Source organism: Trichosurus vulpecula, chromosome 2 (genome assembly GCF_011100635.1).
Source record: "Trichosurus vulpecula isolate mTriVul1 chromosome 2, mTriVul1.pri, whole genome shotgun sequence".
NCBI lineage: Eukaryota > Metazoa > Chordata > Mammalia > Diprotodontia > Phalangeridae > Trichosurus > Trichosurus vulpecula.
This window is the reverse complement of record NC_050574.1, coordinates 435,086,089-435,230,267: the sequence shown is the minus strand read 5'-3', so window position 1 is coordinate 435,230,267 and position 144,179 is coordinate 435,086,089. Positions and strand designations below refer to the sequence as shown.

The 144,179-nt window shown below is 42.5% G+C and overlaps 1 long non-coding RNA gene across 1 annotated transcript; it reads right to left on the bottom strand.

The window, feature by feature from the left end:
* Nucleotides 1-67,796: 67,796 nt before the first annotated feature.
* LOC118835873 lies at nt 67,797-141,440 on the bottom strand. Its single transcript, XR_005009528.1, has 3 exons — nt 141,346-141,440; nt 68,325-68,466; nt 67,797-68,021 (listed from the first exon to the last, which is right to left on the bottom strand). It is a non-coding gene; the product is annotated as an uncharacterized LOC118835873 (long non-coding RNA).
* Between the last annotated feature and the right edge of the window lie 2,739 nt (nt 141,441-144,179).

Genomic DNA, 144,179 nt, shown 5'->3' with positions numbered 1-144,179 from the left:
AGTCCTCAAACTTTTTGGTTTTAGGGACCTTTACACTCTGAAAAATTATTGAAAATCTTTTGATGAGTTTTTGTTTATGTAGGTTATATCCAGAAGTTTGCAGGTAGGCAAATGTTTAACAACCAGATGGGAGATGGGGAGGGGGAAGGAGGAAATCATGTACGAATGACATATTTTGAAGTTTAATTTGCATCATTAACATGTGCTTCATACCTTTATTAAATCTAGACAATCAACAAAACTATAAATCTGCCCTGATATTGAATATTTGCCAATTTTTGAAGTATAAATACATTGAAAATTTAACAACTGTCTCTTATGAGCTGGTTTGAGCTGGCTGCAGCATACCTCTGGTTATATCTATCAGTGTTTACCATATTAGAAATTAAAATGTCTTTGTATTATTATTGTAACCTCAGTCCCAACGCCCATTGGTATGGAACTCTCTTCTAGTTGGGGGAGGTGAATGCTCTGCCCAGCATGAGGGTAGGGGCGAAGTTGTCGAGAGCTCTAAGCTTCAGTCTCTTCAGTTCTTCGAGTGGTCTTCGAGGCCTCTCCAAGCTTCCAGTGGCTTTGGGCCCCAAAGTCACCATGAGCACTTCTGGCTTCCAGCTTTAAGAGGGAAGCTGGAAGAGGCCAAGCCTATTTCAGGTTCTGAAGGAAAAGACTCTGGAAAGCATGAGAGGAACTGGCAGTCATCATCATGGCCCTATACTAGAAACTATGCTATACTAGAGACTGTGGGGAGTTTCCTCCTGCATGAGATCTAGGACTGTCTTGGTTGAGCTTAGTTACTTTGCTCCCCAATAGAAGAGCTCCTTCACTCTGCATTGTCTGGTATATACTTGCCTACGTAAACTTCCTCTGATTTCTGTTTTGCTACTTATTTGGATAAATGTGTTTTCTTGCTTAAGTGCTATGTATATTCATTGTGGAAATAGTATTTGGTAGCAAAATGGTCTAGCCTTGTATATAAAACTTGGGGTCCTGCTTCCCCCCAGTAATAAACAGCCTTCAGAAGTTAGCTTAAACCTGATCATATCCCCTAGATAATAATATTTAAGGGAATGGATAGATATAATCCCAGCCCAGTATTCTCTTTCTCTGAGGAGAGGAAAGTGGTAGCCTTCAGCTTCTGCTTCCCCTCTTGGTGAGAGTGAAAGTCTCTGTTGGAGAAGGGTAGGGGGAGAAGAGGCCAGAGATGTCTATCTTGCCCCGCTTTGAGCCACACAACAATGCTCCCATGCTACACACGGGGGACAGCCCTCACAACATACAGGCCCTTACCACCTTAGGAAAATAGTTTTGACCCCAATAACTTTTTGTTTTTTACTGTATCCCGGCACAATGCCTCACACACAGATGGCGCTTAATCAGCGTCAGTGGAACTGAACTGACTCCGATTGAATTGAACTGGATTTGTAGTTTTAATATGAATCAACAAATATAACAAAAACTTACTGGATGTCTACTGTAAAAAGCACTGTGATAGGCTAAAAAAGGCCCTGTTCTTGAAAAAAAAAAAAGGAAGGAAGGAAAGAAGGAAGGGAGGGAGGGAGGGAAAAAAGGGAATGAGGGAGGAAAGGAACAGTCATTTATTAAGTCATTATTAATTTCTAAGTGCTAGACACTGTGCTAAATGCTTTACAAATATTATCTCATTTGATCATAACAATCCTAGGAAGTAGGTGCTATTATTATCCCTATATTACAATTGAGGAAACTGAGGCAGGCAGGTTAAATGACTTGCCCAGGGTCACACAGCCAATAAGTATCTGTGGCTGGATTAGAACTCAGACTTTCCTGACTCCAGGCCCTGTGCTCGATCCACGGCATCACCTAAGTGCTAGTAAGTAAAGATGAGGTATGCACAAGAAGGGCTATCACAGAAGTTAGAATATGATTAGTGTATGGGAGCAATCGAGCAGAATGCCATCAGAAATCCAAGGAACACTGTGGCGCTGGACATCCTCCTCACTTTTCCACTCCGTCCTGGGGCATTAGAATCATGCTCCCCATGGATCCCATCCAGAGCGACTCGGTATTGATGTTTCAGAGGTTGGCCATTCACGTTGCTCCGTAGCATGACCAGAGCCTAGCTTTGAAGCTCTCTCTTTCACGACCTCTACCTTCCAGTTAACGAGGACCACAAGCCACTTCGTCCTCATCTTGCCCTCTGCCATCTCCATGCTCATCCGGTCCCTCGTGTCTAGAATGGATGGATGCCTTCACCCCCATCTCTCCCTCTTGAAAGCCCTCCCTTCTTTCAAGGCCCAACTCTGGTGTCATCTCTCCCGTGATGCTTTCTCTGGTCCCCCCACCTTAAAGTGCTCTTGGTCCTTAAATCTACCGCTAAATCAGTCAACTTTGAATTATAACTGTTTATGCACTTGCCTCGTCCTCTCTCTTCGGCTGGAAACTATGTGAGGACAGGGAATATATCTACCCCATGGCAGGGAAACCTGCAGCTTCAAGGCCCAAAGGGCCACCCTTGAGGACCTAGTGGGCCATGTGTGGCCTGGAGGCTGCAGGTTTCTCAACCCTGTTAGGCCGTAAGTGCTACTAAATTCTAAGTTCTGTTCTTGAAAAAAAAGAAGGAAAGAAGAAAGGAAGGAAGACAAGAAGAAAGGAAGGACAGAAGAAAAGAAAAAAAGGAAGGAAGTGAGGGAAGAAGGAAAGAAGGAAGAAAGGAAGGAAGGAAGGAAAGAAGGAAGAAAGGAAGGAAGGAAGGAAAGGAGGAAGGAAGGAAGGAAGGATGGAAGGTCAACGAAATCAATTAGTATTGTGCTTTGCAGAAAATACCAGGAGAGAACAAGAAATGGGGACAAGCTGAGATGGGACATCTAGTAGAGAGCAGCCAAGAATGGATGCCAAACCTGACTATTGGGCTTGGAAGAGACTAATTGTACAGCAGTGAACAGGTGCAGAGAGATCAGCGTGATGATGTCACTGAGAGTATCAGTGTCTCTATGGCTCCTTATACATTGCTCACTCTTCCCACTGGTAGTTTGTATTTTTGTGCCTCAGTTTTATAAGGGGAATTTTCTATTACTTCTTTTCTTACTTTGTTATATATTTAAAATGGGCAGCTAGGGGATAGAGCACTGGGCCTAGAGTCAGGAAGATTCATCTTCCTGAGTTCAAATCTGGCTTCAGACTTTAGCTTTGTGACCCTGGAGAAGTCACTTAACTCTGCTTGCCTCAGTTTTCTCATCTGTAAAATGAGCTGGAGAAGGAAATGGCAAGCCACTCCAGTATCTTTGCCAAGAAAACCTCAAATGGGGTTATGGAGAGACAGACAAGACTGAACAACAGCAGAACATTGAATTAAAATGGCTTTACTTTTAACTAAATGGGCCTTTTGATTTACTGGAGACACAAAAGGTAAAGCCACTGGTGGGGGCTCATGGGCTGGAGTGGAGGTAAGCCCATGGGGTAGCAATTTGAAGGGCCCTAGAGGAAAGGGGAGGCATCTCCTGGTGTCACATGTGAAATAGGAGGGCCATCAATGGCATCTGCACATAGATAGCATTTGCTATCTCTCAGGGAAGTCCCACATTGACATGTTACGATTGTACCCCTACGGTTATTGATCCACTTCATGATTTGTTCTTACACACTCATAGATCACAGACAGTTTCTGTGTTACCAAGTGTAATAGTAAAGACCAGAGAGGCATTAGAAAGTCAGGCACATTGAAGAGGGAAGGAGGAGGAGGAGTGGAGATGATCCTAAGAGCACCCAGAATCTGTGCTCACTTCTAATGGTGCCACGTGCCTCTGGGATGCCTCCCTGTTTGCAGGGAGTCCTACACTGGCCCTCACTAATGCTGAGGAATGTACCTGCCTTTTCTGCCTTCAAGGCTATGATTTCCCTGCTACAGCTTTCTGCATACATAGGCAGCTGATCAACAACTGGTCAATGGAAAAAGCAATCTATACACGTTTACTGAATGCCTAAAACATGCCAGGCCCTTGGGGGAGGCGAGACAGGGCACAAAGATGTCCAAGATGCTTTCCTTGCTCCTCAGAAGCTAGTCGGAGAGAAGCATAAGGATTATGCACGTGAAAAAAAATGATAGAACTCACTATTTAAATGCTGAATAAGTGGTACCCAGACAATCATTCTAGGAATTCTGTGGAAAGATCACCAAGCCTGGGGTGGTCAGAGAAGACTTTGTGGGAGAGGTGGCGTTTGAGATGAGCCTTGAAGAATCAAGCATTTTATTAAGGACCTACTAAGTGTCAGGCACTATGCTAAATCCAGGCATATATGGTTGAGTAGGATTAGGCTAAGCTAAGAGAAGCAGCGAAGCACAAGCAGACTAGGATGAGAGGATCATAAATTTAGAGTTTAATGGACCTCAGAAACCACCTCGTGCAGCCTCTCTCTCCCTAGAGAGGTATTACAAAAGCAGTTAAAAAAAAAAAAGTTTAAAAAAAAAAGCTGAGGTAGGGTTTGAACCTGGGACCTCTGGCTCTAAATTTGGCATCTTTCTCATGATATCGCAGTCTCACTCCAAAACCTCTAATGTGAATCTGCATAAGGCATGCTCAGGGGCATCCCATTTAACTGAATATTTGAGGAAAATCTGGATGGCTTTGAAATGCTTTGGATGACTCATCCTCATTAATAGTATCCCACAATTCTATACACCTAGACTTGGCTGAAGTTCCACACAGTAAAAGGCAGGTGCTGTCGGTACCTTTATACCTCCTAGATTGTTGCGACAGCCTCCTAATTGTCCTCTCTGCCTCGGCTCTTTCCTCATTTCACGCCAGCCTCCATGCTGCTGCCACAGTAATTCTCCTTAAGTACAGATGGGACCACGTCCCCCCATCCATCCAAACAACTTCAGTGTATTTCCATTGCCTTTGTAGCAAACATAAATTCCTCTGTTTAGCTTTAAAAAGCTTTCCAACCCTGGCTCCAACCTATGTTTCCAGCCTAATTTTATATTACTCCCCTTTCCATGTTGCGCAATTGATTCAAATTGGCTTGATCTTTCTTCCTCACACGTGACATTCAATTTCCCATCTCCACGCTGCTGCATTGGCTGTGCCTCATGCCTAGAATGCATTCCCTCCTCACCTTTGCTTCATTTTTCTTCCATCAAGTTGTTGTAGTCTTGTTGTTCAGTCGTTTATATTTTTCTTCAGGCATGTGTGACCTGACCCTATTTGGGTTTTTCTTGGCAAAGATACTGAAGTGGCTTACCATTTCCTTCTCCAGCTCATTGTACAGATCAGGAAACTGAGGCAAAAAGGGTGAAGTGATTTCCCCAGGGGCAGTCAGGATTTGAACTCAGGAAGATAGTCTTCTTGACTCCAGGCCTGGCACTCTGTGCACTATGGCACTGCCTAGCTGCCCCAAGAAATAGCTCAAACACTTCCTTCTCTGCAAAGCCTTTTCCTGATCCCCTCAACTGCCAATGCTCTTCTATTTAACCACTTTGTATTTCTTTATGTTTATCCCATATATGCCTATACGTCTTTCCCATAGAATGTAAGCTCCCCATAAGAAGGAATCATTTTATTTAACATATTTGTGTCCTTTGCACCTAGCATGGTGCTGGGCACATAGTGGGTGCTTTTTGATGGATTGATGAGTGACCTTAGCTCAATAAATTATGGATGAACTCTAGTCGTGCACTCGTAGTCTGGTGTGAGCCCAGTGCTCAGGATGAAGTAAGCCCTCTATGACCCAAGCCACTTTTGCTTCATGCTTCCTTCTGTATCCTCAGACACGTGCCTCTCCACACTCACCTGGCCTATTCAGACCTCCACTCAAGGGAGCCAGAGAAATGATTAAAAGACCAGAGGGAATGCCTGAGGAGATTTAAAGATGTCAGCGCAAAAGTTAGTGCATCTGAAGGAGAGGAGAGCACAGGACAAAAGGTCCTTTTCAAGGAGAGCTATTGAGAAATCTGTCTCATGGTGATGTAATCGGAAGGAATGGGGCCAGAGCTATGTATAGAGGAAAACTTCTAACGTTGTAGGACCATTTAAAAGAATATGCAAAACTATGTCAGGAATTCTGTTTCCAAATGCTAATTTGTACTTTATAATTGTGTAGGTATGCATATAATTCAATTAAACGAGTATTTATTCTGGCACTACTATGTGCTTGGCCTTTGGCTTATGTGCTGGGGACAAAAAGTGACCAGTCCTTCCCCTGAGGAGCTCACATTCTGGGGCGGGTAGGGGGGTATGAGACTAAGTGTACATAGAAATTGGAATTCAAAATACTAATGAAGCCATTTCTGGGTGGAGGGGCCTAGCAGCTAGAGCAGGGATTCTTAACTTTTTGTGTGTTGTGGACCTCTCCTCAGAACAATGTTTTTAAGAAATTAAAGGAAATGTTCAATTTCAGTTAGAAGTCAGTAAAAAAAAAATTTTTTAGAGGTTAGTAAAAATTAAAATTGCCTTTTCTTCCCCAAGTGCATGGACCCCCTGAAAAGGAGTATGGACCCAAGGTTAAGAAGCCCTGAGCCAATGAAATCTTGAAAGAATATTGGAGCTGAAACAGGACAACCTGAGTTCAGTTCTGAGCTTTGCTACTTCCTACCTTTGTGGCTTTGGCCAAGTCCCTTGACTAACCTGGGTCTCAGTTTCTTCGGCTGTAAAATAACCAACTTGGATTTAATGGTCTCTAAGGTCTTTTCTTGCTTTAAACACTATAATCCTACTTCAGTTTTACTAAGGCCACAACGTGCCTGACATACAGAATAGACGATTAAGGCAATTTCTTCAGATTCTAGGTTAGGGGAGCCATCATTACTGCTTGTCATTCCTGCTAGAGGGCAAGGAAGGGTGTGTCCCAATTTACCCTGATGTTCTGCCTGTACCCCCACCCCCACCCCCGCAACATTGTTCAGAAGATCAAAAAGACATGAGCAAGAAAAACATCTCTGGATGAGCCTGGGGTGCTTTGCATCGATTATAGAACACCTCGGTATGGATTTGGTGTTATGTGTAAGGAAGGCTGGGAGGTTGCTTTCTATGGCATTTTTTTTGAGGGGGTAGAGGGAAGAGCAGATGGTGTAGTAGAAGGACCATTGAATCTGGAGTCTGGGGGTCTGAGTTTGAGTCCTGGCTGAGCCGCTCACTAGTTGTGTGGCTTTGGACAAGTCATCTTCCCAACCTAGACCTCCATTTCCTTTACTTATAAAAGGCCATTAGACTGGATGATCTCCCACCTCTACATCTTGCCTCCTATCACAATTTGTAAAACTCGTTTAAAAAAATAGAACATTAAAATTTAAAAAGTAGTTTTCTTCTCATAATTCTGTGAGGTAAGTAGCCAGTACTGTTTCCCCATTTATAGATGAGGAAGCTGAAAGCATAAGAGAATTCAGCCTGTTTCTTCTGCTCATCCAATCCAAACTCAAACTTTAGTGGTGACACTAAAATTCAAACTCAAGTCTCCAGACCAATAAGACTAGAGATCTTTCCATATTGCCATGTTTCTTTCCCCAAGACTTGTCCTTTCCCCAAATTTCTCTTCCATGACAAAATTCTACCATTAGTCATTTGCATGCAGAACTTTTCCTGGCTATCTATCCCAGCTTTGAACTATAAGTACCCCTCATAAAGTAACTCTTCCTGAGTTCAAATCCAGCCTCAGACACTTACTAGCTGTGTGACCCTGGGCAAGTCACTTAACCCTATCAGCCTCAGTTTCCTCATCTATAAAATGAGCTGGAGAAGGAAATGGCAAATGACTCTATCTTTATCAAGAAAACCCCAAATGGGGTTATGAAGAGACAGATACAACCGAAAAATGACTGAAAAACAACTCTTCATAAAAGTAATTGAACCACAACATTTTGAGGTTTGGAAGTCTGGCTGTCTAGTCTAACCCGTACCCCAAATGAACCCCCATTACAACATACCAAAGAAGCGGCCATCTAGCTTTTGCTTGGATGGGGGGTAAGCGAGCCAATTCAAAAGAAGCCGATTGTTGTATTTTTAGTGTGAACATTTACACTTTGTAAATTAGCAAATACTACAAATAAAAGCTTGATTTATAGTTTTGTTCATTGCCTACACTTAAAGTGATGGAGAAAATGTTAAAAATGTAAATTAAGCTTAAAAGTTTGCCAAGGCGGAGCCAAGATGGTGGCTGGAAAGCAGGGACTTGCTTAAGCTTTCCTTCAAATCCCTCCAAACACCTGTAAAAAATGACTCTGAAGAAATTCTAGACCTGCAGAACCCACGAAATAGCAGAGGGAAGCAGGGCTCCAGTCCAGAAAAGCCTGGAGGTTCTCTGGGAAGCATCTATCCCATGGAGCTGGGAGCAGAGCAGAGCACAGCCCAGCATGGGCCACACTAGGACCAATCAGACCGGGAGCCGGGCAGAACTGGTGGTAGGGCCCTGAATCATTGAGTTGTGGCAGTTACCAGACTTCTCAGCCCACAAACAACAAAGACAATGTGGCAGGTTAGTGGAAAAACTGCTGGTTCAGAGTGAAAGGAACGCGCAGTCAGCCCTAGCCCCAGAGGCATGGAAGTGGTGCAGCTCTGGGGCTGCCTCAAGAGCTCCAGCTGCAGTTGCTTCTGGTCTCAGGCCCACCCGGTGAGAGGAATTAAGAGGTGCATCAGAGCGGGAGTGCAGAGCCTGCTTAGATCTGGGTCTCTGTCCAGGTTGGTGGTTCTTGGGGGAGGAGGAGCGCTGGTGTGGCAGAGCTTGCTGTGTAGAAGTAGCTCTGAAAACAGCAGCGCAGCCCCTCAAGCTTGGGACAAAGAACTCTCTACTCTACAAGAAGTCATACCCTGACAAAAAATCAAGGGTCAAGTAGTTGGCTGGGAACATGAACAGGCAGTGAAAATGGACTCAGATTCAGACTCAAACTTTGGAATCTTTCTTTGGTGACAAAGAAGACCAAAACATACAGCCAGAAGAAGTCAACAAAGTCAAAGAGCCTACATCAAAAGCCTCCAAGAAAAACATGAACTGGTCTCAGGGCATGGAAGAGCTCAAAAAGGATTTGGAAAAGCAAGGTAGAGAAGTAGAGGAAAAATTGGGAAGAGAAATGAGAGTGATGCAAGAAAATCGTGAAAAACAAGTTAACAACTTGCTAAAGGAGACCCCAAAAAATACTGAAGAAAATAACGCCTTAAAAAATAGACTAATCTGGGGCGGAGCCAAGATAGCAGCTGGAAAGCAGGGACTAGTGTGACCTCCCTGCCGCGTCCCTCCAAAAATCTATAAAAAATGGCTCTGAACCAATTCTAGAACTGCAGAACCCACAAAAAAGCAGAGGGAAGCAGGGCTCCAGCCCAGGACAGCCTGGATGGTTGCTGGGTGAGGTCTATCCCACATGGAGCTGGGAGCTGGGAGCGGAGCAGAGCAGAGCCCAGAGTGAGCAGCGCAGACCAACCAGACCAGGAGCCAAGCAGAGCGGGCCCTAGTGCCCTGAATTAGTGAGCTGCGGCAGTTACCAGACTTCTCAACCCACAAACACCAAAGACAGCGGAGAAGGTTAGTGGGAAAAGCTGTGGGAGTGGAAGGAGTTCGCAGTTCAGCCACCGCCCCAGGGGCAGCGGAGGTGGGGCAGCTACAACTGCAGTTGCTTCTGGCCCCAGGCCCACCTGGTGGGAGGAATTAAGTGGCAGATCAGAGCAGGAGTGCACAGCCTGCTGAAGATCTATGCCCAGTCCGGGTTGGGGGTTCTTGGGGAAGGAGGAGTGCTGGTGTGGCAGAGCTGGTGCATCCCCCCCAAACGTGGAACATAGAACTCTTTAGTCTACAAGCAGTCATACCCTGCTGAAAAACTCAAGGGTCAAGTTAGTTGGTTGGGAATATGGCCAGACAGCAAAAACTCACCCAGATTCAGTCTCAGACTTTGGATTCTTTCTTTGGTGACAAAGAAGACCAAAACATACAGACTAAAGAAGTCAACAAAGTCAAAGAGCCTACACCAAAAGCCTCCAAGAAAACCATGAACTGGTCTCAGGCCATGGAAGAGCTCAAAAAGGATTTGGAAAAGCAAGTTAGAGAAGTAGAGGAAAAATTGGGAACAGAAATGAGAAGGATGCGAGAAAACCATGAAAAACAAATCAATGACTTGCTAAAGGAGACCCAAAAAAATACTGAAAAATACACTGAAGAAAACAACACCTTAAAAAACAGACTAACTCAAATGGCAAAAGAGCTCCAAAAAGCCAATGAGGAGAAGAATGCCTTGAAAGGCAGAATTAGCCAAATGGAAAAGGAGGTCCAAAAGACCACTGAAGAAAATACTACTTTAAAAATTAGATTGGAGCAAGTGGAAGCTAGTGACTTTATGAGAAATCAAGATATTATAAAACAGAACCAAAGGAATGAAAAAATGGAAGACAATGTCAAATATCTCCTTGGAAAAACCACTGACCTGGAAAATAGATCCAGGAGAGATAATTTAAAAATTATTGGACTACCTGAAAGCCATGATCAAAAAAAGAGCCTAGATATCATCTTTCAAGAAATTATCAAGGAGAACTTCCCTGATATTCTAGAGCCACAGGGCAAAATAGAAATTGAAAGACTCCACCGATCGCCTCCTCAAATAGATCCCAAAAAGAAATCTCCTAGGAATACTGTCGCCAAATTCCAGAGCTCCCAGATCAAGGAGAAAATACTTCAAGCAGCCAGAAAGAAACAATTTGAGTATTGTGGAAACACAATCAGAATAACCCAAGATCTAGCAGCTTCTACGTTAAGAGATCAAAGGGCTTGGAATACGATATTCTGGAGGTCATTGGAGCTAGGATTAAAACCAAGAATCACCTACCCAGCAAAACTGATTATCATGCTCCAAGGCAAAATATGGATTTTCAATAAAATAGAGGACTTTCAAGCTTTCTCAGTGAAAAGACCAGAGCTGAATAGAAAATTTGACTTTCAAACACAAGAATCAAGAGAAGCATGAAAAAGTAATCAAGAAAGAGAAATCATAAGTGATTTACTAAAGTGGAACTGTTTTGTTTGCATTCCTACATAGAAATATGATGTGTGTCATTCATGAGACCTCAGTGTTAGGGTAGCTGAAGGGAATATACATATATACATATACATATACATATACATATACATACATATAGACAGAGGGTATAGGATGAGTTGAATATGAAGGGATGATATCTAAAAAATAAAATAAAATCAAGGGATGAGAGAGGAATATATTGAGAGAGGGAGATAGGGAGAGATAGAGTGGGGTAAATTATCTCACATAAAAGTGGCAAGAAAAAGCAGTTCTGTTGGAAGGGAAGAGGGGGCAGGTGAGGGGGAATGAGTGAATCTTGCTCTCATCTGATTTGACTTGAGGAGGGAATACCATACACACTCAATTGGGTATCTTACCCCACATGAAAGTAGGGGGAAGGGGATAAAAAGGGGGGACCATAGAAGGGAAGGCAGATGGGGGAAGAAGTAATCAAAAGCAAACCCTTTTGAAAAGGGACAGGGTCAAGGGAGAAAACTGAATATAGGGGGAAAGGATAGGAGGGAGGGAAATATAGTTAGTCTTTTACAACATGACTATTTATGGAAGTGTTTGGCATAATGATATGTGTGTGCCCTATGTTGAATTGCTTGCCTTCTTAGGGAGAGTGCATGGGGAGGGAAGAGGGGAGAGAATTAGGAACTCAAAGTTTTAAAAGCAGATGCTCAAAAAAAGAGTTGTTTTTGCATGCAACTGGGAAATAAGATATACAGATAATGGGGCATAGAAATCTATCTTGCCCTACAAGAAAGTAAGGGGAAAAGGGATGGGGGGAGGGGAAGGGGGGTGACAGAAGTGAGGGCTGACTGGGGAACAGGGCAATCAGAATATATGCCATCTTAAAGTGGGGGGAGGGTAGAAATGGGGAGAAAATTTGTAACTCAAAATCTTGTGGAAATCAATGCTGAAAACTAAAAAATATTAAATAATAAAGTATGGAATTTTAAAAAAAGTTTGTCACAGGTACTTTTTTTTCTTTCATCAATCTGATTGTTAAACATTTACCAGCATACCCCTGGGAGAAACAGCTCTAATTGTTAACAAGTTTTCCAGACATGAATCCTTAGTTTGACTCTTGGTAATCTCTTAAATTACTCTTGATTCTTCCCTAAGGGGCCAGACAGGACAAATGTAATTCCTTTTACATAAGACAACCTTTCAATTCACTGAAGGAGGCCTCGCTGAGTCTTCTCCCGGTCAAGCATGACTCTTGACTTTGATGACTCTGAAGGGCAGAGTGAGGCTGGTGACTTTTCACAGCTCTACCTCACTTAAATCCAATTTACACACAAGTGAAGACATTACCATCATGGTGTCATTGGTCCTCTTTGAGAACAAAGGACAAACGACAACAACATACATGTGGGGCAGCTAGGTGGCGCAGTGAATAGCGTACCAGCCCTGGAGTCAGGAGGACCTGAGTTCAAATCCAGCCTCAGACACTTGACATTTAGTAGCTGCGTGACCTTGGGCAATTGCTTTGCCTTCCCTTCTCCAAAAACAAAAACACATAAATGTGACCACTCTCTCAATTGATTTTCACATAGCATGAGCTTCAACCATTCTGGTTGTCCTCCTCTGGGCGCTTGCCAGCGTCCCCTTTAAACTGTAGATCTTGGAGCTGAACATTGTTTCTAATAACTTAATGTGACTTTGTCAGATTTCTTTTCCCTCTGAGTGGGCTTTCATCCAATATGACTCACTACCTTGTTTCCCACTCATTCTGACAGGCCTGGGTTAGCCCTCCAGGTCACCCACTCCCCTTCCCAGGCCAGTTCAGAATCTGGCCACGAGAGAAGCGGCTTCTCGCCTTGGGTAAGAACCGAACACAGCGGCAATGCACAACTGTAGAAAAGGCCGGTAAACTGGCCGCTCTGAAAGCCTTCCAGCACCCATGTGGGTAGGTGCCCTTTTCTCAGGGGTTGAGAGACCAGATCTGAGATTTCACTGGCATAGAGAACTCCATCTAGTAATGCAAATCAGCAGCTGTTCTGCAATTTAATCTTAGAGAGGTGCCTGGGACACTGAGAGGTTGGGACTTGCCTGTATTCACATAATCAGAATGTGTCAGAGGCAGGACCTATACCCAGCTCTCTATCCATGACCCCACCCTGACACATGGGTAGCACATGTGTGCCCCTGGGGCACTCACACTGCCTCACAAATTTCATAGTGTAACATCACCACTGGATTTTGCCTAGATCTTTTTCTTAATGATTTATAATCATCTTTTTAAAAATATCTTTAAAATAATAACATTTATTTATAATCACAAATCTTTCAAGAAATAAAGAATAAAAAGATTATTATATAGGAAACAAAAAACTTGATACGTACAATTTATTTTTAAGTGTTCTGTTTTCTTCTGTGGATTTTTAAATGTTTTATCAATGCTTCTTTCTTCTTTCCATCCTTCCCTCTTTCCTTTCTCTTTCTTTTCTTTCCTCCTTCCTTCCTCTCTCCCTCCTTCCTGCCCCTTCCTTCCTCTTTCCCTTCCTTCCTTTCTCCCTCCCTCTTCCTTTCCTTCTTTCTTTCTTTTTCTTTCTTTCTTTCTTTCTTTCTTTCTTTCTTTCTTTCTTTCTTTCTTTCTTTCTTTCTTTCTGTTTCTTCCTTCCTTCCTTTCATTTCCTTCCCTTCCCTTCCTTCCTTCCTTTTTTTATTTCCTTCCTTCCTTCCTTCTTTCCTTCCTTCTTTCCTTCTTTTCTTTCTTTGTCTTTCTTATTCCTTCTTTTCTTTCCATCCCTAACCCTCCCACTAACTCACTCTTTTTCTTCAGCCCCCTGAAGACCAGAGTAGAACTTTTCAGAAAGGTCCTAAGCATCCCCAAATGTAGTCCCCATGGGCCCTAGTGATCCCAGCAGTGCTATCCTCCAGCCTCAGTTCCTAGATTATATTTAGTAAATGCAGCAGCAAGAGCAAGTCTAGAATAGTGGAAAGCTAATTGAATTATGAACTGGAACATCCAAATCTGCCACCAAGGTCACTATATGACCTTGGGGAAGTCACTTAACGTTTCTGGGTCATAGTTATGTTGTCTAAAGTGAGAGCATTGGGCTAGATGGCCTCTGAGATCTATTTCAGCTACAAACCCATAACCCTATGAACTGAGGCTTCTTTAGGCAAACCACAGCAAGTAACCAGTTTGTGCCTTGGTCTGACTCCATCATTTGACCTGCTCCAATTACCTTGATGACTTTTGTCTCTGGCGTCTGTCACTTTGTTCACCATGATGACTGAACACTAAGGAGTGCATGCAAACCAAATAAACCCCAACTGCAAGTGGTTGATACAGACAATAACCTATAATTATATACTGGCAGACAACCAATCTGTAAAAGTTACATATGGTGGCATCCTTCTTAAAGCCCCCTGATGCTTCATCCTGGCCTGGAGGTGACTGGAGGTGAGGCAGCTAGGTGCCTCCACACATAGGAAGGAAACAAGCATTTATTAAGTTCCTACTGTGTGCTGGGCACTGTGCTAAATGCTTTATAAATATTATCTCATTTAATCCTCACAACAGCCCTCTGAGATCACACAAGTGGGAAATGGACCAGTATGTACAAAAATATTTATGGCAGTTCTTTTTGTGGTGGCAAAGAACTGGAAATCAAGGGGATGCCCGTCAATTGGGGAATGGCTAAACAAATTGTGGTATATGAATGTAATGGAATACTATTGTGCTATAAGAAATGAGGAGCAGACGTACTTCATAATAACCTGGAAAGACTTATATGAACTGACGCTGAGTGAGGGGAGCAGAACCAGGAGATCATTATACACGATTACAGAAACAAGGTATCTGTAAGGACTAACTTTGATAGACTTGACTCCTCCCATCAATACAAGGTTCAGAGACAGCTCCAAAAGACTCATGATGGAAAAAGCTATGCATATCCAGAGAAAGAATTATGGAGTCTGAATGCAGATGAAGGCAAACTATTTGCTCTCTCTTTTCTTTTCCTTCTTTTTTGGTTTCATTTCTTCTTCCTCACGATTCATTCCATTGGTTTTAATTCTTTGCAACTGGACTATTATGTAAATAAGCTCAAAGTGAAGGTATATGTAGAAGCTACACTGGTTTACATGCCATCTTGGGGGGAGAGTGGAGGAGAGGGAGTAGGAGAGGGAACCCCCCAAAATTGTGGAATGGAGTGTCGTAAACGAAAAATAAAAAATTTATAATAATAATTTTATATAATAATAATATAATATATATAATATATATTATATATGATATATAATAATGTTATAAATAATAAATTTATAATTAAAAAAACAGCTCTCTGAAGTGGGTGCTTTCATGCTGAAGTAACCTAAGCAGTGGTTCAGTTGTTTTCAGTCAACTCTTCATGACCCTATTTGGGATTTTCTTGACAAAGATACTGGAATGGTTTGCTATTTCCTTCTCCAGCTTATTTTACAGATGAGGAAATTGAGACAAAGAGGATTAAGTGACTTGCCCAGGGTCACACTGCTAGAAAGTGTCTGGGGCTGGATTTGAACTCAGGTCTTTCTGACTCCAAGTCTGGCATTCCATTTACTTCCCCACCTAGCTGAGGCAGACAGAGGTTAATGGACTTGCCCAGAGTCACACAGCTAGTACATATCTGAGGCTGGATTTGAAGCTAGGTCTGTAGCACTGTGGACCTAGAGTCAGGAATACCTGGGTTCAAACCCAGCTCCAGACTCTCACTAGTTGTGAATCTTACCATAGGTAAGTCATTTAACATCTACCTGCCTCAGTTTCCACAGTGAGGGGACATTTATAGTACCTACATCTCCCAGGGCTATTATGACAATAAAATAAGATAATATGCAAATGCTATATAAATGTGCTATAAATATATACTATAGCATATAGCATAAAATTATATATATGTATATGTTACATTTATATATTACATAAAATAAAATTAAAACGTTATATCAAGCCTTGTTGTTATTGTTATCCAAGGTTGTGCCAGCAAGCCCTTCCAAATGGAAAAGCTTTTAATATGGGACCACTGACAAACTTTGTAACAAAGATGAATTGGGATTGGAGCCAGCAGTTTATGAACTGCTTATGGGGGATTGTGAGTCCCATTAGTAGGAAGAGAGCTCACATCAGCAAAATTGTAATTCATCTGTAGCACTGAAGTTTCTATTGCCACCCTTTGTGGGGAGTGCCGCCTGTCCATCAGAGGGACTCAGTAATGTTTTGAAAGCCTTAATACTCCGAGCACTGTCCAGCCTCTGAGACCTCTCTCCAGTCACTCAGGAATTATCCCAAGGTCACAGCAGCTGGAAGATCAGGGCTTCTGGATCTCCAGTTGCTACGGATCACCTCAGGTGCTAACCACAGGCTCAATCCACTTTCGGACTGCTGACCTGGGCCTCCAAACTCTTACGGCCTTGGTTTTCTGATCTTTAAAATGAGGTTGGCAATATAAAGCCCTTTCCAGTCCTAAGACTCTTTTTACTTGCTAACATTTAAGGACAAACTAGCAAGTGTATGCGTGTAGCCCTGTGGTGGGGGTGTGGTGGAAGCAGGGAGAGCATTTGTGGGGAGTGAAGGAACAGGGGAGATTGAGGGAGGGGGAGAGAGAAGGAAGCAGGGAGTTGCAAATGCTCACAGAATATAGATTATAAAATCAGGGCTTCAGTCAAGGGCTGGAAGGTCAAAAGGACAAATTAACATTTACCAGACAACCTTTCTCTGTGGGGTCTCTAAGTAGCCTGGGAGCCCTTTGGATGTGGCTCAGGGCATTCTCTGTCTCTCTGTGTCTCTGTGTCTCTGTCTCTCTGTCTCTCTCTCTCTCTCTCTCTCTCTCTCCCCCTCTCCCTCTCCTCCCTCATCTCCCTTCTCTCCCCCTCACCCTCCCTTTCTCTCTTTCTCTCTCTCTCTCTCCTTCTCCCTCTCCTCCCTCATCTCCCTTCTCTCCCCCTCCCCCTCCCTCTCTCCCCCCCTCTTCCCTCCATGCAATAATCCTAATCTGAACGCTGCATTGCTGCCATAATGTCAAGGCTGACAGCTGGCCATAGTGGTGAGAGAAGGGGTGTTGGGTGTCTTTTCATTCCCACACCATTGTACTCCCTTCAGCCTTTCAGCGAGCTCAGCTCCAGACCTTGTTTAATTAGTAGACTTTCTTGGTCTGCATTCTTTCAGCGGCATCTTCTTATCTCCTTTTCTCTTTTCCTCTTCATCTGTCCCTCCTGCACGCTTAAGGTCATTCGCTAAAGGATTGGATTAAAAAAAATGCAACAGTGTGTATTGCGCTCGCTGTGGAAAATCGCAGAATGGAACGTGAGAGTGGAAGAGATCGTCTGACCCAAACCCCTCATTTTTACAGAGATAGAAACTGAGGCTTAGGGTCTCACAGTCTCAAGTTGGCAGTGCAACTGAGACACAGTCTTAAAAAACAAATAGTTTGGTCTAGTAGAAAGATCAGCGGATCAGATCTAGGAGAGCCTGAATTTTCCTTCTGACTCCACCTTTGACCATCTGTGTGTCTTTGTATTGTATCTTAATGTCTCCGTGCCCCCATTTCCCTCCCTCTAAAACGGGGAGAATATCCAGGCGACCTCTCTCACCCATGTTGTAGAGATAAAATGAAATATTAAAGTAAGAACGTTGGGTGACATTACTCTTATCATTATTATTCATAAGATTAAGTCACCAGTTAAAAACATAAACACACAAGGCTAATTGAATCGTAGGTTTTTAAAAGGTGTGTATTGTCATATTGAAAGGAAGTGCCACATTCCCTGGACCATCTCGGTATTAAGTCATGTTTTGGTAAAATATTAATATTCAGAGCTGTGTTGATTAGCTTCAGTCTAGTTGCTAAGCAACATGGTCTTTTGTCTGTAGCCTCTGCAGTGTTATTATTTTGGGGGGCGGATGGGGGTGGGGAGAAGAGATAGGGTCAGGGTAGAAGGGAACTTAATACAGCAAGAAACGATTTTCAGTTCATACCAACAATTCCAGGGCTGCTGTGGGACAGATCCATACTTTTTAAATAATCTTTGTGAATTTAGGAAGAGCCTTCGGGTAAGGAGCTATACACAAAACGTCCCATAAAGCTTATTGCTTCTTGAAAACTTGTATGTCAGGGCCACAGTAGGTCCCAGTTGCAGGGGAAGATAAAAGCCAAGGGCTGCAAGCTCAGAGCTGGGAAAGCCCTTTGAGATCATCTAGAACAACCCCAGGCCCAGAGAGGAGGAAATTATTACCCCAAGGATATACATAGCTAGGATATGGAAGAATCAGCGTGTGATAGTGAATAGAGCCCTGGATTTGGAGTTAGAAAGTTCTGGGTTCAAATCCTTCCTCAGACACTTAATAGTTGTACGATCCCGGGCAAATAACTTAACCTCTCTAGGCTTCAGTTTCCTCATCTCTAAAAGGAGGATGTTCAGTCGACGACCCCTAAGGTCATCCATATACTGTGAATACAAATCCAATGCTCTCTACGCTATAGAAAATGTCTTCCCTAGGCCTCTTATTGAATTACCTTCCTTCCGACTGGCTACCACAATTATGTAATCTTGATTCCCCGGGAGAGTCCTGCTTTCCTTAGGAATCATAGATTTAGAGCTAGAAGAAAACTAACAAATCTGGATTGGGCACATTGAATTCTCCAGGAAAATCCTGATTTCCTTGGAAATTTAAAGCTGGAAGGGTCCTTAGAAGCTAATCTAACCTCCTTTCTTTGCAGATAAGGGAACTAAAGCCTACAGCAAGGTCATACAGCTGGTAAATTGTTATCCTTTGTCCTTCGTTCCTAAAAAGGACCAATGACGTCACGAGGGTGGATCATAGCCCAGTTCTTCTAATCCAAGATGTTGCCTGGAATTTGTTTCAAACATTCTATTCTGTTGTATCCATAAAAGATCGAAATGTCTCAAATATTCCTGAATGCCAACTGCATCAATCAACTCAGTAGGGGTATGTGTGGTGGTGGGGGGCATGGGGGCATTTATATGTCAAATAAAATAAAATAAGCATTGACAATAAATAAAGTCACACCATTCGGTTCTACCATTTGCTAGTTGTGTGACCTTGGGCAAATAATTTAACTCCTCTAGACCAGAGTATCCTCATCTGTAAAATAAAAGAGTTGGAGTAGAACATAAAATCACCAAACCACAGAATTTGAGAGTCGGATGTGACCTCAGTAGCTATCTAGTCCAACCAAGCACTAAAGGGAATTCCCACTCTGACATACTGCACCAATGGTCATCAACCTCTGCTTTAAGAGCTCCAACATGGCTGCCACCTTGAGAGGCAGCCCATTCTATTTTGGGAACAGCTTTAATTCTTAGGGAATTTACACACACACACACACACACACACACACACACACACACATGTGTGTAAAATTGGTCTCTTTGCAAATTCAACCCCATATTCCTGGTTTTGCCTTCGGGGGCAAATTGCGCAATTCTTTCGACTAATCTTTGTATGATGTGAATTCAAAGACCTTCCTCATCTTAATTGCCCTCCTCTGCTCACCATACAGCTTATCAATGTCCTTCTTAAGCCATATTGCCCAGAATTGAACACAATTCTCCATTTGGGGTCTGATGAGGACATCATACAGGAGGACTATAGTCTTCCTATTCCTGAAAGCTATACCCTTCCATAAGGTCTTAATGGCAAGCAAAGTGGGACTTTTGCTGTTTTTTCTTTTGGAGTACTTCTCAGCACTAAGGCAATCAAGTGCCTTTGATTGAGTCTTGCCTTTGTTTGAATCAAGAGTCTTTGATTGAATCAAGAGTCATTGACTGGAAACAGTAGCATTTTGCTTGGGGGTTCACTCATTGGAAGACTATTCACATGATTTGGCCAGATGAGACTCTGGGTAGCCGTTAAGGAGCCGCCCTGACTTTGAAAACCCAAATGTTGGTGTGTCTCTGGTAACTATGTATGTATTGCTATGGTCAGACAGTTAGAAGTCTGTTGATCTGTGTTATTTTTTCTGTTTGTAATTTCTGTTTATATTTGCTCTGAAGTTCGGGGTGCTGACCTTTTCCTCTGAACTAAGCGAGTTATATATATTTAATTAAAGTAAGATTGCTAACCCCTTAAAGTTGCTTTCCTTTAGAAAAGAAGATCAAAGAACCTGTGCTAGTAGCCCTCTTGTGTGCTGGTGTTATTGGCTTTATACCTCCACAGTAGCTGCAAGTAACATTGTTGTTATGAGATCTCTTTCCAGTTTTTATACTACTATTTTAAGATTAAGAGGCAGAAAAATGGAAGAACCAGAGGCTGAAGAAAAATCATCAACACTCCTGAAAACATATGCATAACAGTCCTTATCATATCTATCTACAACAAGAGGGATTTGTCCCCATCCCTAGTTTAGTAGATGTAATCACAGAAAGTAGGACTTAGACAATAGAAGTGAGAAAGTTTTAATATACTAAGAAGAAAGGCACATTAGGAAGAATGAAAAGGTCTTTCTGAGTTTATTAATATTGTAGTAAACCTCAATGGCCTCAGGAAGGGAAGCCCCTTTCAAGTCTCTGCCTACCAGAATGTGGCAATACTGGGGGCTTGGGGAGCAGAGTTCCAATAGCCCAGGTAAGGGTGATGAAGCTATCACTGAAAGTAAACTGCTCCTGACTAATCTCAGCCACAGGAATACAGAAAAGAGCACTGGCAAGGTTGGTAACCCCATACCTACTCTGGGTCGCTTGGTCCCTCACGTTAATGAGGTCAGGGACACCTAAAGTAATGGGCACAATGACTTTATTCACCTCCCTGTAGTCAACTATAAATCGATGAGTGCCATCTGTCTTCCTCACTGGCCACAGGTTGTCATAAGGAAAGCTGGTATATCAAAGTATTCCAGCTTCCTTTAGCTCTGTTATTAAAGAGGAAATGTATTTCTTTCTCCCTGAGGACCTAATATTGTTTGGTGTCATCTATGCTGGATGACTTGGGTAACTCTAAGGATTTTCACAAGCCTTATCCACAATAACAGGCATCAAAGGTTGAAAAAACCCATAAAAAGACAGATTCTCAAAAGCTCATGATATCCCCTCCCTTGTTAGTCAAGTTCCTACAAATCCCCATGGAAATTGAGAGTTTCTGGTAGGACCACTGGGGACCTTTTGGCTGCCAGTGACTATAACATTTTATGTCCAGATAGGGAAAGGGTTTTAAGGGATGCCTTGGATTTAGATGATGCTGAAGGGCGCCTATACCTAAGTGCTAAATTTCACCATAGAAGTTTAGCAGCACCTCCATAGCCTGGAGATGAATAGCTTTCTTATCAACCTTGTGGTTGATAAGATGCCTTCGCCCTTGGCCCACCTAGCAGGGTAACTGTCTCTATATCACTGGCATTTGTATTTGAACCACCCACTAATCGCCTCAAACTCCTGCTCAAACTTCACTAATTTATCTGCCCACACACATACAGTTGTTTGATGGGGAAAAACCCATAGCTGTATTCTATGACCACTGTGGGGTTTGCTTTCTACCCAGGAGGCAGAATCTAATTGCCCCCTATGCAGGTCACAGAGCATTGAAGGTCACGAGGGTGAGGGTGGGATGGTGGTAGCTGTGGTGGTGCATAGATCCTATCTGTCAGATCACTTTTTTTCCTGAGAACTTTGTACCCTCTCTGGTAGATCGCCAACAGAGGGCCACAAGCGACTGCAACAGAAATTCATCTTTGTGAAGTCAGGGACTCATAACTCTCTTATCTTAGCCACCAAAAAGGGGACAAAGAACAATGTCCACCCTGGGTGTCTAAGTAATGCAAAAGTATATTTTTGGAGACATGACCAAACAGATGGAACTCCACTGTAGAGAGGCTATAAGTATGGGTTCCATTGCATCATGCCCTCAGCAGCCACTTCCAGTGGCTCCAGCAGCTTGCTGTTTAAACTTCTCTTGCAACCTCTCAGGTATCTAGTGGGGAAAGTCTGTCTACCCTCTGCTCCCTCTGTGGAGGAAATCATACTCTGATGTGTAGCAATAGAATCAGCCTGGGACTTTCTTAACCCCAATGAAGGTTCTCAAGTATCATCCTCACTCCCACTCTCCATCTCATGTCCTATGGCTCTCTGATCTCAGCAGGATATAGCTAAACCTCTGAGCTGGAGACAGCTCTTTGAAACCATGGGCTATAAAACTGTGCATACCCTTTGATCCAGCAATACCACTGCTAGGTCTATATCCCAAAGATATCCACAAAGAGGGAAAAGGACCTATTTGTACAAAAATATTTATAGCAGCTCTTTTTGTGGTAGCTAAGAATTGGAAGTCAAAGGGATGCCTATGAATGGGAGAATGGATAAACAAGTTGTGGCATATGATTGTAATGGAATATTATTGTGCCATAGGAAATGACAAGCAGGATAATTTCAGAAAAACCTGGAAAGACTTACATGAACTGATGCATAGTGAAGTGAACAGAACCAGGAGAATGTCGTACACAGTAACAGCAATATTGTTCTATGAAGAACTGTGAATGACTTTGCTCTTCTCAGCAATACAATGGTCCATAGCAATCCCAAAGGACTAATGATGAAGCATACTATCTGCCTCTGGAGAAAGAACTGATATTGTCTGAATACAGACAGAAGCATGCTATCTTTCACTTTCTTTCATTTTTTCTTTTATTTGAGTCTTCTCATACAAAATAACTAATATGGAAATGTTTTACATGATTGCACCTGTATAACCTATATCTGATTGCTTACTGTCTCAGAGGATGGGGGAGGGAGATGAGGGAGAGAGGGATAGAATTTGGAACTCAAAACTTTAAATAAAAATGTTTTAAAAAAATTTTTTTAAAAAGCTGTTTCTAGTTGTTGAACTCTCTATATACCACCAGAAGGGTTCTTTTCCCAGGATGCCACAGTACCGTATCTGATTACCCCATCCTTGTTTGCATCACCTTTCCTCCACTTCAGCCACAAGGTAAGCTATGATATATCGTCTTGTTCCAACAACCACCAATGCTGACTGTTGTAGGCTGGTTTCCTGTTTGGTTAGGTCTAATACGAGAATGAAATGAGACACTTATAGGTCATTTAATAGTTGATAAAAAGAGGTTTACTTAGCCATAGTATGAAAAAAATACTTTACAAGGACAGTACACTCATACTGGATAGGAGTCACGCCATTAAAGTCACGCCATTCGGTTCTACCATTTGCTAGTTATGTGACCTTGGGCAAATAATTTAACTCCTCTAGACCAGAGTATCCTCATCTGTAGGATGAGGAGTGCCCCCTCCCACTCCTGACCATTTCCATACAGAACTGTATCTCCTCATGTATTTTTCTCTATACACAAGTGGTGGAAAACAGCAAGAGAATTCCTTTATTGGTCCAGACTCAAGAATGGGAAGTTTTTAACTGCTTGCTTCTGGGCACTTCAGAAAGGTCAGATGTGGTGATTTTTGAGGCCTTGGGACATCCATCAAGTGTGACTCCTTGGGGGTCAGGCCTTTAATCCCCTTTATCTCCCTGGGTATCCAAGAACCTATGTCAACAAGGCCTGAATCTTCAAGAAGTTCAATCAGCAGTAATGTAGCTGAAGGCTTAGCCCCCTGGACAAAACAAGGTTTGGGGACAGCTTCCTTGCCTTTCAGGGAAAGAACCAGCCTAGTCTATATGGTGAGGGAAGGTGAGAGTGTGGAACCCCAGTAACGGCTGACCTTATCACAGTGCTCTTCAACTTAAGCGACCTGCCTGGACTGTGGTGGTGATTGAAGCCTATGTCCAGAGGAATCCATAGCCAAGGGGTACTGTGGACCTTGACTGCTTGAGAGCAAAGGGGAACTGAGTAAGCAGTATAGCTACCAGCATCAGTGTCATGGATTAAATTGGCCATATACTTCCTCCTGCTGTATTAGAAACACAGTAGAGATGGAAGAGGGAGTTAGTTACTCCTAGAGGCTTGGGAGGGAGCTACCCAGATAGGAACTCCAGGAATATTTGCTCCCTGGCATAATTCCATATTAGTACCTTCCTGATTGCGTATTACTATCTTCATCAAATGCTTTGTCCTTTGTACTCCTGTGTCATCCGGCTTGGTCTGGTACAAGGAAATATCAGGTAGGGGATTTGGGGAATTTTGAGCTGTAGATTTGAATACATGCTGACCCAAAGTGCATCTTGAATCGCTGTGTACCTTTCCAGATCCCTTGGGATATATAAAAAAAATTCAAAAATAGATATGAAACTTCAATACCAGTGCATCTATAATTAGGTAGCATAGTGTAGTAGATAGAATGCTGGGCTCAGAGTTAGGAAGACCCTTGTTAAAACCCACCTCGAATACATACTAGCTGCGTGACCCTGGGCAAGTCACAGCTTCTCTTGTCTTCAGTTCCCCATCTGTAAAATGAAAGGCTTGGATGAAATGGCCTCAAAGGTCCCTTCCAGCTCTAAAACAATGACCTCATGACTTACAAGCAAACCTAACCATTTCTGATTAATTTCTCCCCAGACTGGGACTCTCGTCCTTCAAGCAACAAATATAATCAAATGGTTTCCATTTCCTTGGACAACCCTTACTTCACTAGTTGCTAGAACCACCACCTAATATATAGAATAACATACATATATATACAATTTTATACACACACATATATACATATATATATATATATATATATATATATATATATGTATGCTTATATAATTTTCCATAGAAAAAGGAGAAGGAAGAAGAAAGAGGGAAAGGAGGGAAAGGAAAGAGGAGAAGAGTTTTTGGTCAAGGTCCAGCAGGAGTTTGCAGCTGAGTGGACGTTAGCCTGGAATAAAGAGAGACTTAAGCAAGGGAGGACAACTAGAGGGGATATTGCCATAGGACTTCGTAGTAGCAATTTAGATTTGAAGATCTTTCCCACCCACTAATAGGCCATGTGACCTGCTTACGTCACAGGAAGCCTAAATCACGTGTGGTGGGAGGAGCTTCCTGATGTCACAGGAAATGGGGGGGGGGAGAGAAAGAGAGAGAGAAGGAGGGAGAGAGAGAGAGAGAGAGAGAGAGAGAGAGAGAGAGAGCAGTTATGGCTGCTAATGGCGGCTAATGGCCGCCATCATGATAGTTAGAGCCAAACAGGCTGACTTAACTGTGGTGTAGGTTTCAATTGTTTTGTGGGAAGGCCCCAGCAGGGGGTCGGAGAGGTTTTGGGATGATGAGGTTCCATGTTGTGATATTATGTACTAAATGCTTTGCTGCTGTGATGGGTTGGGTAGATGGCTCATGGGATCTGGTCCTCTGGTGTCCGAATAAATGGTTTACTTCTTCTACTTTCTATGTGGAGAATCTAGTCTACTTTGTGATACAGAACCACAGAGGCATTTTGACAATTATGATCTACATTGTGATTATTGTCTTACTGATAGAGACCTGCAGCTAGGTGGTGGCAGTGTCAGAGGAGAAAAAGGAGTGTATACAAGAAATGTCGCAAAAGTAGAAACAACAGGATTTGGCAACAGATTGTATGAGGAGGTAGTCTGTGTGTGTGAGAGACTGAGGAGTCAAGGATGACACTTGGGCTTCCATAGATGCCTGGGAGGATGGTGGTATCCTTAACAGTGATAGGGAAGTTAGAAAGAAGGGAAGATTTGGAGGGAAAGATAACAAGTCCATTTTTGGACATGTGAGCTTATCCAGTACAAGAAAACTAATAGGCACTAGGAAATGTGAGACTAGAGGTCAGGGTCAGATAAAGAAATTGGAGAACCATCTGCATAGAGATGAAAACTGAATCTATGGGACCTGATGAAAAGAGGGAGAAAAAGAAGAGGGTCCCGAATAGAGCCTTGGGTGGATATCTACAGCCAGCAGGCTTGGCCTAGATGAAGATCCAGGAAAGGAGGTTGAGGAGAGGTCTGATAGGTAGGAGGAGAACCAGGAGAGAATGTCATGAAAACCCAGAGATCAGAGAATATTAAGGAGAAAGAAGTGATCAAAAGTGTTAGAGGTTGCAAAGAGGTCAGGAAGGATGAGGACTGAAAAAAAATGCTACTAGATTTGTCAATTAAGAAATCTTTAATAACTTTGGCCAGAGCAGTTTTAGTTGAATAATGAAGTCAGAAGCCTTAGAAGAGAGTAAGAGGAAAGGAAGTGGAGATAACCATTGTAGACTGCTTTCTCAAGAAGTTTAGCCAATAAGGAGAGGAAAGATATGGGATGATAAGCTAGTGGTAGTAGATGAATCAAGTGAAGGTTTCTGAGGATGAGAGAGACATGGGCATGTTTGTAGGTGGCAGGGAAGAAGCCAGTAGTTAGGGAGAGATTGAAGATTAGTGAGAGAATGGGGAATAATAAGAGAGTAGCTTACGGGTTAACACAGGATGAAATGGGATCAAGGGTGCATGTAGAGGGGTGTAATGGCAAGCAAAGTGGTACTTTTTGTTGTCTTCTGTTTTGGAGTGCTTCTCAGCACCAAGGCAATCAAGTGCCTTTGACTGAGTCTTGCCTTTGTTTGTAGGAAGACCTTTTGCTAGTTACGTCACAAGAGGTGTGAAGCACTCTGACCCTGAGGTGTATATGTACTCTGAGGTTAGCATTTTGTTTGGGGCTCACTCATTGGAAGAATGTTGTTGGGGAGACTCTGGGTAACTGTTAAGGAGCCCCCTGGCTTTAAAAACCCAGATGTTGGTACTTCTCTCTCTGGTAACTATGTCTATATAGCTTTGGTCAGACATCTAGAAGCCTGTCTGTTGATATGTGTTATTTGCTGTTTATATTTTCTCCGTTTGTAATTTCTGTTTGTATTTGCTCTGAAGTTCGGGGTGCTGACTTTTTCCCCTGAACTAAGTGAATGATATATGTATGTTTAATTAAAGTGAGATTGTAAACCCCTTAAAGTTGCTTCCCTTAGAAAAGCAGATCAAAGAAACTGTGCTTGCAGCTCTCCTATGTGCTGGTGCTATTGGTCTTACGCAGCCACAGTAGCAGCAAATAGCATTGTTGTTACAAGGGGCTCGCCTTGGCAAGGAGAAGGGGCCATGTCTTCATGTGAGAGAGGGATGAAGGAAGAGATAGTGGGGGAAGACATCTGAGTGATGTGAGATGAGGAAGAGGAAGAAGCAGGAGCTCATCTTTTTCAGTGAAATATTAGGTAAAGTTCTCAGCTGAGAGGGTGGGAGGAAGAGGCACCAGGGGAGGCTTGAGGAAAGATGAAAAGATTTGGAAAAGTCACTGTGGTGAGTGGAATAGTGAATTGATTAGAGGAATAAAATGATTGCCTTCCCCAGTTGAGACTATAGATCATAAATTTGTAGTGGATCCAGTCAGAACTCTTTGGGGATTTTCTCCAGTTCTGTTCAGCAGCACAGGAGCAGAGGAGAAAGCAGGGGATGGTAGGAATCATCCAAGTTTGAGACTTGCAATGCATGATTGGTAATAGTATAAGGGGGCAAGGACTCAGATGTAGAGGATAGTGCAGAAATGGTCCCCCAGTGGCAAAAGATAAGGAAGGGAGGAGATAGTCTGGGAAAGAACTAAGGGGTGGTAGAACTGGAAGTCACAATAAGAATGAAGTACAGGGTTATGGGTTTAAAGGCAAAGGGAAATATGAATAAAAGATTATAATTAGATAAAGGAATTTCAGAGCTCTTTAACATTAAAATCCCACCTCCATTCTGAATCCCCTATATATGAGTACATTCCCTGAGAAGCAGAATAGGATGGGGGAGGTAGTGATGGGGTAAACCTGAGGCTTTTACCACCTGCTCCTTTTTCCACTCCTAATCATCATTATGATGGTTTAATCCTATCTTCCTCTCTTATACCTCTCATTTCAACAGGCTTGAACTCATTCTGCAGAGAAACCTTTGGGTCAGACATCATGCTTTCCACCTATTAGTCCCCACCTCCGTTGGCATTGTCCATTTTACTTATGTAATTAACAAATACATTAATCTTTCTTTTGCCTTCGAGGCACAATCTTTAAAGATCAAAATCTCATTCACCTCCGTCTCTAATTGCCTAATACACAAGGACAATTTATTTTCGCTCTCCTTGTATTGGCAATCCAGCCTCTTCAGAGTTATCAATAAGAACCATAAAATACTAGAATTTTCTCTTTCCCTGTCAAGCCTCCATCTCATCAATTCCACACAGTGAATAAGAGCTTTCTCCTTTTCCCATCAAAAGAATTCCCCATAAACCATGAGCAAAACTTTAGCTGCCAGAAACCAGGATCCTATAATTGTCTATCCATTCACCCAGAATTCCCTTTCTTCTACATAGCTCACAAGATATAGACTGCTTTGGGAACTAACTAGGAAAACTATTGTTTATGATGACCTCAGAAAACACCTCAAGAACTTATTGGTTAATCATCGCAGACTTCAATAGACTGTATGCATCATCCACTGTCCAAAAAAACAATGGAGAGATGTGTGCATTTTATGGTTCATGAGTACATCTCTGCACTTCAACCCTGGAGCCTGAATCACTAGACTAGGCTAGGCTAGACCTGGCCTAAAATATTTGGCATAGTAACAAGGGTTGTTTTGCAATGGCCTTGTGGTTAAATTAATTTTTAAAGTGGAGGATGATGTTATGCTGCAGACTATAGCCCACATCCCATACCCCACATCCAAACATGCCTACCTTCTTGCTGAGCTTCTGTGCCTTCCATTCCCCTGGTACCAGGGAATCCCCAGAGTCAAATTCCCCTGGATCCACTTCAGAGATTGAAGAACCAATGCACATAGATATTGTTCATTATTCTAGGAAGCCTTTCCTAATCCTTAAATTCCAGCATCTTTCCTCATGATGAGAATATGATGAGCAATCTTTCTCTTCTGTCCGGGACAGCAGGGCGGGCCACATTCTAAATTTTTTTTTAAATTTTATTTGTTTTAATCAGTCAAGACCCACTTTCTTACTCTTTCACTCCTCCCCCACCCCAATGAGAATTCAAGAAAAATAAAAATCCATTCCTAACATGCATAATCAAAACAAATTTCCATATTGGCCATGTCCAAAAAAAGTATTTGTCTCATTCTGCAATCTGAGTCCTTCACCTCTCTATCAGGAAATAGGCAGCATGTTTCATCATTTGTCCTCTGGAATCATGGAATCCTGGCTAGTCATTACGGTGATATGAGTTCAGTACAGTAGTATTCCATCACATTTATATACAGTAATTTGTTCATCCATTCTTCAATTTACGGGCACTCCTTAGATTCCCATTCTTTGCCACCTCAAAAAGAGCTATAAATAGTTTTGTACATCATTAGAATTTGTTTTGCTTAGGACTAATGCCTCCCTTAATCTGCCATCTAATTTTCTCTTCCCCCTTGTCTCCTTTCACTCCTATTTCACTGTTGAGTGAAATACATTTCTGTATCCAATTGCGTATGGGTATTCTTCTCTTGTTTGACCAGTTCACATAAAAGTGGGTTTCGAGTGTCAGCTGTTTTCCCCACCCCCTTCTCATTATATGTATGCTTGTGCTACCTAATTGGGTGAGATCATTTCCCCTAACCTTCCTTTCCTGTCTCATTTCCCAGTAAAAGTCTTCTTCCCTCTTCCCACTCTTTTCTAAAGATCATTAAACTTAACAGAACAACCCCTAGGCTTTGTCTAATTGGACTCCCTCTATGAACCCTGTTGATGATGGGATTCAGAAAGGACACACATATCATCTCCCCATATTTGAATGTAAGCATTTTATCCTTTAGCACTTTATCTCTGTTCATTCATATTTACCTTTTTCTGTTTCTCGTCACTCCTATATCTGAACTTTAAAATTTCTCTGCAGCTTGGATCTTTTCATCAGGAATGCTTGGAAGTCCTCTATTTAATTCTCCCTCCCCATACTCAGTTTTGCTAAGCAAGTTGTTCTTGGCTATAAGCCTGTATCTTCTGCCTTTTGGAGTATTATCATCTAAGTTCCCTTCCCTTTTATAGTGGTGGCTGCTAAATTCTATGTGATCCTAAGTATGGCTCCTTAGGACTTAAATTCTTTCTGGCTGTTTGTAGAATTTTTTCTTTGAACTATAAGCTCTCGATTTTGGCTATAATATTCCTGGGTGTTTTTATCTTGGGGTTTCCTTTAGGAGCGTACCAGTGGATTCTTTCTTTTTACACTTTGCCCTCTGGTTCTAAGAGATCTGGAAAGTTTTCAGATTTCTTAAAATATTATGTCTAATGATTGCACAGGCATAACCTATATCAGATTGCTTACTGTCTCAGGAAGTGGGGTGGGGAGGAGGAAGGGAGGGATAGAGTCTGGAACTTAAAAATTTTTTAAACGTTAAAAATTGCTTTAACATGTAATTGGGGGGAAATAAAATATTATTTTAAAATATTATGTCTAGGTTGTCTTTGGTCAGGGCATTCAGATTCATCCACTGATTCTTAAATGTTTTTTCCTCAGTCTGTTTTCTAGGTAAGTTACTTTTACTATGAGATTCTTTACATTTTCTTCTTTTTTCTTAGCTTTTTGACTTTGTTGTAACATTTCTCATTGTCTCATCTAGTCATTGGCTTCTATCTGGTCCATTCAGATTTTCAGGGAATTTGTTTCTTGGGCAAGGTTTTCTATCTCTTGGGCCAAGATGTTAATTCCTTTTCCAATTCTTTCTTCCATAGTTTTCATTTCTTTTCCAGTTTTCTTCCTCAAGTGCTCTTATTCCATATGTTACAACATGTTTAATTCTTTTTTTTTACTCTCTTCCTTCATCTCTTACAGGAATTTGTGCCCAAGCTGTGTTCTTCTCTGAGGTTTTGCTTATAGATGTCTGGGAGTTGTTCTCTTCTGTGTTTGTGTCTTGAGCATCCCAGCTATCACAACAGCTTGTTATAGTGTGGTTCTCTTTCTAGTTGTTTGTCCATTCTTCAAGTCTACTTCCTGGCTGTGGACTTGAGGTTAGGGCTGAGCTCTGTGCCACTTCTGGAGGGAAGGTCTGGGCTGGTCCTGTTGCTGCTTTCTTGAGGTATGGAGTGTTTTGTTATTCCAAGATCACAGAGACAAGCTAGTGATATGCCAGCTTTCTGTGCTCCCAAAGTGGCCTGATGTTTCCCCATCTCCCTGGACTGGACTCTTCAAGTTCCTGAACTGGGTTTGGGTCTGGGCAACAGTAGACTACACTGCTGGCCTCTGCCCTTATCAGCCAGCTGGAAAGCCCTTTTGGTTGAATGTGGCAGAACTGTAGGTTCCCCTTTGGTCTGAGATTCCTGCCTTGGTTATTCTTTTGCAAGGTGGGCTACATGCTGTGAGACCCTATTCTGAGGTCTGAGCTATGCCACTATTGCTAGTGGCTTCTGTACTGCCTCCTTTCTCCACACATACCCCAGGGCCTCCCTCCCCTGAATGTCATTCCCGCATGTAGGTCCCCTTCTCACTGGGACCAGGATCTTCGACCCAAAACCAGGTAGTAGACAATAAAGCTTCCAGTTCATTCCTGCCCTCATTGCAGTACCTCAGTATGAGTATGGGGGTGCTGCGGGATGGGTTTGGGGCCTCCTTTTGTCCTTGTACACAGCCTTTCCCCAATCACTGGCTGTGCACCTGCTCTTGGTCTGACCCTGTCTGTGGTGTCCAAAGATCCCCCTGTCTGTCTCCCTGTGCCAACCTGGACTGGACTTTAACTTTTTCTGGATTTCCCCATCAGGATCCTACTTGGGGCATTTTCTAGACATATTTGGAGGAGTTTGTGGAAAGGAGCCCACCACATTGCTTCCCACCACTTCTCTCATCTTGGTTTGTTTCTACATCTACTTCTCCCCAAAGTTTCTGTGACTTCCTTCTATTGACTCTGTACCCATAGACCATTCCCTTGCTTAGTTTCCTTGTACCACATGAGAAAAATGCCCTTGTGGTAGCTGAGTTCTGTCCCATGAGTGATTGTCTATATTGTCAAATGACATCACACGATATATCAATCAGTCACAGGCCAAGGTTTATTTCATTGTTATAACAGTTTTTATAGATTTCATTATGCCAATCTTGTCCTATAAGCCTATGGCTACTTGGATCATTCTGGTCAAGTCTAAGTCATCAGGGCCTATGCCACTTCTTGCTGCTAGACTGTCTGTATGGCTCTCACATACTTTTGACAGGAACTGGGAAGGCAACTCTCCTTTTTGCCGAGCATTTTTGCCAAATTCAACTAATGCCATTGCAGCTGTGTGACCAGGGCTATAGAAGAATGCAATGTATATATGCCTTCTAGGGAAGTCCAGGACTTCCTTACACACCACAACCCAGGAATCATCCTGGTTTCCTCACTATCTCTCCTCCCCCATATCCAAGCTATTACTGAGACCTGCTGATTTCACCTTTGTAACATCTCTTGAAAATGCCCTTCTCACTTTTGATGCTACCAGCACTCTGGTGCAGGCCCTCATCACCTCACACCTGGATTATCACAATAGCCTAACGGTAGGTCTGCCTGCCTCAAATCTTTCCTCACTCCAATCCATTCTCTATTTGGCTACTAAAATGATTTTCCTAAAATGTGAGTACGATCATGTCACCCTCTGTCCCTACTCAATGAACTCCATCGGCTTCCTATTGTCCCCAGGATCAAATACAAAATGCTGTTTGTCACTCAATCTGGCCCCAATCCTACTTTTCCAGTCTTTTTACACCTAACTCCCCAACACATACTCTTTGATCCAGGGACACTGAACTCTTTGACTGTTCCATGAATAAGACACTCTAGTCATTCTCTCTGGCTGTCCTCCGTGTCTGGAATGCTCTCTCTCCTCATCCACTGACCTCCCCGGCTTCCATTTAGTTCCAACTCACATCCTGCTTCCTACGAGAAGCCTTCCCCAACCTCTATTAATCTCAACGCCTTCCTTCGGTTAATTATTTTCTATTTATCCTGTTTAAAGATCGCTTCGTATCTGTCCGCTTGTTGCCTCCCCCATTGGATTATAAGCCGCTTGAGGGCAGGGATTCTCTTTTGCTTCTTTTTGTATCCCAGGCGCACAGTGATTGGCACATATCAGGCTTTTAATAAATGATTAGTGAGTTGAAGTTCAAAGGCGTGGCCTTTAAGGCTTTCCATTAAACGATGCCTCTTGTCAATCTAAGGGATGTTGGGCCGTCCGGCAGAAAATTGGCTGAACACCTAGACTACACGGCCATAGTTTTCCTTAGGGGATGTGAAGGGAGCAATACGATGCCTCTCGGCGGTACTTCTCTTTTAAAGGAAAGAGGAAGGCTGGGGAAACTGGAAAGCAGTTTGTATATTATACCGTATGCCGCAATAAGATCCAAACGACTATGCAGCCTGAACAGTAAAGGTGCCCTCACAGATTAGGTACCTTACACAGCCATGATCGAGGAAGAATTCTTAACCAAACGAAGGTTGACAAGACGATAAAATAGATCGTTTCGATTCAATACGATCGAAAAGCAATTGTACAAACAAAATCAGCGTAACCAGGATAATAAGGGAAATCATCGGCTGAGGGAAAATATTTGCATCCACTATGACTGATATGGGTCTGATATCCCAGATACATAGGAAACTGACTCGGGTATACAAGACCAACAGTCACTCTCTAATGATACTTTGTCAAAGGGTAGGAAGAGCCAGTTTTCAAAAGAAGAATTGCAAACAAGTCACCATTTGAAATATTGCTCCAAATCTCTAATAAGAGAAATCAAAATCAAAATGACTCTGGGGTTTCCCCTCACACTCAGCAAATTGGCAAAGTTCACAAGAGGTAGAACTAGTCATTGTTGGCATGGTCATAGAAGGGCAGGCACATCAATACAGTTGTAACGGGGCTGAGGCGCATGTGCAGACACCATGAGCCTGACCCCCAGAACACACTGTTAATGGATCTGTGAATTGGTTTGGCCCCTCTGGAAAGCAATTTAGAATCAGGCTAAAAAAAGTGTCTAATATGTCTTTATCCTTTGACCCAGAGATCCTACTGCTAAGCATATACCCTAAAAGACGCCAAAGACCGAAAGAAAGAACCCATACATCAAAATTCTCATAGTGACACTTTTTGTGGGAGCAAAGAATTGAAAACAAAGCAGATGTCCATCGATTGGAGAATAGTTAAATAAAGTCGAGTATGTGAATATTACTGTAGCATAAGAAACTATGAATGTAGAGGATTCCAAGAAGCAAGCAGAGAGTGAAGTAAGCAGAACCAGGAAAACAATATATACAATGACTACAAAAATATTGATGAAATGACCAAAAACAAAACAAAACTGAACTCTGTGTAATTATAATTGTAAAATTTGACCCTGCAGAAAAGTTGAGAAATTCTATTCTTTAGAGGCAGGGGATATGGGCATGAAATAGCACATATTATGTTAGACATGGTTGATGCAATGGTTGGTTTTGCTGATCTGCTTTTTCCCCCTTTTCTTTTTTTTTTCCTCCCCTCCCCCCCACTTTAATCTTTGTTTCAAGAGATTGTTTGCTGGGTAGAGAGGAGGGAGAGCGTATTTGGAAATGAATATCATTTTAAAAAATAAAAAATTAAGATTTTAGAAAACAATGAAAAAGAGGAAGAATAATGAAAATAGGAAAAGATTAGAAAATTGTCCGGACCAGATCTAGGTTCAAGTCTGCCTCTGCTCTGGGTCACTTAACCTCCTATAAAACAGTGATAGTCACACTACCTTATAGGGTCATTGTGAGAAAAGTACATTGTACACCCTAAAAAGTAAGTGTAACTGTTAGATTATAATAATTGTTATAGTAACAATAAGAGCTCTTAAAGCTATAACGAGCCCAAGTAAGTAGTTTCCAAATTGCTTAATGATAGGTGATGGAGTTGATATTTTTGGATAGGAGGACCTTCAAATCATACCTGCTATGTACCTGACACATACTAGGCACTTTAATAAATGTTTATTGATTGAATATATATCTTCATATCTATATTAGCAGGTACACAAATTCATTCTTAAACTCTATGCACAGACCTGATATAAATATATAAACACACACATAATTCAAATATATCCTCATAGTAACATTTATAATATGTAATATAGATTTTAAACTAAGTATGTTATTAGTGGCAAGAGTATTAGATTTGAAGTAGAGAATCTGGATTCAAATCCCGGCACTGGTATTTACTTTCTGTGCGAACTTAGATAAGTCACTTAATGTCTTAGCCTCTGTTCCTTCATTTGAAAAATGAGGATATTAGACGTGAAGACCTCTCAGGTCTTTTCCAGCTCTGACATTCTGTGATTCTCTCATATTCATGCTATCCATGCCAGTGTACATTCATATTCTCAGATACACACACATATTCCTGTGCACACACTCATATACATATTCCCCTACTTATACATAGATGTTCAGACTCCTTCCTTTCCCCATCCACCACTTCTGTCTGCCCTGTGTCCCATTCTTATTGTAAATGAGGACACTTCATGATTGACATGCCAGCCAGGGAGCTTACACGGTCGGTCTGAATCCAATATTCCATTACCATGGCGACCACGGTCTCTTCCAGCTCTGTTATCTTCTGTGCCCTGAGGAGTAGGGGTGCTGTGCCCTGGAGACTTTCTCTATAGAAACCACTCCTTTCTGAACCGAGGATCTCTCCACATACACACCTCCTTCCCCATGGTCTTTCTCTTTAATCAAACATTTGGATTTTGATCTCCCCTGCATCCCCACCTCCTGCATCTACTAACAATGTAGAGAAGTTGTATGAATTCACTGCATTCAATCGTGCTTTATTTATTAGAGCCAGGCCTCCCAATTTATTCCTCGGAGCCAAACTCCCAAAATCTTTTTCTTTTTTCTTTTCACAGCAATCTAGGCTTCTGGTGCATAAGGCAGGGAGGACATAAATCAGGGGTATAGATTAGATTGGCCAGCTCCAAAGCTAGGCTAGCATTTCTGATTAATGAATGAAGGTCTGTAGAGTACCAAAATAATCTGGACAAGAAAGAGAACCAAGTTTGAAATTCCTGTGAAGTTATTCCCCTACTTTCCCCATGATTGGTAAATGAACTCTTTCCCAAAAAATGTTCAAGAGCTATCACCCACCCAAAGAAAAGACACCCTACAGCAAAGAATCTGTTTCTTCACCAAAAGTCGCCTGGAACTCAAAACAGTGATTTCCTTTTTCAAATCAGACTTGATGTTTTCTTTTTCAGGTCTTCTGCCTTCACATTCAGTGAATCTTAATCCTAGTTTCATGATACTTCCAAGGATGTCTGCGTTTGTTTCTAGGAGTGTCATGAAAGTCTCAGATGAAGTAATGAAAGGCTGTGATCCTATGATTCTACTGTGAGCAAATTTTAATTCACTTAAATTTTTTAAATAAATTATGCCACATGGTAAGTTGATTCGAATGGAAAGGAACTACTGCAATTAACCAACCAATCAATTAATTAATAATTGTGTTATTAATTGTCTACTCTGTGCAAGGCACTGTACTAAGCACCAGGGGTATGACTATAAAAGTGACACAGTCCTTGCCTTGAAGAAGCTTACCTTCTATTTACTTCCATTCTCTACACTTTGGATACAACAAGTTTGACTCCTAAACTGAACAGTTAGAAATCCTTATTCTGACACCTCTATGGTGTGCAGTGATAACATGAGACAGCTTCCTGGTAACAATTGGCTTTTTCTCCATAAATCAGGGGGAAATAGCAAAGGAAGTCTGGAAAAAAACTTCAGAGCTCCCAGAATTCCTAGAGTCTTCTGAAAGGTGCCCAGGACTACAATGGGGTTCATAGATTTAGGACTGAAGGGAGCTTCAAGCTCACCCAATCCAACCCCTTCATTTTCCAGAAGAGGAAACAGCCCTAGAAAAAATGACGTGACTTGCCCAGTGTCACTTGGGAGCTAATAAGTAGTAGACACAGGTATTCAAACTCAGGTCACTGAACTCCAAATCCAGCATTCTTTCCCTGACACCCGCAGCTAACACTACTCTTTGGCAGGAATATTAGTAGATGGTCCTGTGGTACCTGGTGCCCACGGTAGTCAGAGAGAAACATGTTTTGGGCTGCGCTTCTATAGCAGGAGAAGGGAAGCACAATGTGTGAGGCTGAGTCATGACGACTAAATGATCCTAAATTTCCTAGAATAGATGATAATTCCTACCCACCACATATCCTTGCCTCTGGACAGCCCATTGAAAGAAAGAGCAAACAGTTGAAAATGGCACTTAGATTGTTCAGTTACATCTGACAATGCAGCCAGTCATATTGATAGCATGATGGCTGCCAGATCCATAGGGCTGCATACTAATGGTTCTCACCAGTACGTTGCAAAAAGCAATGGGAACCAGTTCTGTGTAGACTGTTCCATGTAGACTGCTGGACAGAGGAGGCCTGACAAGGCTACTGATTTTTGGGTTATGGAAATGTTCCAGTGCTTCCATACTCCAAATAACCTCCCTGTGGATTGCCTGATGCCTGAAATACTTCTCCCTCCTCCCCCTATCATAAACTTCATCTCTTTAGTTTAAAGCTGATTCCTATTTAAAAAGGAAGCATCACCAGTGAGAGCAAAGACTTGAGCTCAATTCCTGAAGGGGAAGCTAGGCGGCACAGTGGATAGGGTACCAGCCCTGGAGTCAAGAGAACCTAAGTTCAAATCCAGACACTTACAAGCTGTGTGACCCTGGGCAAGTCACTTAACCGCAATCACCTCCCCCCCCCAAAAAAGATTGCCAAAAAAATCCCCAAACTTATTACCTCTGTGACCCTGGACTAGTCCCAACTCTGTTCAACGTCTGTTCCCTCATCTGTAAAACGTGGATAATAATATTTGTGGCACTGACCTCACCTTGATGGCGGTGGTGATGGTATTTAACATCCTCCTGGGAAAGGACAATGAGAGTGAGAAGACACCCTGGGAGCACGGGGCTTCTGAGAATGGGAACAGGGCAAGTCAGATTGGACCAGACATAGCAGGAGTGGAGCTGGGAGCACCTGAGGACCCAATGCACCAGGCTTCACAGTGTTGCCCAGATGGGCCCTGCCGATTAACCAAATTGGATGTGTGTGCATGTGTCAGTCAGTCAGGGAAGGAGTATTTATAATCTCTTACTATGTGCCAGGCACTGTACTGACTGCTAGGGACACAAAGAAAGGTCCCGTCCTCAAAGAGCTTATAATCTAACAGGATATATGTGTGAGTATGCGTGTGTGTGTGTGTGCGTGTGAGTATGTGTGCATATGTGTGTGTATGCATGTGTGTGTGTGTATGCATGTGTGTGTGTGTTGTGTCTACAACTCAGGTGTAAGTAATAGACCTGGAATTCATTAAGGAAATGGGTATGGATTTTAATCAGCTACATATTTCAGCATCAGTAGGTACATGTGCATATGCATCCATCTCCACTCCAAACAGGAGGAAAGAGAGGGGAGAGATTTGTTTTGTTTTATTTTGTTTTTAACCCAGAGAGTGTTGTTTCCAAAAGGATGAAACACTAGGAGAGGTAGGATAGACTGGGATGAGGAGGATGAGGGAGTTGGGCTTTTCTGGCTTTGTTTGGTTTTAAGGAAGTGTTAAGAGGTGATACATCCCAGTAGATAGAGTACTGATTGATTTTTCATTGGGCAATAGGAGTCTCAGTTCCAGAAAGTTAGCCTAGACATCAGGAAGATCTGCCTCTGATACCCACTAGCTATGTCACTATGGGCAAGTAACTTACCGACCTCAGTGTCTTAGGCAACTCTCTGAGATGATAAGTTACGGAATACTCGCCAATCTACAATGGCTTTGGCAAAAGAAGCAGTAATTACCTAAACTGATGAAAACACGGGTTGGGGTGGGAGAGAAAAGTGGCTTCTTTTTGGACAGAGTTCAGAAAAGGAACTGTTAACTTCTTCTTTCCTTATTCCTGAATTTATCCCACAAATCTTATAAATAAATCAACAAAAATATATCAGTCCAAGAACAGAAAGCCATTCCCTTACCCCAACGTGCCCCAATTTGAAGACAAAAAGGTTGCTGATAAAGGTGGGCAGGAAGGTTCATTTCATGATTGAGTGACAGGTTCCCCATCAGGGCTACTGGCTGAAGCCAAAGATAGAAGAAAAGGAAGCTCTATAGAGAAATTATAATGAGAGAATGATGCTTTTTTTTTTTTAATGAAGACAAGAGGTTTATACCGGGAGCCTCACTAGGAAGGACAAAGTAGTATCCCCTGACAAAAACCTTTAGAACAGGAAGGGCCCTTAGAGATCAAAACGTCCAAGACAGGAAGATTAAGTGCTTTGCCCAAGGTAATAAGTAGCATGCCAGCATTCAGTTCAGGTCCTCTCATTCCACACTCTCTAGACCAGTCTGAGAGGCAAAAGCAAAGGGACAGCGATAAAAACCTCATCACTGAGGTCAGGTTGAATCAGAATGGTCTATATCACAAAGCTGCCTTGGTCTATCACCCCATATGGAGCATGCAGACTGTTTGTTGTTGGGTTTTTTTTTTCAGTTTTGCATCTGAAACAGTTGACAAAGTGTGTCAATGGATAAGGGGCACATTTTATTTATTTATTTTTAAACAGACAAAGAATTCCAGAGAGAAATAAAAGGAGAAAGGAGGTCACAATCTGAAGAAAATAGGGCAACAAGCATTTATTAAAGCCCTATTTGCCTTCCATTATACTAAGCATTTGGAGATTCAAATGCAAGCAAAAGGAAAAACAGTCCTTGCCCTCGAAGAGCTTATATTCTACTGAAGGAAGATGACATATACAGGCATACCTCAGAGATATTGCAGGTTCGTTTCCAGACCAGGACAATAAGTCAAATATCACAATAAAACAAGTCACATAAATATTTACTTTCCTAGTACATATAAAAGTTATGTTTACACTATATTGTAATCTATTAAGCATGCTATAGTTTTATATCTAAATAAACAATGTATATACCTTAACTAAAAACTACTTCATTGCTAAAAAACAAAAAAACAAACCTACTCATCATCTGGGCCTTCAGCAAGTCATAATTATCTTGTTGCGGGAGGGTTTTGCCTCGATGTTGATGGCTGCTGACTGCTCAGGTGCTAAAGGTTGGATTGGCTGTGGCAATTTCTTAAAATAAGATGATAATGAAATTTGCCCGATTTACTCTTCTTTTTACTTGAACAATTAGAGGACATTGTAGGGTTATTAATTGGCCTAATTTCAATATTGTTGTGTCTCAGAATAGGGAGGCCTGAGACAAGGGAGAGAGCAGTCAGAACACACACAACATTTACTGATTAAGTTCGAAGTCTTATATGGGTGTGGTCCATGGCACCCAAAACAATTACAGTAGTGACGTCAAAGATCACTGATCACAGATCCCAGAACAGACATAATAATAATGGGGTTTGAAATATTGTAAGAATTACCAAAATGGGACACAGAGACACAATGTAAGGACGTACGATTGGCACTGATAGACTTGCTCGAAGTGGACTTGCCTCAAACCTTCAATTTGTAAAAAGTGCTATATCTATGAAGCCCAATAAAATGAAGTATGCCTATAAAAAGGAACTGAAAAGTAGATGAGGCATGGCAAGGAAGACTAGAATTAGAAGCAGGGCAAGCAGAGGAATGAAGAGGGAGAGCATGGCTAGCCTGGGTGCTTCCTCAAAATAGAGACTATAGGAGGAACTGACTAATTGGAGGAGGGTGTCTGCAGAGGTGAGGGATCTTTAGGGTGAGAAGGCTGTTGGGGAATGGAGAAGTCTGGAGAATTAGAAGCAGAAAACCCTCTTTGGGGAGTGCTAATAGGAAAATCAACAACTATTCACTCTAAGAACCTTCAATTTGGGGTTTCACCAAAGCCAACCCACATTTTCCACCTTCCATCTCACCCTGCCCTAGTAGAGAAAATGACTGGGATCAGTATTTTTTCCTCAGTTACTCATCCAAGAGAGAGGCTATATTCTTCAAGGTTACCTATAAGTGATGACACAGTGTAATAATGGGGTTTCCAACTTCTAGCCTGTGGTTGCTCTAGGGTGCCCAGGGGAGGACCAAGCTAAGACAAGCCAAGCAAGGCACATTGCATTCCAATCTATATCCTCCTCCCAACTGGGGAGGCCCAACCTATTTTGCAGGGATGTAGTGAGAATATTAATGTTTGTAACATGTTTTAAGTGTTATATAAATGCCAAGCTTCACTAAATAATCCTACCAAGTGTTTTAGCCTGGAAAAACAACCATGTTGAAGACTAATTACGTTGCCGTATATTAAACATGTATCCTGAGATGGATTGTGGAGTGACTATCTTTACACACCACAAGTTTTCAATTTGCAGCACAGGCAGACACTTAACTATGGCCTCTCTCTCTCTCTCTCTCTCTCTCTCTCTCTCTCTCTCTCTCCACGGACGCTTGACCTGGTTTGGTTTTGGTTTTTTTGTCTGTGCTGTACAGACTGCACGGTGAGTCTTGGAATTTCACACAGAAAGAACCAAAAAGAATAAAATTCAAGTCAAGACAAGCACAAGAGTTACTAAGCACCTCTTGGAATAGGATACTAGAAGAGATCCAAAATTTAGTTAAGACAAGACTCTGGCTCTCAAGTTGCTGACAGTCCGAACTGGCAGTAAGCAGACATTGTTCTGGGGTCACTTGTTTTCAAGGTCCTTCTGTGGTCATTTCACCCTCAAATTTAAACAACAAATTCCAAGGCTGAGCCTATTTCACTGGATTTGAAGTGCCAAGGCCTTTAGCCTCAGTACACAGTGTGGTACAGTAGAAAGAACAAATGACTCTGAAGTCAGAGGACCCTGGTTCAAATCCCCTCTCAACATTTACTGCCTGTATGACCTTGGGCAAAATACAAAATCTCTCTGTGCCTTGGTTTCCTCAGCCTGTAAAAAGGGGTTGGATTAGATGGCCTCTTGGTTCTCTTCCAATTCTAGGTCTATAGTGCTATTGGAGAAAGGATGAATTAGACAATGCTAGGGATTCCAAAGCCACGGTGACTCATTACTTTTGCTTTCTGGGAATGACAAACTTCTTCCCTGCTTGCTTCTAGTCTTAAAAGAACTGGGCATCAAAGTGTGTCTGAGTAGTTCCTTAGTCATCCTTTTAACCCATGACAAAGCATGGCAGTAGGGTGCTTTATTACTGTTGTTGCTATTAAAGAAGAAGCACCTTCCAGCCCTTTTAGCGGCAACTCTCCAAGTGGCAGCATGTGACTCTAGCAAAAGATAGGCAAGGACAGATCCTGGTATCATGGCAACCCCACCATCGCTTACGTGGATTGAACTTGCTTCAGGGCCCTTGGCTTCCTTTGCCTCTTTGTGTTTATGCTCTCCTGATCTTGGGTGAATAAGTATTCTGAAGCTAGGTGGCATGGCGGATGGAGTGTCAGGCTTGAAGTCAGGAAGACCGGGCCTCACTTAATCCTGTTTGCCTCAGTTTCCTCATCTGTAAAATGAACTGGAGAAGAAAATGACAAACCACTCCAGCATCTTTGCCAAGAAGTTGTCCAACATGGCTCAAAAATGACTGAAGCCTTTGGGAATTCCAGAAATCCAGAGGTCTCTTTGGCAATTTGAGCTAAATGGTAGTGGGGAGGAATAGAGTCTTAGGATGAGCTGCAACATTTTGTGACTATGTTGCTATGTAGGTTGTTTTTCTATAATAAGATAAGCACTTCAGTGGTATAATTTAGTAATGACATTTGTCCCCTAAATTTGGATAAACAACTACTAATGACAAAGGTGTCCCCCAAATTTGCTAAACCACTGGTAGTGACATATGAGTGTGAATGTGTGTGTATGTGTGATATCTGTGTGTCCAAAATCTGGACACTGTGGATAGAATGCTGGAGCTGGAGTCGGGAAGAACCAAGCTCCAATGTGGGCTCTGACATTTACTAGCTCTATGCCCTGGGCATAGCAAATTTTACTTCTGTGTGCCTTCATTTTCTAAGCTGTAAAATGGGGATGATAATAGCACCTACCTCCCAGGAGGATAAAAATGAGGATAAAATGAGATAATATTTGTAAAACACTATGCAAATTTCAAAGCATTTGAACATATATATGTATATATATATATATATATATATCATTATAAACAACGGATAAACACTAGCTATTGACAATAGTTTTTGTTGACAGTTTCCCTTCATCATAAGCTTAGGTAATTAATTGATCATGAATTAGAACTTAGATGTACCTTGTAAATGTCCTTAGCTAGAACCATAAAAACCCACCACAGGGTCCAGCTAAGAGCCTGGTCCTGGGTTAAAAGACTCCTATGTTCTCTGCACTTAGAAAGGCGATCAACTTCTGTTAGCTTAAGAGTTATGAGAGACTTGCCAGAATGACCCCTCAGAGGGTGCTATAGCCTCCAGCTGGGCAGAGAGGGAGCCTGGCCATAAGCCTCAAGGTGAGACATGCCCACCTTTAGGAATCAGGTTGGTGGTTTGTTCCTAGAAGCTTGGATGCTTGTTTATTGAATAGTCAATAAAATTTGATGGTATGCATTGACGAGTGCAGGTCTAATTCTGTACCATCAGCCCTAATAAGCATATATAGTGGTAAATGGGTCTTATGCATGAACCATGCATTACTCCCCAGAACTCTTAGAGAGAATGGAGAAGCAGCAGCAAGAAGTCCAAGCTGGGCCACGTAGCCAAACGACAGCCCTTTGGACACTGATAAGCAGAGGTGCAGTGTAAAATGCCTGATTAGCAGTTTTGCTAATCTCTTTATATGCTCATGAGTTTAAATACCAGAAAATTGTGCCGATACTAAATTTTATTCTGTTCATACATACTTGTGAGGTCTTTTATGCTTAGTCTTTCTTGTGTGCATAGGAATAAATTCCCTATCCTATACTTGAGTTATATTGCACTTTGTTACTCCCCCTTTTGGAGAAACCATAGACATCAGCCATAAGTGAAATTATTCCTCTGGGTGCCTCTGATGCGGCCAATGAGTGTGAGAAAAGGGAGCCAACTCTCACCTAAGGCAAGCTCCCCTGGACTGAATCTGATGTAAACCACCTGCTTGGGTATGGAACAGGGACCCAGCACCTGCTGTTGGGTCTAGCAGCTGGTGTCGCAATGCTAGACTGTGAAGGAGTACAGGGTTGTGTAACCATGGGAAGAGCCCTAGCTTTGGAGCCAGAGGACCTCAGTTCAAATTCTAGCTAAGCTACTACCTGGGTGATCTTTGGTGAGTCACTAATTCATTCAGTGTTTTGTTTTATGTTTTTGTTTTCGTGTGTGTGTGTGTGCTCGTGAGGGTAGACAATCCAGGTTAAGTGACTTGCCCAGGGTCACAAAGCTAGTAAGTATCTGAGTAAGTATCAAGTCCTCCTGACTCCACTGCACCACCTGGCTACCCCACCAGGTTTTAAAATGGAGTTCCTGGGAGTGCAGGATGAATCCTCCGCTCAGCCTCCTCTTTCTAGCCAGCCTTCATCCCATCCAGCCAACTACAAGAACACTAGAATCTAGCCAGGGAGGGAGGCTTCTTACTGCACACCCTGCTGCATGAGTCTATTTACCTCTTGCTCAGGCAATAGTGATCCAGTCACTGTGTTCATGGCTCCTAAAAAGGGGCTCCCTCCCTAGGGCTCCGCTCACCACCCGCGTGGCCGCCTTTTAGGTAAATCAAAGCCACCTTCGAGGGCCCCCACTCTCTCTTATGTGTTATGTTCCTCTAACAGAATGTTGTTGCGGTTGTTTGTCCTTGGTCCTCAAAGAGCACCACGGCATCGGGAAAGTGATGACACCATGTGCAAGTGAATTGGATTTAAGCGAGGGAGGGTCTGTAGGGGTGAGAAGTGTCTCGCTCTTATAGTTTTATCTGCACCTCCTGGCGTACTGCCCGGCACGTGGGGTGCTTAATAAATGCTCCTCGATTCTCTGATTGATTGGGGAGTTTGGAGTGTATTTCCCCCATGGTCCTTTCCAACACCAAATCTTATCCTTTAGCCCGGCCTTTGCCTTTATATTGGAATGCTTACATTCCAATGGAAAAACCACCAGCTTCCAGACAAGAGATAACAAACATTCCTCCTTCTTCCTCTGAGATGAGGGACACTACTGGGGCTGAATGTCTTTTACTTTGTCGGATACAATCACTATGTCCCTGCTCTTTACTTAACTGTCTTTCTTTTATTACAAGAAAGGATTCAATATGAGGTAGGAGTGGGGAGAGGAGGACATTACTAAGCGTAGCTTAGAAATTGGATTGTCTCTTAAACATCATCCAAAAGGACGGTGCCCTGACACATCATAAGTCTCCTGGAAATGCTAGCCTCAGCTCCCACCAAAACCCTCATTCCCTTTAACACAGCAGGAAACATCAGCTTACTCATGGAAAAACATCAGGGAGGCTTGCTACGCTGGCAGACTTGGACACTCGGAAGCACTGGTTTATCAACATGGCAGCTAGAAAGGCTTGTCTAGATAGATGTTGATTTCTCTCGGGGTAAGAGCAACAGTCTGAGACATAGTCCTATCTCTCACTTTTGCAGTTGCCCTGTTGTTGTCTAGACACGGCCTCCGTGTTTCTTCATTCTGCTTTACACGACTCAACCCAACAAGGCTCTTTAGCCTTTCAGATTCTGTGTGTTAGAAACATGTCTGCTAAGCTCACCGTATGTGCTAGATGACTAGATGACCTCATCAAGCTGCAGAGCCCATGGGCAAGCTTCTGGGAAATGACCTTTGGAAATTTCTCCCAATAACCAAGGCCTTTCTTCTATCCAGAGCATGGTGGGAAAACACTGTCCAAAGCATGGTGGGAAAACACTGTCCAAGGCATGGTGGGAAAACATTGTCCAATCCCTGCCCACCCCGCCGCCTTATTCTATTTAAAACCTAACAACAAAAATATGTTACTGGTTTTTTTTTAATGATAGTAAATAGGTCATAAATCTCATCCTGTACTACAGGGTATTATCTAGACTCGCTGAATATCACTCTTAAGCATTTGAAGGTGCTTTGCTTTAAGCAATGCGTGTGTTTTATTGTACATGGAATACTTTTGTTACTCTCTCTGGTGTGAAGGCTTGCCGAGTGCTTTTCATGGCTGCTCATCTGTGTCCACCCGGTACTCAGTGCTCATCTGTGGCTCCAAGAAGCATGAACAGCAGCCACACCCGAGCAAAACCATCTCTGGGAAACAGGCTAAACTAGGTTGAAGGTGACCAACAGGCCTCAAACCCATTGGTGAGTTAGGGAGGTGTCTACCCCAAGAATGTGAAGATCTCACCCGGCAGAATGGGTGGATGAGAATGATTTGTTCCAACAGCCACGAAGGTGGCTGAAGCAGGTGATGTGGGGCGCTTAGAGCTGGATCAGACATGGAAGACGCCAAGGTCATCCACTGCATCCCAGCTATCGCCAGTCACCCTGACTTTCGTCTTACTCCTGAACTTCAGTGACTCTGGAGGAGAGAGTGAGGCTGAGATATTGTTCACTCATGAGTCAAGACATCACACCATGACATCATTGGTTCTCTTTGGAGATGAAGGACGAACAACGACACGTGTTGCTGAAATGTTGAACTACAGAACCACAGAGTATTAGAGTTAGACTCCAGGGAGCCAATGATGAAACACATCTCCTTCCTTTCATAGGGAAGTGGTCAGTCATCTTGACTTTCGTCTTGCCACTGGACTTTGATGACTCCGGAGGAGAGAGTTAGGCAGATGATTTTGCATGGCTCTGGCTGGCTTAAATACAATTTACATGTAAATCAAGACACCACCCTCATGATGCCATTGGTCCTCTTCAAAAATGAAAGACAAACAACAAGGGAAGTGGTGTGGAATGGCTCATATAGTCAGGCATAGTAAGTGATGGTTTTGCTCAACTGTACTTTGTTGCAAGAGAGCATTTCATTGGGTATAGAGTAGAGGTTGTTAGGAAATAACAGTAAGGGTTTCTTAAAAAGTTTATTAAAAGTTTAAAAACTTAAAAAAATTATATCAAGATAATCAAGATATTAAAAATTAGACCTAGAAGAAACTTTAAGGAACATGTAGGAAGAAACTTTTAATTTAATTTTAGGAGGAAATGAGTCCCAGGGAGTTAAATAAGGAGTTATAACTAGGGCAAGCAAATTGGGGCTTTGCTCAGGGTACCAATTTGGAATGGTGGTAGTGCCTCCGAGTAGACTTCTTTCTTGCCTCTTTACTAGGACTTCCCAGTTCCATTTAGGGTCTTCATCACAAGGTAACATAAGAGTCCCATGTCTTTGTTAAAGGAGCCCACCCTGTGCCAGGTGGGTTCCTCTCTAGTCCCGTGGCCTGCCTGCTGCTTCCTCAAGTGAGTTGTTTAGTGCCCTTCTGTCTTCCTCAGTTTCCTCAACTGCAAAAATGGGGATAATATTGACATTTCTGATGCTGGTATCAATGTTTACCAAAAAAAATTAATTACATTAAAAGTGATAAGAATAGCACCTTCCTCCTAGGGTTTTGTGAAGGTGAAATGTGATTATTTTTAAGTGCTTAACAGAGTGGCCGAGTGAGTCAATAAACTTTTTTTTTTGAGGTAATGGGGGTTAAGTGACTTGACCAAGGCCACATAGCTAGTAAGTGTCTAAGGCTAGATTTGAACTCTGATCCTCCTGACTCCAAGGCCAGTCCTCTATCCACTGTACCACCTAGCTGTTCCCTCCCAATAAACACTTATTAAGTGCCTACTGTGTGCCAGGCACTGTGGTAAGCACTGGAGATACCAAAAGAGTCAAAAGACAGTCGTTACCCTCAAGGAGTTCACAATCTAATGGGGAGAGACACAAGCAAACAAACATGTACTATTTGTACATACTATAGAAGGATGCATAAGTATAGTTTGTACAAGCTACATACAGGATAAATAGGTGTGAGGTGATGAAGATGGTGAAAATGAAAACAGAGAAAAAGGACAAAAGAAACTTCAAAGGAAAAATCAGCAGAGATTAGGGATGGGCTAGGGAACAAAGAAAGATGAGTCAACCTGACTCCAAGGTGGTAAGGCCTAAGGGGTGGAAGAATAACGGCACCAGTGGCACGTGGGGAAGCAGAGAATGGTCGGAGGTGTGATGAGTAGTTCTGCTTCACGCAGATCTGAATTTGAGGACACAGTCAGAAACGCAAGCAGAAATATTCAGGGAGATACAGGACCAGAGTTCTGGTGAAAATAGAAGGGAAGGGGGGGCTATGGAGCCAAGATGGCAGAGTCAAAGCAGGGACTCGCCAGAGCTCTCCCTCAAACCCCTCCAAATACCTGTGAAAAATGACTCTAAACAAGTTCTAGAGCAGCAGAACCCACAAAAAAACAGAGTGAAATAAATTTCCAGCCCAAGACAACCTGGAAGGTCAACAGGAAAGGTCTGTTGTACCAGGCTGAGAAATGAGCGCCGTCCAGCGCAGGCCACACCAGCACAGACAAGGCTCCAGCAAACCCAGAGCAGGACTTTAGGGATTGGATCACTGGCAGCTGTGGTGGTCTCCAGACTTCTCAACCTACAAACACCAAAGACAGCTTAGAAGGTCAGTAGGAAAGGTCTGTCAGACCTCTGTGAGAGAGCAGCAAAGCCTAGCCCTGGCCCCAGCAAGCCCCAGGTCTGGGGAGTGACTGAATCAGCAGCACTGGCTGCGGTGGCAGGAGCAATGGCTGCTGCCAGAGCTCTCAGCCCACAGACGGTAAGGGGATCAAACAGCTGGTCAAAAGGAGATTATAGGGGTCTCTTTGCTGGCACTGAGGCAGGACTCTGCTGCTTTGCCCGTACTTGGATCTGCGTCGCAGTCCTGGGGCGAGGAGGAGCACTGGCATAGCAGAGCTTCTGGCAACAGCAGAGGGGAAACCCTCCTCACAGTTCCAAGGCAGAAAAGGGTACTTGTGGTCACTCATAGACCACAGCACAGGCCAGGAGAGGAGTAAACACCTCTCCTTAGATCATACCACAATGGAAGAACTGAAGACTTACAGTTTCCTAGAAATATCTCTGAAGACAGCTGCACAAAACCCCTGAAGCTTGGGACAATATGCCCTCCATACTGGAAGCAGAGACCTAACTTAACAAAGAGTTAAGAAGTCAAGTAATAGGCTGGGAAAATGACCAAACAATGGGAAAAAAAAACTCAGACTATAGAATCTTACTTTGGCGACAAGGAAGATCAAAACATACACTTAGAAGAAGACAACAAAGTCAAAGCTCCTACATCCGAAGCCTCCAAGAAAAATATGAACCGGTCTCAGGCCATGGAAGAGCTCAAAAAGGATTTGGAAAATCAAGTAAGAGAAGCAGGGGGAAAACTGGGAAGAGAAATGAGAGTGATGCAAGAAAATCATGAAAAACAAGTCGACAGCTTGCTAAAGGAGACCCTCAAAAAATGCTGAAGAAAATAACACCTTAAAAAAAATAGACTAGACCAAATGATAAAAGAGGCCCAAAAAGCCAACGAGGAGAAGAATGACTTAAAAAGTAGAACTGGCCAAATGGAAAAGGAGGTCCAAAAACTCTCTGAAAAAAATAACTCCTTAAAAACTAGAATGGAGCAAATGGAAGTTAGTGACTCTATGAGAAATCAACAAATTATAAAGCAGAACTAAAAGAATGAAAAAATAGAAAACAACATGAAATATCTTATTGGAAAAACAACTGACCTGGAAAATAGATCGATTAGAGATAATCTGAAAATTACTGGACTACCTGAAGGCCATGATGAAAAAAAGAGCCTAGACATCATCTTTCAAGAAATTATCAGGGAACACTGCTCTGATATTCTAGAACTAGAGGGTAAAATAGAAATTGAAAGAATCCACTGATCACCCCATGAAAGAGGTCCCAAAAGGAAAACTCCCAGGAATATTTTAGCCAAATTCCATAGTTTCCAGGTCAAAGAGACAATATTACAAGTAGCCATAAAGAAAGATTGAGGAACCACAATCACAATAACACAAGATTTAGCAGCTTCTACCTTAAGGGATCAGAGGACTTGGAATATGATTTTCCAGAGGTCAAAGGAGCTAGGATTAAAATCAAGAATCACCTATCCAGCAAAACTGAGTGTAATCAATGAAAGGGTAAAATTGATATTCAATGATGTAGGGGAATTTAGTACGTTCTTGAGAAAAAACCAGAGCTGAATAGAAAAATTTGAGCTTTAAATACAAGACTCAAGACAAGCATAAAAAAGTAAACGGGAAAGAGAAATCATAAGGGACTTAGTAAAATTGAACTGTTTGCATTCCTACATGGAAAGATGATATTTGTAACCCGTGAGACCTTTCTTATTATTAGGGTAGTTGGAGAGAATATATACAGACAGAGGGCACAAGGTGAGTTAAGTATGAAGGGATGATATCTAAAAAATAAAATTAAGGAGAGAGAGAGAGGGGAATGTACTGGGAAAAGGAGAAATGGAGGGGTAGAATGGGGTAAATTATCTCACCTGAAAAGAGGCAAGAAAAAGCTTTTACAGTGGAGGGGAAGGTGGGAAGATGAGGGGGAATGAGTGGCTTCAGGAAAGTAGGGAGGAAGGGGATGGGGGGGCTGTGATAGAAGGGAGAGCAGATTGGGGGGAGGGAGTAATCAGAAGCAAACACTTTTGAGGAGGGACAGGGTAAAAGGAAACAATATGACGATTATGGAAGCGTTTTGCATGACTACACATATATAACTTATATTGAATTGCTTGCCTTCACAATAAGGGTGGAGAGGGAGGGAAAAAGTGTGAGGATTTGGAACTCAAAGTTACAAAAACAAATGTTAAAAATTATTTTTACATGTAACTGGGAAATAAAATGCACAGGCAATGGGGTATAGAAATCTATCTTACAACTACAGGAAAGAAGAAGAAGAAGAAGAAGAAGAAGAAGAAGAAGAAGAAGAAGAAGAAGAAGAAGAAGAAGAAGAAGAAGAAGAAGAAGAAGAAGAAGAAGAAGAAGAAGAAGAAGAAAAGAGAAGGGGGTGGGGGGGTTATAGAAGGGAAGACAGAATGGGGGAAGAGATAATAATTTTTTTAAATAAAATAAAATAAAGAAAGAAAGTACAGTTGTGGTATAGTAGAGGGAGTCACAGATTTGGAGTCAGAGATTCCACCATTTACTACCTACGTGACTTTGGATAACTAATTTAACTTTTTTGGGCCTGAGTTTCCTCATCTGAAGTATGGTATTGGACTAGATTAGTAGTGCCAAATTCAAATGGAAATGGATCCCTGGGGCCACATATTGACTTCGAAAATCACAAATTAACATTCTATATTGTATTATATTTTTATTTATTTTGTCAAATATTTCTCAACTACATTTTAATCTCATTCAGGCTTCACTAAGTTTTGCTGGAGTTTTGGGGCATATGGTTAGATTACTTTATCCATCCATCTATCTATCTATCTATCTATCTATCTATCTATCTATCTACCAGAAGATCAATGAAGTGTCACTTTAAATTTACTGTCAGCTTAAAAAGGCCATGGTCCCCCACTGCATCCGGGGCCATCTTTAGCCATCCTGATCTATATCTTGCCACTGGACCTAGATGGCTTCGGAGGAGAAAGTGAGGCTGGTGATCTTGCACATCCCTGCCTCACTTAAATCCAATTCCCTTGAAAGTCATGGCGTCACTTTCCTGATGTCATGGCCCTCTTTGAGAATGAAGGACAAACAGCAATAATGATATCTGCCCATCTATTGTCTGGACTAGATCTCTCCTAGTTCTAAATCAATGACGATTTCTGGAGAAATAATCATTCACAAGCCTATAGTTTTAAGTCTTACAGAGTATTTTCCTCAACAAAAAAACTGTGGAAGGATATGATCTCCCTATTCCAGATGAGGAAACTAAAACATATAAAGGTTAAGTGACTTGCCCAAGGCTTAATATTAGGAAATATTAAGTCAGAACTTGGAGGGAGGGAAGAAGGAAAGAAACAAGTATTTTTGAGGGCATACTATGTGCCAGGCAGGGGCAGCTAGGTGGCACCATAGTGCATCGATCGCTGGGCCTGGAGTCAGGAAGACTCATCTTCCTGAGTTCAGATTTGACCTCAGACACTTGCTAGCTGTGTGACCCTGGGCAAGTCACTTCACCCTGTTGGCCTCAGTTTCCTTGTCTGTAAAATGAGCTGGAGAAGGAAATGGCAAAACCGCTCCAGCATCTTTGCCAAGAAAACCCCAAATGGGGTCATGGAGAGTAGGTCACGACTGCAAAATGATTTAACAATACAACATGCCAGGGACTTTGCTAAGCTCTTTACAATTATTATCCCATCTGATTCACAACCCTGGGAGGCAAGCACTATTATTATCCGCATTTTATGGTTGAAGAAACTGAGGCAAACAGCAGTTTAAGTGACTTGCTTGAGATAACACAGCTAATATGTGTCTGAGGCTGGATTTGAACTCAGGTCTTCCTGACTCCAGGCCTGATGCTCCAGCTGCCGTGTCACATAGGTGATTTGAAACCAAATCCTCTGACCTTGAGTCCCGTGTTGCTTCCACTGCCCTTTATGGGGTGTCCCAAAAGTCTTCATGCAGCTTTAAGCTATCTCAGGTACTAAGACCTTTTGGACACTCTGTGTTAAGGGTATCAATAGAGATATAAAGCTGGAAGGGACCTTAGAGATCATTAAGCTCACTCTCTAGGACAGCTGGGTGGTGCAGTGAGTAGAGTACCGGCCCTGGAGTCAGGAGGGCCTGAGTTCAAATCCAGCCTCAGACACTTGGCACACTTATTAGCTGTGTGACCTTGGGCAAGTCACTTAACCCCAATTGCCTTGCCTTCCTCCCTCCTCTTCATTTTACAGTTAATGAAACTGAGGCCCAAAGAGCTATGGTGACTCGTCCAAGGTCACACAGGTGGTAGGCGTCATGGTGGGTATTGGCGCTCAGGTATTCTAATACTCAGGTACTCATCCCATATTTACTACCACACCGGGCAGAGTTCAGAATTGATTATGTTCTCCGAGGACGTGTATTTTTGGAGATAATTAGAACAAGACCTTTGGGTCAGCGAGAAATTAAGCCAGGTCAGAAAGAAATTAGATGGTAGACCAACAGCCATTGATACAAAAATCAGGAAGTTAGCGCGTAACACTGACATGGAATTTAAAGACTGCCAGGCTGGAGTGGCACCTTGGCTTCTTCTTGGACCTCTCTCCTCTAAGCTTCCAAGGGTTGGAGCCTTTTCCTCGTGATACACAGCCAAGGATGTGATAATGTCAATGCATGCTTGCTCACCCGTTGGCCGTGACCTTGCACCCTGTGAAATTCTACAAAAGGCCATGAAAACTGGCAGCATACGAGCAGTTTAGAATGATTGACTCATCTAGTCTCCCCAAAGCACCTGCTTCTTACATTGATGTGGAGGGGGGAGGATTTGCACCCTGTCCCCAAAGGCCCTGACAGGTCAGAATGGTCAGAGGCAGATCTGCCATACTCTCCCCTGACCCAGCTGGGCTCACACCCTTTCATTTAGGCCTTGCTGAACTCCCCAAGGCCCCAGCTCCTCCTCTTGGAACAAGTCCAGAAAGCTTTGCCTGCCCCTAGGCTTTTCCCTTCAGCTGCTTTCTCATCTAAACCTGTCCTGATTGATCACTGAGCCCCAGTCCTCCTAATATTTCCTGGTCCTGCTCAGCTGCTTGGGTTCAGAGATCTACCATATCCAATCCCTAATTACCTGCCTCCCTTTCTCTGCCTCTGCCCCCATAACCAGACCAGTCCATTCTGGCATCTGCTATCTCTTTACTCTTCTGTATCCTCTACGCCGCCCCCCCCCCCCCACACACACACAGAGGTAGGTGGGTGGCTGGATAGATAGAGCACTAGGCCTGGAATTAGAAAGTTGTTGATGAGTCATTTCACATTAAGTCATTTCAGTCGTGTCTGACTCTTCATGACCCCTTTGGGGGTTTTCTTGGCAAAGATACTGGGGCAGTTTGCCATTTCCTTCTCCAGCTCATTTTACAGATAGGAAACTGAGGCCAACAGGATTAAGTGACTTGCCCAAGGTCACACAGCTAGTTAGTGTCAGATCTGAATTCATGAGGATATCTTCCTAATTCCAAGCCCAGCATTCTATCTACTGTGCCACCCTAACTGCCCTGTAATCAGGAAGACCCGAGTTCCAATCCAGCCTTAGATACTAGCTGTGTGACACCAAACAAGCCATTTAACGGCTGTTGGCTTCAGCTTCCTCAACTGTAAAATGGGAATAAATAAATAAAATAAATAAAATTTGTGATTGCGAACCCTCCCCTCAGCCCCCTCCAGCCTTCCCATACCATCCTTTAGCTTCCTTTGTGATTATTTCTTCTCTTATTAGAATGTAAACTCCTTGAGGGCAGGGACTGTCTTTCTACTGATATCAGTATTCCCTGTGCTTAGCACTTAGCATGCACATTTTTTTTATTTTTGTTTTTAACCTTTTTTTGAGTTCCAAATTCTCTCCCTCAGTTCAGACCCTCCTCCACCCATTGAGAAAGCAAGCAATACCATACCCATCATACTGGGGAAGTCAAGCAAAACATATTTCCATATTAACCAAGCACTTAGTGAGCATGCATATATGCTAGGTGACTGACTGCTAGGCCACCATGTCAGTGGTGTGCGGCCAAATGTTTTATAACATATTCGCCCTAAAAAGTACCCGTGACACATTTTTTACATCTAATATGTGTTACTGACATTTTCTCCATCACTTTAAAAAATCTAGACAATAAAAATAAATAACAAGCCCTGATTTGTACCATTGGCCAATCTGAGGTGTAAATGTTCACACTGAAAATTTAACAATGAGCTCTCCTGAGCGGGTTCCAGTGGGCTCCAGCGCACTCCTGCTTTTAACAAACTTTAAAACGGAACCAGATTAGGCCGTAGAGCTATATTCAGCTGAATTCAAAAACAGCTAGGCTTTGAATCACTCCCCACACGGAGCGATCACCCATGGACTTCGTATGCCTTGGCTTCCCTCAGCCCCTTAGCACTGTGCTGAATAGCAGGTGAATCAATCAGTCTGCACTTATTAAGCACGTGGGGTGTTCAGAAAGGCCCAGCCCCTCTGGTGTGAGAGCTTGCCAAGCCCTTCTCAGGGCTGCTCACCACCTTTGGTGCACACCTCTCACCCAGCTCTCACCTGTGGCTCCAAGAAGCTGCAGCATGAGCAGCGGCCACACCCCAATAAAACCCTCTCCTCACACAGGCTAGCCCTGGCTGAGGGTGACCAAGAGGCCTCCTCAGTCAGTGAGGTGGGGGCTGTCTACCAAAACCATGTGAAGACTATCCCAGCAGAATAGGCAGATGAGAACAATTTGCTCTAAGGGCCAAGAAGCTGAAGCAGGCTCTGGGGAGTGCTTAGAGCTTGGTCAGACATGGAAGATGCCAACCTCATCCACTGCATCCCAGGCAGTCATCCTGACTTTCATCTTGCCACTGGACTTTTTTGACTCAGGAAGACAGTGAGGCTAAGACTTTGTGCAACTCTGCCTCACGTAGATCCAATTCACCCGCAAGTCAAAATATCATCCTATGATATCATTGGTCCTCTTAGAAACAAAGGATGAACAACATTAAGCACCTACTATGTGCCAGGTGCTGTGCTAAGTGCTGGGATACAAAAAGAAGCAAAAACCAGAACCTGCCCTGAAAGAAGCTTGCAATCTAATGGGGGAGACAATGTGCAAACAGATATATACAAAGCATGCCATAGACAGAGTAGGTAGGAAATAACTGACATAAGAAAGACACTGGGATTAAGAGGAGTTGGGGAAGGCTTCCGGTACGAGGCGGGATTTTAGCTGGGACTTGAAGGAAGTCAGGGAGGTCACTAGTTGGACAGAATGGAGGTTTGAAGTCAGGACTAGCAAGTTTGGATTATCTTAAACAGTACAACTGGAGGAAAGCCTCAAGGCTGTGAACATGATGGAGAAATTAAAGATCTCAGATGACTGTGGCATCATCACGCCCAGGGTGGATAGGAATTCAGCAAAGATTGCTCTCCAGGGAGCCACAGAGAAAGCAAGAGGCTGGGCAGCCAGGGAGGGTCCCTTGGTCTCTGGGCCCAGCACAACCAGCTAAGAAGACTGTTTTCTATTATTATTCACTTCCTGATTGGAGTCCCTTTGTATAGTCTGCCCATCCCCCCAAGCACTAACCAATAAGCAGAAAGGTTAATCAGGAAAAATGGCTAACAGACCAAGGCGTGGCTTCCATCTGGAGAACACTCTGAAGGAATCTGCATTCACCAGTGAATCTACAATAAACATGCAGCCTCACTCACAGGTGCAGGCATGCATGCAAACATATGTTCATACAGGCTTACAGCCCCCCCACCCCACATTCATAGGTGAGATGGGCACTCACGGACAAGCTCACACACACATACACTAGCACAGTGCCTGGTACAGGAGAGGAGTTTAATAAATACTAGTTCTCTCCCTCCCTCCCTCCCTCTCTCTCTCTCTCTCTCTCTCTCTCTCTCTCTCTCCCTCCCTCCCTCCCTCTCTCTCTCTCTCCCCCCCTCCCTCTCTCTCTCTCTCCCTCTCTCTCTCTCTCTCTCTCTCTCTCTCTCTCTCTCTCTCTCTCTCTCTCTCCCCTTTCTGGATATAATAATACTAGACTAGGTGGTACAGTGGATATAGTGCTAGGCCTGGAATCAGGAAGACTCTTCTTCCTGAGTTCGAACCTGGCCTCAGACATTTATATAGGTGTGTGACCCTGGGCAAATCACTTTACCCTGCTTGCCTCAGTTTCCTTATCTGTAAAATGAGCTGCAGAAGGAAATGGCAAACCACTCCAGTGTCTTTGCCAAGAAAACCCAAAAAAGGGTCACAAAGATTCAGACAGGACTGAAAACAACTGAACAAGACCACCAAACCCAAAGATTAATACCAGGCTTAAAACAGCCTCCTTGACAGTTGGGTGTTTTCTTTTTCAATCTTCCCAGGAGGAATCACAAAATTTTACCATCACCATCCCTTCCACTGGTTGTCATTAATGAAAAGTTACCTGAGGCCAGGAAGCACCAGAAACCTGGAGTAAGGCAGGGCTTTATGGCAGAGTTTCTATTCCGCACTAAATTCCTAATTCACCTCCACAACCTAACTTCATTCTGGTTGTCTACCAGGGGATGGATCTTCTCTCATACAGAGAGGAGGTCTGACTGTAGCTGACCAAGACAAGCTGAATAGGCAGTGGAAAAGGCCTTGGACTGAGAGGCAGAAGAGCTGAGTTTGAATCTGGATTCTGCTATTTATTCTCTATTTGAGCTAGGCAACTCAGTTTCCTCAGCAATAAAATTAAATTTGTCTTGTTGAGTCCAGTTCCCTATGACCCCCATTTGGCGTTTTCTAGGCAAAGACACTGGCGCGTCTCGCCATTTCCTTCTCCAGCTCATTTTTCAGATGAGGAAACTGAGGCAAGCTGGGTTAAGTGACCCACCCGAGGTCACCTAGCTAGTAGGTGTCTGAGGCTGGATTTGAACCTGGGTCCTCCCTACTTCAGGGCCCACACGCTATCCATTGCGCCATCTACTCATTCCTGTTTTAGTCTAGGGGTGATCCTTACATTCCCTCCCAGCTCTCACATTCTGTAGCTCCAAGGGGACAGAGCTTGGGCTCAAGCAAAATACCCTTGAGCAATGTGGATAATTGAAAATAACAGGAGACCTGAATTCATGCCTCAGCTTCCACGGGCAGGCTGTTCCAAGTTGTAGTTTCCTCCTATGTTAAATGGTGATTTAATATTACATTATAATGTCATATATAGGGATAATAACAGGAGCACTACCTACCTCACATACGTATGTCTGGGTGTGCTTTACTGTAAAACAAAAATGTGCTATCCCGGGTGTCCCAAAATTCTTAGTGCAGTTTTGAGGCATGAAATCTTAAATGGTCTCAGCTGCACTAAGATTTTTGGGACACAGTATACACATGTGCTATCATTACAAGTTTCAGAAACAGCCTGATGTCGCCCCCTGGGAAGTCATTTTCCCAACTCCGAGCCTCAGTTTCCTCATCCGTAAAATTGAATAGGTTGCATTATTAAGGAGGTCTAAGCTTCTCTAAAGCCTCACGGGTTTATTCGGAGGTTTTTATTCACTCCATCCCGGAGTCTTTCGAGGAGGTCCTCTGTGAACCAAGGCGAATCTAGGGGCCAGCTCCTTGACAGGTGGTCAGGACAGGTGGTCAGGGCTCAGGCCATTGACAGCCCGGGCATTCACGCATACCAGACGGTCTTTCCTGTTATGGGGGGTGGGCAAAGGGAGTGTGACTGATTGAGATTGTGCTCGCTGGCTCTTTACGAGGGATTTTTACAACAAAATGCTGCGTTTTCCCCTTTGTCACACTCCCCATTGTGCTCGGCGAGGTCCCTAAGGAGCCTGGGGGATCTGGGCAGGACAGCAGGGAAAAGGGGGGGATTTAACACAAGGAAATTTCAGAAGGGCAGTAAGGGCAAGTCCCGAGAGAAAACACAGCAGTAATCACAGCTGGGCTCAACGACCAAAGATCCTCCTTCTCTGACGCCTGATTTTCCCCTCTAACCCTAGTTTTGCTTTGGGGCAGCTAGGCAGTAACCACATCCAGACTCTAGGGGAGCTCTGGTCTCCCTGAAGGCCCACACATCACGAGAGAATTTTTCTAAACACACTTTACTAGCAAATGAGGAGAAAAACCAAACAAAAGAAACAGCAAAAGAATAGAAACAGATGAGTTTACAGAACATGCATTGCTTATTACACCAATCACAGGTAATTACAGTCTAGCCAGAGACTGGTTAGCTAGCACAGTTTCCAGGACCTTCTTCACCTCGACCTTGCCTGGAGAACCTGGCCCCCAAAACTCTGTTTCCCCAAGACTTTGGTAATTTCCCCTCCCATTCTCTCAGAAACCATCTCCTCTTCTTCCAGAGGGGAAGGATTGGAAAGTCCCAGTTCCTTCCATCTTAGCTAGCAGGACAACAGCTGCTTGTCTGTGTAATGGCCTTCATCTGCTTTCTGTGACAAGGAGGCAACAAAACAGTAAGAAGGCATTATTATAGTGGTCCAAGTGATGAAGGAGGATGAAGGCCAAGGGAATGGAGAGAAAAGATTGAGATAGGGACAGGGCCTGGACATGCTGCTAGGTAGTGCACTAGGCCTGGAGTCAGGAAGACCTGAGTTCAAACCCAGCCTCAGATACTTATTACCTGTGTGACCCTGAGAAAGTCACTTAAACTTCTGGCTGTCTTAGTTTCCTCAGTCATAAAATGGTACCAATAAAGATAGTACCTCCATTCCAGGATTGACAGATAAAATGAGATAATATCTTCAAAGCACTTAGCACAATGCTTATCCTTCTACCTTTCCCTTTAATTTGGGGGACAAGGGCAGGGAGCCATCAAGGGGGAAGGTGGAGTACAGGATGACTGAGGTTTGGGATCTGAGTGACTGTAAGCATAAGCAAAGGGGATTTTGTTGGTATTTTTTAGTTTGGTTTTCCAGGATCCATGGCCATAACACTCTCTTGTCCCCAGGTATTTTACTTTATCATTTAGGTGCTGAATCATGTAGGCTTTCGCACCTGATGGCAGTGAGCTAATCAGATGCTGAGTCATGTAGGCTTCCAAGCCTTCTGCCTCTGAAAAAGTGTATATACAGGGTGTTCCTAAAGTCTGGACACATCGGCAAAAATTTTCAGCAACATTTTATTTATCTAATTGGAATATTAACAGACTTCTTTTTAATTAATTTAATTAATTGACTTCTTTTTCTGGGCTATGCCAAAGGAGAAGGTGTACTCAATGAAAATCACAGATGCAACACATTTGATTGAATGCATAAAGAGTGAATTGCTAAAATGTGGAGTTATTGCATCGAGTTCATGTGAATCTTGCAAAGCGCATTAACCTTTGCATCACAAATGATGGAAATCATATGGAAGATGTTATTTGTTTAATATTCCAATTAAATAAAATGTTGTCGAAAATTTCATTCATTTCATTTCTTGAAAATATGCATTTTTGCCTATGTGTCCAGACTTTAGGAACACCCTGTATTCTGAGAGGTGGGTATTTTGCTTTGGGGGCTCGCTCATGAGAAGGACCCTTTAATTTCCTGGACAGGACTCTAGGTAGCCATTTGGTAAGGAGCTCCCCAACTACTCAGATGTCGGTCTGAATGATATATGTAAATGTTAAAGTGTACACCAAGATTACTAGACAGTTGGAGCCCTGTCTGTTGGATCTCCATCCAATTTCTCTGTTTCTCCACTTGTGTTTTCTCCACTTTCAGGGCGCAGACCTTTCCCCTGAACTAGTGAATAACCTTTAACCTTCTTTACTTATGTACCTTTAATTAAAGTAAGATTATTAACCCGTTTGAAGCTGTCTTTCCTTTATTAAAAACAGATCAAAGAATCTGTGCTAGCAGCCCACCCTGTGTGCTAGTGTGGTTGCTAATACAGTGACCAGTAAGATGGTGGTACCTGTAGTAGAAATGGGGAGATTTGGAGGAAGGGTGGGTTTAGAGGAAGAAAATGATGAATGATATTTGGGGCAAGTTAAGTTTAAGATTTAGATAGGATGTCTAAGAGAGAGGTCTAATAGGCAATTGAGAGAAATTCAGTCTGGCTATAAAAATTTTGGAGTCATCTCCACAAAGATAGCTTTTTCCGTTGATGTTAGATCACTTCATGAGGCGATAAGACGCCACCATGGCTCTGGGGGTTTCTGACACGGAAGAAGATGGAGAAAGTCACCCCTAGTAAGTGTGTCATCTGACCGAGAGACTGACTGAGAGCAAGGCTGGCCTACTGCCCAGCCATGGCTAAAATCCAGAAAAGCACAGAAAGGAATAAGAAGTGGTATATAATGTTTATGTTTGCTTATGGGAATTTTAGTCAGTGGATTGAGTCCCGGCACTCAATCCTGGTATCTTGAGAAAGTACAAGATGGCAGATGCATGGGAAGCTACCCTCTACCAAATGGTGGGAAGGCTAAGTAATCTGCCAGTCTAAAGAGTGGCATCAGGGCCTGAAAAATGAATGTATCCCAGTTACCTGTTGCCCATTGTTGCAAAGGGAGAAATCAGTGAAAATGCATAGTCAGGAGACTGAGTGTCTTGTTTAAAAATTAACAAAGAGGCCAGCAGAATTGGTGAAGAATAGGAGAATTGGTTAGACTCCATAGTGAACAGGAGGATAAGATTGTGGCAGAGTTGAAGATGGATGGCTAGAGCCATGTGACTGACCCTTGAGAAAGATCCAAATCAAATTCCAAAAGAAGGGAAAACTAAAGTTTGGTAACCCCTTAAGCAGGGGTGGGGAACCTGAGGCCTCAAGGCCATATGTGGCCCTCTAGGTCCTCAAGTGCAGTCCTTTGACTGAATCCAAACTTCACACAACAAATCTCATTAATAAAAGGATTTCTTCTGTAAAACTTGGCCTCAGTCAAAAGGCCATACCCAAGGACCAAGAAGGCCACATGTGGCCTCCAGGCTGCAGGTTCCCCACCCCTGCCCTTATCAGCGGAGTCTCTAAGATTGCCCTGGCCTGAGGAAGACATCTGCCTGGGAGGGAGGAAGGACACAGAACCCCAAGGCCATCCCTTTCCTTAAAAATAATACAGCTGTGGGACCCCCCCCAGCCAAATGAAACAGAGGGCAGCTCATATAGCATGACCCTTTAGATGAGGGGTCTGGTTAAACCTATGGACCCCTTCTTAGAATAATGTTTTTAAATGAATAAAATACATAAGAATAAAAAGGAAACCAGTTGTATCGAAATATAGTTATAAGAATGTTTCCTAAAAACAAGTTCATAGACCCCAATTTAATAACTCTTGCTTTAGGGGATAGGTGGCCACCAGATGGGTATCATGTAGAGGGGATTCTTCCTTGCTAGATGGTCACTGATTTTTAAAACAAATTTCTCTATTGTTGTGAGTTTTTTATATGGTGTCAGGGATTGGGCTTTCTGTGCATGGGGAATAAATGTAGGATGGCTAAAGTTATGATGGCCCTATTTCTTTACTAACTGGAGTTCACAGGCAAATATTATTATTATCATACAATAAAAATACAACAACAAATAAAATGCAAATAAAACAAATAAAAACGGAACAATCTGTAATATTACATAATATTTTATTGTAACAAATATGTTACAGTGCTCAGATGCTCCCAGACTTATCTGGATAGGAGCAAAATACAAGCCATATAAAGATTATTGAGAGGCTTCAAAGGGTAGTGGATAACGAGGCAGCCTCAAAACCGGGGACCAAACAGGTCAAGTCAATAAGCGTTTATTAAATATCTACTATGTACTAGACACTGGGTCAAGCAACGAGGATTCAAGAAAGGCAAAAAATGAAAAAACCGAAAGGGTCAGGGCTCTCAAGGAGCTCACGTTCTATCACAGGAAACAACACAAAACTAAGATATATGCAGAGTGAATTGCAGGTAATCTCCAAGAGAGATTATCTCTCTAGATCTAGACCTAGCCTGAGTAAGGCTCCTTACAGAAGGTAGGATTGTAGCTGAGACTTGAAGGAAGCCTGGGAAAGCAGGAGTTGGAGACAAGGAGGGAGAGATGAAGAGAGAGAGAATTCTGGGCAAGGGGAACAATCAGTGAAAATGCCGAGTCAGCAGATTGAGTGTCTTGTTCAAAAATTAGCAAAGAGACCACTTTCAACTGGGTCATGAAGTAAAGTGGAACAAAACTGAAAAGGTAGGAAGAGGCCAGGTTATGAAGAGCTTAAAAGCCCAATGGAGGATTTTTATATTTCATCCTGGAGGTTAAGAGTGAGCCACTAAGCACCAGCCCTGAAGTCAAGGGGACCTGAGTTCAAATCCAGCCTCAGATACTTACTGGGCAAGTCACTTAACCCTGATTGCCTCCAAAAAAAAAAGTGACTCACTAGAATTTATTTTTTTTTCAGTGAGTTGGTTAGTTTTGCTGCTTTTTTTTTAATTAACTTTTTTTTAATTTAATACATTTAGTTTTCAGCATTGATTTTCACAAGAGTTTAAATTACAAATTTTCTCCCCATTTCTACCCTCCCCCCCACTCCAAGATGGCGTATATTCTGGTTGCCCTATTCCCCAGTCAGCCCTCGCTTCTGTCACCCCACTTCCCTCCCATCCCCTTTTCCCTTCATTTCTTGTAGGGCAAGATAAATTTCTACGCCCCATTGCCTGTGTGTCTTATTTTCTAGTTCCATGTAAAAACTTTTTTTTTTGTTTTGAACATCTGTTTTTTAAACTTTGAGTTCCAAATTCTCTCCCCTCTTCCCTTCCCACCCACCCTCCCTAAGAAGTCAAGCAATTCAACATAGGCCACTTGAGTATCATTATGTATAACCGTTCCACAATACTCATGTTGTGAAAGACTCACTATATTTTGCTCCTTCCTAACCTATCCCCCTTTATTGAATTTTCTCCCTTGAACCTGTCCCCTTTCCAAAGTGTTTGTTTTTGATTATCTCCTCCCCCATCTGCTCTCCCTTCTCTCATCCCCCCTTTTTTTAATCTTCTTCCTCCTTTTTTCCTGTGGAGTAAGATACCCAAATGAGTATGTATGATATTCCCTCCTCAGGTCAAATCTGATGAGAGCAAGATTCACTCATTCCCCCTCACCTGCCTTCTCTTCTCTTCCTACAGAACTGCTTTTTATTGCCACTTTTATGCGAGATAATTTACCCCATTCTATCTCTCCCTATCTCCCTCTCTCAGTATATTCCTCTCTTATCCCTTAATTTGATTTTTTATTTCTTTTAGATATCTTCCCTTCATCTTCAACTCACCCTGTGCCCTCTCTCTCTCTCTCTCTCTCTCTCTCTCTCTCTCTCTATATATATATATATATATATATATACACACATACATATATATATACATACACACTCACATATACATATATATACATAAACATATACATATATATATATATATGCATATTCCCTTCAGCTACCCTAATACTGAGGTCTCATGAATCATACACATCATCTTTCCATGTAGGAATGTAAACAAAACGGTTCAGCTTTAGTAAGTCCCTTGCAATTTCTTTTTCTTGTTCTTTTTCTTGATTACCTTTTCATGCTTCTCTTGGTTCTCATGTTTGAGAGTCAAATTTTCTATTCAGTTCTGGTCTTTTCACTGAGAAAGCTTGAAAGTCCTCTATTTTACTGAAAGTCCATATTTTGCCTTGGAGCATGATACTCAGTTTTGCTGACCTCCGGAATATCATATTCCAAAGCCTTTCGATCTTTTAATGTAGAAGCTGCTAGATCTTGGGTAATTCTGATTGCATTTACACTATGCTCAAATTGTTTCTTTCTGGCTGCTTGCAGTATTTTCTCCTTGATCTGGGAGCTCTGGAATTTGGTGACAATATTCCTAGGAGATTTCTTTTTGGGATCTATTTGAGGAGGCGATCTGTGGATTCTTTCAGTTTCTATTTTGCCCTGTGGCTCTAGAATATCAGGGCAGTTCTCCTTGATAATTTCTTGAAAGATGATATCTAGGCTCTTTTTTTGATCATGGCTTTCAGGTAGTCCAATAATTTTTAAATTCTCTCTCCTGGATCTATTTTCCAGGTCAGTGGTTTTTCTAATGAGATATTTCACATTGTCTTTCATTTTTTCATTCCTTTGGTTCTGTTTTATAATATCTTGATTTCTCATAAAGTCACTAGCTTCTACTTGCTCCAATCTAATTTTTAAGGTAGTATTTTCTTCAGTGGTCTTTTGGACCTCCTTTTCCATTTGGCTAATTCTGCCTTTCAAAGCATTTTTCTCCTCATTGGCTTATTGGAGCTCTTTTGCCATTTGAGTTACTCTATTTTTTAAGGTGTTGTTTTCTTCAGTATATTTTTCAGTATTTTTTTGGGTCTCCTTTAGCAAGTCATTGACTTGTTTTTCATGGTTTTCTCGCATCCTTCTCATTTCTCTTCCCAAGTTTTCCTCTACTTCTCTAACTTGCTTTTCCAAATCCTTTTTGAGCTCTTCCATGGCCTGAGACCAGTTCATGTTTTTCTTGGAGGCTTTTGTTGTAGGCTCTTTGACTTTGTTGACTTCTTTAGGCTGTATGTTTTGGTCTTCTTTGTCACCAAAGAAAGATTCCAAAGTCTGAGACTGAATCTGGGTGCGTTTTCGCTGCCTGGCCATATTCCCAGCCAACTAACTTGACCCTTGAGTTTTTCAGTGGGGTATGACTGCTTGTAGAGTTAAGAGAACTATGTTCCAAGCCTGGGGGGATGCGCAGCTCTGCCATACCAGCACTCCTCCTTCCCCAAGAACCCCCAACCAGAACTGGACTTAGATCTTGAGCAGGCTCTTCACTCCTGCTCTGATCTGCCACTTAATTCCTCCCACCAGGTGGGCCTGGGGCCAGAAACAACTGTGGCTGTAGTTCTGTAGCTGCCCCACCTCCACTGCCCCCAGGGCAGTGGCCGAACCTTGAACTTTCACTCTGTCCCCAGCAGCTTTTCCCACTAACCTTCTCTGTTGTCTTTGGTGTTTGTGGGTTGAGAAGTCTGGTAACTGCTGCAGCTCACTGATTCAGGGCGCTAGGGCATGCTCCGCCCAGCTCCTGGTCTGGTTGGTCCGCTCCGCTCTGCTCCAGCTCCATGTGGGATAGACGTCACCCAGAGACCATCCAGGCTGTCCTGGGCTGGAGCCCTACTTCCCTCTGCTGTTTTGTGGGTTCTGTAATTTGTTCAGAGCCATTTTTTATAGGTTTTTGGAGGGACTTGGCAGGGAGCTCACACTAGTCCCTGCTTTCCAGCTACCATCTTGGCTCCGCCCCCCTGACTACTTTTTTTTTTCAGCCACAGGAAAAAGACAAAGTTTATTAGGGATTCACCTTAATGGGTTGCCTTAAGAAATCCCACCCTTAGTGATGCCTGTTTCCACAAGCGGGCCAGGTTCAATCTACTGAGCTAGATTCCTCACTAGAATTTATTGATTGGGAGTGGGGTAACACGGTCAGACTTATGTTTTAGGAAAATGTACTCAGTGGAGAATGGGTTGGAATGGGGAGAGCCTTGAGGCAAAGAGACCAACCAGAAGAGCTGGATGGGGAAAGGCAGGGCAAGGTCACACAGCTAGTATGTCAAGTGTCTGAGGTCACATTTGAACTCAGGTCCTCCTGACTCCAGGATTGGCGCTCTACTCACTGCGTCACCTAGCTGCCCCAACCAGAAGACTATTTACAATAGCACAGGGGTGAGGTGATAATGGTAGATATCGGGATGGTAGCAGTATCAAAAGAAAGAAGGAGGTGTATTTGAGAGAGATTGTGAAGGTAGATTTGACAGGACTTGTCAACAGATTGGATATGGGAGGTGAGAGAGAAGAGTCAAGGATACTACCTAGGCTGTGAGCGCAGGTGGCTGAGAGGGTGGAGATACCCTCAACTGTAAGATCATAATCATTGGTAGAGATTTTCCTCACTTGAAAGTTCTTCTATCAGTGAAATCACGTGCCCCGTTCCTATATATATAAAGGTTATTAAACTCCTCCTTCTCATGGCAGCTAAGTGATGCCATGGTACATAGAGCGCTGGACCTGGAGTCAGGAAGACTTATGTTCTTGAGTTCAAATCTGGCCTCAGACACTTACTAGCGTTGTGACTCTGGGCAAGTCACTTAAACCTGTTTGTCTCAGTTCCTTTTCTGTCAAATAAGCTGGAGAAGGAAATGGCAAACCATTACAGTATCTTTGCCAAGAAAACTCCAAATGAGGTCCAAATGAGTTGGACATGACTGAAATGACTCAACAATGACAAACTAACTCCTTCAGGAAGCGATTAAGATAAAAAAAAAAAAAGGAAAAAGAAGGCCCTCCTTTGGGGGACTTTCAGAGCACACCCAGAGGCAGTCCCTGGTTGCTTCTTTCTGCAGCCCTAGCTGTTGCCTAAAAATTGAGGACAAATTAGCAAGCGCCTTCAACTCTGATCGAGATTTAAGAATTTCAGAATACTTTTCTATCTCCTGCATTCTCCTCACCCCTTGATTTCTTTCTCTCTTCCCTCTCTGTTCCCCTCTATATACTAGCTCCCCTCTACCGTCCCACTTCTCTGTCATTTTCCACACTCCCATATTGTTACTCTTCTGTCTACTGACCTCCTACAGTTCTTGTCCTCCTGTCCACTCTACAGAAGCCTCTCATCTGGCCTGAATCCCAGCTGTCCCACTCTGGATTAGGGCTTTCCCAGGTCTGTATTACCAGGAATCTGCCTCCTAGGCTACTGCCAAAGACAATAAAGGGGAAAGATAAAGGAGTAAAATACATCAGACCAGACTATAGCCTTGTCTCTTTCCAACTCATCTTTCACATTGAGACCTGATCAATCTTCCTAAAGCATAGCTGTGGTCAAGTTCTTGCTTTATTAAAAGTCTTCAATGGCTCCCCATTGCCTGAAAAGTACATTTGGACCCTTCTGGCATGGCATTCAAGGCCTTATCAGACTTACGGGTCCAGCCTAGCTTTCCAGACATTTCTCACTGTTAGTCTTGACTCGTCAACCTCAATGTCCATGCCTTTCCCTTTCTGGTTTCGACCTTGGCAATCTTGTTTACATACTTCCCTCTACCCAAAATATCTCTACCCGTGGGGCATCCATCATCCAAGAAATTAGAATACAAAAGTTGGAAGGGGCAACACCTCCTCTTATTTTATTTTGTTTTATTGATGTCTTTTGTTTTTCACCCCTCAGGCTTATCCTGATTTGCTATACCCCTTCATATAACCCTCTCTTGGAACAAAGAAAAACTTAAGCAAAACCAAGTAACATAGTAACTAACAGCATATGCTATGTTTCACATTTATGGCCTCTCATCTACCAAGAAGAGTTTTTCATGATCTGTCCTCTAGCACCAAAATTGATCAACCACAATTAATATTGTAATTAACACATTTATTATGATATTGTAACTAATATTGTATTAAAATGAACACGTTTTAGTGTTGGTTTTGTTTATATTATTGTCGTTTCCATGTGTGTTGTTCTGCTGGTGCTACTTACTTCGCCCTGTATCAGTTCACTCCTCATAGCCATCACTTCTTATTGCCCAATAGTACTCCATTACATTTTTGTACCACCATGCATCCAATCATTTCTCAAATGATTCTCTGTTTCCTCAACTCAAAGGGGAAGAGCAGAAGCTGCATCAGGCAGGAAGGGACTGCTGCTGCCACACAGGGACGCTGACCCTGGAGCAAGGAAGGAACCAATGTGAAAACCCAAAGATAAAAACCATGTGACCCGATGACATCTGCAGAAGCCCACAGAGCTGTTGGAAACCTTTAGTTTACTGAGCACTTTTCCAGCCCCTTCCTTCTCTGTCTCAGGAAAGAGATCAGCCTGTCCCCCAATTTCTGTTCCTTAAGCACTTGTTTACCTTCTTTTCCAGTTGAAAACCAGTTTCTCTAAGACAAATGTGAGTAACCATTGCATTACTGATCTGTGCTGAATGGGATAGGTGTTATTGTTCTGTTGGGAGCAGAGCTACTTACTCCTTCTTTCTTGTTCTCCACCTCTATGTGGGTTGGGTCAGTACTTCCCAGCTTCTCCCTTTGTTTTCCCCTTTGGGCATGATTCTCTCTCCAGTCAATTCCTCAGTTTTACAGGTCTGGAGGAAGGGATTTTCTTTCAAACCTGCAGGAAGACAATGGGAAGCAAAAGTCATCAAGGGGCCATCTTCTATGCCAACTCCAGCAACCAAAACTGCTAACTCATTTACTTAGTAAGTCCATGTTTTTCTCCCCGCTCTGGGAAGTTATTAAATCTGAATGAATAATTCTTTCTTATTTGCATGGAGTCCCCATGCTAGGACTTGCCCCCAGTAATTAAAATAATAAATTAATTAAAATAGTTCTTCTATCTCTCTTTCCTTGAGTAATTCACTCCCTCTATCTCATTTGTTCAAGGACACAGACAGCTCAGTAATACAATGGTTAACCATATTTATCTTAGAGAAACCAGCTTTTAAAAAAACAACAACCGTGAAATAGAAAGCAAACAAAACTCTTGAGAAGCTGAGATTGAGGAACAGGCTCATTCTTCTCCTGAGATGGAAAAAGGAAGGAAGAAACAGATGGGGGAAATGAGGAATCACTAGTTTTGTTCTCAGAAGCATAAAAATTTCCAGCCACTCTGCATCTGCATGGCCTGGTCACACAATCCTTGTCTTGGTGTTCTGGCTCTTCACTTCTCATGAGTAAGACCATGATAAGCCAGCCGAGACCTATCCCCACTAGCATTCTCTCTTGTCCAGTCCTCTACCTTTGTTCTTCCTCTGTGCTCAAGTTAACAATGGCGGCTCCAGCTTCCAGCCCAGTGATATTTTTGTCCCCTCCATAGAGGATTGGAGGGTGGGTTTGTCAGTCAAATCCAGTTTGGGTCCCAGTTTCTCAGGGACTTAAGCAGGAGAACACTTGAATTCTCTGTCTGTCAGCCGACAGCGTTTCCACTGTCCTATCGTATCTGTATTATAGTTTTTTATGCATATGTTTAATGCCTCTAGCAGACTATAAGCATGTTGAAGACAAGGACCAAGTCTTATTTATCTTATCAGTGCTCAGCACATAGTAGGAGCTTACATGTATACAATAAGAGCTAGCATTTAGATAGTGTTTTGGAGTTTGAAAAGCACTTTACAAATTTTATCTCATTTGATCCTCATAACAGCCTTGGCAGGAAGGTGCTATTACTATGAGGAAACTGAGGCAGGCAGATGTTAAGTGACTTGCCCAGAGTCACACAGCTGAGAAATGTCTTAGGCCATATTCAAACCTAGGTCTTCTAGACTCCAAGTCTAGCATTCCATCCCTCGTGTCATCTAATTATAACTACTATATGAACATAAATATGAGTATCAGTATATGAAAGTGTGCTGCCCATTATCAGCCCCAAATTGCCCAAATGCATAAGCTAAATAGCAAACCTAACTTAGAAGAGGGGGTGGTACCAGGATGTAGAAAATCATTTTTTGAAATAACTGATATTAAAAGTGTTTACTACCCCAAAAACCCCTGACATTTTGTAACGTCACTTTGAAATTTCCAAACTGGATTACGTATATTCTTTTACTTGAGTTTCTCCACAGCCTTGTAAGGCAGAACACTAAGGTTCATTGAGGTTGAGTTATTTTTGTACATTGTCATTCAGCTAGTCTGTGTCAGAAATAGAATTTGAAGCTTCCTGACTCCAAGCCTAGTACTCCATTCACTATGCCATGCAGATAAAAGAGGGATTTCATACTTTCACCAGTAGCAGATAAATTCAGGGCAATTAATGAATAATTGGCAGGGGCACCTGGGTAACACTGTGGATAGAGTGCCAGGCCTGAGTTCAAACCTAGCCTCAGACACTTACTAGCTGTATGACTCTGGGCAAGTCACTTCACCTTGTTTGCCTCAGTTTCCTCATCTGTTAAATGAGTTGGAGAAGGAAATGGCAAACCAGTCCAGTGTCTTTGCCAAGAAAACCCCAAATAGGGTTGAAAAGAGTCAGACACAACTAAATGATGAGAAGACCACAAATGAGGCCCCAAGACTAAATCACGCCCATTCTTTCTACAGCAGCTTATCACCAAAAAAAAGGAATGATCCCCTGCCAAATCTAGGCAGGCATGGTAGACACAATAGGTACAATACCCTCGGGTCCTAAAACAATCCATGTGGTACCACTTTGTTGCTGCCAGCTCTTATTTAACTTACTGTGTACTTTTGCTGGGGCGGAGGGATAGGACAGCAACATATTAGCCAGGTGTGTGAACAAGACCACCATTGTTACTGCCACTCACTGCTGGTCTTCAACATATCTTGTCTTGGTTGTTAGAAGATTCTTCTTTGGGACTTCTTTGCATTATCTTCAGGCACTTGGTGTCCTAGGATCTTTCCCATCTAAACCTACTCTCTTAAAAGGATCTGATAAATCCATTCTCCCTAAGGTGTAAATGACTGATGATAACTTCCTGTTAACCCTTTCTGGATATTTGCAACTAGACACGGTTCAAAGCATTATAGCAAAGTAAAAAAAAAACCCAAAAGACAAAGCTCTATTAGGGGATTTCAAAAGGAAATCACCAGATGGAAGGAACCTTCTAGAGTCCTTAAAATCAAAACATATAAGTATTACCGACTATTCCCTGCTGCCATCATTAGTGGCTTCCTTCATTCTCCTGAGCCATGCTGTAAGAGAGGGGAGGAAGAAAAGAAACAGGCAAACTGCTTCTCGAGTTGAGGAAGAGGGAAAATCGCCGAAAGCAAAACTGGAAAAACCAACCCATAACATCACGTGTCAGTAAGAAACAACAAGCCCTTGTGGTGCAAATGGTTATTGTTTGTTCTTCATTCTCAAAGAGGACCATGACATCAGGAAGGTGATGCCATGACTTGCACGTGAATTGGATTTGAGTGAGGGAGGACTGTGCAAGGTCACCAGTCTCACATTCTCCTCCAGAGCCATTTCAGTCCAGTGGCCTGATATAGATGAGGATGACTGGAGATGGCCCCATGGTACAAACGGGCCAAGCCAGTCAAATGCCAGCTGGTTGAACAACATCTGTTGCCCACATATAATTACATTTAAGAAACATTTATTTGGTGTCTACCGTATGACAAGCATTTCACTAGACAATGTACACAGTGATAAAAAATTGAGACCAAAGCTCTCGTGGATCTTATGCTCCACCATTAGGGAGGATTTTCCTGTTTCGACTGAGTGATTAAAGATTTTTTAGGCCAACCAAGACCCTATGGTGGAGAAGGAAAAGGAAAATAATACACTCCCTTCCTTCCTCTAAGTAGAATATGAAGGTTCAGAGAAAAGGCATTTACTATAGGGACCAAGTCCTAGAGAAGAGATTGGAGCTAGAGCTCAGAACTCCATAGCCTCAGTTTACAATTTGAAAGCTCAAATTCGACGATTGGTGTTGACTTAGTTTCAAGGCTCCCACCCCAAAAGCAAATCTTTGACAAGCTAGCCCAACAAAGATAATTCCCCCTTCCCCCACCATTTCATTTCCATACTGCCCCACCCCACCCCACCCTTCCCACTTGAGTAGGAGTGACAATGATGCTGACCCAAAGTAGGGAAGCTGCTGTCTAGCCCAGGTCTCACCTTCCTCCTCTACCTCCCACCCCTACAAAAGTCCTCATCTACCAGCCAGGACTCCAGAATCACTGGTCCTACTCTGGCATTAGCCGTTTTTTTTCTGCCCTTTGTCTATCTGGGTGTGTCACTGTTCCGTTTCTGTATCTTTTAATTGTGATTAAATTGATTGGTTACATTGATTAAATGTAATCAAGACATGGTTAAAGCACTGTGGGATAGTACAGCAGAGGCTGCTAATTCATTTCTATTAAGAGCAGCAGTTTACAAAGCATTTTCTTCACAACAGCCCCATGAGGTAAGGAGGAGATGCACTGTACAGTTATTCCTTCCACATGGGAGAGGGGGAATGGGGGCATGGCACCCCCTCGATCTGGAAAATATGAGTAAAATTTTTTGGCCTTCCCTTCATATCAGAGGAAAAGTCTGAATAATTATGGTATTAAAAGATAAAATGTGTTGAAATTACATAATACTATACACATGTTTTATGCATTTCTGAGTTTCTAAACTTTTTCTGTGTCATCTGCTGATTTTCAAATGTCATCTGACCCTCCTGCAAAACTCTCCCAAAATTCCCATTTAACTTCTTATGCCAACCCGAGATATAGCAAAACTGTGACATATTTCGATGGAGAAAGTCATGTTGTGGAAGGGATAACTGTATCATACCTCCCACTTGATGGCTGAGGAAGATGGGCGTCTCAGCAGTTAGGTGACTTGCCCAAAGACACCCAGCTAATAAACCAGAGGATGCCACAAAGCATCAGAATTGGACCTACAAGTTCACACAGCCTCCTAACAGAACCCTTCCACTTTCTTCAGAGACACCGAATCTCTGGAATTCCGTAGGCAGATGCTGCATAAGATATGCAAAATGGACAAGCCACTTGCAAAGAATATCCCAGTTCCTCAATAAACTGGATCCCTTGACTTCCTTGTCCTTTCAGATATCTACAGCTTTGGAATCATACAATTATAGGATGTTTTTTCAATACAGTGTTCATTTTATAGATAAAGGGACCCATCCCTCCACCATCACCGCCCCTTCAAAAAATCTGCTCCTTGTTGGAGTGAATGAGTTAAAGTATGGAGCTGAGCTATACTAGCTGAAGCTGGGTATTTCAAACATGCCTCACTCAACCCTCTATAGCCAGCCTGGCCTTAGGATTCTTCCAGCCCCTGCTTTGATTGTCAGGGCCTAGGACCTAGTAGGTACCTAATAAATACGTTTTGGTTGGTTGTTTGTTTGATTGAGTCACTATTGGGTAGCGCTGGAGACAGAAGGTCTGCTCCAGTCACTAAGTCCTTACCCACATCACTTCTGTCAATCTCCTTCTCCAGGACTGATAAGCAAGTCAGTATTATCTTGGGGATTATGAAGAATGAGACAATCTACAACCCCACACCTCCTCTCAGTCCCTGCTTTGGAATTTTAGAGGCTGACCAGGTCAAAGTTCCATTCTCTGTACACTACTCCTTTTTCTTCCCACCCATACGTATCAACTCTATCTCTCCCACTCTTTCCTCCTCTTTCTACTGTGTCCACTGGAATCTCTGGTGTATTATTAACAAATTGCACTTCATAGCGCACAGAGCACTGGGCCTGGAGTCAGGAAGACTCATCTTCCTGAGTTCAAATCTGGCCTCAGATACTAGCTGTGTGACCCTGGGCAAGTCATTTAACCCCGTTTTCCTCAGTTTCCTCCTCTGTAAAATGAACTGGAGAAGGAAATGGCAAAAACACTCTAGTATCTGCCAAGAAAATCCCAAATGGGGCCGCAAAGAATCAGACACAACTGAAATGACTCAACAACAGCCACAATAAATGTGTGCCAAATTTAATTAAATTGTGAGGTCATGTGACTTGCCCAAGGTCACAATAGCTAGCTGACAGAGAAGCTTGGGCTTGAACCTAAATTTTCAGACTCCCACTCCAGGGCATGGGTGCGCGCGCGCGCACACACACACACACACACACACACAGTTTCATTGATCTGTTTTTATCTGAGGTCACTTCCTCATCACTTCCCAAATCCCAAGAATTAAATCTTGTTTTGTGACAAAGTATGTTTAAGTAAAACAAATCAACACATCATTCATGTGTGACAACGTATGCCTTATCCTGCCCCTGGAGTGTGCCTTCTCTCTGCGTACATAAAACTGCATCCCCAGCTCTGACAGCCTTGTCAGGCAGATGCCTGAAGTCATGACTGGCCCCAGTTCACTTTTCCCAACACCATGGGCTAACAGGGTGGAGATCCATGGAAGCCCTGGGTAACAGCCCCAAGACTTCAGGCTGCAATGAAGGTGAGGCCAACCTAGATCCCTACCCTACTTTTCTGAGCCATTAGGGGGTGGGTAGTGGGGGATGGGGAAGCAGCTACCAGCTCAGCTTAGGCGTATGTGGTCAGGAGACAGTTTAAGCAAGGAAACCAAAGACAGACACCACAGCCTCTGAGTGTGCCTTGTTGGGGGGAAGGGGAGATAGGAGCAGGAAGGGGGAGGATGGATGGTACTGAATTGGGTTATAACAGCTTACATTTATCTAGCCCTTTAAGCTAGGCCGTGATGAAATTGAGATGGGAAGCCAGGTGACCCGTAAATCCTATGCTCTTTTTACGGGCACAGCACATATTGGCTGCCCAAACAGGGATTTAAAATTTTGACCTGAGGTTTTGACCTATAGAACTGTCTGCAATCAAAGCCCACCTGTCCCCTGGAGAGTCCCAGCTTTAACCCTCAGCCTCTGTCAAGCCAGGCAAGAATGGAAGGTTCAGTGGAAAAGAACCCTGGGTCTGGAGTCAGAGGACACAGGGAGGAATTCAGCTTCTTTTCCTTACAACCTGCCACTCTGATTCTCTGGGCCTCAGTTTCTCTGTTTGTAATATGAGCAGGTTGAACCAGACGTTGATCTCTTAAGTTCTCTTTCCCCTCTCAATTCTATGATCTCCGATGCCAGGGCAGAGGGGCCCTCATCCCCAGAGGAGCTGGTTTCCCCAAAGAAAATGCAGGTGTTGCAAGATGCCCTCCCCTGGCTGGTAAGGTCACCGTGGGAGGCGGCACGCTATATATAATCTTGGCCTGTTGTCATCAGCTCTGACCAGGGAGCAGACAGATGAGAAGGCTATTATGGTTCAGCCAGGGGCCGAGGAGGGGCAATCCAAGCAGCAGTACTCTGAACCCCACAGAAAGGATCTCCCTCCCTTCTCCTCCCCTTCCAGACTCACTCCCCCCAGGAACCCACTGGGGATTATAAAAGCAGCCGATATATCATAAAAGGAAACTGGCTGGGATATGGCAAGTCTCAGCTGGAGGCCAACAAGGTCACGGGGATTGAGGGAGTCTGGCCCAATCACAGCACAGGGGTTCCCCCAGAGAGGCGGCTCTGCTTGGTTTATTTTTATGGGGATCTGCAATGTTAGCGCAGATAAGCCGTGTTCAAAGGCTGCATTATTTAACTCTCACTAAGGCAGTGCCCACACAGGGTTAGGTTAGCCTCTATATAAATGCCAGACTACACAATCCCTCCCCTGTAGAGAAAGCACAAACATAACAATGCCGTTAACGGCAAAAGTTCAGCCCTAGTCACTCAAACCCTGAAGCCAGGGTGGAGGGAGATGGCGACTGGAGGAGGGGGCAGGGTCTGGGATCAGTGCCTTCTCTCCTCCTCCCCTTCCCACACCTCAGCCCCTCTCAGGCTCCAAGGATAATCATGCGTGATTATTAGGCTGGGGGGTAGAAGACTTTTGTAAAAAGGAGAGACAGACAGACAGAGACACAGACAGACAGACAGACAGACAGAGCGGGAGGGAGGGCAACAGAGAGACAGAGAGAGACAGAGAGTGGAAGAGAGGGAGAGAGTGACAGAGACTGAGACAGATACAGAGAGTGGAAGAGAGTGAGTGGGAGAGAGAGAGAGAGAGAGAGAGAGAGAGAGAGAGAAAGAGAGGAACGCCAAATTTGGAGTAAGCGAATCTTTGAGTTCATTTTCTCGCTTCATAAATAAGGAAACTGAGACCCAGGGAAAGAAAAGGACTTGCCTCAGTACACAGCTGGTAACAGGACAACGATTTGAACCTAGGCCCTCTGCCTCTACATCTGTCAGTTAGCCAGTCAACAGACATTTATGAGGTGCCTACTATGTGGCAAGCACAGCGCTAAGCTCCGAAGATAACAAATACAGACAGTTCCTGATTTCAAAGAGCTCACAACCTAAAGCGGGAAGACAATGAACAAAAGGAAGCTGAAAGGAAAGTAGGAGAGGGTAGGAAGGTACCTAGGGAAATTTGTCTTTGAAACCTTCCACCACCCCTTTCATCTCCATATCAACTCTGACCAGCATCCTCCACTCTAAATTCCTCTTTCCTCCCCAGGCCCTCTTCTCCAAACCTGCTCTCAGCCAGCTGCCACGTTTTCAACAAAAAGGAAAGGGCTGCTAATGGTTTAATATGTAACCTTACCAGGGGTGTTGGCTATTTCCAATTTCACTGGATGATGCTTTAACTCAAAGAAGGAAATGGGGGAGTTTCAGTTAATTGGGAGATATTTAAGGACATTCGTTCCCAGCTCCTCCAGTCATACCAGATCCCTCTGGCCTATTCTCACTGTCAAATGTTGAGTTTGACCTGTTGTGCATCCGACTTCATTTTTAACATTTGCGTCCATCCCAGGTGAGCACCTCTGGGCTGACTGTTATCCACACAAGCCTTCTCCAAAGCCCATGACAGCACAGGAGCATGACTAATGGGCAGCCTGAGGGTGTCCCCCTCCAGATGCACACCCAGTAGGTGCTCAGTAAATATGCATCAATTAGGAGGAAAAAAAAGCAGCTTAAAAATGCCTTGGAAGGAATGAACACAGCATGGAGCAGAAGAGACGGATTGGTTCAGAACAGAAGAAGGTTGTAGGTAAGAGGGTAGACGAGAGAAGAGAGGCTCATAGAAGACAGGATGGACTGAGAAAATCAGAAAGGAAGAACAGTATTTGGGAGGGGGGCAAACACCATTTCTAAAAAGAAACTGAGAGACTAAAGAATACTTGATTACGACCTACGAACAGAGTGGAGATTGGAATCCCCTCCGCTTCTCTTCGATGACTTGAGGCCAGGCCTAGCTCTAATTCTCACTAACAGTTAGATGTTCCTGAGGACAAGCTGCTCCCAAAGCCTCCCTCTCCGACCCACAGACAGTAGTTTGAAAGTCAGAAGCCAAGGCAACAAGCATTTCTTCTGCTTGGGTACCCACACGTAGCACAGGAGGTACAAAGAAAAGCAAAAGACAGTCCCTGGCCTCAAGGAATTTCCAATCTAATTGGGGAGACCAATGTGCAGACAATTATGCTCAAACAAGACACATACAAAACAAACTAGAGATAACCTCAGAGGAAAGGCACAAATGGGGCCTAGAAAGGTTTTTTCAGAGAAGGTGGGATTTTAGCTAAGACCAGAAGGAAGCCAAGGAAGCCGAGGAAGCCAGAAGGCAGAGGCAAGGAGGGAACCCGTACTATTGCAGATGAGACCCGAGTTCAGTAAAACTGAGACTTCCCAAGTACAAATCCCACGAGAAAGCAGTTAAAGAAAAGAGGGAAAGTCTCTGGGAACCAGATGGAAAGCCTGAGTGACTGAGAAACAAACCTCCCAGGCCCTGTAAAATCACTGTATATTTAAAGAAATGTGTCAGGAAAACATGATTTACTATTAGCCTCCATTCATTCAAAGGGGCATTTAGTGTGATGAGGAAAGCCTTGGTCTTCCTGGAGGTCTAACAAAAGCATCCTCTGCCTTACTTTAGAAATATTAATGAATGCAATGAGAAGGTGGCACAGTGGAGAGACCCAAATTCAAAGCTATCCTCAAACAGTTACTGAATGTGTGACCCTGGGTAAGGCACTTTAGCTCTGTTTGCCTCAGTTTCCTGAACCGTAAAATGGGATTAATAATAGCATCTACCTCCCAGAGTCGTGAAGAATGAGATTACATTTGTAAAACGCTGAACACAGTGCCCGGGACATAGTAGGTGCTTATTAAATGTCTCTTTCCTTCCTTCCTCACTAATGAGAAGAGAATATGAGACAAGTTTGACTTCATTAATTCAACAAGTACTTATTAAGTGTCTACTGCATATCAGGCACGGTGCTAAGCTGTAGGAATAGTAAGACAAAATATGAAAAAAGTTCTTTCCCTCTAGGAGCTTATGTTTTTCTGTATTTTTTCTGGAATTAGGGATGAATAACAATGATAAATCTCAGACAAGGTAATAAAGCAGTACCATTTTTAATGTGTGTAGCAGGTTAACATTTACAAAGCCCTTTCATATATCATCTCACTTGATTGTCTTCCGTTCTAGAAGAGGACCATGACCTCAGGGACTCCGTCATCTCACTTGGTATTCACAAAGGAGAGCACGAGACAGAGTTCTACTGGGTAGGCCAAAAAGGTAGGGCGCCATATGTTAGATACAAGTTCTTTCTGGGCAAAAACTATTCCTCCCTTTTTTGTTGTTGTTGTCACCATCATTGTAACAGAGACTGGCCAGGGAGGGCCTGATCCTGGAAGTATGTGGATATTTGACACGTTGGCTTCCCAGCATGGAAAATCTGGAAGGCTCACACCAAAGGGGTTGCCGGAAGAGAAAAGGAGACTTATGCCACTGATGTTAGAAAGAGAAAATCAGGAGTACATGGCAACAGATTGGATATAGAAGCTGAGACAGGGAGAACGACAACTAAGCTTTGAGTCTGAGTGACTGAGAGCATGGTGGTCCCCTCAACAGTAATTAAGAAGCTAGAAAGAGGAGATGGGTTGGGATAAAAGATAATGAATTCAGATTTAGACTTTAGGGTTCAGATTTTAAGCTGTCACTAGGACATCCAATTCAAGATGCCTAATAGGTCATTGGAGATGCAAGAGTGGAAGTGAGCAGTGAGGTTAGGGCTGGATAAGTAGACCTGAGAATCATCAGCATAGAGATGATAAGTGAATCCACGGAAGCTCATGAGATGATCAAGTGAAATAGGACAGAGGGAGAAGAGAAGAGGGGAGCTGTATGGGACAAGGAGACTGAGGAAAAGCAGGAGGAAACAGTGTCATGAAAAACCTAGACACAAGACAGTAACAAAGAAAAGAGTGTGATTGACAGGCTGCAGAGAGTTCAAGAAGGATAAAGATTGAGAAGAGCTTTGGCAATTAAGAAAACGTTAGTAACTGGAGAGAACAGTTTCAGTTGAAGGATGAGGTTGGAAGCCAGACCACAGAGAGTTAAGAAGAGAGTAAGAGGAAAGGAAGTGGAGGAACCTACTGTTTATGGCCTTCTCAAGGTGTTGAGCTACGAGAAGGAGATCTGTGTGATGAGAGCTAGTAGGAACAGATGGATCAAATGAGAATTTTCTGAAAAGTAGACAGGAAGAGGTTGAAGATAATGGGAAGTGGGGTTGAGGGAGGGGGAAATCTCCTGGAGAAGAGGGGATGGAATAGAATCACTTGAGTGTGTAGAGGGGTTTGCCTCGGCAAAGAGAAGGGCCGCTATATTATGGGGTGAGGAGGAAACAATGGCAGAAAGCACCTATATGATGTGAGATGAGGAGGAAGAAGAGGGAGCCTTTCATGAATGGCCTTAACTTTCAGTAAAATAGGAAGCAAGGTTCTTAGCTGGGGGTAGGAGAGGAAACCATGGGATGTTTGGGGAAGGATGAAAAGGTTTGGAAGAGCCATTGTGATGAGATAGTGAGTTAATTAGGGAGGTGTAAAAGAATTGCCTTGCAGTGGTGAGGGCCCAGTTGAAGTTACTTGACCTATATTTGTCAGTCAGTAAATACCCCTTTTAGGTGGTGCAGTGAGAAGAGCACCAGCCCTGGAGTCAGGAGGACCCGAGTTCAAATACAGCCTCAGATATTTGACACACTTACTAGCTGTGTGACCTTGGGCAAGTCACTTAATCCCAATTGCCCTATCTTACCCCCTCCAAAAGAAAAAAGAAAATATCCCTTTGAAAAAGCTAATTGATATTAATTGATTAAATGTTGTCTGGATCCCTAAAATGTCCAATAGGGAGTTGGTGATGCAGCTAAGGCGATGGAGCCAAGAAGAGAGACTATATATAGCTGAAAACATAGATCTGGGAATCAATCTTCATAAAGATAATAATTGAACACATGAGAACTGATGAGATTCCCCAAGCAAGAGAAGATAGAGAAGAAGAAAAGAGAAGAAATCATAGGACAGAACCTTGGGTGATATCTACAATTAGGGGGAATGATGCGAATGGAGATCCAGCAAAGGAGACTGAAAACAAGGGGTCGGACAGGTAGGAAAAGAACCAAGAGACACCTTAAAATCTAGTGGCACCCAAACCCAGAGAGGCAATAGTCCTAACAGTCCATGAGTCCAAATTCTAAAGCTGTAATTTATTAGCCATGCAACATCAAGCCTGTCACTTAATCTCTCTGAGACTCAGCTTCTTCACCTATAGATGGGGATAATAAGACTGTCTCCTTTAAGAGAGTGAGGGTGAAATGAGATAATATATATAAAGCCATTTGTAACCCTAGAGTGCTATATAAATATGGATCACTATTATCTTACTGACAATAATAATTTACGAGACTTGTCTAAAAGTACACGTGAAAGAAAAATACATGGACGAGGTGGAGCAAGAGCCTAAGTCTAATTCCAAAATCAAGCTTTTATTCCAGCACATAATAGCAGCATGGAGCTAATTCAATTAAATTCAAAGAAAGCTAAGCTTTACCACTTATATAAAATTTCCAGAAATTTTGAAAATATGAAAAAATTAGAGGGAATAATAAATGGAAATATTCTCTACACAATACTTACATTAGCATCTTTCCAAATACTAAATAATTTTGGTTGTTCAGGAACATTAAGAAGTATGTTACTCCTGGCTCAGGTGGTACCCCATCCCACAAGAATTTTCTATTCTAGACTCATATCAATCCTGGGGGAGCCTGAAATCAAAGAGAAGAGAGTCAGGCCTTTCTCACACTCTCAGCCTCATCTCCCCCACCCCAGAGTTACAGGGAAAATATCTGAAACAAAGCTTACCTATGGCTTATGCCCAAGGTCTTCCCAAAAGTGGTCTAATAGGGTTCCTTCAAGAAAAGGTATTTATTGTTGAAAACTAAAAATAAATATTTTTTTTTAAAAGAAAGAGGAGGGGCAGCTAGGTGGTACAGTGAATACAGCACCAGCCCTGGAGCCACGAGGACCTGAGTTCAAATCCAGCCTTAGACATTTGACACACCTACTAGCTGTGTGACCTTGGGCAAGTCACTTAACCCCAATTGCCCTGCCTTCCCCCCTCCAATAAAACCAAAAAAAAAAGAGGAAAAGGCCCCATACATATAAAAACATTTACAGAAATTCTTTTTGTGATAGCAAAGAACCGGAAATTAAGTGGGTGCCCCTCAGAGGAGATCTGAACAAATTATGATATATGACTGTAATGGGATACTATTGTGTTATAAGAAATAATGAAAGGGATAGCTTCAGAAGGAAAAAAAAAGGTATTCAATGTAGAAGGTAGAAATTAGTTATAGGACAACTATTTCTTCTATCACAAAAGAAATGCTTAAAACACAAAAGACTCATACATATACATTAGCATATACTTAAAACAGAAAACAATGAAATATCACACCTATTATACTCTCCAGAGAGAGGAAGACAACTTTAGAGAACCAGAAAAGATATTTAATTTTTGTGTTTAACTTGAACTATCTGCACAACTCTCAAGTCCAGATTTCCTGACAAGATAGGGCACGTTTTGGACTTTCTTAATCCTTTCTGTTACTGAAGCTTCCTGGTAGTTTCTCCTGATAATATTCATAAAGGGCTTTGCAAACGTTAAAGCACTTTATACAGAAATAATATGCCAAGGACTTTGTAAACCTTTAAGTGCCGTATGAAATCAGTTATCATTATGGCCCCTCCTTACCATAAGTCATCATGACAACATACTCTCAGGACAAAGTTCAGTGATCACAGGTACAATAAGCAGCGACCAAGGCAAATTTTTCTCACCTTTGGGTAGCAGTTCTTGCAAATTTCCCTAAGACTGGAAGAATTCAAGACATTTAAGAGGTTCTACAATCTGACTGCAAACTTTTCTTTGCAGAGTTGGGGAACCATAAATATGGAATATCAGACTTTTTCGGTTGGCTGGTTTGTTTTCATGAGTTTTCTTTCTTCCTCTATTTTTATTTTTTACTATAAGGGATGGATCTTTGGAAGGGAGTAGGGGGAGGAGATGTAGTGGGGAATTCATAAATGATGTAAAAACAAAAGATGGCAGATATGGGCTGGCCCTGTGATTTCATTGCTATATCTTGGATAGGACAATGGCACCTTTCAGAGAAGCTATAATAACAATGTCGGGAAGCAACTTATAAGGGGTCAACAATCTTACTTTAATCAGACATATATATACCATTCACTTAGTTCAGGGGAAGAGTCAACACCCTGAACTTCAGAAAAAATACAAACAAATTACAAGCAGAAATTATATAAACAGAGCAAATAACAAATAAATAAACCAATCAGCAGACAGGACTTCTAACTGTCTCTCCATGGCAATACATACATAGTTACCAGACAGAGAAGCACTGACGTCTGGGTTTTCAAAGCTGGGGCGGGGTGGGGGGGGTGGGGGGTGGGCGTTCCTTACCGGCTACCCAGAGTCTCATCTGGCTACACCATATGAACACTCTTCCCATGAGTGAGCCCCAATGCAAAATGCTAACCTCCGATATATATACACTTCTTCAGAGTCAGAGGGCATCACAGCCCTCATAACCCAGGCTCATATGTCTTAGGCTTCCACATGACTTAAGCAGGTTACATGGGCCTATTAATGGATGGGTAAGATCTTCCCATCAAGCAAAAAATACATTAACAATACAGAAGGAAACTCTCTACCAGTGTAGGTCAGCCCCTTTTCTGCAACTTAGAGTCAGAGAGCTTCTTAGGGCACCTTTCTGAGGGGGTAAGTGATGGCAGGGAGGGGACAGCCAGTATGGATGAGAGGCAAGATTTGAAATTGAGTCTTCCTGGCTTCAACAGGGGCTCTAGCCACAAGCCAAGCTGCTCTCAAAAGCAGAACATAACAATAAACATTCGATTTTTTTTAAAAAAGAAGGGCTGTGTTTTATTTGTGTTTTCCCAGTGTCTAGCACAGCACTCTTCTCAGAAAGTACTCAATAAATGTCTACTGAACAAATGAATGAATGAGTGAATGAATTTAGTATGGTTCTCCTGAATCCAAGATGAGCCTACACTTTCGAAGCTACTAGAAACATTCTCTTTCTCTCTCCCTCTCTCCCGGTCTCCCTGTCTCCCTCCGTCTCTCCCTCTCTCTCTCTGTCTCTCTCTGTCTCTCTCTGTCTCTCTCTCTCTCTCTCTCTCTCTCTCTCTCTGTCTCTCTCTCTCTCTCATTCTCTCTCCCTCTCTCTCTCTCTCTCTCTCTCTCTCTCTCTCTCTCTCTCTCTCTCTCTCTCTCTCTGCAGCATCCAAAGAACGCCTGCCCTGAGCTCTTTTCTCTTTTTTTCATCTGTGGTCCTCCCTCCAGCGAGGTTCCCGGCTTACCTTTGATCTGATTATTCTCTAAACACAGAATCAGCTAGTCTCCCTAACAAGAATTAGGCCCTCATCATCACCAACTTGCTACATACAGTTTAATTGCTTATAGTCACATAATAGCAGTAAGAATAAAACTTTGGACAATTAAGCACTTGCACTGGGTGGGGCGGGTCGAGAACAATAGCATCACAGATTTAGGCTGTAAAAGGACCTTAAAGGTCAAGTTCAACCCTGGCATTTTGCAGATGAGAAAACTAAGACCCAGAGGAGATTAAGTGATTTACCAAGGTCACATTAAAATTAAGTGGCATGGCTGGGGTTTGAAACCTGGTCCTTGACTCAATATTCAGTGCTCTTTACTATTTATCTTGAAAATTCCCCACAGGGTCAAACTCAGAATCTTGACCTTTAATAGATTATTAGATTAATAGATTTCTTTCTTAATTTAATTAATTAATTAATATTATATATTATTTATTTTGTATATTTATTATAATTAATTAATATATGTAGCCATACTCTGACTCATTCTTCCAACCTACATGTACTGTAGATGTAACTAATAAAACGTTTTTGCCTTGTGCATAGCATGGATAGATATCTGATCTGAGATCTGGCCCATTCAATCTCCAAGGGAAGTCACAATTTTTACCTCTGTAGAGGGTAGGAGGAGGACCATGCCTATACTTGCAGAAGCCCACCAAACAAGGGAGGATTCAGGACCTCCATGGCTAGGCAATCTTTCTTTCACTCTTACCTCTGAGGGTTATACAGTTAGCATCTATCTACCCTACATCTACGATCTATAATCCAAGTGTATGATACTCTCTTTTAAGGGTTCAAAATAAAATACACTTTCTCTAGTCATTCTTAAAGGGAGGATAACATTTAGCTTACTCTCATGAGCTTAGCTCCCTCCCTCCCATCAAATGCTAGTTGCACAAAAGACAATCACAGATAGTTAATAAGCTTCATTATCAAAGTCAGCAGTAAACAGAAATTGGAGAAGTTATATAGTTTAAAGCAGATGAAAGAACATGCGAGAGAAAATGAGATCTCAGCTCAACCAAGAAGCGAAAACGATTTCACCCAGGGAATCTGCTTTTAAACTGTCTCTCTAGGGTGGCAAACTCTGGGAATCAAGTGATATGTTTGGGACTGGCTGTCTCACACGTCTGTGACTCTAGAAGGATCTCTCAGCTGTCATTCAAAAGTTCATGCTTTCCTCTCACCCCTCTCACTCAACACTCCTCCTTCTCTTGTTTTCCCCAATCCAAAGAATTCTCTTCTTCACTTAATCAGGTACACTACATCAAAGGTCTCTCAGTCTATCGGGAGTTGTATCAAGAGTTTCTTCCCCACCGCCTTCTTAAGGTACAACCACGACGTAAGTAGTCACAGAACTACAATACTGCAATCAGATATAGCAAGTTAAGGAAGATGAGAGTTGAGTATTGGGTGCCTGCTTGGAGCTAATTTTGATTGAGTATATAGATTCACAGCTTCATGAAACCCTTGAAAACAGGTTGATACTACCAACCCTCGAAATCTCTCTCTCTCTCCCTTCCTTCCTTCCTTCCTTCCTCCCTCCCTTCCTTCCTTCCTCCCTTCCTTCCTTCCTCCCTCCCTCCCTCCCTCCCTTCCTTCCTCCCTCCCTTCCTTCCTTCCTCCCTCCCTTCCTTCCTTCCTTCCTCCCTCCCTTCCTTCCTTCCTCCCTTCCTTCCTTCCTTCCTCCCTTCCTTCCTTCCTTCTTTCACAAAATCATAAACCCAATTCACTCTGAAGCTCATGAACAGCTCCCTGCCCAAGCTCTGCTTAATGACTATATTTTAGGCCCTCCTGGCTTAGAGTGAATGTCAATGCAATGGTTACTGTTTCTCTTTGGAACAGCAACCCTGAGGGTCTTCCCCCCCGCCCCCCCAGCTTGATTTTTTTCTTTTTTTCTAGTAAAAGGAGCCATCCCTTGATTCACCACTTAAAGAGGCCTGATATTCACTGAATGAGCTTTACCTCACTCTAAGCGAGTACATGAAAAGGCCTTAGCCTCAAAGGGCCAGGGTCTCCCATTGCATCCTGGGTCATCTCCAGTCAGCCTGATGAATATCTGGTCTCTGGATCCAGATGGCTCTGGAGGAGAAAGTGAGACTGGTGACCTTGCACAGCCCTCCCTCACTCAAATCAAGTCCTGTCATCATTTCCCAGATGTCATGGTCCTCTTTGAAAACAAAGGACAAACACAACCTGTGAGTACACTAAGCTGTCTGAAAGGGGACCCAGCAAGCTGGGTAACTCAACTTGTCCTCTCCCTCTCCCTCTCCCTCTCCCTCTCCCTCTTCCTCTCCTTCTCCTTCTCTCCAAAGGCAGGTAAATTTTGATGGCCAGAAGCTGACCACTTGGGGTTTACTGGCTTGATTTCTTTCTTTCTCTATCTATCTATCTCTCTTTCTTTCTTTCTTTCTTTAGTCCTACCTATGGACCACTGAAGAATGACCCAGTTCAGAGTCCAAGAGAAGAGTCTCCATGTTGGTCATCTACCTTCATGGTCCATGCTCTTTTCCTAACCAAGGTTCAGATTCCACCAAGAAGGCACTAGAATAAGATGACCTGGGTTGGAGTCTGGCGTGATCACTTAAATTTTGTGACTATGGGCAAGTCACTAAACCTCTTTGAGACTCTCTGATCCTTCAAATGTAAAAGAGGAGTAATAATACTGAACTACCTACCTCAAAACATTCTTGTGAGATAAACACTCTGTAAAACTTAGAGCTCTGGGCAAATGTGAATTATCACTATCCAAGCTGCTGTTAAAGAAAGATGATTTCATTTTCCTTCCTATCTATGAAGCCTATGTGGAAAGAACAGACTGGTAAGAATTTCTTAGGGGAACAGTATACATTTCCTGCTCGTTTGTAAGGCTGGCATTTATTCAGCTTTTTGATGGAGCCATTACAGCATTATTCCCTTGGGGCAAATTTTAACGCCATTCTGAAGTATCTTGGTGGGATCTATCTACTGGCTCACCAAGACGAGTCCTTTCCTCTTGGTTACTGAGTTTCAAAGTATGATTTTTTTTTGTTTGTTTGATTGGTTCTGGGTTTTGGGCCCAATGTATGATTTCACTGGTGTTGGGAATTCTTGGTATGGAAACTTCCTTCACTGGTTAGATTAGCAACACTCCTGTAATGTAATCTTAAATCTCCCAAAGATCCAGGGACACAAAGCTATTACACATCAGAGGCAGGACGTTTCCTGAATCCAAGACCTGCTTTCTATTCCCTAAGCTTTCTATCCCAAATTGCCTCTTTGTGATTGATTGGTTTTTTTTTTTAACCATATAAAAATTGTGAAACAGATAAAAGTAACAACTTGGTGGCCTCTCCATATTAGGTCTTCTTCCCTCCTTTTCATTCGATCTCTCCCTCCACCTCATGTCCAGGCACCAGGTGATATGACTTTGCTCTCTCAACTGTACCTCAAATTCTTTCAAACAGATTTTGGAACTGCTGCAAGGTTTGTCTCCTAGTGGACAAGCAGTTCCACTGTTAGATGCTGTGACTCATAGGAGCTGGGAAGGGGAGGAGAAAAACTCCCCTCTTTCCCCATATCAACCCCACCACTTTTTGGGTATGGGTACAGGGGACACTTGACACAAAGCTGCTCCAAACTTAAACTCTCCAGAACTCACCAAGAGTTCTCAACTGACTCAAGAGCTGGAAGACTGAACTATTGATGGCATCATAGATAGAGAGGTGTAACCCCCGCTATTTGCCACTGCTGTGGCTGTGTAAGACCAATAAGACCAGCACACAGGAGGGCTGCTAGCACAGGTTCTTTGATCTGCTTTTCTAAGGAAAGCAACTCTAAGAGGTTTACAATCTCACTTTAATTAAACATACATATATCATTCACTTAGTTCAGGGGGGAAAGTCAGCACCCTGAACTTCAGAGAAAACACAAACAGAGATTATGTAAACAGAGCAAATACCACAAATCAGCAGACAGAGCTTCTGTCTGTCCATAGCAATACATACATATATAGTTACCAGACAGAGAAGCACCAACATCTGGGTTTTTCAAAGATGGGGGTCGGGGGTCCTCCTTAACAAGTCTTGTCTGGTCAAATCACACAACACTCTTCCACAGAGTGAGCCCTAAGCAAAATACTAACCTCAGAGTATATATACACTTCTTCAGTGTCAGAAGGTGTCACAACCATGAGACTCAAACCCATGTGACCTAAGCCTTCCTGTGACTTAAGCAGGTCATCAAAGACTCCTGATTCAATCAAAGACTCTTGATTGGAACAAAGGCAAGACTCAAAGGCACTTGATTGCCTTAGTGCTGAAAAGCACTCCAAAACAACAACAACAACAAAAAGTCCCACTTTACTTGCTATTGTAGGAGGTTGAAGAGATCTTAGAAGCCATCTAGATCAATTCCCTTCACACAAGGAATGGAAGCCCAGAGGAGTAAATCAGTAAAAGCAGTAATAGCAGAGATAGGATTCAAATCCAGGTGACTCTAAATCCAGCATGCTTTCCACTGCATCAAACTTACTTCTTAAAAAACAAAACAAAACCAAAAAAAAAATCTTGCTCTCTCTGAAGACTGAGCTAAAAGCTTCTAGACTATGAGAATGACTGCACTGCCTACTGTGCTAAGGTGAATATTTAAAGATATCAATGGGTAGTGGCTAATTATCAGCCAGTCAATCCCATGCTTCCTTTCCAATTCAACTAGAGAAACATTTTCATAATTTGCATGTGGATACTGGGCATTGGTGTATCTTCTTTGTTGTTGTTGTTTGGCCTTCATTCTGGAAGAGGACCATGCCATCGGGGAGGTGATGCCATGACATGCAAGTGAATGGGATTTAAGTGAGGGAGGGCCCTTTACAGTTAGTTTAAGGCCTTGTTAACACGATACCTCACTATCTCTGTTATCTGACCTTTGTTTTCTATGACTGCATCAACTTGGGAGTGTAGAAGGGGAGATCAATGAATCAAAAACCAACTACTCCTCTACACGGATATTTTGTATTTAATTAAATGTGTACATGTGGTTTCCATTTCTCTATCCTAGCCCCCCACCCCCTCCCATCTCACCCAGAATGTGAATTTCTCAATGCCAGAGAATGCTCTGTTTTTGTCTCTGTGAGCCCAGCACCTAGCAGAATTTCTGGCCTGTAATAGGCACTTAAACGTTTGTCAATGAATGAATGAAGGCCATTCTGCCTAAGGGAGGCTATGTGGTATAATGCTAAAAACGTTAGATTTGAAGACAAATGACTTGGGATTGAAGCTCAGCTCTTCCAAGCTACCTGTTAACTGTGACTTCAGGCAAGTATCTTGTCTCTGGGCTTCAGCATCAACTCAATAAAAGGAAGGGAGTAGACCAAGTCTCCTCTCTGCCACTTCCAGAGTTAATTCTATAATTCTCTTTTGTTCTATTCTGCCTTTTGCTCATCTTTGTATCCTCGGCACTTAGCAAAGTACCTGGCACACAGTAGGTGCTTAATAAATGCTTATTGACTTGACTGACTTCACCCTCACTGACACTATATGTATGTTTTACCTGAATACATGGGTGTTTGATTCTAGCACACACTTTCCTCTTTCTTTTCTACCACTTCTCTTCAAACATTCCATATCTCAAGACTGCAATTTCCATTTTACTTATAAGGGAAAAGACAATGTACAAATTCATGATAATATACCAAGATAAAGTAATTAAAGTCACACAGATAAAGAAAGTGGCATAGACCTAAGCCAGATCATTGTTAAATTTTCTAAGCTAGTCTACCAAGTTACAATTCCCCAGTCTAGTTTGGTGGCATGCTCTTTAACTGCCTGAAACACCCACTCCTTTCTGGTCCCAAGACGCTTTCTGAAATCACACACACACACACACACACACACACACACACACACACACACGTCCCTTTTTCCACTACCAGGCTGAATCTCAAGGAATCAGGAACTCTTCTGACAGCATGTTGGACTTTTGTTGTTCACTTGGCTAACCAAATCAAGGACAAATCTGGAATGATAATGGGTTCCCATTACCTCAGTAACCAGAATAATTTACCTAGACACCCAGATCACTTTCAAAGTTCCCAAAACTCAGCTCCATCCAAGCCTGTCCTTCTACGTATAATTCCTCTTTCTTCAGCAAAACTCTATGTACCACTAGAGTGGGACTCTAGCGCTTAGCTAGTTGGTCACCTAAACCCAAGTTCAAATCCAGCCTCAGATACTTATTAACCATGTGACCTTGGGCAAATTATTTAACTTTTGCTTGCCTCACCTATAAAATGGGGATAATAAATAGTACCTACTTTACAAGGTCATTGTGAGATCAAATGAGATCATATTTGTGAAGTGCTTAGCACAGTGCCTGGGATTTAGTAAGCTATGAGAGAGATTTTGATCCAGAAGTAGAGATAGGAGCAGCGAAAGAGAGAACGCTACGTTGTCCATTGGACTGGTGAAACAGGAAAGGAAGACTGATTTCCATTGCTTACACAGGGGAAGACAAAGCATGGATATTCTCTTCCCTTATTTGGGAGCGTACCTAGTCAGGGAATCCCTCAACGATCTAGGAAGGCTAGGGGAGGAGGTTTAGGAGATGACTCCAAACAGGAGTTCTAATCTATTTCTTTTCATTTTATTTTATATATAATAAATTATGTGACTGCCCAATGGTATCTATGATTGTGGAGGGTTGCAAGTTAAGAAAGGGGAGCCTGGACAGACAGGGCGAGGGCTTTCATAAATGATGGATTCTATGTTTTTATGTTTTACTTCACCCCTCGCTTCATTCCAACCTTGCCAGTACCACAAAGCTTAGAGGTAGGAGAAGCAGTTTAGGCATGAAGACAGTGGGACACTGAAGCCTTTTGGGAAAGTTATTTTCTATGTAGACACCAAGAAGAAACTGAGGAGAATTGGGTGGAATACCACCTGACAGGAAACTCAGATCTTGCACTCCCTTATTGGACAATTAGTACAGTGACATGATGACATCCTGTAGGATTAAAGAAGGCAGTGCTCACCCACTAGAGATTTGGACTGCTTAAATCAATAGCCATTAGTAATTTATTAATGAATACTATGTTTGGCATATTGTGCCTCAGCTAGGCACTGAGGATCTAAATTTTTTTTTAAAATTTGTCTTCTGTATTTATTAGAGAAACATTGATACACATAAATGAAGCAAAATATATAAACACTAAATACAGTTTCAAGGAAGGAAAAATTCAAGGGGGGAACACTAGCAACTTGGGGTATCAAGAATGGCCTTGTGTAAAAGGTGGCTCTCGAACTTCAAAAGAGTTGGATATTTTGAGGCATGACGACTTGCATTCCAGGCAGCCCACATAAAGACAAAGATACAAGAGACAGAATTCCTAAGTGCCACTGGTGGCATACATTATTTCAGAGACTGGAGAAATAAAAGATACTTCAGCTGCTTGGCTCCCCTCAAATCCCATAACTTAAAGAGTTGAGAGGAAGGAGCAATCACCTTTGGGCTGGGGCAACCAAGGAAAGAATCATAGAGGAGGTAGGACTGGAGCCTAGGAAGAATTTCAACAGAAAAAGAGGAGAGAAAAGGATATTCCAAGTAAGGGGAACTGGAAGACATGGTAGATGGCATGGATAGACATGTTCAGAAGGCAGAGCAGATAAATTTAGCTGGAGGCAGGGTTCCCATAGACTAGGAATAGCAATATAAAAGGCCAGGAAAAAAATTCCATTCTTTTCCATCTATACTTTTGATTAAACTTCTTACCTTCCAGACTACTTAAAGTGACATCTGGAGGGATTAATATGTTAGAGCCATGAGACCAGCAAGGGAATTTTGTAGGTCCTGCTACTATAAAACCGTAACAGAGAGTCTTGTCTTGATCATTGAGGCATATGCCCTCTTTAATAAGTGTATGCTTATACCCCTGAGAGCATTCCTTACTTAAAAGTCACACAAAGGCCTCAAAGTCTGGCACTTGATTTAAGTCAACTTGTCAACCAGGTGAAGCCTAATTTATTTCCAGGATATTCCTGAGAAATAGTCTTTAGATGAGGGTGTAGGAGGAAAGAATGTTAGTCTTGGAATAAGAGGGCTTAAGTCTGAATTCTGGCTTACTACTTGTGTGAACATTGGACAACTTATGACCCTTCTGGGGGCCTCGGCTTCCTCATTTATAAAAGAAGAGATTTGGGACCAGCTGACCTCTCTAGTCCCTTCCAGCTCAGAATCTATGATTTTATGACCAATCTGAAGCTAATGGCTCTGAAGTCCTCTTGAAGAGAAGTAGCCTTGATCACAAGTGGACCAATGCTTTGGCTCTTTCTCTTGTCAACAAAATCGCTTCCATTTCATTCAGCTAAGGTACTAAGGAAAGGAAAAAGTTCAGGGTACACTGTATTCTTACCACTTACGGGAGGGCAATTGTGCCCCACAGGAAATCAGGTTAGTCCAGTGGCTTTTTTAGTTTGTGTTGGACTTTGGAGTCTGACGTCTCAAAAGTAAGTACTCTTTCTTGCTGAAATTTCCAGTCATCACTGATGTGTAAAGGGAGGAGGGTCAAATCAAGTTCAAATGAACCAAAATCCCCTTCTCAGAGCTAAGTCACATTATAGGATTCCCCTTTTAATTTACAGCCACCTGGCAGAAAAGAACAAATCTCCCCCAAGTTATCATCAGTAACACACCCCCCCCCAACTGACTCCTAGCGTGACTACAGGACAGGCACCATCAGAACCAGGCTTGCCAGAGGAGGAGGAGGCAGACCCTTTACATGCTGTTATTCCAGTGGCAGCAAGGTCTATTCCCATTCGCCAAATATCACCCTCATCTGCTTCTTGAAGCCTAAAATTTCACAGTCCGTTTGGCTTGCATTAATCACACACAAATCACCAAAGATCTAAGAGTTGGAAGGGACCCCAGAGGCCAGTCTGACCAAGAATCCCTGCTACATGATGACAAAATGGTCATCCAGCCTTTGCTTGAAAATGTCTAGTAATGGGAAACCTAGGAAGTGGAGGAAGGGGGGAGGGAGGGAGGAGAAGAAGAAGCCGTTATGTTTTTTCTGTAGCTTCAAAACTAAGGAAATTTTCGGACATCAAGCAGAAATCTGCCTCCCTGAACCTTCCACCCTTTGCTCTCAATCCTACCCTCTGGCATCAAAAAAGCCAAAAAAATCCCTTTTGCACAGGATCACCCTTCAGCTCTTTGAATATATCTCCTGAGTCCCCTAGACTTTTCTTCGCTAGGCTAAACTTCTGCATAGCTTGGTTTCTTTGCATCTTTGTCGCCCTCTTTTACAGAGTAGTAATCTCTTCTAATAGCTCCAGCTGGCTATAGTCTGGCACCCTAGGTCCTGCCCCTGGCTGCTGAAGAAAGGGTTGACTATGGTCTTTGGCTGTTGAGGAGGGTGTTACTACCTTCAGCAGGCATTTTATATCATTCCCAATCCATTCTTCTTTCATCTTGGAGTCTTTAAACACATTCTCCAGCTTCTAGCCAACAGCAGGGGGCTTAAGAATTAATTTCCTAGTAACCCTCTTGTACGTAAGGAAAATTTTGTTACCCTTTTAGAGTTCAGTTCCTCAGGATCCGTGGCCACGGCAATGTCTAGTCTCCAGGTGTTAGATAATAACTCCCAGAACAGCCCCAAGGATCCTAGGTAGTAATTCCCAGAATCATAGTGATAGGCAGTCCTACTGAGGCTGTGCCATGAGATGAGGGGCGACATAATTGATATTTACCATGCTTACACAAATTGATGATATTGCTAAAGTTAGCCTGTGAGCTTTATGTTGGCAAGATGCCTTCCTTGTCTGTTGCCCTGTAAAGCAGGTGGGCACTAGTCAGTGAGTGGGGAACCCATTTGGGTTTGGGTAATGCAAAGAAGAATGCATGTGCCTGCTCAACCGGCCCCCACTGAGGCTGGAAGGGATTTAGGGGAATGTACAAGCTGTGCCTGTCTGAGACATAGAGGTAGTTGCCCCCCCTTCTTGCTGGCCCCTGTCAGAAGGGTTATTAGGGAATGCTGTAGGAGTTGGTGCTCCTATCAGCAGCCCTTGTGAGAAGATTAGACTAGAATAAAGCTAATTATTAACCCCTCCGAAGCTATCTGTCTGACCAGATCAAGAGGGAACCTGTTAGATGGTGGAGTCCCAAAACTCCAGTGCCTCCTGTGTGTTACCTGTGAAACACCTCTAGGTAGTCATTTCTTTGGGCATCTGGCAGCTGGTACAGTACAGCTACCATATCGTCTTCCATACTATCAATACCCAAATCCCCTTAAATCAATATCAATCCATCAAGGCAGCTAATGGGGCAGTGAATAAAACTCTGGACCTGGAGTCTGGAAGACTTGAGTTCAAATCCAGCCAGACTTGAGTTCAAATCCAGCTTCAGATACTTACTAGCTGTGTGACCCTGGGCAAATCACTTAACCTCTGTTTGCCTTAGTTTCCTCATCTGTAAAATGAGGATAATGGAACCTACCTACCTCTGAGGATCAAATGAGATAATATCTGTAAAGTGCTTTGTAAACCTTAGAGTACTATAAAAATTCCCATTTTTATTATTAAATGATTATGATGCACCAGGTATCGGTCTAACCACTAGAGATACAAAGACTAAGCAAAAGCAGTCCTTTCCCTCAAGCAGCTTATATTTATCCAGTGAGGGAGATAATAAGTACATAAACAGCTACAGTCAATTCAATTTAATAAACTTTTTTTTGAAAATGTTCATTGTATTTATTTTTTGTTTTTAATTTATGGAATAAAACAAGCATTTCCATAACACTGTACAATAAAAACATGATTTCACATGAAACCATAAATCTATTATGTATGATTTGCTATTCCTTTTAAATATATAATAAAGTTAGCAAGTAAATTTCTTTTTTCCCTTTTTTTCTTCCCTCCCTCCCCCACCCCCCATTAAGTACCTACTATGTGCCAGGCACTCTACTAAGAGCTGAGGATACCAAAATTAAAAAAAAAAAAGACAGCCCCTGGCCTCAAGGAGCTTACAATCTAATGGAGAAGACAACACACAAAAGCAAGCTGAAAAGAGGGGTGTGTGTGTGTGTGTGTGTGTGTGTGTGTGTGTGTACCCAGGCAGTTGGGGGCCATCGAGTTAAAGCCACATGGAGTCACCTAAGAACGTTGTAAGCCCTCTATAAAGGAAGGTTTTCAGAGAAGTTTAATGTTCCACCTCCAGCCCTCCAATTAGAAAGGAGAGGCAGCTGAGAGTTAGAGGAGAAACACACTGAGTGGTTGAAATACGGCCTTAAAGGGGAAGGTAACTATTAGCAGGTAGAAAGGATGTGGAACAGCCTCCTTTGTTTTAAGTGGAGCTGTGAAGGAAAACAGGGATTCTGAGTCAGAGACGGGGGGCGGAGAACATTCCAGATATAGGAAAGAGTCAGCACAAGGGTATGGAGAAAGACAGAAAATTGTGTGGATAAATAAATGAGGCAGTATCGCTGGACAGGAGAGAACAATCAGTTCCGCTATAATGATTGCTTTGAAAACATGACTTTTTCCAATGCAACTGATATATTAAGAAACAATTTGAGCAGAACATGAATTTCACCTTGACTTATGCATGATTTTGTCCCTGAAAAACAGTAGGAACACGGAAAATGGCACCACTTCCCAATAACACTCAAGCTGTACCCTCTGAGATGATCACTTCCACAAACAAATCAAGTTCTTTTCAAGGTAAAGTGTCATCTTTATTATACAATAAATCTTATTCATTGACTATGTATGATGCAGTAGGAGCTGTGGGCAGAGGAGGGCTGGTCAGCATCCATGCACTTTACCCCCATCATCCCCCACCTTCCCCCATGACCTAGGGTGGGGGCAGGGTGTGAAGGTGGCCACCTGTGTGCCAAAGTTGTAGCCTACCAAGGCTACCCTCTTGACTGTAGCCAACTGACTTTACCACCCCAATCCTTTGGGAACCAGGGTTCATAGAGCAGCAGACCCAAAGCCTCAAAGCCTTCGACTATTTGTTGCAGTATTTTTAACATGTACAGAATTGTGCTACTATTTTAATTAGGTTCTTATCTTTTTTTAAATGTATTGCTGATGAAATTTTTGAATGTTGTGTCCCTAACCCCATTTTCCCATAAATCTTGTATTTTTTTTTTCTTTCTTTCTTTCTTTCTTCCTTCCTTCCTTTCTTTCTTTCGGGAGGGGGAAAGGCAGGGCAATTGGGGTTAAGTGACTTGCCCAAGGTCACACAGCTAGTAAGTGTGTCAAGTGTCTGAGGCTGAAGTCTCATTGTTTTTATTGCAAAATTTTGCATAGCGTGATCATTTTTCAAACACATGTCAAGTTATAGCAGAACTGAACATGGAGGGGAGGAGTAATGTGTAAGAAAACCAAAACAATAAGAAAGGGCCCGGCTATGAAGAGCTTCCGGTGGCAAACAAAGGAGTTTATATTTGACCCTAGAAACCATTAGATGGGGAGGGGGGCTGCGGAACATGGTCAGACCAGCATTTCAGGAAAGTCACTGTGACAGCTGTGTGGAGCAGAGGTTGGACTTGCGGGGGAGCTTAAGATAAAGAGATCAATTAGAAGGCTATTGCAATGAGAATGCAGGCCTGAACTGGGACTGTGGTCGCATGAGTAGAAAGAAAGGGATATATATGAGTGTGTGTGTGTGTGTGTGTGTGTGTGTGTGTATATACATATATATGTATATATGTATATATGTGTATATATATGTACATATATATGTATGTACATATATATATATATAATAAAGGGATATGTATAACACAACACAACACTACAGGGATAAGTATATGAGAAATTACAAGATTTTATGACTAATTGGATATATGGAGTGAGTGTGGGAAGTTGAGGATGACTCCAAGTCTGGGAACCTGGGTGATGGTGGTGCCCTTGACAGAAATAAGGAAGTGCAAAAGGGAGGTAGGTTTTCAGGACAAGGTAATAGGTTCTATTTTGTGCTTATTGAGTTTAAAATGCACATAAGACCTCCAGTTCAACACGTCCAACAGCCGTTGTAAGACTAAAGCTGTAAAGACCAAATGGTATAAAAGTCCTTTCAGCAGTTTCATCATCCAAGTCTTCAGTCACCTCCAAACCAAGAGTCCTTGTTACTGTTGTTGAGGTGTTTCAGTCATAGCCACCTCTTTGTCACCCCATTTTGGGGTTTTCTTGTAGAGATACTGGAATGTTTTGCCATTCCCTTCTCTAGTTCATGCTACAGATGAGAAAACTGAGGCCAACAGGGTTAAGTGACTTGCCCAGGGTCACACAGCTATTAAGTGTCTGAGGCTGGATTTGAACTCACAAAGATGAGTCTTCCTGACTTCAGGCCATGCACTCTATGCACTGTGCCACCTAGCCTGACCAAGAGTCCTTGACAGGGGCACATGATACTCACAGGCAGGGTCAAATCTTGCCTATGAATGTCAGCTAGTTCTCCAGGATTCTGGTAGCCATGGTGATGTCGTTTAAATAAGGTATACAGCCTCACTGAAACATGCTCCGTAATGCTCCAACAAAGTCAACAACCTCGCTTAGACCCAATTACACACTAGTTATTTGAATCGAGGGGTCTGTATTGCTTATACAGACTGAATGGGGAGGTCTTGGGTGGGATGGGGGGGCAGGGTGTGGAACATCGATGCTCCTAGTACCAAGCCCATGATCAATATAATTGATTGTTTGGGGGCTCCTGGTGTAAACAATTTATAACTTACACATCAATTTAGCCTAAACTCCCTTACACACACCAAAAAAATTAAAAATAAAGAAACTTAAATGGGTCCTAGCCATGCTAATGCAGGTAACTTTAGCTCGCACTGAGGCAATCCATAAATGAAATAATAAGAATATTTATATAGTGCTTTAAGGTTTGCAAAGTGTTTTGCATATAATATTTGATAAGGATCACAAGCAAGCCCCTGTAAGTGTACCTCAGCTCCCTTAAGTTCGTAGATTTAGAGCTGGAAGATTTTATAGGTCTTCTAGTCAAACTGCCTCATTTCTATGAATGAGGAACCTGAGACCTAAAGACTATACAGGACTTGCCCAAAGACATAGGGGTAGCAATCCACAGAGCCAACATTTGAACTCGGGTCCTCTGAATCTAAATCTATCACTCTTTTCACCATACTGTGCTACCACTCTCTGCACCCTTCCTACCCTGGGTTCAATGGAAGGTGTTTTGTATAGTTATAATTATGCAAACAAGTCCCCCCATCCAGTATATTCTCTGCCAATACACAAGGCCAAATAGCAAAACATTGAATTAGGATCAAATAACAAATTAAAAGAGAAGCAGCATAGAGGATAGAGGACTGGCCTCAGGGGCAGAAAGGTCCAGGTTCAAGGCCTGCCTCTGACATATGGCCATGAGAGCCTGGGCAAGCCAATTAACCTCACGTCATCCCTGGCAACTCTCGTCTTGGGTCCATGAATTTTCTAAAAAATCATTTTAACAACTGTAATTCAATATGTCAGGTTTTCTTTTTATTTTATGTATTATTGTATGTATTTGATTTTATGCATTTAAAAGCATTCTTGTGAGAATGGGTTCATAGGCTTCATCGAATGGCCAAAAGGGCCCATGACAAAAAAAAAAAAAATTAAGCCCTGCTCCAAGACTATAAGTTGAATAGCAATTGGCATACATTGAAACAGGGGTTCCTTACTTTTTTCTCTTCTAAGGAGGATTATCTTTGGATAATGAAGGGTAGGACAAAAATGGTTCACAGGGCACTGAAAGTAAAGATAAATGAGGAAAGGGTAGGTGAGTAGTTAGCTGCCCTCAATCAGTTTAATAACAAGGCCTATCAAAACAATCAGTTATTGGTGGGCAGCTAGGTGGGGCAGTGAGTAGAACACCGGCCCTGGAGTCAGAAGGACCTGAGTTCAAATGTGACCTCAGACACTTGACACACTTACTAGCTGTGTGACCTTGGGCAAGTCATTTTACCCCAATTGCCCTGCCTTCCCCCCTCAAAAAAAACAAAACAAAAACAATCAGTTATTGACTCAGAAATAGAGTGGTAGATCAGTAAAATAGATTAGACACAAATTACACTATAGTAAATGACCGTAGTAATATAGCATATGATAAACCCAAAATTCCAAACTTTTGGAACAAAAATGCATTATTTGACAAAAACTTCTGGAAAAACTGGAAAGCAGTATGGTGGAAACTAGATATTGAGACACGTTGGCCTAGAGAACTCTCACAAAAGAACGTGAAGGAAGAATAGAAAAATAAAATAAAATTTACCATCATCTGAAATCACCATTCCATCCACCCTAAACTATGATCCCACCTTTCTTTGGTCCAACCCTTATTCCCTAATTACTGTTTGAAAGGGTGCAAATACAAAGAAAAATGGGGGACTTGCCAGCTAACAGCACTAAGAAACCAGCAACACAGAAACAGTTCATTTTCCAGGGAAAAGAGTGCCCTGGTGCCCTATGTCCCAGGGGCTTGTTTGCGTAAGACCAACAGGAGAACGTTAGAATGGGGAACCCTGAACTCCAGAACTGCTGTGTGATTATTGGGCAAATGCCCATGGCCTGGTTACAGTCTAGCCTGAAAGGAGGGAGATTTGGCAAGTGTGGTCTCTGTCTTTTCTCTGTATTCCTCACTCAATCAACGATTTTAAGTAATCTCTCCATTCTACATAATCTCTGACATTGCCTAGTAGAGCTTGCCCTGTGCCCTCCCAGAACAACACCAATTACTGCACACGTCACAAACGACCATGACCCAAGGCAGGGTCCTGCCCCTGGCCCTGAGTATGCAGTCCCTCACTGATCCATACTCTGCCCTGATTACCGTTTTCCCCCATTTGCTTCAAAATCTCCTCCCTGGCTCTGTGTTCTTCCACCATCCCAGGCACCAGTTGCCCCAAGGAGTTCCAACTCTACTCCCCTCCCCATTTCAAAGTTGCATAAGCAGACGCTTGAAGCACCAAGTCCCCCCGACCATCCTCACAAGGTCTCTATCTCCCTTCATAAGCCATCTCTCTTGATTTCTAGAAGCATCCATCAGTGAAACACCCTCCTGTGACAACAATGTTGCCAGCAGCCGCTGTGGCGGCGTAAGACCAACGACACCAGCGCACAGAAGGGCTGCTAGCACAGGTTCTTTGGTTTGCTTTTCTAAGGAAGACAACTCTAAGGGCTTACCAATCTCACTTTAATTAAACATTCATATATCATTCACTTAGTTCAGGGGAAAAAGCCAGCACCCTGAACTCCAGAGCAAATACAAACAGAAATTACAAGCATACATTATATAAACAGAGCAAATAAACACAAATCAGTCTATCCACAGCAATACATAGTTACCGGAGAGAAGCACCAACCTCTAGGTTTTCAAAGCCGTGGGGCTGCTTCAACGGCTACCCAAAATCTTGTTACCAACACTCTTTCAACGAGTGTGCCCCCAAAGGCAAAACGCTAACCTCTGAGTTTATACACGCTTCTTCAGGGTCAAAGGGCGTCACGACCAAGCAACTCAAAGCCACGTGACTTAGGCCTTCCTGTGACTTAAATGCCTGCTCAGTGTCAGAGGGCAGAACTAGGCCTTCCCTTGACTTGAGCATCAGACTCCCAATTCAATCAAAGATTCCTTAGTGCTGAGAAGCACTCCAAGACAAAGACAACAAAAAGTCCACTTTGTCATTACATTTGAAAAGCAAAACTCATCAAAGGTACTTGATTACCTCAGCATTCCCAAAGAGAAAACAGTAAAAAAAAAAAAGTCCTACTCTAATTACCGTAACACCTCCCACCCCCAAAACAAGGACTTCCTCCCACTCTTACCCCTACCCTTTCCAATACTTGCCCCCCTTCTCCTCACTCTCCTTCAGGCTCTTCTCTTTCTGAGACCAGAGAGATCCCCTTCCCCTCATTGCTAGCCCTTGCTTCGATTCTAGCACATCACACATTCCTCCCTATCCACCCCACCTCGTTCCCCTCCCTACTTTCATGTGCCCTCCTATGTTTTAATGTAATTCCACAAAAAAAAAATATTGATTCACCTGAAGGCAGCATAACACCAGGTTCTGTCCATAATGTCCCATGCCCAGATCTTCACTGTTATCTCCTCCAGATTTCCCTCTTCCTCCTTGTCTCCTGTATACACTTAGAAAGAAGTCTCTGCTGTCACTCTGTAACTGTTACTGTCCTTGGCTCCTGCATTTACTTACTCTCCTGCATTTCTGTTTGTGTTTAAGAAACAAATAATCTCTTCAGTTCTTTTTGAAACACCTATTTACTATTGAATGTCCCTCTTTTTTTCCATGTATAGTTAAGCTCAGATTTCCTGGGCTGCTCTTTGCAACACATTATTCCATTCCTTCCTGTTTTCTGTTGGGTGCAGCATAGTCTTGCATTATTCAAATTTCCTTCCATTTGAAGGACTTTCTCCTGATCATTTGCAGAACTTGTAGTTTCTGAATTCAATTGTTAAATTTAATGTGTCTAGGAATTTGCAGCCTTGAGGTTTTTTTTCTTCCGGGGGTCATCTGTGACTTCTTTCAATTGGAATTTCATTTTCTTTGTTTAGAAGTTCTGGGTAGTTCTATTATTTCCTGAATTATGCTGTTAAGGTTTTTTGCCCTGCCTTGCTCTCCTGGTAGACCTATGATCCTTAGGTTGTTTGTATGTATTTTGTCTTTGGGATCGCTGTGTTTTGCTTGTACAGTGAGTCTATTTTCTTTTAACATTATTGATTTTTGCTTCTCTTCCTCTAGATTATCCTTCACTTCTGTATATTTACATTCCCAGCATATTGTTCTCTTATATTTCTTTGCTGAGACTTTCCAACGTAGATTCCAGTTTTTCTATTCTGCCCATTATTTTTGCTACGCGTATCATAAATTCTACTGTCATAATTCTTATTCCTCTTTTGAACCACTCAGAAACAATGTGTTGTGGTTTCATGTTATCCTCACATTCCACAGGGTCTTCTTTCTCATCAAGTTTTGGGTCATTTCCCTTCATTTTATGATATTTAATCATAGATGCCTGAACTAGTTTACTAGATCTGGAGGCCACAGTTCCTTCTCTGGTTAGTGATTTCCTTGTTGATTTGTCTGTTTATGTTCAAAATCTTTTCGTTTTCTTCTTCCTAAGATCTTTCGTAATTTCAGTCTCCCCTCCCCCCCACCCATTTCCCCTATTCACTTTTGACTCTGTCCTCTCTCATAATGGCTTCCTTGGGGGCTGGATCTCACAGTGTCTCAACCTCCCCCCACACTGGGCAATACACAGTTCACCAGCCAAAGCCTCTGCCCCAAGTAACTTTTAGATGGTCAGAACTGGCCCCAGATTGATTCTATACTCTCCCTCATGCTTAATGAGTGCCACACAGCCCCAGTCCCATACAATATCCCGTGCTCATGTCCTGTCCTCTTTTCCTCAGTTCTCTTGCCTGGTACCAGTTCAGAGAGCTACTAGGCTGGGGCTGTGAGGTCATCTGTACCACCAGTTCGGAGATATGCAATACTGGTATTATAGGATCACAGCTACTGGCTGGCTATTGCAGCCCAGGCAAATTTCCACAGCCTGGATCTAGGGTCTCCATAGCCCTGGAAGGAGGGAGAGAGGGAAAAAGTATGGGGATGGGTTTGGTTGTAAGCCGATCCTTGGGTCTGCTAGTACAGCAGTGCTGCCAGTGGGGGTAGGGTACCAAGTAAGCTCAGTCAGTGAGAGGTAGTTCATGAGTTTGGGGTATTTTTTTACCTTGTTTTGATTCTGGGTGTCCTAGACCATAGAGACAACTGAAGTTGTTTTATCTTTGGCACATGATTTCTGTTTTGGAGAAATTTGAGAAGTTGTAGGGATCAGATAAAATGTCTGGTTTTCACTCTTGTTGTTCAAATGACCCAGAAGATTAGTAGCCATTTCTACTTGTGACATGTGTCAATACTTATTAGGTTTGCATTTTACAAGCTAGACTTAACAGACATATGCTTTTCTTCTCTGCCTGCAGTTCTGGAAGCTGCTAGTTGGTGAATTCTGGCACCTTGGGTTGGTTGTGTAAGTCCCATAAAGCTTAGCTCATCTGAAAAAAAAAGTTGTAGAGTAAAATCTGAGGTGCATGATGAAGGGGCCATTTCTCCCCCTACTTCAGAGTAGGTGCAACTCTCCTCTGATTGCTGCTATCGTGATTCTCTTAGTTGGCTGCTGAGCCAGAATTTCATGGTAATCCTCCACCCCTGAGGCCCCTTCTTCCTATCAGCCTTGAAGTGTAAATATGACCCTCTGTGTTCCAGAGGGTCAGTTGGTTGTTTCTCTCCACCTGGCTGTAAGCTGTGAGCTCATGGCCTCCTAGGCAAGCTTGTGCCTGGGATGGGACCACCTTCCATGTGTGTCTTTAGTGCAGGGTTTTGTGAGATCTCAAAAGGCAGCTGGCATCTTCCAGGGTATAGAAGTAGTAGGGTAAGGGCTACTAGAATAGTTGCCCTGGCAACAGCAAGAGAGGAAGACTGACTGAGAGCAAAAGAATTGCTCACAGAGAGACCACCAGAAGGAAAGAGACCACTAGGCATTGATTAGGTTGTATTCAGTACAAGTGAAATAAAGAAGAGCTAACGAGCAACCTCTGACAAGAAGCTGTCTGCAAATATCTCCACAAGATCTGAATACTAGCCTTTCAACTGATGATAATCATTCTAAAACGCTCCATTGCTTAGTATTCCCCTCTATGTATGGGAATGAAGTTCCATACCACACCCATGTGTATACTCTGGGTACCTTTTTTCTTTTCCTTTTAACATCCTCCTCCCTTGCTGGAAAGTCCCCTTACAGTAGAGCCAAAGATAGAATTGTTTCTCAGGGGACTGAAGTAGCACTGGGGAATCTGGTTCCACTGTTGAGGGGACAGGACACCCCAGAGCAATGAACTTTGGGCTATGAGGGTGTGTAGAGGACAAAGATTGTCAAAATTTAACAGTTCTTATGGCTTCACCCAAGAGGTGTATAGCTAGCCATTGTGCTAGATTCCATACTTTTCCTACAGATCTAGCAACTGTATGGGATAGATGCTTATGCTTAAAAGAACTAGTTATTCCCTCAAGCATCTATCATAGACAGACTTGTCAAGGAGTTAAGCCACAAAAGAGAAGAGAGATGTGGGGCAACAGCTAGCAGGGAAGGGTAGATCAAGCAAGGGTTTTTTGAAAGTGGGGAAGACAAGCAGGGAAAATGGAAAGAGAAGAGGAAGACAGAAGATTAGTGATAGAGTGTGGATGATAGAGGGGAAAATCTGCTGGAGAAGATGGGATGGAAATGGATCACATGTACATACAGAGGGATTTGCCTTGGCAAGGAGAAGGTATATTGTCAAGAAGCATCTGGGTGATATGAGATGAGGAGGAAGGGAGAAGAGAGAGTTCTCACCAAATGGCCTCAACTTTTTCATTGAAATATGAGGCAAGACTCTCAGCTGAGAAAGCAGGGGAAAAGAGAATCATGAAAGATTTGAGAAGGGATGAATGTTTGAAGAACTACTGTGGGAAGTGTGTAGTGAGTAAAATTAGGGATATGTAAAAGGGTTGCCGCACAGCAGTGAGGGCTCAATTGAGCTTACGTAACATAGACTTTTAGGAGATCCAATTAGCATGGTTTGGGAATTTTTTCCAATCTTTGTTTAGATATTGTATTCTCTTTTATATAAAATTCTTTTCTATTAAAAAACAAAACTAGTTATTCTCTCTTGGCTGGCCTCCATACTCCTTTTCAACTTCTCTCTCCAGATATGTCTTTCTTTCTAAGTCTCTGTCCCTGGTTCGTCTCTCAGAGAGAGGTCTCATCAAACCTTCTGAGGCAGAGCAGATGGCTTGAAAATACCTGAAGCAAATGGCCTCTGAGGGAAAAAACTCTAGCTTTCTCTTCCCTTCCTCAGTATGCGCCATTTTGATCTCAAATGGTACCTAGGTTGATTCAGCCAGATTCATGATGTCTATCCCTATCATTTGGCAGGGAAAGGGTGGAGCACAGAGGGAGGGAGGAAGAAAGGAAGGAGAGAGGGAGGGAGGGAGGAAGGAAGGAAGGAAAGAAGGAAGGAGGAAGGAAGGAAGGAAGGAAGGAAGGAAGGAAGGAAGGAAGGAAGGAAGGAAGGAAGGAAGGAAGGAAGAAAGGAAGAAAGGAAGGAAGGAAGAAAGGAAGAAAGGAAGGAAGGAAGGAAATTATAGAATATGAACCAATAATATCTCTTTTGTTCATTTCAAGCCTCCAGAAGATGGTGCTAGCTTTTAGACAGAGAATCTGTCTTCATACCTAGTGAACACACACACATACATATACATACATACACACTATATATACATACATATCACAGTATGAAATCTCCTACTCTTCTCTCTTTTATGCTTTGCCATTCATCCATCCATACTTCCCTTTTCAACTTCATTTAACTCCACCCCACATCCAAGGGCACACATACAAAATCAATACTTAAATGAAAGACCATGGAATCTTGGAGAAACTAGAGAAACCAGTTCGGTGAAGATAAATAGCTTACAGAGACAAAACAAACTGAAGAGACGTGTTTCAAGGATACAGCACAGCATTCTGAAAGTACAAGAGTGAAGGGGAGGAAAAATTTGGACTCTCCCAAATTTGCTCTTGGCAACAGAAAGGGCCCCAGCCACTCTACAGCTGCTCCTTCATTTAGCTGGTCTTTCTATTTTTTCTCTTGGTCTTGGCATTACTGCTTTTCTTCCAGTTCATGTGAGGTCATGAGCCTCACCTTCAGCAGTGGCAGCTAAAGAAGAAGTATAGATAGAACATGGAGACAGTTTCTCTCTCTTGTCTCCTTCAGGCCACTTCCTAATGTCAAAACCTCCCAAGAGACTTCTCTTTTTCCTCCTCTTTCTCCTCCTCCCTTAGAATGGGAAAGGGTTAAATCCTCCCAGGCTCAGGAGATGTGCACTAGAAAGCAGTCTTTATCATCCTGCTACATTTACCACTAAAAATACTTATGTTAATGTTTCTATCAATTTGTGATCTTATTGACATGTTTAGTTGGTACAGATCATGACCTAGCCATGCCCTTTCAACATACACAGTTCTTAAAGATGTCCTTGTAGGAATATGGGACAGTAATTATTTATGTCTTTTCAAGTGGCTTTTCAAAAGTATTAATAATATAATTTCCCCAAAGATATATTACCCTCTCCTTTTTTCAAATATCTTGAGAACTGATCTCTCAAAGTCACCAGCCAAGATTGTAGAGTACAACTGAGTTCTTACTCATAACTATGCTACAAAGATCTAGAAAATTCACCAGACCAAGTCAGGATCAGGAAATTTAAGGAAAAAAATCATAGTGAGTAATTTTTCAAGCCTAGGTGTGTGGCTAAGTAGTCAGACATAGAGGTCTGTGGAAGCTACGGATTCTTTTAGCCAGGAGCAGATGCAAAGAGCCTTCCATTACAGAATGTGAATGAGGACCTAGTTGTAGCTATTCATGAGGACTGCAAGAAGAGGTGCCAGATTCAGTAAAGAGGAGGCTGACCCTGTACAGGGAGGAGGAACAGATGTCAATTGGCAGCTCTGTTGTTCATATCACAGAGATGGATCACAGATTAAGTGAGAATAAAGAAGGAGATCTGTGTCTAGAGCTGGTGGTCTAGGACCAGGAGTGGTCCCAGGCCTTAGGTTTTGTACTGAGTGAGGAACCAGTATAGAACTATATACCACCTCTATGGCTTAGACCCCAGGAGAGGCGTATATTCTCAAAATTACCCCCACCCCAGTCTGAAGTCTATAACATAATAACAAGGGCAGGAATCCCAGATGCAAAGGAAACCTGCAGTGCTTTCCAAGTAGCTGATGGCAACGGGGTTCCAATCAAGGACAAGTCCATACTTAGATAATTCACACCCAAACCCAGGTAAAGAACTTGCACAGTTCAAATTGGGAGTGTAGCCCTCAGACTTCACCCTATATCAGGCCATTTTAGGTACACTGAAAGCTTTCAGGTGCCCTGCCTGAGCTCTCCTTGAGATTTTGGAATAACACAACTCTCAATGCACTAAGAAAGAAGCAGTCCAAGAGGACACAGAACAACACCAAGAATAGCTTACCTATTACCTCTAGAAGTACTCAGAACTTATCCATAATGGGAATCCAAAGTCAGAAAGTAAGGCTGGAAGAATATGCAACAACAACAAAAAATCCCACTATAAAGGACTATTATGATGATACAGACACTCAAGACACAAACATAAAAAGAGTATGACTCCAAAAATCTGTAAGGGCAGCTAGGTGGCACAGTGAGTGGAGCATTGGCCCTGGAGTCAGGAGGACCTGAGTTCAAATCTGACCTTAGACACTTGATACATTTACTAGCTGTGTGACCTTGGACAAGTCACTTAATCCCAATTGCTTTGCCTTCCAAAGGAAAAAAAAGAATCAACCAAAACATCTATAAACAAGGCATCAAAGAAAAATACATCTTGGACACAAATTCAACTAGAATTTCTGGAAGAGATTTTTGAAGAGTTTTTTAAAGCCAAAATTTATTTCATAAATAAATAAAATAAATAGAAGAAGAAAATGGAAAAGAAATGAGAGCTGTGGGAGAAAGAACTAGAAAGAAAATTAACAGTTTGGCACAAGAAGTACAAAACCTTACACAAGCCACAGGCTCCTTGAAAATTGTAATGGACCAAATAGAAATAAATGGCTTCATTGGACAACAAGAAATGTTAAGAGGTCAAAATACTGAAAAATAGAAGAAAATATAAAATATCTTGTAGCAAAAATGACTGAGTTGGAGAAAATTTCAAGGAAAGATAAGAATCATTGGACTATCTGAAAGTCATGACTGTCCCTGCATGTACAAAAAGAGCCAAGACATCATGTTTCAAGAAATCGTTAAAGAAAACTGCTAAGATCTCTCAGAATCAAAGAACGAGGTAAAAACAGAATCCACCAGCAACTTCCTGAAAGAAATCCCAAAATGAAAGCTCTTGGGAACACTGTAGCCAAATATATAGAACTTCCAGGTCAAAGGAAAATTCTGCAAGCAGACAGAAAGAAAGAATTCAAGTACTCAGGAGCTATAATCAGGATCACACAAAATTTCACATCCACCACTGTAAGGGAGTGGAGAGCTTGGGATATGATATTCCAGAACGCAAAAGATCAAGGCTTACAACCAAGAATATCTTACCCAGATGTGTTGGTACACAAAATGGGCTCTTAGCACTTAGTTCAACCAAGTGCCCTTGAAGAGTTTGGCTTTTGTTTCCTTTGAGTAATTCAGTGTATTTCATTGAGTCTTACTAGGTGCTAAGCCCCAGGCCCAAACCCCTATTAGGTGTAAAACCTATGTGGGTGTGGATTGGTGACTAAAGTGGGGCCCAAGGTGGGGCTAACTGAGGGGAGGTAATAACTCCAGAGCCTATCATAGGAACCTAAGTTCTAGTCATCCAGATGACGTTTGATGACATCTGAAATGCTGTAAGAAGAGAAGACAGAGCCATTTGTGCAAGGCTCTCCCTCTTGGCGGCATGGAGACTCTGGGCAGCTGTAGCTAAGAAGCCCTCCAGCTCGTAAACTGGATGCTGAGACTTTGTTAAACTCTGGTAACTTTGTATTGGGATTTGAATCAGACAAGGTCTGTCTGTTGATGTTTGTACTTTGTTTGTATTTTGTTCCAAAGTTCAGGGTGCTGGCTTTTTCCCCTGACCTAAGTGAGTGATATTTGTATGCTGAATTAAAATAAGCTTGTCAACCCCTTAACGTTGCTTTCCTTACTAAAGCAGATCAAAAGAACCTGTGCTTTTGCAGTGTGCTGGTAACATTCTTGTTGTTGGGCTTGTTGGTCTTTTACCCCCACAACAGCTGCTAGCTGGAGTGTTAAAACAAATGGCGTAGTCAGCAGGATTTACCTTATAAAAGGAAGGCATGGCGTTTTTGGGTACTGGGGTAACTGAATGTTTCCCAGTTTTTGGATTGCTCTCTGTACTTGGGGTGGCTATGGTTCTTTGGTTCTATTTGTTTTAACAATCCAACTGGTATTGCTCTTAGCACCCATACTCTCTTATTGGCAAGGAAATAAAATGCTTACTGCCTTAGCTGGATTTTAGACTCTTTTGGCCTCTTTTGCCAGCAATTGTTTTATATTAAACAAACTTTCATAAATGGTGATTTCTATATCAATGTTAGTTCCTTTATCCACTTCCCATTTGGGACTTCTTTAAATAGATCAGGTAGGAGCATCTTAATTGCCCAACATAGATTCTCATCTTTATCCTTTATTCTAAAATGGTATTTTTTTTTAATTTTTGCTCTAATCAGCAGATGATCTGATCGTACAAAGACAGGCAATTTAGAAAGCTACTGGTTCCTGTTTTTTAAGATGCAACCAGTTTCAATGCTGATGATATCATTTGGTGCTCACCATATTCAGCACCTTCTGACTCTGTTCTTAAGCAAAGAATTCATGACTAAGGGGTGTGAGGCTTCCGTGCAAGCTATAAAAGTTTGTCCTCTTTCTTTCATAAATTATACTTTTTTAAACTTAAGTTTTCTTTTTTATTATTAATTTTAAAATTATTACATGGGAATATTTCAATATATAAAGGGGGAAAGATTTTATATGATTTTATATCCCTCTGAGCCTCAACTCTCTAAAATTCTAAGTTATAGAAAGGTTTGAATCTGTATTGGTAGATGGTGTTCTAACACCAATGAACTCACGGGTCTTATGAATATCAACATATTTTCATTATTATAATTTTTCCTGAAATATAACTACAAGAACACATTCATTCATTCAACAAACAGTTATTAAGGACCTATTTAGTGTAATAGACTTGGCTAAATTCTGGAGTATACAAGCATAAATAAGTCAGGACCTCAAGGAACTTCCACATTGGTAACTATGAGCTAAATTGCTTCCTTTGTTTAACATTTCATGAGAAAAGATACAATTTAATGGGAAATTCAAAGATAAATAAACTCCAAGATATGCTGTTAACTTTCTCTAGTTAATGTTTAACTTTCTCTAGTTTACTTCTGACTATTAGAACTTATTAACTAGCATAGTTATTATATAACTATTATTAATTTGACTCTGGCTTTTATTTTCACTCACCTAAGGTATTTCTATTCATATCTTTCCTCATCATTTCTTCCTCTTTTGCATATTTTTGATTCTATCTAGTATTGAGGTCTCTCCTCATTAATTAACCAGCTAAAGTTAAGCTGGCAAAGGTTAAGGAAGAGCTACCATTTATGATTTTTGTCTCCCACAATGGCTTCCTCTTTTTTTCCCTTCCCAGTCATGACAGAAAAGTCCAGGAAAAAAACATTTTAACTTTGTTCATATGACTCCCCCCAATTAATTCATCCTTTTTAAAAAATTGCATTGATGCCTTCTATTTTTATATCACACCCATTTCTGAATATATCTCTTTCCCCTTTCCTACCCAATGTGCCTTCCCTAGAAATAAAGATTTTTTTAAAAAGGAAAAAAAACAGTCAAATAAAACCAATCAACACAGTGACCTCGTCTGACATTATATGCAATATTCCACTCCCATAGTCCCCTACCCATGCAATGAAAGAAGGGAGTTTCATTCTCCCAAAGCTATTCCAGTACAAGCTTGTCCATTATTCGGTCTGTGAAATTGTAAGGACCAATCTTTATCCTGGAAAACAGATAACGAACCATACCCCTTCCTCTCTTATTAGACAACGCAGTAGGCATTTGATAAATATTCAATTAATTGATTAAGTGTTGGGCTCTAGGTTTTGAGAAATAAGCAGCCAATGAAATAAGCATTTTCATGAGGACAGAGTTGCACTACAAACAAGATGAGGTTAGTAGACAGTGCTAGATTTTAAATCTGAGGTACTGTATTCAAATCCCAGCTTTGCCACTAGAATGACTACATAACCAATCTGAGCCTCAATTTCTGCATTTGTAATATGATGAGACTGGACTAGTTAACCTCTACTATTCCATCCTACTCATAAGATCTGATATCTGACGTTCGTTTCCTCTCCAAGCTCTTTCGTATAGAATGTCTCAAGATTACTCTTTAGTTAAGTTCTTTTCAACATGACTCAGCCAAATATGTCGGAAAGAAATTGCTTCTATTTCTTAAAGCTTCTCTGCCCGTTTCTCCTTTTGAATGTTCTAAAGGCCAAGCTGAGACTCAAGAGCAGTTTCTAAACACTGTCCCACAGCAACCTCCTCATAATTCCTTAGTTTGAATCAGTTTATCAGATCTGTTCTCTAGGGCACAGATTTTGATAGCAGTGAGAGCAGGAAGGTATTGAACACCTGGGGAAGGGTCAGGGGTGGGAGGAAGGCTGCACCACTGAGCAGGAAAGGGGACCACAGAGGAGGAAGAGGGAATGACGGATGCCCAGGAAGACAAATTTCACCTATTTTATAATTTTGCCTATGGCTGGCCCTGGTCACCAAAGCTATTTATTCTGGACCAACAAATCTTTGGGGGGCTCTGAAGTCATTTGTCTAGCTCTGCTACATAGTAATAATAATTATAATTATAATAATAGCTCACATTTATATAGCACTGGGCAATTTATAAAGCATTTTCCTCACAGGAGCACTGTAGTGACACAGGATTGGTATGGTATGGTTTTTTAAATGTTATTAAGCCCTTTGGATTCTACCACAGGGCACACTACCCCTACCCAAATTGTTGGACTGGGGTAGAGAGCTAATTCACTTGAAAACGTTTGGATGAATTAATGCCAGGATTGTTTACTTGGGTATAGATTTAGCCTGAAACATTTCTCCTGCTAGGTGATGCATTTCTACATCCTGAATGGGGAAAATGAATTAGTATTCACTTACTTGGATATGGGCAGGGAGATGGTATCTAGTTCTTTCCTAAGTCCAAAGTGGGGCCCATCTGACTAAAATGAGAGAAAGGAGCTTAGCCCTAGAAACATATATGTCTTGGTTGAATGAATGGTATCAGGCCAGAGCTAGCTCTGGACAAAAAATGCACCTCCACTTGCCCCGCCTTCTTGTGCCCTCCACGTTCAAGCATGATGCCTTCTTCTTTCCCTCCTAGGTATCCGGTGCCACCTTCTTCTTCCCTATCTCCATCAAAATTTAATTTCAGAAAAGACTTCAGCAGTAGTCATTAATCCTTAGTATGAATTAGTTTATGCTCTACTAGCATTACATCTCTCAAATATATTTTTTAAGTTCACTGCAAAATATAACTATAAAAATTATAGAACAGATTAATTCACTCAACAAACGTTTATTAAGGGCTTATTCTGAGCAATGGACTTGGCTAAGTTCTGGAGTACATGTAAGTACATGTAAATAAAATGAGAGAGGGCACCTTGTCCTTAAGCCAAATTCCTAATTATTTCTTTTGTTTAACAATTCTTAAGAAAAGGTACAACTTAAAAGAAGATTGAAAGAAAAATCAACTCGCTGTGAAGACATTTCCCCATTACCAGCAGAAAAGGTCAGAGAGATAAGGAACACTGAAGGCAAATCTTCTGATTGAGAAGGAAGACTTCCTGGTATCCTGTAAAATCAATGCAATCAGACTGCAGGTAAGGCCAATCCTAAGTGATCACCTGCTCCCTTGATCCCTAATGTACCTTCTGGTTCTAAAATTCTATGGCCAATTCAAGCAATTATCCAGAAAATTTATTCAGATGGCTTCATTATTATCGTCAGTGTCGTTGTCATCAGCATGATCAATAATACTAGTAACATTACTAATAGGCCCAGGGGGCTCTTCTTCTCCCCACTCCCACCCCACCCCCAGCTCTGCATTCATGTGGACCAGGTTCAGTCCTAGGAATGCCTGAACCCAAGCAGAGGGGATTCAGTCTTTTTGTGTGCTCTCTGCCTCATTCAACATCCGACTCGACTGAAGTTCCTGGAGAAACTTCCTAAAATAATCATACATATGGCTCATGTCAAGAGTCTGCCCAATAGGGATTATCAGGATCTCTTCTAGAAAAGTTATTCACTGTACAAAGTAGTAGTAGGTATCAGGTATAGGACAGCTACTTGTTTTCTCTATCACAAAAGAAACACTTAAAACACAAATGATTCATATGTGTGTGTCAATACATACTTAAAACATGAATTCCAACCCAGCACCTCTATTATACTTTCTTGGGAAGTACAGGAGACTTGTGGAACTGTTGAACAGATACTTCAAATTCACTTTAGAAATGTCCTGTCTGAGCCACAATTCAAGGTCCACATCTTCTAGCCAGTCAAGGAGACTGACAGAGGTCATCTCTTCAGAGAGCATTTTGTCCTAAGCAACTAGCAGTGAGCATGGACCTCTCAAGCCCATGAGGTAGCCACCAAGGCTGGACAATCCATCTCTCAGAATCTCTCTTCAGGCACCTAAGCTCCTAGAAGGAAACACCATTTGTCTTGTACATGATACGAGCTATTCATTGCCTCAGGGCAGTGTGGTGTAGTAGGAAGAAAACTGCACTTGGATTCGGGAAGACTTGATCTCAGATCAAAACCCTTTCACTTCCTAGCTCTGTGACTTTGGGCAAGAGACTTAATTAACATTATAGCACTACAGTTTCCACATCTATGAAAACAGAATAATACTTGTAGAGAGAATATCTCAGTAACTCCAAGATTATGTAAGGTGTACAGTAGGCGCCTTTCTCTATGATGGAGGAAATTTCCTCATTGGAAGTCTCCTACACTTATGATATCAAGTTACTGTTATGATTTGTCCAATATGATGATGAGGTAGAGAAAGCAGTCGGGGCGGGGTGGGGGGGGAGAATACCTACCTTATGGGGTTGTGATGATCAAATAGGAAAATGTATTTAAAAGCATATTATATCTATAAGTCACTACAGAAATGCTATGGTTATCACTTTTCTTTGTGTGCCTGAGATCTGAGCTATTAATTTCTAAACTGCATGTCATCGAAAAAGTATATGCAGTCTAGCAATTCTTAGATACATGCTGGCTTCATAGGGTAATATTTACTTTTTACAGACAAATTTATTTTTGATGCAAGTGATATAGGACCAAAGTGCCAGCCAGTAGCTAAGTGAGTTCCTCCCTCCCTCTCTCTATAGAGCTGAACAGGTAGCTACATGGACCAGTTCAAAGGCAGGCAGCCTGTCCAAAGTACGCTGTGGCCTGGTATATGACAACTTGTAGATTTCATCCTGTCAGCATATTCTAATAGGCTTATTAGCAATTCCATCATATTTAATTTGCACCTGAGGTAATTCACTGTCAGCTAGAAGAGCTATCAGTATGAAAAACTGCATCAAAATTAAAAACCAATAGTCAAAATTTCAGCTGGAACAAGCTTTCCTGGCATAATGATGAAGGGTGATTAACTATTAGCTGGTCAGGTCTGTTCTGCAGGCATTTTTTTCTGAAAGTGCCCACATGATAGTTGCCTTTCTCATAATCTGAACTGACGCTGTCTTCAGAATGCCAACAGACATGGCCAGATCAGTGCATTCAAGCCAAAAAATTCACACGGGAAAAAAGACGTGTGGTGAAGGCTGGTCAGTATATCCCAAGCTTCCCACTCTCAAGCTCAAATTTATGTAGCATTGGGAGTTTTATAGAGGCAGTCAGAAAGCACAGTGGATAAAGGTTCTGTACCTGGCGTCAAGAACACCTGGGTTCAAATCCAGCCTCAGATATTTACTAGCTCTGTGACTCTGGGCAAGTCACTCAACCTTTATCTGTCTTGGTTTCCTCATCTGTAAAATGAAGATAGTAATAGCACCTACCCTCTAGGATTGCCATGAGGAACAAAGGAGTTAATATTTGTAAAGTGTCTTGCAAACCTTAAAATGCTATATAAGCTATTATTATTTGTAAGTTCATCTCCTGTTGTATGGTTGAACCATTTTAAACCACACTAAGGATTTTATCCATAACTTTTGCTGGGTATCAGGACACCCTGAAAAAAATGAACCAGGGATTTTCTTCTCTCTTCAGCCCTAAGTGGTGGAAAGAGCATTGGATTAGGAGTAAAGAGATCTTTATTCTAGGGCCAACTCTGCCTTTAGCTAACTTTGTGACCTTGATCAAGTCAGTTCTTTGTTCTGGGCTTCATCTTCCTCCTCTGTAAGATGGGGGCTTTAGACTGAACTTTCTTCAATTCCAAAAACATTTATCAAGTACTTAATATTTGCAAGACACTATTTTCAGGTCCCTTTGAGCACCGGCATTCTATGACTATATGTGTGTGTGTGTGTGTGTGTGTGTGTGTGTGTGTGTGTGTGTGTGTGTTGTGTTATGTTCTGTTGTGTGTGTCTGTGTCTGTGTATGTGTGTATGTGCACTGATTTGGCCAGATCTGTTGGCATTCTGAAGACAGGGTCAGTTCAAATTGGACTCTTGAGGACAGACTGAAAATGATGACTTTGTGCAACTCTGCCTCACTTAAATTCAATTCACACTCGAGACATCAGCCATGTGATGGGGGATAGGATTCGAGTTGGACCCCTAAAAGGAAAAGACCATGTCTTTGGGACCTGGCCCCCAAAGCCCCTGAACCCAGATCCCTCCAGTTCACCTGGGGTACCCATCCCATCCCAGTCAATAATCCTTTTAACTGCCCTTTCATTGTGGCCCTCATTGTCTGCACCTTGCCCACCCTAGGCTACTTGCCACTCCTTAAGCCCATCCAGAGTGTTTCTGTGGGAATAGCACAAACTCACTAGGAATCTGACCCACCCCAACCAGTGTTTTAATAAAGTACTTGGACTGAAAGATGGCTTGAGTGGTTGAGTTCTTTTGAGGCAGACCCATGCCCTCGGCCCTTGCATTTTGAGGTTCCCAAGACCCCTAGACCACAACATATGGTTCCCTGACTGGGAAAACTGCCTAATCTCAAGCCCTTCTCCAGCCAAGACTGGAAGGTATGTAAGCCTCCCCTCTTTCTCTATCCCTTTCTAGCTCTGTAGTTGGGGTTGATCTCCAAGCACTTAGGAAGGCTTGAAGGTGCTTTTCAGGCCTGACGCTCTTAGGTTCCACTTGGGTCAGATAATTATGAGGCTGTCAGGCTCTCGGTCCAGTGATTCAGTTCAAGGCCATGGACCTAGGCACACCCTCTGCCACATGGGGGATGGATGCCTTATGCAGAAGTATATGTTCAATTCTTTCAATTCTCTAAGATGCTAGGGAATTGGGAAAACTACAGGTGTTTGGTTTCCTGAGGCTTACTCCCTCCTTCTACACCCTGGGATCCTCCTTCATGGAAGGACTCCTAGTCCCCACACTTGTGCCTGTAGGATCTACCTTCTCTTCTGGTCTCATGAGCACGGGATCCCTGAAGCCAGACTCAGTGGGACTTCCCTGAGATTTTCCCCTAGGTTAGAACTGGAAAAACTCATTCTCTAAGACCTTGAAAAGGAAAGCTTCGTGCCTGGCCTCAATATGATCTAGAGGACCAAGAAAATTGTAAAAGTTCAAAAAAAAATTTATTAAGATTCTTTTTCCTGTAGTCCTGGCTCTAACTGGACTAAGATTACAGTGAAAAGTTAGAACAGCTAAAAACATTTTAGCAGATTCTAGAGGTTTTGTGATTGGTCACACCCTTCCCCCACTCTCTTCCCTTAAGTCAAGAGGGTATCTTAGTGCAGGGATTGCAAACAGCCCCAGGTTTTTCTGTTCACCTTTCTCATCCCAGAGCAGATTAAGAGAAGAGAGTGCAGCAGAATGGGTAGGGAATTTTTGTCACCCTCTCCCACCTGTGAATTCACCCTCCCCCAAAAGGAAGGAGGGAGGAATGACAGCAGCTACATTGGGGGCCCCACTGGTAATGGCCCTGGGCCCCTGGGCACCCTGTAGCTCACCCAGAAATCCTGGAAGCATCACCCAGGTTCTGCACATCCTACTCGCCACCACTAACGTGCCCCACCGTGGGGAGAGAGGGAAGGCGGATGGGTCAAGGTAAAGAAGCCAGTCAGAATCTTCACTTTGTAAGCCAGCCCATCCTTCTATCAATAATTTTTATATGATCTGGAAATGCAATTGATATCACCTGAAGTTTATTGTTTGTGTTACATCTAAAACAATTCAGCTGTCACTTATGAAAATTATAAGATTGTTGGTTATTTTAATGCTAAAATCTAAAGCTGGTAATTGATCACTGCATGTGTGGAGAGGAGGAGAGGAGGTGAGGAGGTGAAAGCCTCATCCAGATTGGTTCTGCCCATTCAGAGCAGTCCTCAGGGCTAGTCAAAAGGCACAGCCCATAGTAGCTCGAAGAGCAAATGGGGTGAATAGGAAGCCACTTCTCTGGGGTCCCTATTGATCCCCCTTATTTTGTAAACTTGCCAAAAAGCTTGCTTGGGTTATGGAGCTCCTAAACAATGAACTTAGCTTGCTGAGAATCTCCAAGAATATAGAAATGATCTCTAAGGCTGAGCTTTCACACCAGGACAAATTTAGATTTGAGATGTAAATCCTGGAAAATGTTCTCTAACCTGTGATTAGTGAAACTTGCTATTTGAGGTAAAAGCTCATGGGACCATAACTGATTTCATTTTGAGTTGTCTAATGGATCATAATAATCCATCCATAATCAATAGTCAATGATCCACCATCTGAGATGAATGCCACAGGCTACCCAGAGAGAATGTGATTCAGGTGGAGGTCTGAATCAGGAAAAGCTAAGAGGACAATTTTAGTCTCAGTCAAAGATGGGATCCTCCTGGCTCAGTTTCCCTATTGTGTTCCTTTGAAAAGGAAGGTAACCCACCTGGCTATTCCTGAATCTGGCTATGGGGTGGAATTGATAATGCATGGTTGGAAAACTGCGAATTATCTGAATTCTAAGGATGTTTTATCCTGTCATACTTGGTATAAATCTTGTCCCTGCTTTATCCTTTTCATAGCAAATTTCTATAATCAGAGCAAATGGTCAGTAAAAGATATAAGCACAATGCAAGTGTATGAGATCGTGCTGTTTTGACCTGAATGTATAGTCATTCCATATCCCAAAACAACTGAAATTAAATCAGAAATATCTATAGTTTGGTTTGGGGAAGAGAATTTCAGTGCAATCATTTTCTTAGAGGGAGGTAACCTATTTGGCCTAGTCGTTACTTAAGTATGCTCCCAAGTCTTTTGTTACAATTGGAGTAAAAGTCTGGCAAATTCATGTGTGTAACTATTGAACCCAGAGGTGGAAAACTTCTACCTGCAAAACTTTTATTACGTTCCCAATAGCATCTGATCCTTCTAAAGGAACTGGAATCAGAGTGGAAACTGTTGGGAAAGTAACAAGATCAGATAACCCTGTTTGTCAAATGTAAAGGATACTGATGGGGCTTTTGCTTTCTTTCTTTGTTTTCTCCCACTCTGACATCACTTTTACTTCTCCTTGTATTTGGGCCCTATAGATTGAAATAGCTGGTCAGACTTGCTTGTCAGATTTCTGTCTGCCAGACGACAGGCCATTTACCTACAGTTGGTAGCAAACAGTGGGTACCAGCTCATGTCCACCCATTGTCCCCTGAATGCAGCCTATGCTCAAGGCAGGGACAGCTCTACACTCATTGCTAGCAGTTTCAGAAGCTGAGAACTTCACTCCTTACCCCAAAAGATTTGGGGTCCTATTTGTTTAAGGAGGGAATGATGGGAGATGGAAGTCGTACTGGACCCATAAAAGGAAAAGACCATGTCTTTGGCACCTGGACCTCAAAGCCCCTGAACCCAGGTCCTTCGAGTTTACCTGAGGCACCCAGCCCATCCCAGTCAATAATCTTTTTAACTGCCCTTTCATTGTGGCCCTCATTGTTTGCACCTGGCCCACCCCAGGCTACTTACCACTCTTTAATGCCATTCAAATCTTCCCACAGTCTTTCTGTATAAAAGTACTAATTTTATCCTCATCAAATGTTCATATTCTTAAAATCTGGCCTGCTTGTATTGGCATCCCAAATAGCACAGACTCACTAGGAATCTTGCCCACCCCAACCTGTGTTTTAATAAAGTACTTGAACTGAAAGAAGGCTTGAGTAGTCAAGTTCTTTTGAGGCAGACCCTTGCCCTTTGCCCTTGCATTTCAGGGTTCCCAAGACCCCTAGACTACAACAATGTCATTGGTCCTCTTCCAGAACAAAGGATGAACTGTGACAATTTTGGGTCACATGTTTTGTAAGACATTTTGGGGCTTGGGACCTAAATTTTTTTTTTGTATAGAATTGTGTTTATTTTTTTTCCAATTTAAATTTATTTATTTAACATATTTCGTTTTCAGCATGCACTAAAAAATAAGATACATAGGCAATGGGGCATAGAAATTTATCTTGGGACCTAAATTTTTAAAAAATCTTTTATTCCTATTTATATCTATTTTTTTTTTCTTTTTCAAAAAGCTGGGACAATTTACTTTTTGTCCTGTACCATTTTCATGTGGAATTTCTCGAAACATAGCTCTGAAAAAAAACAGGTTTTTAAAAAGCCCATTATGTTTTAAATGGAGCTACCTGACTACACTTTTAAACTGAAATCATTCTGGCTCTCATTGAACGGCCAATAAAAGCCACAGCCCAAGCCTCTGTGGCTCATTGTTTAGATTTTGATGGCTTACATGAGTGTAAATAGCATTTCTTTTCTGTTCTGGCCAGAAACTCTAAGGGTCGCCCCCTCCCAGACTGACAGCTTTGTGACAGTAAATTGGGCCATCTTCTGCTCAATGCTCACCTAGCCCTTAGTCACTGAATGGGTGTTGCCTCAGACCAAATTTAGAAAGGCCAAGGTTATTCACTCATCTTGGGCCATTTGCTTGGACTTTTGTCTTGCTACTGGACTCCAGATGACTGGAGGAGAGAGTGAGGCTGATGACTTTTCAAAACTCTACCTCGCTTAAATTCAACAATTCACAAACAAACCAAGATATCACCCTCATGATGTCACTGGTACTCTCCCAGAATATGGGATGAACAGCGATTCAAATTATATTACATATAACATATTCCTATAACAGCATGTCTATCTATAAATATGGAAATAACAGTGGTTAAGGATTAAAATTGTTTGGTTTATCAGGAAATCTAATTAGGTTCACCTTCTTAGATGAACCACAACCTTTTGTGGATAGAACTAATCTTTCCCAGCTCCTTCCTTCAAATATCCTTTTGGGTATGACTTTCTCTTTAGGCCTTCACAACACCACTTTCAGGAAGCTGGTGGCCCTTGGAACTGCCATAGGAAATGGAAGAATAGCAAAGTGGTTTTCAGATGAAAGCAACACTAGCCTTCTACTCCCCAAGCCTCCTTTCCCCTCACGGTACTGCTTGGTTCATTCCTTGCCCCAAGAGAATCCATGTTGTTCCCCATTACCATAATGCTTAATATTTTCCCTGCTTTGGGGATGCAGGAAGAGGTTCGTAGTAATAGTTTTAAAATCTCTTTGGCTAGTTTTGAGCCTCCAGTCAGGAAACTCCCTGGCAATTTGGAGAGTTCCTTTCCTCTGTAATTGTCCACAGCCTCCCTCCACAAAACTGCTCTCGAGCAGACAAAACACATACAAATCAATGACGCCTTAGGTTAACTATAGTTTTAGCTTGCTACTGGTTTATAGAAACTGGGAGAATAGCAATTCAAAATACTAACTTAGGGAGGAATTAGAGGGGAAGGTGAAGGAATGGGTCAAAGGGCAGGGTATAGAAGGGTGGTTAGATTTATGGCAATAGGAGGAGAAGAGAAGGATCCTTGGAGAGGGGGGAGGTTAAGTAAGAGGAGGGCAAGGTAGTGGGTAGAAGTAAGGTAGAGGAGTTAGGAGGCATAGGAAATAAGAGATATGCACAAACATAAAAACAAAGATCAGAAGTAGAACTTAATAGGGAAAGTATATGTCTATATATGTACGTATATATGTATATCTATGTATCTATATATACGTATAAATATATCCACACTTAATTGTAGCCTGGGGGAGGGGGGAAAAGAAGGGGGAAAAATAATAAAGTAAAAAGTGTACAGCAGAAAAAAACTAACAAGGAAGCAAAGAAAAGACGGGCAGCTCTCGACACAACACGTAGTATTTATTACATAGGCTTTCGTGAAATGGAAATTTCTTGCTATGTATGTTGAATCCTCTCTTACGTTCTGCTGTGCACATGACATGCTTTTTTTCTTTTCTTATTTTGTATCTAAATTTTCAATATTTAAGTTTATGTTTCTTTTTCTTTTCTTGTGTATTTAAGTTTCAGTAATTTAAAAAAATACAAACTTTAAAGAAACAGATACAATTTTGAACCCCAACTTTCTCTGGGAAGATACAGCAGGAAGAGCAGGGGGAAAATATCACCATTATCCTTCTCAACATACCAAGACAGCTAGTTACTTTGCATTGGCTCCATGTGGCTTTCTTATAGTTCAGGTCTTTCACTGTGGCAGTGACATCGGTGGCAACAAATCCAGCCGGAGCAGCCCTTGTCCTCTAGGACTTCCTCCTGTTTCTCTCTCATGGTCACACCACAAGGGAACATTGCCCTAAGCACACTACTCATTTCTTTCCTATCACCGAGCTGGGGGAATGACAGGTTGGGCCTGTGCAAGGCCTGTGCTATTTGTGATGCCAACACAAGCAGCCCAGATTTTAAGAATCTGAGCATTTGATGAGGATAAAATTGGTGCTTTTATACAGAAAGACGGGGAAGATCTGGATGGGATTAAGGAGCAGTGAGTAGCCTGGGGTGGGCCAGGTGCAGACGATGAGGGCCACAAGAAGATTGATTTGGCAGCTAGATCAAGAATGGAATGGAGAAGGGAGATGTGAGTCAGAGGGAGACTAATTGCAGTAGTCCAGACACAGGGGATGAGAGCCTTCTACCACCACAACCACTCTCTCTGTCATACATATAGCCCCTCTCCCCAACCACTCACTCCTTCAGCCTAAATAAATGAATAAATGAATGAATGAATAGCAAAGGGAGTTAATACCAATAACATGTCAGCCACATATCAAAAGTATCTATTGTTGAGGATTTATTATTTGGAAGACTCTGCCACAGAACATGTAAACATGGTAAATTGACTGACTGCATTCTCCACTTTTCCACATTGTTTTGTTGTCCAGTCAATGCAGCCTCTAAACCTCACCAGAGTCGAGGGATAACTCTGAGACCAGCCTGTTTATAGAAAAGCTTCTATGGAAAAAGTCCTTGGTCAGGAGGCAGCCGGAGACTCCTGCCTATTTCTGTTCTAGTCCCTGAGAGAGCAGCCCCTATGTGAGGAATGTGGGCTGGGTTCATAGATGTAGATCTGGGAGTGCTCTTAAATGCCAACTAGTCCATCCCTCCCCCACCACCCCAATTTTACAAAGGAGTAAACTGAATTCCAGGGAGGCAAAATGATGCTCAAGGTTGTACATCCAGTGGGTCACAGAGCAGGGACTGAGAACCATGTCTCTATACGCTCACTTTCCAGTACATCATGGTGTTGGGAACATAAGGTGATTTTATTCTCTCTCTGTGTGTCTCTCTCTTTGTCTCTGTCTCTCTGTTTCTCTGTGTCTGTGTCTAACTCTCTCTGTCTCTGTGTTTCTGTCTCTGTCTGCCTCTCTGCCTGTGTTTCTAACTCTGTCTTTCTGTCTGCGTCTTTGTGTCTGTGTCTCTGTCTCTGTGTTTCTGTCTGTTTGCCTGTCTCTGTTTCTCTCTGTCTTTCTGTCTCTGCATCTTTGTGTCTGTGTCTCTCTTTGTCTCTCTCTCTGTCTCTCTCTCTGTCTCTCTGTCTCTCTCTCTCTGTCTCTCTGTCTCTCTCTCTCTGTCTCTCTCTCTCTGTCTCTCTCTCTGTCTCTCTCTCTCTCTCTCTCTTTCTCTCTCTCTCTCTCGCCCTCTCTGTCGCTCTCACCTCCCAACCTTGTATCCTCCTTGACTAGCTATTTCCAGCTGTGGGACTGTGGGTGTGAATGAATGAAGAGGGGAGATAAGAAAGGAGAGAGAGAGCGAGTCCTTATTCCCATGACATCGGAAGTGTGGCAAAGGAATTGCGACTCCAAGCCGGGTGGGCTGAGAGCACTTCGGTGCCTCAGACGGATTTATTCAAAGTTCATAATTACCCTGAAATCTTTTAAAATGAAAACATGATTGAAGAATTAAACCTGGTAAACAAATTAGAAGAAGAAAAAAACCTCCGCATATCAAATGGCAAAATCCAAATATCCAATCTAGTAAATGAATGCATCTGTGCTGGCTAATTGGCAGCAGCGGAGGCAGACACATACCCCCTTAGATAAGTGAGTGCGGGAGGAAGGAGCAGTGCTGCCAGGGGAGTTAACTGATGGGCTCTAGGCTCAAGTGGTTCCAAACCGCTTTATCTCGCAGAGCTAGCTAGCTGCTCCCCGCACCGGGGTGGAGAGGAGGGGGGGAGGGGAGGCACATGGAGGGGCTGCGAACGGGCTGAACAACAGCTCAGCTGGCCTTGCTTTTAGCCAGTCTGGCTTGCTCCCGGGTCTCCGAGCTCCATAAGGGAATTGTCAATGCAGCTGGACCAGATTGTAGCTCAAGGCCAGGAGGCCCAGGTGTCATGGGGTGGAAAGGAAGTTGGTGGGAGGTGTATTTAATTCCTAGAAACCTTACTTCAGCAGCTGGCTATGCATTTCTTTTAAGGGTAGAAGTTGCAGAGAAGCAGATTTCAGCTCAATGTTAAAGAAAAACTTCCTAGCAATTAGAGCTGGGCCAAAATGGAATGGAGTGGCCTCAGAAGACAGTGATTTCTCACTGGAGGTCAAGTGGAGAAGGGATGCCCCCTTGCTGGGGATGATGCTGAGAGGATTAGTGTACCCTCGTGGTTTGGGTTAGATGAGTTCTGTAGACCCTTCTGTGAAGTAAAATAAATGTATACCTTGTGACTGAGGAGGTGTGTGTGTGTCATATTGTGAAGTATATGGTCTTTTTCTCTCACCATCACTTAGGTCCCTCTCCCTGTCTTCCCTTCTCCCTCTTTCTCCCTATGAATATGACTTAAACAAACAAATGGATATTTGTTGCCTAGTCTCCAAGCCCTGGTGGGGGCTGTCGTCTGCTCCTTGCCTTATTTTTGTTTGTTGTTGTTTGAAACTGGGCTTCCCCTCTGCCCAAAGGGCTATAAAACTGTGCATACTCTTTGATGCAGCAATACCACCACTTGGTCTGTATCCCAAAGATATCAAAGAAAAAGGAAAAGGACCTATATGTACAAAAATGTTTATAGCGGCTCTTTTTGTGGTTGCAAAGAAGTGGAAATTGAGGGGATGCCCATCAGTTGGGGAATGGCAAAACAAGTTGTGGTATATGATTGTGATGGAATACTACCATGCTATAAGAAATGAGGAGCAGGATGGTTTCAGAAAAACCTAGAAGACTTATATGAACAAAGTGAAATGAGCAGAACCAGGAGAACATTGTACCCATTAAATAGCAATATTGTACGATGATCAGCTGTGAATGACTTAGCTATTCCCAGCAATACAATGATCCAAGACAAATTCAAAGGGCTTATGATGAAAAATGCTACACACTGCCAGAGAAAGAACTGATGGAATCTGAATGCAGATCAAAGCATACTTTAAATTTTTTTTCTTTTTCTTTTTGCCTTTCTTGTCTTTTGCACATGTATAATCTATATCAAATTGGGGGGCAGGAGAGAGAGGAAGAGAATTCAGAACTCAAAAAAAAATTTTTTACAGAATATTCATTATTTTTACATGTAACTGGGGGCAAAAAATTAAAAATTCTTTTAAAGAAAAGAAACTGGGCTTTCCTATAGTGCCCAGAATAAACGTGTAGCTGTCACTCACAAGGACTGGCTCAGAAGCTTTGACCTGCTCTGCTTTTGAGCTAGGCAGATTTGGCCCTCCTGGGGTTCCCAGAAGCTCATCATAGCATTAGTCATATCACATTTCAGAACTCCCAAGCTCAGCATTCTACCAACCTCTGCCTCCCCCGGAAAGCGATCGCCACTTTCAGCATTGTGATTTTTGCTCTTTTTTTTTTTTTTAATATTGCCATCATGTCTCAATTGACTCTCTACCCTCAATGGAACCTTCCATTGTAATGAAGAAATACAATTAAACAAACCATCAACACACTGGGTACATCTGACAATGTAGACTTTATTCTGTACCTAGAGTTCAACACCACTCAGCCAAGAGAACTCAGATATATTTCACCAGTCTTCTAAAGTCACAATTCCTGCCTTTGTTTTAATGGTACTTTTATTATTACTGTATCCCCTAAATCATCCAGAGTGCAAGCATTCCTGAAACACTGCACATTTTTACTTTATATTTTTTCCTCTCTTCTCTGACTCCCTAGGACAGGGCCCACCTACCACACATGCTAACACTTCACAAAATCACAGATTCAAGAGTCAGAAAGATTTGACGTGCTAGTACAGGGATTCTTAGCCTTTTTATGTGTTGCGAACTGCTTTGGAAGTCTGATGAAGCCTCTGGACCCCTTCTCAGAATAATGTGGTTTTAAAATAATCATAATGGATGAAAAAGCTAAATTTCAGTTAAGGATTAATAAAAGTAAAGGGCTTTTTCCAATCCAAGTTCACCAGCCCCTGGAAATCTATCCACAGATTCTTGTGGGGAGGGGAGTTGGCCTATGGACTCCAGTTTAAGATACCTTGTGCTAGATCATCGGGATGAGTCTAATAAGTTGAAATTCAATCCAGATAAATATAAAGTTTTACATGCAAGTACAAAAAAGAATCCATTTCACAAGCCACTAGGTGCCACTAGACCTAGAGTCCTAGAATCAGGTAGATCTGGGTTCAAATCTTTGTGTCACTAGCAACAAATGTTTAATCAAATGGAATACTGCAACATCTCCTTGGTAAGATCCACAGCAATAAGAAAAATATTGGCCTAATCATTCACATTACAAAAACAAAGTGGATGAAAAACATATCCAAATGTGCATTTGGTTGAATAGCCTAGTAAATTAGTCCATTGACATGTATGACTTGGATAGACTCTGAAGAAAGACAACGAGTTATGGAATGAGAGAACTAGGAAGAAAGCAGGTTGAATAACATTTGGGAAATTTGTCAGTGGATGAACCCAAAATGTTCACTGCCACATTTTTTTTAAACATCAATATTCTCCAGGCAATGCTAAATGGCTGAAAATCATGGCACAGTATGATCTTGGAAGAATTAAAGTAACCCACAAAGGTGATGGTAAAGATGTTTGGTGGGCATAAGTAAGTTGCAGTGTGTTATTAATAAAATACATTTTAACTGGAATTAAAAACACTATCGAGGCAATTACAGTATCGCCAGAACAAGCAAGAGGCTAGTAATGTATCAGTGGATAAAAATGAAAGAATGAGAAGGTGTGGACTAGAAGGGGCAAAGCCAAGATGGTGGCTGGAAAGCAAGGACTAGCGTGAGCTCCCCGCTGAGTCCCTTCAAAAACATATAAAAAATGGCTCTGAACCAATTCTAGGACTGCAGAAGCCACAAAATAGCAGAGGGAAGCAGGGCTCTAGCCCAGGACAGCCTGGATGGTCTCTGGATAAGGTCTATCCCGCACGGAGCTGGGAGCAGAGCAGAGCGGAGGGGAGCAGAGCTCAGCGTGGGAGCCAGCAGGACCAACCAGACCAGGAGCTGGGCAGGACAGGCCCTAGCACCCTGAATCAGTGAGCTGTGGCAGTTACCAGACTTCTCAACCCACAAACACCAAAGACAACAGAGAAGGTTAGTGGGAAAAGCTGCTGGAGTGGAAGGAGTTCGGTGGTTTGGCTACTGCCCCGGGGGCAGCAGAGGTGGGGCAGCTACAGAAGTACAGCTGCAGTTGCTTCCAGCCCCAGGCCCACCTGGTGGGAGGAATTAAGTGGTGGATCTGAGCAGGAGTGAAGAGCCTGCTGAAGATCTAAGTACAGTCTGGATTGGGGGTTCTTGGGGAAGGAGGAGTGCTGGTGTGACAGAGCTGGCACATCCCCCCAAGCTTGGAACATAGTTCTCTTAACTCTACAAGCAGTCATACCCCGCTGAAAAACTCAAGGGTCAAGTTAGTTGGCTGGGAACATGGCCAGGCAGCAAAAACTCACCCAGATTCAGTCTCAAACTTTGGAAACTTTCTTTGGTGACAAAGAAGACCAAAACATACAGCCTAAAGAAGGCAACAAAGTCAAAGAGCCTACAACAAAAGCCTCCAAGAAAAACATGAACTGGTCTCAGGCCATGGAAGAGCTCAAAAAGGATTTGGAAAAGCAAGTTAGAGAAGTAGAGGAAAACTTGGGAAGAGAAATGAGAAGGATGTGAGAAAACCATGAAAAACAAGTCAATGACTTGCTAAAGGAGACCCAAAAAAATACTGAAAAATACACTGAAGAAAACAACACCTTAAAAAAATAGACTAACTCAAATGGCAAAAGAGCTCCAAAAAGCCAATGAGGAGAAGAATGCCTTGAAAGGCAGAATTAGCCAAATGGAAAAGGAGGTCCAAAAGACCACTGAAGAAAATACTACCTTAAAAATTAGATTGGAGCAGGTGGAAGCTAGTGACTTTATGAGAAATCAAGATATTATAAAACAGAACCAAAGGAATGAAAAAGTGGAAGACAATGTAAAATATCTCATTGGAAAAACCATTGACCTGAAAATAGATCCAGGAGAGATAATTTAAAAATTTTTGGACTACCTGAAAGCCATGATCAAAAAAAAGAGCCTAGATATCATCTTTCAAGAAATTATCAAGGAGAACTGCCCTGATATTCTAGAGCCACAGGGCAAAATAGAAATTGAAAGACTCCACCGATCGCCTCCTCAAATAGATCCCAAAAAGAAATCTCCTAGGAATATTGTCGCCAAATTCCAGAGCTCCCAGATCAAGGAGAAAATACTTCAAGCAGCCAGAAAGAAACAATTTGAGTATTGTGGAAACACAATCAGAATAATCCAAGATCTGGCAGCTTCTACATTATGAGATCGAAGGGCTTGCAATACGATATTCCGGAGGTCAATGGAGCTAGGATTAAAACCAAGAATCACTTACCCAGCAAAACTGAGTATCATGCTCCAAGGCAAAATATGGACTTTCAATAAAATAGAGGATTTTCAAGCTTTCTCAGTGAAAAGACCAGAGCTAAATAGAAAATACGACTTTCAAACACAAGAATCAAGAGAAGCATGAAAGGATAATCAAGAAAAAGAACAAGAAAAAGAAATTGCAAGGGACTCACTAAAGTTGAACTGTTTTGTTTACATTCCTACATGGAAAGATGATGTGTGTGATTCATGAGACCTCAGTATTAGGGTAGCTGAAGGGAATATGCATATATATATATACACACGTTTATATATATATATATATACACGTTTATGTATATATATATGTATATGTGAGTGTGTATGTATTATATATGTATGTGTATATATATATATATATATATATATAGAGAGAGAGAGAGAGAGAGAGAGAGAGAGAGAGTGAGCAAAGGGTGAGTTGAAAATCTTGCTCTCATCAGATTTGACCTGAGGAGGGAATACCATACATACTCAATTGGGTATCTTACCCCACAGGAAAAAAGGAGGAAGAAGATAAAAAAGGGGAGGATGATAGAAGGGAAGGCAGATGGCGGTGGAGGTAATCAAAAACAAACACTTTCGAAAGGGGACAGGGTCAAGGGAGAAAATTCAATAAAGGGGGATAGGTTAGGAAGGAGCAAAATACAGTTAGCCTTTCACAACATGAGTATTGTGGAAGGGTTATACATAATGATACACATGTGGCCTAGGTTGAATTGCTTGAATTCTTAGGGAGGGTGGGTGGGAAGGGAAGAGGGGAGAGAATTTGGAACTTAAAGTTTTAAAAGCAGGTGTTCAAAAACAAAAAAAAACATTTTTGCATGCAACTAGAAAATAAGATACACAGGCAATAGGGTGTAGAAATTTATCTTGCCCTACAAGAAAGGAAGGGAAAAGGGGATGGGAGGGGAGTGGGGTGACAGAAGGGAGAGCTGACTGGGGAACAGGGCAACTATAATATATGCCATCTTGGAGTGGGGGGGAGGGTAGAAATGGGGAGAAAATTTGTAATTCAAACTCTTGTGAAAATCAATGCTGAAAACTAAATATATTAAATTAAAAAAACACTAGAGAAAAAAAAAGAATGAGAAGGTGTGGAAGAGCTGCAATCAACATAAGTGGAGGGTGTACCCACATGACACTGAAGTCCTTTCTCAAACTAAACTGCCAAGCATTTAAACTCTGCCGCAGAGAGTGCAGCTCCAATGTGCTGGCTACCTTGTTTGAATGCCAAACATATGTTTGCCAAAAAGATTATTTTACAGCAAAACAGGCACTCATGAAGCAATACCAACACCCTCTCAAGGTCTCTCTGAGAACTTTGTAATCAGTTGTGTGACATGGGAGACGCTAGCAAAGGACCGCCTAGCATGGCGTACCCACTTCAAAGAAGAAGGCACTCCATGAAGCAGAGTCACAGTAGCTCAAAAGAAACGTGAGATGCACAAATTTAGAGACATCTCTGCTCCAAATGTTCCCATGGATATTTGTGCCAAACCTGTAGTGGAACCTTCTGAGTCATATTGGTCTGATCAGCCACAATAGGACACACTGTACCTTGACTCCAACAGAATGACATCGTTTTGGTCTTCTTTGAGAACAAAGGACACCAACCTACATGAATAAAGTCAGGAATACAGCAGAGTACCCATGTCTTTGGTCCATGTATCTCAGTTCCCCACTCAGAATGTACGCCCAAGGCCTGACACATAATAAGTGTTCAATACAGTACTTGAAGTCAGCTGGTGGCACAGTAGATACAGCACTGGGCCTGGAGTCAGGAAGACCTGAGCTCAAATCCAGCCTCAGACAGCTGACACACTTACCAGCCATGTGACCTTGGGCAAGTCACTTAACCCCAATTGCCCTGCCTTCCCCCTTCTCCCCCCCAAAAGTGCTCAGCATGATGCCTGGTACAAAGCTGTGTTTTCATCCTTCCTTTTCGAAGAGGACCGGAGACATCACAGGATGACATCTTGACCTTTGGACTTTCTTGACCTGGACGATTCCAGTGAATTGGTTTCAAGAGAGGCAAAGTTGCACCAAGTCATAAGCCTTATTCTCTCTTCCAGTCACGGAAGTCCATTGGCACATGATAGGTGTTTTATAAATATTAATGCTTGTTCCCTCCTTCCCTTCAATAAGTGTTTAATTGAATTACAGAATCTTAGGGCCAGAGGTTTAATAATAGCATTTATATAATGCTTTATAAACGTTATCTCATTTGACCCTCACAACAGCCCTGCTCCTGAAGGTAGGTGCCATTATCATCCCCACTGTGCACATAAGGAAAATGAGACAGACAGATGTTAAGTGACTTGTCCAGGACCACGCGTCTAGTAAGTGTCTGAGGCTGAATTCGAATTCAGCTCTTTCTGACTACAGGTCTAGCATTCGATTGCACCACCTAGCTGAAAGGGACCTCGGAGGTCATTTAATCCAACTCTATTTTAAAGAAGAGGAAATGAGATAGAGAGAGGTTTTGTGTTCTTGCCTTCCTTCCACTGCTTTTCTGGCTCCCACCAGAACTAGAATAGGCATATATACATATATAATAGATATATTATAGATATTATATAGACTATATATTATAATTATATAGAATATAATTATAATTATATATCACATAGATTATATATAATATATAATTATACTTAATATATTGTATATAATAGATTATATTATATTATATCCTTAGATGTATTTATACTTATAGAGATAGATATTAGTAATATATATATATATATATCTACATGTAGATATGTATCAAAGATACATCCACACAGAGATATATCTATAGATATAAAAGCAGAGAAAAGGCTCTTAATAAATACTTGCTGATTTGACTTGACTTGACATAAGGTTCCCCATAAAAGAGGAGCACTAGCCTTGGAGTTAGGAAGACCTGAGTTCAAATCCATCCTTAGCCACTTACTAGCTATAGGCCCCTGGGGAAGTCATTTCTCAGTTTCAATAAAAAAGACCTAATGATAAGATCGCCCATCTCTCCCCACAGTGGCTGTAGGGATCAAAGGAGACAGCACACGTGAAGCACTTTGCAAAATTTAACACGTCATACAGGCTATTTTATTTTCCCATCCATCCTTAGTAACAGGACTCCTACGAAGCTGGCCAGCCAAATGGTTTGAAGAATAGGTTGGAATCCCAGAAGTGCTTCATGCAGCAGCAGCCTGAGCTTCGCCACCTACTGGTTGTGTAGCTCGGAACATGTTACTCCATGCTGCTGTTTGCCACTTTCTCCATCTGTAAAGTGGGGATAATCGTTCTGCTGATCCAGAGCCTCACAGGGTAGCAATTAAAGCCCAATTAACTCATCTATAAAAAGAACTTCCCTCAAAGAAAAGCATTCTGTAGACACATGCAGCTCCTCTGTTGAATCTGGTGATTTTTATCTATACCAGTAGTCCCGAAGTCAGGGCTTTCTTAGCCGTTTCCCTTGCTATTCCTGAGTCACAGGACCAGAGAATTAATTACTTTTAGAATTGGAAACATCCTTAGAAAACATCTTGTCTAATTATCTCATCTTACAAGTGAGGAAATTTAGGCCGAAAGACTGACTTCCTCAAAAATCACATGCCAAGTAAGTCAAGTCCAGCCAGTAAGCACTTACTAAGCACCTACTGTGTGCCAGGCACTGTGCTAAGAGGGATTTGAACCCAGGCCCTCTGACTTCAAATCTACTGCTGTTTCTACTGTCCCATGCTAGACCTCAATTTTATATTAATATGAAAAAAGACTAAATAGTGACTGCATTTCTCTCATGTGGTATAATTGCAACAGAATTAACTAACCAGGCAGTTTTCTGGAAGTTTCTATCTCCAGGATTTCTGAGCACTCCTTGGGTTCAGTCCAGTAGTTGAGTAGAATATGCTCTCCACAAAGGCAGGGACCCTTTCATTGTTGACTTGGTGTGATCAGTCTAAAAAAATGCCTTGCATACAATAAGCGCTTAAAAAACACTGGGGAACTGAACTGAACTGAATTCTGTAATTCAGAATTTCATTCGACAAACACTTGAATGAAATATTTCTCTCCTGCTATAATGATTCAAAGTGTCTGAGGCTTGCATTCACAAGAGTTTCACAATGCACCAAGGTCAGCTAAGGCATTCCTGGAAAGTTTTGGACATTGGAGGATGCACCTTGAGCCAATGGGAAAATGGCGCATTTCCCTCGAGACATTTCAAGCTCGCCAAATTATATGAATTAAAAAGCCTGACACACATGGCCGCTTCAGTTAGTTCAGTAGGAAAAGCGTTACATTTAAAGCCACATCTCACCTCTGTCATTTGCTGCCTGTGTGACCTCGGACAAGTCACTGTCTTGGCCTCGATTACCTCATCTATGAAATGAGGGGGTTGGCTTGGGTGGCCTGTAAGGTTGCTTACAATTCTAACTCTATGATCCTATGAACTCTTAAGATGGAACAAACTGGAAAATAAGGTGCAATGGCAGCCAGGTGGCACCACAGTGCACAGAGCCCTGGGCCAGGAGTCTGGAAGACTTGTTTTTCTGAGTTCAAACCTAGCCTCAGACGTTTAGTAGCTGTGTGACCCTGGGCAAGTCACTTAATATCTGTTTGCCCTAATTTCCTCACGTGTAAAATGGGGATAGTAACAGCACCTACAGGGTTGTTGTGAGGAATCAAATGAAATTATATTTGTAAAGCATTTAGCAAAGTGCCTGGCACATAGTAGGTGTTTTATAAATGCTTCTTTGCTTCCCACTTTGCTTCACTAATGGAAAGTACACTAGACTAGGAATCTGAAGACCCAGGTTTGAATCTCCAACCTTCCAGTTTACTAGATATGTGGACTTAGTCAAGTGACTTCCCTCTTCAGCTGGAAAATGTTGTCTGGTCATGCATTTCAATGTCCTCTTTTTTGTTTGTTTGTTTGTTTTTGCATTGAGGATGTCTCCTACGCAGTTACCCGGAGTTTGCTCTCTCATTGATGAAGTTCTTAACTAATGCATAGTCAGCCAAATATTTATTAAGAACCTACTAGGCACCAGGCACTGTACTAGGCATGAAAGAGGAAGCAAGGGTTCCTGGCGATCCATTAGAAGAGTTCCTAGACCAAGCGGAGAAAATCTTGTCATGGTGAGTGTCCTGGACTATATCAAGGAGCCATGAGAAGCAGATCTACATAGAGGAGTAATCTAGCAGTCTTTCCCTTCCTCCTTTGGCACCGTGAGTCATGTGGACCACTCGGGGCCAAGGAAGGGGAGTAAACCTTCTAGACAATCCTGAGTTCTTTTATCTGGAGGGAGGTCTCACCTAAACACAAACAACTGTAGAGGTCAAGTTCACCACAGAAGTGAGTTGTTTGACTCCCTTACAAAGCTTAAACATGTTCCAGTGGCAGAAGGGGTCCCACCTAAAGCGGTATTGTATGTCTGTATCAGAGTCCCATCAGAGAAGGAAAGAGAATTTCTTTGACCTTTTATGGGCTCAGTTGCCAAAAACTTTGCATTTTCTATTGGGTTAAATAATTTGATGTCTTGTTACCTAGAGCTAAGGGTATATTTCTTTTCTTTTTCTTTTTTTTTTGTGAAGAACTAAACACAGGCCAAATTCTGATGTTCACAGGAGAAACTCTGGGTGGGGACTTGAATTTCAAAAAGGGACAAGGGATTTTATAACTCCCAAGATTGAACCTGTTTCGTGTGAGTCCAGAGTTGAGATTCCAGGCCTCAAGCTACATGTGAACCGTAAGCTGTGGTAGTGGTAATATTAACTAAAATCAAAGGGTTTGCAAATGAAAAGTTCAAAATGTATCTTTCTAATGATAATCCCAAAGAAATGCGTGCATATTAGTAAAATTGTAGCTCGGGAAATTTGTTAATGCAAAAACTGTGTCTATACTGGTTATTCTCACACTGAGGATATTGTATCTCTTTTTTTAATCAAATTGGGAGTTTATTTTTGGAAGGACACCCCAAACTTACTTGGAATACTCACCACATTACAGATAAGCATCATGGATCTGGCTGCCACTGTTTGGGGCCTGCCCTGTAATTCTGCCCAGTTACAAAAGATAAAGCTTCAGCTGCAGTGCTGCGGTAAAAAGCAGGCAAGTTGGGACTGCCTTGGAGGGCAAAATGGTGTCTTCTTCTTGGCCTATGGGAGCAACTGTTTTCTTTCACACCTTGAAAGGTGGGTAGAGGGAATACCAATTACCCATCTAGAGACTTGGGCTTACGAGAATTTGCACAGTTGACTCTGGAGAGGTTGCCCCACCCTAAACAGAACTCTAGGACACTAGAGTATCTGAGCTGAAAAGGAGCTTAAGGACCATCTAGTCAGGAATTCCTAAACTGGAGTCTGTGGATTCACTTTAAAAAATGTTTTGAGAACTATATTTCAATATAATTGGTTTCTTTTGTAACCCTACCTATTTATTTTATGCATTTAAAAGCATTATTCAAAGAAGAGGTCGTTAGCCTTCATCACACACACACACACACACACACACACACACACACGCACAAGGTTAACAACTCCTGCTTTTAGCCATTCATTTTTAAAGGAGGAATCTGGGGCCCCAAGGTCACAGTACTAACACTGCCTCATGGCTGATCAAAGATTTTAACGTAACCAGAATATTCCTGTTTTCTCTGAATAGCAGTCAATAAATCTATTTTTTCAACATCAGTGGGTCTGTGCGCAAATAAGATTATCAGCCATCCCTGAGTTTTAAGGATAATTCCACAGGGCCTCCGTATGCATTCCAGCCAGTATTTATGGGAATGGTTAACCTTTTAAAAGAAAGAAAAGAAAAAAAAAGAAAAAAGATCATAACTTATCCCTTACTGTATCAGGCCCAGAAATTGTGTTAAGATCACTGCAGGAAATGCAGCTAATTAGATAGCACCAAGAGAGGTAATCCTTTCCATTATTTACAGGCCCATCAGGCTTTCTGGTTTCACAGCTGATGCTCAGAATGAAACCATTTTCCTTTCACATACCTGCTGTCGGGGAGCATCCTCGTTTCTAGTTCATGATTTCATAAACAACAGAAGAGGAAAGATAAAAACGCACCTCCTCGTCTACAATAGCAGCTTACTTGGCCTGTTCCAGCAAGGAATGGAATAAAAGCAGAAGGATAAGATTCTTGGTCTGGGTGTTGGTGTGTGATAAGAAGCAGTTGAAGGGTTGGTGGGGTTGGGGCTGAGGGGAACCGAATTGTTTAGTCTGCCTCCCGAGATCAAAGACACCTCCATTCAAGCCGGATAGAAAGCTCTTAGATGGAGCAAACTGATCTATTTGCCTCTCACACCTCAACACCCAGCCCTGCTCTGGCAGCCGACCAGGGTTAACAGTACAACCCAGGAAGAAGAGCCTGAAATTCTGACCCCGGCCAGCCCCAGGTTTCTCAGCCCTGTCCGGAAGGGCTGCACCTCGCAGGCACCTGCTGCTTTGATCACGGACAAGCGAGGCAAAGTGAGCCAACAGGCCGGAATCTGTGAAACCAATGTGGTTCTTTAGTTGGGTCCAAAGTTAAAAGGAAAATGGTTATTACTATTAACCTTGGCACAGAGACAGACTCCAAGCAAAAGGTAGAGAAGAGAGAAAGAGAAAACCTACAGATCACGCGTCTGGTTGTTGTTGTTCAGTCATGTTCATACTGTCTTTGGGGTTTGTCGCTGTTGCTGTTTGGCAAGGATACTGGAGTGGTTTGCCATTTCCTTCCCCAGTGGATTAAGGCAAACAGAGGTTAAGTGACTTGCCCAGGGTCACACAGCTAGAAAGTATCCAAGGGCAGATCTGAACTCGGGTCTTCCTGACACCAGGCCCAGGGCTCTATCCCCTGTTCCACCTAGCTGCCTCCTACATGGCTGGTGAGAGTACTTCAAAACCCAGAACTCAGTGGGGTTACTGGTCGTGAAGTGGCCGGCTCCCCGAGGTGAGAACACAGAATACAAAGCATAGTACCCTGTGAGAGTGACTGGTTAGTTGGAGGTTGTCAGTGGAGGGAAGGGGAAGAGGAAACAGGAGTCATAGAATGTCAGAGGTAGAAAGGGTCCTTATAGATTTTTTAGTCCCGGGGTGGGAAACCTGGGGCCTTGAGGTCACATGTGGCCCTCAAGTGAGGCCCTTTGAATCCAAACTTCACAGAACAAATCCCCTTAATAAAGGGATTTGTTCTATAAAACTTGGACTCAGTCAAAGGGCTGCACTTAAGGACCTAGGGGCCACATGTGGCCTCAAGGCTCCAGGTTCCTCACCCTGATTTAGTCTATCATTTTACAGAGGAGGAAACTGAGGCCTCGGGGAGGTCATATGACTCACCCAAGGTCATACAGAGTGTTACAGAACTGGAATATTGACCCAGGTTTTCTGACACCAAAAAAAATTTTTTTTTAAATCTAGTGTTCTTAAAACCATGCCACACAACCTCCCCTGGTACTCTATTATGACCTAAATTTTCATCCTGAGCAGGCACACATCACTCCTTCCTTTCTTCCCCTCCTCTTTTCCAGCCTTGGAGAGAAGTGGATTAGGAGTCAGGAAGCCCGGGTTCTAGAATTGACTTTGACACTAACTCACTGAGTAACCCGGGGCAATCGACTTCTCTGTGCTTCTGTTTCTTTACACATTAAACGGGGGATTTATCTCCCTCAGAGGGTTGTTGGGTGAAAATCAGATGAGGTCATGGACGTGAGGAAGCCTGGCTAGGAGACAGAGCAGCCCACCCGGTGTGGGGAAGATTTGGAACGGATTTTGGGTAAGGAAGAAGACCTCGATGAGACAGTTTTTGTCCTGCTTTTGAGGTCTCCTACCCACTATTAAAATATCTTTTGCCTGAGACAGTTATTAGCTATGTGCCTATGGCAAACCGCTGAACTTCTTTGGGCCTCATCTTCTTTCAGGATAATGTGGGGATAATAAAGGCAGCTAGACGGTATAGTGAACAGAGAACCGGGCCTGGAATCAGGAGGACCTGAGTTCAACTCTAGCCTCAGACACTTACTAGCTGTGTGACTCTGGGCAGGTCACTTAACCCTGTTTGCCTCAGTTTTCTCATCTGTAAAATGAGCTGGAGAAGGAAATGGCAAACCCCTCCAGTATCTCTGCCAAGAAAACCCCAAACGGGGTCAGGAAGAGACTGAAATGACTCAATAGCAACAAAAGCACCTACTTCACAAGGTTGAGGGTTTGAGGTCTAGCTCTGTGATTTACTGGGTTCAAGGACCTCCTGATATGGAAAGCCTTTCCACTAATGTAGATCAGCAACTCAGCTGACAGCCATCTTACAGAGGCCCTGGAGCATGAAGACGTTAAGCCCCTTGCTCTTAAGTCATTCAGCTGATAGGTGTCAGAGGCAGGATCTGAACTTAGATCTTCCCAACTTCAAGGCCACACTGCCTCCCACAGGGTTGTCTGAAGTAATCCATTTACAGCAGGGACTCTTAACCCTTTTAGTGTCATGGACCCAGGGACATGATGGAGCCTGCTCTTCCTGGCTCAGGAGAGATAATCGTTAAATTTTAAATTTAAATTGTTAAAATGTGTGAATACATATACCTTGGACATTGGCAAACTCTACAAATCAGGGCTTAATTTATTGCTTTCCTAATTGTGTGCCAGGGGTAGGGAGCCTTTGAGCAAATCCTGGTATCTTGAGAAAGTAGAAGATGGCAGATGCATGGGGAGCTATCCCCTACCTAATAGTGGGAAGGCTAAGTAATCCGCCAGTCTAAAAAGTGCTGTCAAGGCCTGAAAAAACGAATGTATCCCAGTTACCTGTTGCCCACGGGAGAATTGGTTAGACTCCATAGTGAACAGGAGGGCAAGATTGTGGCAGAGTTGAAGATGGATAGCTGGCGCCATATGACTGACCCCTCGAGAAAGATCCAAATCAAATTCCAAAAGAAGGGAAAGCTAAAGTTTGGTATCCCCTTAAGCAGGAGTGGGGAACCTGAGGCCAGGAGGGCACATGTGGCCCTCTAGGTCCTCAAGTGCAGTCCTTTGACTGAATCCAAAATTCACAGATCAAATCTCCTTAATAAAAGAATTTCTTCTGTAAAACTTGGAGTCAGTCCAAAGGCTACACCCCAGGACCTAGAAGGCCACATGTGGCTTCTAGGCTGAAGGTTCCCCACCTCTGGCTATAGACTTAAGAAAGTGTTGGAAAAAACGTTAATAACATGATTAAATTTAAAGGCCTGTCCTGTTTTATTTTGTTTTTGAGAGCTGATCGTTAAACTACCAGCAAATGACTGCATGCTGTAATGGTAACCAGGGCAGGGTTTTTTGCTATCAAGTGCCTTTAATGAGTTTGGCCTTTGATTGAATGGGGCAGGTAAGTGGGATCTTTTGTCTCGGAATGCTTCTCGGCACTTTGATTTGTATATGATATGGTGCTTTCCCACACCCTGGATGCTGGGCCTGGAGCCCCCAGGGCCCTGAGCAGAGTATATATGTTGGGAGGTTAGTGGTTCACTTTTGCGGGGTACACTCATTGAAAGACTGTGGGTAACAAGAATCTGGGCAGGCCACTGAAACAGCCCCTCCCAGCTTTGATAACCCAGACAAATGTTGGTGCTTCTCTGGTAACTGTGTGTTGCTATGGATAGGCTGATTTGTGTTATTTGCTCTGTTTATAATATATGCTTGTAATTTCTGTTTTTATTTGCCCTGAAGTTCAGGGGGCTGATCTTTTCCCCCTGAACTAAGTGAATGATTTATGTATGTTTAATTAAGCTGAGATTGTTAACCCCTTAATATTGCTTTCCTTAGAAAAGCAGATCAAAGAATCTGTGCTCACAGCCCTTTTGTGTGTTTGTTGTTGGTCTTACACGGCCACAGTAGCTGCTAGCTACATTGTTGTTACACATGCACAGCTTTGGCAGTTTGGTAAAAACCTACAAATTCCTTTTTGGAAAAAATAATTTAATACATATAATAAAATATATAAGATTATAAAGAAAATGAATTACATTAAAATACAGTTATCAACATTAAAGCAAGTAAGTTGGAAGAAAAACCAGGTTAAGACTCCCTGATAAGGTTTTAAGACTTTGCAAACCTTAAAACGCTATCTAAATGCTAGCTATTGTTACATGAAATGACTTCAAAAAGCATATACCTCTATATATAAATAAAGTCTTTTATTATCCTTTCCTTTTCTTTCTGTTCCCTTTCTATTCTATTCTATTCTCCCAAGGTTCAGTTTGGGGAGGGCAAGCTGGGAAGGAAGGTATGAATTAGGACTGAAGGAGAGAATTGGCCTTGGAGGTTTGGAAATAGAACCATAGCATGAATCCAGGGATCCTCTTGGAGATCAGAAATCATCCTGGTTCAGTTTTCCCACTGGAAGTGTGGACCCTTGCTACACAATGAATCCTGAGCCCCAGCTGAGAGCCATGTTTCCCTTAAAGCAGTATCAGTTTGGATGAGAAAAAAACTTAGGAAAGGGTCACCTGTTACTAGTGTGGTACAGCAGGAAAGAACACAGTTTCTGACTAATGGCCTTGAGTACATGCCCCAAGCTCTCCTCCACTGCAGTCTATCCTTCACAAGATGCCAAGTAACTTTCCTTTAGTGAAAACCTGACCATTTAACTACCCTACTCAACCGACTCATGTGGCTTTTAATTGCCTCTAGAATAAAATATAAACTCCTCTGTTTAGTTTTTAAAGCCCTTCACAACTTGGCCTCAACCTTTTATTACAGATTGAAGACAGCTAGGTGGTACAATGGATAGAGGGCCAGACCTGGAGTCAGAAAGATCTTCCTGAGTTCGAATCTGGCCTCAGACACTTACTAGCTGTGTGACCCTGGGCAGGTCACTTAACCCTGTTTGCCTCATTTCCTCATCTGTAAAATGAGCTGGAGAAGGAAATGGCAAACCTCTCCAGTATCTTTGCCAAGAAAACCCCGAATGGGGTCACGAAGAGTAGGACATGACTGAACCATAACAATGGATATTGCTTCTCCTTCCCACACTTAGTCAACTGAATGAATATCTTCATTACTCTCCAAGCCACACCCCTGACTCTCTCTGCCATGGCCCAGAAACCTCTCATCCCAGAAGCTCACTAAAGCCTTGGAATTCACGCATCGGAAGTAGTTCTCCTATAATGCTTTTTTGAAAACTCAAATTTGTTCCAATTCGACTGATACATTAGGGAACAATTTGAGCATAATGAGAATTTCACATTTGTTTGTGCTTTATTTCATTGTCTGCAAGAAACCAAATGCAAAAAACTGCCTCATTTCATAGTAACTCACAAGCTGCAACCCCTCAGGTGACCCCTTCCACAAGTGAAGTCAGGTCTTTTTCAAGGGAAAGTCCCATATTTCTTGCATATTTTTGGTGCAATAGGAGCTGTGGGTAGAGGAATACTGGTATACACACACACACACACACACACATACTCCACTGCAGCCTTCCCCTTTGTCAACTCTGGACAGTGGGAATGGGGTTCGGATCATGCAGCAGCTAGAGGCCTGGACCCATTGTGGCATATTTGTTGTAACATTTATGCATCTCTTACACATTTAACATGTATAAAACTGTGCTGTTTTTTACTAGGTTCCTATCTTTTTTTTTTAGTGTATCACTATCAAAGTTTTTGAGTGTTGCGCACCTAACCCTACATCCCCCCACAAGTCCTATAGCTTTTATTGCATGATTTTGCATCACTTAGTGATTTTTAGGAATGCATATGTTTTGTTATAATAAAACTGACTATATTCCCCTACCCTATGGCCTCTCCCTCTGATTGGCTGGTTCCTCCTAAAACCTTCTTTTTCAGAAGACGGAGGCCAGCCATACCTTCATTCCTTTCCAGGCTGCTCTCCTGACTGTCTCCCCCAGAATTTATCGTGAACCTTCTCTCTGTTTTAAGCTTCCTTTTATGTATTGTCTTCCTCCGTTAGAATATAAGTTCCTTAAAGACAGGCCCTGTCTTTATTTCTGCTTGTATTTCTATTCCAAGCACTTAGCCTAGTACCTAGAATATCCTAAACACTTAGTGAATATATGTTGATGGACCTCACTCTGTGATCAAGGCCTTCTCTGTTCCTCAGTTATCCTACTCTACCTCCAGTCTTTGGATAGATTTGTATTTATTCACTTCATATTCATACTATATATATATATATTATATATATATATATTTATACTATATGTATTTTCATATGTGCATTAGAATGAAAGCTCAATAAGAATAGAGATTGTTTTATCCTTCGTACTTTATCCCTAGCGCCTAGCACAGTGCTGCAAGTCAAATCAATGAGCATTTAATTAAGCACTTACTATGTGCTAGGCACTGTACTAAGCACTGGGGATACAGAAAAAACCCCAACAGTTCCTGCCCTCAAGGAGTTCATAGTCTAATGAGGAGAACATACAAACAACTATGTCTAAGCAAGATATAGATATCTACACCTATATTGATAGATAGATAGATAGATAGATGGAGAGAGAGACTGAGAGACAGAGACAGAGAGACAGAGGAAGAGAGACAGGAAGAGGGAGAGAGAGAGGGAAAGAGAGGGAGAGAGAGAGAGAGAGAGAGAGAGAGAGGGAGGCATTAAGGGGACTGGAAAAGGCTGTTTGCAGAAGGTGGGATTTTAGCTGACTTGAAGGAAGAGAGAATTCTAGGCAGGAGGGGACTAGTCAAAGAAAAGGCAAAGAGCCCAAGGATAGAGTATCATGTGGGAGGCTCAGCCAGGAGGCCAGTGTCACTGGATCCTATTATTATCACTAATAATAGATCACATTTCTACATCAGGGACACGAACCTTAGCCACTGCAGCAGGTTGTCCCTCTTCCTGCTAAGTCACGGAAGCATGTGCTGAGAGCAGCTGCTGGGAGCCCGGGAGAGGCGAGAGGCCAGTGGTAGACCAAGCACAGGCAGTGAGACAAGAATACAAGGCAGGCTCTCGCTTCGCAGCAACGACAGGAAGAGGCCGCCAAGGCTCTACACGGCACAGAGCCCCAACATAGAGGAGAAGCCTCGAGTCCTCGGGTGGGGAGGAAGGAGGGAATGGGAAGAGGGACAAGGCCATGGGGGAGAAGAGGAGAGATGGGAAGGGAGAGAGGGGCGGGGGCGGGGACTGGGGTGGGGACAGGGATGCCAATCGAGAGCAGAACATAAAATCCCGGGCGCTCGAAGGAGCAGAGCCGGAGCCTAGGACTCCTGACTCCAAGCTCAGCACCACCACAAGCTGCCTATTCTGGTGGGGGTGGGGGACGCCTCACACACATAGACCGTCAGCCCTAAAAGTCAAACTGCTCAGGAGGGGAGTGGGCGGATCAGCCTGGTGAGCTGTAAATGACTTCTCTAGGGAAATGGGAGACAGACTGAGCCAGCTAAATCAGCCGTCTGTGAGAGATGGGCTGGCTGGCAAAGAAGCGACCCGCAGATGAGAGGCAATGCAGAGGGAAGCCCCCCGGAGCGGGGCCGGCTAGCGCTGGGAGAGAAGCGTTCACCACATCAAGCATGAGGAGCAGCGAGTGTGGGGTGAGGAAGTGAGACCTTCTAGAGAGCGGACTGAAAATGAGAAACGTATGGGTTTTAGGGATCCCTGAAGGAAAATAGGGAACGGATACAATTGCATTCATGGGAAAGCTATTATCATCTCTGCTAAAGCTAAACATTAAGGAGGATCTGCTTTCCATCCAGCCCTGCTTCAGAATCCTATTAAGGGGGAAGCAAATGGGGAAATTGTCAGAAGGACCCAAGCTGGTCACATTTTCTAATAGGTGTTAGGGACAAAGAGCGGCTGTTAGAGGCAGCAAAGGAAAAGAGGAAAAATCTGTTAAGGGGAGGAAACTGCTCTGATTTCCCCCGGCTTTCAGTACCATCAGTCAAGCCTGGAGGGTTGCATTGCTCCTCCCCTACTCAGAAATTCATTTTCATGAGCAAAATACAGTGGCTTTCCTCTTTCTCTTTTTTCCGCATCTTTCTCTGAGTCCAGAGGCCAGCGCCTCATCTGCTCCTGTGAATAGATAAAAGCAGATAGGAGAGCAAGTATGATCAGAAGACCAAGGATTTCACTGGGGAGAAGGGAAACAAAACCCCATCCGCCACAAGTATTCTCAGTATTTGTTTCATTGATGAGTAGGATGGAGTCCCTTACTAGGAAAAAAGAAAGGAAGAAAAAGCTAGCTAATGAAAAACCCAGTACAGGCCCTCGAGAAAAACATTGGTCTTATAGTTCATGGGTAGTTTCTTTTCTCCAAAAGAACAGCAATAGAGCACTAGGTGCTAGGTGGAGAAGCCCTCAGAGTCCTGGGAAAGGGATTAAGTCACAGATCAGGAAGATGATTCCCAAGGTCAATGCCTCCTAGCCCTTGGGCTCATAGTCTGCCTCATAAACTCCCTGAAGGGGTTTAGGGTTTTGAGATCACACTTGTGATTTCATCTGTATAGGCAATTCCTGGTAAGGAAACTACTCTTACCACAACACGTTGGCCCTTGCTCTACAATTCTGAACCTCAGATTGCTGCCTGCTCTGGATCTCACAACCATTACTGCTGAGAAGAAGGTCTAGACCAGTGTCCTCATGACATGGAGGCTGGCTTTCCATCCACTAGGACAGGATGCTTGAAGGGGTTACCACCAGACAATAAATCCAACCCTGGCAGGTTATCTTCTTTGATTCCATGCCTCGTTCTAGGAAGACCATGAGGATGCTGGGGCTGAGGACCTTTGGCTTTCTTTCCCAAAAGTCCTTAAAATCCCTCGAGTGATGTGCCACCATCAGTACCAATATTTCTGATGCGGTCTTTACTAAAAGTCAGCTTTTCTCTCCTTTATTCACAACCTCCTGAGTCCAGCTGTAACATCTCATCTACTTCTGTGAATAGATAAAAGGGACAAGAGAGCAAATATGACCAGCAGAACAAGAAGGTTCCACTAGGGAAGAGGGAAACAAAAGCTGATCGATGTACTTGTTTGAGCAGTGAAAAGAATTTAGGATCGCCTTCCAGAGTTCCTATTAGAGTATTTAAAAATTTCCAATTGTTAGATTTAGGTTGCGGAGAGGGGGTATAGGAAAAAAAAATCTGTCTACATTACTGATATTTTGTGCTGCATTTGGAAGCAAAGCTTTATCATGGCGTGGAGCTAACAGCATTCTTCACAATGCCAGCTTGGGTAGATGCCACCAAGGCTTCAAGTACTGGCCACTGAAAGATCCCCTTCCAAGATCCAGCCTAGCTAGGTACAGAGAAGCTTACTACTGAAGATTTAACCACCAGGCTATGCATGAATATAGTTCCTAACAGCTCATGAAACCATCCCATAAGATGTGTAAAGAGATTTTGATAAAACCTTGAAGATTTTTTAAAGGATTCAAAATATTGTACTGCCACCGACCAAGTGTATAGGTAAATTTTAAAAGTAGTAATTTCATGAGAAGGCACTGGAGAGAAGTAATGGGGAAGGCTTTAGTCTTCATCTAAGGAGGCAGGACTTCTCATTATAATGTAAAAATTTATCAGTCACAAAAGTAGGTGTCTCCTCAGTCTGGGAATTATAAATTATATCCAGTGTAGACATGTTCTCGTTCTATTTAACTTGCTTCCACTCAAGGCAGTGCTGAATTCCAGGGGGAAGGGAAAGTAGGCA